The 141,666-nt window shown below is 49.2% G+C and overlaps 2 protein-coding genes, 2 long non-coding RNA genes and 2 pseudogenes across 48 annotated transcripts; 5 read left to right on the top strand and 1 right to left on the bottom strand.

The window, feature by feature from the left end:
• The first annotated feature begins 25,536 nt into the window (after positions 1-25,536).
• On the top strand, positions 25,537-92,316 carry ZNF185 (zinc finger protein 185 with LIM domain). Of its 18 annotated transcripts, XM_070290566.1 has the most exons (25): positions 25,675-25,974; positions 37,494-37,572; positions 37,714-37,837; positions 38,052-38,117; positions 39,867-39,905; positions 40,008-40,085; positions 40,575-40,664; positions 41,500-41,586; positions 42,281-42,364; positions 42,603-42,644; positions 43,905-43,979; positions 44,341-44,418; positions 49,097-49,186; positions 52,327-52,431; positions 54,265-54,363; positions 56,717-56,812; positions 57,596-57,685; positions 63,856-64,050; positions 75,521-75,712; positions 79,396-79,506; positions 80,533-80,613; positions 82,603-82,674; positions 83,680-83,782; positions 88,741-88,839; positions 89,777-92,316. In XM_070290566.1, exons 2-24 carry the CDS (start codon positions 37,539-37,541, stop codon positions 88,837-88,839), a joined length of 2,130 nt encoding a protein of 709 aa, XP_070146667.1. In that variant the 5' UTR covers positions 25,675-25,974; positions 37,494-37,538; the 3' UTR covers positions 89,777-92,316. The 18 variants fall into 18 exon arrangements, with proteins under 18 accessions (XP_070146653.1, XP_070146662.1, XP_070146652.1 ...); XM_070290552.1 differs by lacking the exon at positions 44,341-44,418 and having other exon boundaries at positions 25,537-25,974; positions 39,864-39,905; positions 42,606-42,644; positions 49,100-49,186; XM_070290551.1 differs by lacking the exon at positions 44,341-44,418 and having other exon boundaries at positions 25,564-25,974; positions 49,100-49,186.
• A 10,224-nt stretch (positions 92,317-102,540) lies between these two features.
• Positions 102,541-107,261, top strand: LOC138930789 (paraneoplastic antigen-like protein 5; annotated as a pseudogene).
• Positions 107,262-112,563: 5,302 nt separating this feature from the next.
• On the bottom strand, positions 112,564-122,574 carry LOC138930386 (protein EOLA1-like). Of its 28 annotated transcripts, XM_070290528.1 has the most exons (8): positions 122,447-122,515; positions 122,080-122,197; positions 121,762-121,902; positions 121,087-121,208; positions 120,013-120,100; positions 118,509-118,789; positions 117,556-117,799; positions 112,564-112,706 (listed from the first exon to the last, which is right to left on the bottom strand). In XM_070290528.1, the coding sequence occupies exons 6-8, from the start codon at positions 118,759-118,761 to the stop codon at positions 112,598-112,600; spliced, it is 606 nt and encodes a 201-aa protein (XP_070146629.1). In that variant the 5' UTR covers positions 118,762-118,789; positions 120,013-120,100; positions 121,087-121,208; positions 121,762-121,902; positions 122,080-122,197; positions 122,447-122,515; the 3' UTR covers positions 112,564-112,597. The 28 variants fall into 28 exon arrangements, with proteins under 28 accessions (XP_070146629.1, XP_070146622.1, XP_070146630.1 ...); XM_070290545.1 differs by lacking the exon at positions 112,564-112,706 and having other exon boundaries at positions 112,714-117,799; positions 122,447-122,490; XM_070290521.1 differs by having other exon boundaries at positions 121,762-122,574.
• On the top strand, positions 113,836-115,399 carry LOC138930387 (heat shock transcription factor, X-linked member 3-like; annotated as a pseudogene).
• LOC138930388 (uncharacterized) lies at positions 122,149-123,738 on the top strand. The gene is made up of 3 exons (XR_011446176.1): positions 122,149-122,227; positions 123,402-123,456; positions 123,550-123,738. It is a non-coding gene; the product is annotated as an uncharacterized lncRNA (long non-coding RNA).
• A 530-nt stretch (positions 123,739-124,268) lies between these two features.
• Positions 124,269-125,600, top strand: LOC138930389 (uncharacterized). The gene is made up of 3 exons (XR_011446177.1): positions 124,269-124,323; positions 124,582-125,092; positions 125,403-125,600. It is a non-coding gene; the product is annotated as an uncharacterized lncRNA (long non-coding RNA).
• Positions 125,601-141,666: the final 16,066 nt, after the last annotated feature.

The following is a 141,666-nucleotide window of genomic DNA, read 5'->3' as shown; positions in this document are numbered from 1 at the left end:
CTCTGCTTGCTGGGTGAGACAGCCTGGTGTTAGAAGCTGTCCCTTCTACTGAACTGAAATGCCTCTCTCTGTGACCTCCCCCACCTTCTGTCCCTCCACCAACTCCAGAAGGTTAGGCTTGCAGCTCCTTGTGCTCCTGAGTACCACTCCCCTGCACAACTGGGCCTGCAGCCTCTGCTTTCAACCCTCACCTCCAACATCATTTTCTTCCCCATGAAGATGTCTCTCTTCTGGCTTCCCACAGAGCCTGCCCTACATGCCATCAAAGCCCTTCCTCAATCATACAGTACTCATGGCCTTAGCTGCCCATTCTCTTCTGAGCCAGGGGCCAGGGGCTTTTGATGCATTTCTCTGTCCCTGAAGTCCTGGGTGGTGCTTACTTCTGAGAAAAGTGAAAGCCACTCAGTAGAGTCCAACTCTTTGTATAGTCCATGGAATACTCCAGGCAAGAATACTAGAGTGGGTAGCCTATCCCTTCTCCATGGAATCTTCCTGACCCAGGCATCAAACCAGGGTCTCCTGCACTGCAGGCAGATTCTTTACCAACTGAGCTATGAGGGAACTATAGCTGAGAAGGTGATCAGTAGTTGTTACTAGACTCATGGGCATTGAGATGAGAAAGGCAGTAATACCCACATTGACCACCTGGGGAAGCCTCAGGCAAGGGCACTGAGCACTGCTCCCAGTTCCCCAGGCCAGTGCACCCAACATTACGCTGTAGATTCAAGGGACACAGGTTCTCATCTCAGGCTTTCCAAAGTGAAGGGCCCAATGAACACAAATAGGTGTTTAGGAATGGAGACACTACAACCTTCCATCACCAGCATCCACCTCTTTTCATAAGCATTGCCTAGTTGATGGTTTCAGTTCAGTTCAGTTCAGTTGCTCAGTCATGTCCGACTCTTTGCGACCCCATGAACTGCAGCATGCAGGCCTCCCTGTCCGTCACCAACTCCTGGAGTTCACTCAGACTCAACGTCCATCGAGTTGGTGATGTCATCCAGCTATCTCATCCTCTGTCATCCCCTTCTCCTCCTGCCCTCAATCCCTCCCAGCATCAGAGTCTTTTCCAATGATTCAACTCTTCGCATGAGGTGGCCAGAGTACTGGAGTTCCAGCTTCAGCATCATTCCTTCCAAAGAACACCCAGGACTGATCTTTAGGATGGACTGGTTGGATCTCCTTGCAGTCCAAGGGACTCTCAAGAGTCTTCTCCAACACCACAGTTCAAAAGCATCAATTCTTTGGCACTCAGCTTTCTTCAGAGTCCAACTCTCACATCCATACATGACTACTGGGAAAACCATAGCCTTGACTAGACAGACTTTTGTTGGCAAAGTAACGTCTCTGCTTTTCAATACGCTATCTAGGTTGGTCATAACTTTCCGTCCAAGGAGTAAGCGTCTTTTAATTTCATGGCTGCAATCACCATCTGCAGTGATTTTCGAGCCCCAAAAAATAAAGTCTGACACTGTTTCCACTGTCTCCCCATCTATTTCCCATGAAGTGATGGGACCAGATGCCATGATCTTTGTTTTCTGAATGTTGAGCTTTAAGCCAACTTTTTCACTCTCCTCTTTTACTTTCATCAAGAGGCTTTTTAGTTCCTCTTCACTTTTGTCATTTGCATATCTGAGGTTATTGATATTTCTCCCGGCAATCTTGATTCCAGCTTGTGTTTCTTCCAGCCCAGTGTTTCTCATGATGTACTCTGCATGTAAGTTAAATAAGCAGGGTGACAATATACAGCCTTGCCGTACTCCTTTTCCTATTTGGAACCAGTCTGTTGTTCCATGTCCAGTTCTAACTGTTGCTTCCTGACCTGCATATAGGTTTCTCAAGAGGCAAGTTAGGTGGTCTGGTATTCCCATCTCTTTCAGAATTATCTGCAGTTTCTTGTGATCCACACAGTCAAAGGCTTTGGCATAGTCAATAAAGCAGAAATAAATGTTTTTCTGGAACTTTCTTGCTTTTTCGATGATCCAGCGGATGTTGGCTACTTGATCTCTGGTTCCTCTGCCTTTCCTAAAACCATCTTGAATATCTGGAAGTTCACAGTTCACATATTGCTGAAGCCTGGCTTGGGGAATTTTGAACATTAGTAGTGTGTGAGATGAGTGCAATTGTGTGGTAGTTTGAGCATTCTTTGGCATTGCCTTTCTTTGGGATTGGAATGAAAACTGTCCTTTTCCAGTCCTGTGGCCACTGCTGAGTTTTCCAAATTTGCTGGCATATTGAGTGCAGCACCTCAACAGCATCATCTTTCAGGATTTGAAATAGCTCAACTGGAATTCCATCAACTCCACTAGCTTTGTTCATAGTGATGCTTTCTAAGGCCCACTTGACTTTACATTCCAGGATGTCTGGCTCTAGGTGAGTGATCACACCATCATGATTATCTTGGTCGTGAAGATCTTTTTTGTACAGTTCTTCCGTGTATTCTTGCCACCTCTTCTTAATATCTTCTGCTTTTGTTAGGTCCATACCATTTCTGTCCTTTATTGAGCCCATCTTTGCCTGAAATGTTCCCTTGGTATCTCTAATTTTCTTGAAGAGATCTCTAGTCTTTCGCATTCTGTTGTTTTCCTCTATTTCTTTGCATTGATCTCTGAGGAAGGCTTTCTTATCTCTTCTTGCTATTCTTTGGAACTCTGCATTCAGATGCTTGTATCTTTCCTTTTCAGAGGACTCCAAATTAGACTTACCTTTGTTGGGCCTGACTCTCACTCAGCCCCAGGAGTTTTGTTCACATTAGCTCCTTCAGCCCAGAGAATTTTCTAGAGGGACCTAGGTAGGGAAGAAAAGGAGAGAAGAGTATCCCTCCTTTTGTCTTATACTACAGCCTATCTCCCAACTCTTGCAAGATGCCTTGTCTAGCAGGTACTAGTAGGTGCACAAGCCATTGGCTTTCTTCTCCATGGGGTGGAGGGGGTGTGGCAGGGGTTGGGGACCATCAATTCAGAAACTGTTAACAGACTCCCTGCTAAGTCCAAAGGGATACAGAGTTGACCAAGACAGAGCCCTTACTCAGAGAGTCCCACTCAGATGCTCCTTTCCTCTAGAGCAGAGGTCTGCAAACTGTGAAGTCAGTGTCAAGTCTTCTTGTTACCTGCTTTGGTCAATACAGTTTTCTTGGTACACAGCTATGTTCATTTATTTACATATTGTGGCTTGAAACAATGCAAACTTATTCTCTTAGGGTTCTAGAAGTCAGAAGTTCAACATCAGTTACGCTGAAACAAAGTCAAAGTGCCAACAGGGTGGTTGCTTTTGGAGGCTCTAGGGGGAAAATCTATTCTCTTGCCTATTTCAGCTTCCAGTGGCTGCCTGTAAGCTTTGACTTGTAGCTGGTTCCTCCATCTTCAAAGTGGAGGTCTCTGCTTCCATTGCCACATCTCTTTCTCCCCAACATGTAGACATCTTTGGGAGCCGTCAATCAACCTATCACGGTAGCTAATGAGGTACATGGGATTCCGAAAAGGATTACTATGGCCTGATGGTCACTGGGGCAGGAATGTCCTGGTCCTCTAAGGTTTGCCAAAACCAGTCAAGCATGAGGTTCTATCTGAATGCAAGGACAAGACAGTGAGACAACTCACTTAAACAGTGGCCAGGGAGAGTTGAAGCCCTGTGGGTAGATGCACACAGAAGGTGCTGAGCAGGCCATTGAAGCAGAGAAGGTACTAGGCCCTGGTATGTGGCAGGCCTCCATCTGGAAGAGGGGGCCAAAGGGCAGACAAGTCCTGACAGGCTCAGCAGCCATGAATCCAGGGTGCGGCAGCTCCCGCAGAGCTTGGAGAGAGAGGCGAGGCCCTTGGTAAAATGCCAAAGGGCTGCCTACCTAACACTCTAACCTGCCTCTGATGGGCCAAGAGCTTTGAGCAAACTGCTAGGTCCCTGGAGCCCTGTCTGCCAAATACTATTCAGATCATTCACTGGGCTGGTTTGGCACCAAGTGATGGTTGTCAAACCTGTACAGAGGTCACAAGTATGACAGCACTGGCTTAGAAGATGCTGGGAAATGTAGGTGGATCTGTAGGGTGGGTTCAGAAAGGCCTGAGAATCCAATGTCCCAGGTGAACAAGTCTTTATTCAGCACTTCCTCCAGGCCCAGAACTAGGCCTCTGATCCTGGGGCTGTACCTCATGTCCTAGTAGGGGAGGGACTGGGATATGGACATGTTCTCTGTGCCCCTTTTGGGGCTGGGATTAGTATTCAGGAGAGAGAAGCTCAGAGGCTGAGCTAAGGCCATGCAGCCAAAGGCCATCTAGCCACAGTGAACTGAGGGGACTCCCAATATGAGCCCCGGTGGTACCGAGACCAAGCCTATAGAGACTTGGCCCTGCAAGAGAGGTAGGGACAAGCCCCAAGGTCCCATGGCTCTGAGATGGGAGATGGCGCCCTGTGCCACTGCAGCTCAAGGGCTCCAGAGGTCCCTGTCCTGTTAACATGACTGCCAGATTACTCCCTATTCCAAATCCAGTTCTGGCTCAGACTGCTGAATGTTGAGTGGCTGTTTTCAGTGTGGAGGGTCCCAAAAGAACTTCTGACATCTACAGCCAAGCATCATTAGAGGGACTCTCCCTGGACTGGGAGACCCATGGCAGCATGTAAGGGCCCCTCCCTAGAATGCCTCCTGTCCCCTTTGCTGGCTAACTCCTACAAGTCTCTTCTGGCCAACTGAAGCTCCCCCTGTGCCTGCTTCCTCCACCAATGGCTCTAGCCCAAGATTCCTGGCTCTTCTCCCTGTGTCCCCCTAGACTAAAGAGTCCTCCAAGACAGGGCCTGCCCAGAAGCTCCCTGTGACCCCTGTCGTGCCAGCCCCATGGAGCCTACCTCTCCCCACCTCAGCGTGAGTGCTCCATAGAGCTGAGCTAAATGGAACTGAAGGGGAGGCAGAAACTTCCTGGGGTATCAGCCAGAGGAGGCCTCTGCTATAGGAGGCCACAGGCATGAAAACCAAGCAACACAGTAATGAGAAAACAGGCATGACCCAGGGATGAGGTAATTCTCCAGGACCATGTTTCATGAATCCTAGTTGGCCTAGGACTGCCTGGGAAGAGCCAGGCTCCATGTAGCAGTCTTCTGGGGCCAGACTCCAGCACCCAGTTGGCCAAGCTTTCTCCTCTAGGATCTGTAACAGTGAGGGCATCTAGGTCAGCCCCTTCATTGCTCAGATAAGGGGCCAACACTCAGGGATGGTTGAGATTGGTCTAAGAAGAAAAGCCTTTTCATGAAAGAATACCTATTACAATGATAATCCCCTCCTAGAGTCTTCTGTCCAGCTCCTTGTAGAAGCCTATGCTGAGGGAAGTAGCAAGGGAGGGAAAGTCATAAGAATGAAGCATTCAAGGGCCACTGTGTTCCTCCCTAACCTCCAGTACCTCTGAACATGACCTGACATGGCAATGGGGTCTTGGTAGGGCAGGTTGAGATGAGGGCACTCAGCAGGACCCTAATGCAATAAGATGATGCCCTAATGAGGAGAGGAGAGACACAGACTGCCATGTGGATATGGAGGCAGAGGGTGGGAGGGATGCGGCCACAAGCCAAGGAAAGCCTGGGGCCACCAGAAGCTGGAAGACGTGGGAAGGATTCTCTCCAAGAGGTTTCTGAAGGAGCATGGCCCAGCATATACCTCGATGTCAGATTTCTGGCCTCCAGAACTTTGAGAAGATAAATGTCTGTTGTTTTAAGCTCCCCTCTTACTCCCACCATGGGTGGCACTTTATTGTGGCAGCTTCAGAACACTCCTACAAACACTTTGACACCTGTCTCCTAGTAACCTCACAGCCAGTCAGGGGCAGAAACCTGGCCCATCTTCCCATTCCACTGTCCATGCTCCTGGTGCTGCCTCTCAGCTCACTGCTTCCACCCCAGTCGTGAATAAACAGCGCCCTTCAGCTTCAAAGCACTCCGGACATACTAATTAACTCTCAGTTAATTGGATGAAATAACGTGAAGCTCTAGTGACATCATCTCCATTGTGTGCCCGGATCTAGCCACAAGCGAAGTCTGGTGACTGCTGAGCTGTGAGCTTCATCTTGTGGTAACATGTTGTGCCTTTCACAACCATCCCCAGAGCAGCAGTCTGGGAGGCCCCATTCCCCGCTCAGCTCCACGGGCTTCAGAAAACAGCCAGCTGTGGGCACGCTTAGCCAATCAAGCACGGGTGACCCTAATGGTTTCTGTGATTAAGCATGTGTGTGTGTGTGTCTGTGTCTGTGAGGGAGAGAGAGAGAGAGAGAACCACACAGCCCTGAAATGTCTTATAGCCTGCAGACACTCACACGTACCTTCAAGTATCCCATAGGATTGCCCTGTAGGCCTCTGCGACCCTCAGGGCCTATGCACCTCCTGACTTGTAGAGCCCAAAGAGAATTCCCCTGACCTTTATATTCACAACCTCAGCGGCAAGCAGTACTTGAGCTGGGCAAGTAGCTGCTTGTGAGGCTGTGAGTCAGGAGCCTACCCCAAGTCACAGTGGGGAGAAACTCAGACCAAGGCCCACTGGACACAAGGAGTGGTAGGGCTGGCACTGTCCCCACTGCACTGAGGGCCCCGAGGACTAGACAGGGGGCATGCTGTGATACATGGAGTCCAGGATGGGGCTGGAGTCCTAACTTGGACTCTGCCATGGATTAACCAGGTCTCCCTGACTCCATGCAGGCTCCCTTTTATTCCCCACCCAACAACCAGGGGCTCTGTGCACCAGGTGGTTCTGCTCTTGCCAATCCCTCACGTGTGTATCCCAACAAGGTGCCCTGTGACACCATCAGTGGAAAAAAAAATAAAAAGCTGATGCTGTCCAGTAACAAAGAAAGGAAGGCCAATCCTGCTAATTATCTTCCAATCCTTCAGATTATTAAAAAAAATAAAACCCAAAACTCCAAGTTTGGTGCCTTTGTGTTTTTCTTACTTTGTATAGAAGTGAAATAGACCCTAAAATGAATATGCAGACCATACATAAATGTGCAGCTTGATGTCAGCTCACATAGAGAACATTATCTATGCAAAAGCACCCAGGTCAAGAAACAGAATCTGGCCAGCACCCCAGAAGCCTGTCTGCCAGGTCCTCTCCTAGGCACTACCTCCCTGAGGGGAACCCCTCTCTTGCTATCTAGTAGCAGACATTAGGTTTTCCCATTTTTATGTTTGACATAAATGAAACCACACAGTATGTGCTCTTACACGTCTGGCTTCTCTCACTCAACTTCTCCTTGTGTCCTCACGCAATCTTCCTTCTGTGTGTGTCTGGGTCCTCATCTCCTCTTCTTTTAAGAAGCCATATTGGACTAGGACCCTCTGTAACTACCTCATTTTTCCTTAATTATTTCTGTAAGGATCCTCTCACCAAATACTGCATTCACCCTCTGTAAAATTTTAAAGATAAAACTACATGCAAATGAATTTCTGTTCATCAGGACACACCGTTGTTTTGTGTGGTGGTCAGTCTCATTAGTTCTCAGAAAATGCAAATTAAAACTATGAGATCTAGGAGATCCGACCAATCAATCCTAAAGGAAATCAGTCCTGAATAGTCATTGGAAGGACTGATGCTGAAGCTGAAGCTCCAATATTTTGGCCACCTGATGTGAAGAACTGACTCATTGGAAAAGACCCTGATACTGGGAAAGATTGAAGGCAGGAGGAGAAGGAGATGACAGAGGATGAGATGATTGGATGGCAACACCGACTAGATGGTCATGAGTTTGAATAGGATCTGGGAGTTGGTGATGGACAGGTAGGCCTGGTGTGCTACAGTCCATGGGGTCGCAAAGAGCTGGACATGACTGAGTGACTGAACTGAACTGATCTAGAATTTTTAAAAAACAGAGAATGCCAAATGTTGTCAAGGATGTGAGGGCAACTAGAACTCTCATGCATGGCTAGAGGGAGGCTTAATGGGTACAAGAACTTTAGAAGACTATTTGACCTTGTCTATTAAAGTTGAATATGTATATTTCTTTGACCCTTATTGAAGCTGGGTGTAGGGACCAGGGAAAGAGGATATAAAAGTATATCCCAACCACTATCAAGGGCTATGAGTTGAATAATGTTACTCCCAAATTCCTATCTTGACATTTTCACCCACATCCTGTTTGGAAATGAAGCAACATGCTTCTATATAACTATAGGTCAAAATATCATAATAAAAGTTGAAAATATACTGAATGTTTTGATAGGGAAAATACTACATATCAAAATTTGTGGGATACATTCAAGGTTGTGCTTAGGGGAAAATATTAACCACAAATAAGTGTGGTTATAAAAGAAAAGGCTAACATTAATGAGCTAAGTATCCCTCTCAAGAAATTAGAAAAAGAAAATAACTGCCCTCCCCCCAAAAAGTGAATGAACGAAGATACAGAAATTAATGAAAAACAATCAATACAGAGGGTGAACAAAACCAATATTTTATTGTTTGAAAAGTAGCAAAACTTTGGTGAGATTAATCAAGAAAGAAGACAGAAGGTACAGGAATGGAATGGAGACTATAATTATAAATGCTATGAACTTTAAACGATAATAAGAAATATGAGCAAAAACAGAAAGTTTGAAATAAAATACAATTCATAGAAATAATGCAACTTAGAAACGTCCAAATAGCCTTATAACTGTTTAACAATGGGATGAGCATTTAAAAGTTTCCCCACCCCATGATGGCTGATTTTATTTTTGACTAGGCTATAGTACCCTGTTACTCAGTCACCCTTCTAGTTGTTGCTGTGAATATATTTTATAAGTGTGATTAAAGCCCATAATCAGTAGACTTTAAAGGAGATTATCCTGGATAATCTGGGTGGGCCTGATTCAATCCATTGAAAAGCCCTAAGAGTAGAGCTTCAGCTCCTGCCAGAAAGTTCTAGCCTGTCCTTCCTCACAGCCTGCGCTACAGATTCTAGGCTTCCTCGCCAGCCCTCAATTACTGACACTACATCTCTTTATACATCTCCTACTGATTCTGGTTGAACCCTGACTGATATACTCGCCCCTCCCCAACACAAAACTTGCAGGCAAAGATGATTTCAGTAGTGAACTCTATCAACCATCCAAAGAAACGATTCCAATCTGACAAAAACAATACTTTCCAGACACTAGGAAAAGAAGGAAGACTCCCTAATAATAGAATGGAAAAGGAAAATAGACGAATTCTGCTTACAATAAACACACAGACACACCCATACACATTCAGCAAAATATTAGCCAAGTGACCATAGTCAAAGAATCCTATATTCTGACCAAGCATGCTGGCATCTTACAGGGACAACTCATATGTCTGTAAATTATGAAATTCAATTTGAGGAGTAAGCAGCACACCAACAGTCAAACTTTCTAATGAAATGAATTTGAAATCAGTGCACATCCTTCAGTGACCTTCATGCCCCAGGACCTAAGCCTGACGAGCTGGCCTGGATCACTTCCTGAGATTTCCCCAGGCCACCTGCACACCTGCCTTGGGAGCCACTGTTCTCAATCTTTGGAGCACACCCGTGTCTCTGGAGTTGTTAAAAATGTGAATTGTCAGACCTCATCTCTAAGCTAAAAATTAGGAGCTCTGCACATAGTTCCCTGCAGCTCAAGATAGGCTCTTCTTAAGACAAACTTTGAGCCCTCATAGCTCAGTAAAAAATCCGCCTGCAGTGCAGAAGACCCTGGTTCCATTCCTGGATGGGGAAGATCCACTGGAGAATGGATAGGCTACCCACTCCAGTGCCCTTGGGCTTCCCTTGTGGCTCAGCTGGTAAAGAATCCTCCTGCAATGCAGGAGACCTGGGTTCAATCCCTGGATTGGGAAGATTCCCTGGAGAAGTGAAAGGCTATCCACTCCAGTGTTTTGGCCTGGAGAATCCCATGGACTCTATAGTCCTTGTGGTTGCAGAGAGTCGGACACAACTGAGCGACTTTCACTTTCACTGAGAGGAGAAGCAGAATCTGTCAAATATCAAAGCTGCGTCCACATGTGTGTACTGTGCCTTTGACGGCTTCCAGAGCCAGGCAGCTGTATCTCCTGAGGCAATGTCGTGGGATCCAGCAGATACTGTCCTGAAGAGTTCTAGCTGCCTCAGATTGCTGTCCAGAGTCAGCCACTCGTCACCTGTGTGGCCTTGGCCAAATGACCTAAGTGTCCTGGGCCATAGCCTAAAGGGGGCCGAAAGGGTCACAGCTCCTCTGACCTCAAGTGAGACACCTAATGTGTGCTGGCAGCAGTCAGTGGGGAAGGAGGGTGGGCATTTTTCAGGCAACCTGGGGGCCAGGGCAGCAGCTCTGCCCTGCTCAGACCCACAGGGAGCTGCCCCCTCAGCAAAAACAGACAACCATGGAGAACTTGGCTGGAGGCTGGTGCCCAAATTCAAGTCACTCCCTGATCTTTCTAGAAATATCCTGCTAAGAGTCAAACACATGCTTTCTTTCAAATGTGGCATTTTGCATTGATGTTTAAACTCTGGCATAAGTAGCAGGTTGCATTAGTTTCATATATTTACAAGCTTCAGGATCCAGATAATTTAATTTTGGCCAAAGGAAGAAAGCCTCCTTAGAAACTGACAGAAAGAAGGGAGGTGAGACCCTCCCCAAGGGAATTTCTTTTCCCCAATCTGAACCCAGTGAGGTGATAGATGTGCAAGCTAGGAGTCCAGGCCCTGGAGACAACCCAGGCTCAAATCCCAGCTCCCACACTCACTAGCTGTGCGAACTTGGACCTCAGTCTCCTCATCTATAAAATGGGGATAATCATAGTATTGTCCTCAGAGGGCAGGTTTCAGAAGTGTCTTCTTTCTGCTTATTGAAATGTCAGTCTCAAACTGGATTTGACTCTCCCCTCCCTGCATCCCACCCAGTGCAGCCTCCCCGAAACCATGGCTCGTCTGAGACCCTCCTGCCACTGTATTGTCTTCAGGAAAATTAAGGGACACTGGCTCTTTCATGGAGGGAGGAGGTGTGAGCTCTTTCAAGTGTTCTTTGGGAGCATGTCCACTGTCAGTCCCCTGTCATGGATGGGCAGACCAGCCCCTGCTATTTCTTTCCCCAAGAGGGGAGAGGAGTAGGGGTGGGGAGGGGCTGTGGCAGTGGCTGGTGACAATGACAAGGCCTGTATGTACCTTTTGTACATGACAGTGGAGGGTACCTGGCTGCCACAGCTGGTGGATGCCCCTAGACTCTGAGGGCCCTTAATGCCTCACATTTTGTTGTCTGCCGGGGGTAGAAGAGCTCAAACTCTTAGTGGGAACAAATCAGTCGTGTGCAAACAGCCCTGGGAGCAAGCAGGAGAGAGCCGCAGGCATCCTGTTCCCCTCTGCTCCGGCTATCTTGCTTATTCTGCTCCTGGCCACTAGATGAGCCTTGACAAATGTGACTGCTGATCTTCACAGACTCTTTCCTCATGGGAGCTCCCTTTTGGTTAAGCTGAGCAGGGCTCCTCACTGGCCTCCGTTAGTCTACACCCAACCCTTCCTATGCTGCCAGAGGATGCAATATTCTCTGTGGCCTCCAGTGGCCATTGTGAGCTATCTCTGCCCCCACATGCTTGGCCTCCACCCTGCACAGTCCCTCTGAGCCCCAGCCCTGTACTATCCCATGTCAGTTTGTTTCCTCCACTTGACTGCCCCACAGGCCCTCAGTCTCACTACCTCCCAAACAAGTTTCATTCCCTGACCCTCAGAAGGGCACTCTTGAAGAGTGGATTCCTACCCCAACTTCCTTCCTCAATTGTTTCATGAGGCTTTTCTAATTCTTGAATAAACAATGTGTGCAAGTAACTGAAGCAAGTGGGCACCTTCTATGTGTCTCTCTGATTCCCAACCCAAGCTCCCTCTGGGCTCAGCCCATTTCTTCTTCTGTCAGTAAACACCTGCCCCTCTCCTTGTGGGTGAACCCAACAGTTCAACTCCTCTGAACACTGGGAGGACAGGGCTGGTAGGGGCCTCCCTTGTTGAAGCTGTGAGGCCAGGGGAAGATCAGATGAAGTCTATCCCAGCCACATAGGAATGTTTCTGCTGCTGCAACAAACTTACATCAAAGTGGCCACAAGATGAGCTAATAGAAGATGGACAAACATGACTCTACGTTTACTTAGCTTTATGTGGAGTCTTGATTTCATAGGGAGGGCAGCGTGCCCATGCCATTTCCCTGATCTCTTCCCCTCCTCCCCCAGTTCCTGGACCAGGAGCCCCTCTCCCAGACCCCTCTCCACTGCATCCCCACATTATGGTTGATTCCTGGCATTTGAGATTCTTTCTGTTCCTTCTATTATTCTGGAACACAGGCTCCCCCCTCTTCCTCCCCCACCTTTTCCCCTAGGGGAATATCAAAGAATAAAGACATTCATCTTGAAAAAACTGTGAGTCCAACTTTTACCTCTAGGGAACAACTTCAAAGAACCTTGATGATGGTGCCATTTTATTGACAGGAGAGTTCCTACTTCCTTTCCTTTCTCCCTCTGTCTCTCTTTTTCCAAACACCCACAGAGCAGCCCATGTCCCTTGTGGGTGCCTCCAGGGGCCCAGACCTGTGACCCGAAGGAGCTCTCCACCACCCCAGGGAGACGTGACGTCACCTGCTGCCTCTGCCTCCTTCCTTGAGGTCAGGCTTCCCTCCAGTCATCTTCCCAGGACCATCTTTTTCCCTTCCCCACTCCTGCCCCTGCCCCCAGCAATGCTCTGCCCCCCTCCCCATTGGCTCCCACCCCATCCCAGTGGATCTTCCTCCCTCCGGCACTAGTTCTCGCCTCAGGACTCAGTGACTTGTTAAGCCTCTCAGGCAGCTTTGTCTTCCCCTGAGGCCTGTCCTGTATCACAGGGAAGGGGTTGGGGAAGAGGTTCAGGGAGCACCTTCTGGGATGAACTCATGCAGAGACTTTTAAGATGTAACTTTTTAATTTTTTGATTTATTTTTAATTGGAGAAAAATTGTTTTACAATGTTGTGTTGGTTTCTGCTACACAACAATGCAAATCAGTCATAATTATATATATATATATATATATATATTTATCCCCTCCCTTTTGAGCCTCCCTCCCCTTTCCTATCCTTTAAAAAGCACAATCTAACCTGTTTTCTAAACACACCAAGTATTTACTGGGCTTCTACTTGTGAACAAGTACTGTTCTCACACAACTGTTGGGTTCGATCCCTGGGTTGGGAAGATTCCCCTGGAGAAGGAAATGGCAACCCACTCCAATATTCTTGCCTGGAGAATCCCCATGGACATAGAAGCCTGGTGGGCTACAGTTCATAGGGTCGCAAAAAGTTGGACACGACTGAGAGACTTCACTTTCTTTCACAGAAGTGTTAAGAGTGGCCAAAAGCAGTCATCATGCAAGGACTGCTAAGGCCGTCCCAGGTGGGGGAGGGGAGGGGAGGGGCACAGTGAACTCCCACACAGTTTGTGTGCTGTATGGCTGTTCTATTACAGAGGTAGTATATGTTCAAGAGAGTGCTGCCTCTGCCAAGCCACTCCCTGATGGTGGGACCGTGATGCCGGGACACATCCAGCTGTGACTCTGCTTTGAATTTTGAAAATGAGTGTTTGCAAAGTGGCATCTGCATTTTGTTACTGTACTGGAGGTGATCCCATTCTGTTGACCCAACACTTACTGAGTACTTAGTAGTGCCCTGTGCCTGTCATGAAGAGGAGGGTTATGAATGGAAGCCAGTTTCTCCTTTCTAGAGCTCATGGGCCATGGGGGAGGCAGAGGCAAACCATGTGACTGCCACATGACGTGGTCCAGGAAGAACCTGAACCACGTGTGTTGCCAAGGCAGTCGCCAACAGCTCAGAGGAGCTACCGTGAGGTGAAAGCATCCATTGTTCATCCAGTCCCTGCTGTGTGAAGTCTTTTTTTGTTTTGAAAGTGTTATTCGCTCAGTCGTGTCCAACTCTTTGCAACACCATGAACTGTAGGCTCTTCCGTCCATGGCTTTTCCCAGGCAAGGATACTGGAGTGGGTAGCCATTCCTTTCTCCAGAGGATCTTTTTGTTTTAGATCAATTTAATTCATTCTTCATTCCAAGTGACCCCTGATTCTGCCATCCAAGTGTGTTGTAGATGCTCCCATGTTCAATGTTTCTATGCTGTTCTCATCTTGTAGACTTTATTTCTTCCTCAGTCTGACCTTTATAGACTGAAAAGCATTTCAGTAGAGACACAGGCTGTTCACTATTGGAGCTTGTCCCCATGCCTCGACAGTCACTCACTTCCTCGGCTGTGTTAATGGTTTCTCTGTGGGCCCTCTGAGGAGCTTTCCTGTCCTTCCAACACATACGGTGGGGGAGTCCACAGAAATACACTTTCTAAAAGTGATACATGGCTGGCCTCAAGGCAGCACCCAGAAGGAGGAAATCTCTCCTGGGCAGCCCACCAGCTGGCCCTGGCCCCACATCTTGAAAGTTCTTGGGCCAGAGGCAGCCTGGCACAACTTGAGTGGGCTCCTTGTGAAGTCACTGGGGCATCAGCATGGCTAGGTGGGCTGGGCTGGGCTGGTAGAGGCAGGGGCTGGCAGGGTTTGCTTGTGTGGTAAGAATAGATCTCTTTTCTTTTTTGTTTTTTATTAGTGGTTTTTTTTTTTAATTATGAAAGTAATGCACTGCCATAAAAATTCAAAGAATACAGAATGGAATAAAAAGAAAACTTAAAGTACGTTCCCACTCAGCCCACACAAACCCACTGCCTAGAGGAAGCCGTTCTGATCATTTTCATGTGAAACCTTCTAGATACTTTATGGCATATACAAACAGAAATATAATGATGCACTTGTTGAAAATCACTTTTTTAAACAAAAGGAAGATGCATATTTAAAAATAAATCAAGCATTGCAGAAAATACACACAAAAAAAGAAAGTCAAGGTAACTCAAAATCCATCTCCTAGACATACCAAGTGTTTCCAAGGTGTTTCTCAATGTATTCAAACAATTTTATAGAAATGAACTCGCACTATACACGCTCTCATGTACCTCATGGAAGCTGCTTTCTCTCTCTTGTTCAACAATATAGACATTTTCCATGTTCATATCTGGAGACCTATAATCATCATCTCAATCAGCTTCATATTATCCTGTTATAAACTTTGAATGTACATATGGATGGAAACCTACATTGTTACCAGCTTTTTAATATAAAAATAATGTTGCAATAAGTGTACTTGTACTCATGTTCTCTCTCTCAACTACACGCAATTGCCACCTGAAGATAAATGCCAGTAACTCAAAACCATTGTATTGGCAACAGTAACACCTCTGCATCCATTGCATTGGCAACCATAAGGCCTCTGACCACGTCAAGTCTTGGCCAGAATGTGGAGCACTGGGTGCTCTCGCCCACTGCTGACCCAAAGGAAAATCACTGTTCTATTGTGAGGTCAAACATGCCCATATCCTAGGACCCAGCATTTCTACTCTTGGGTATAATATACCCTAGAGCTCTGAATATCCAAGTGTGATTTCCCCACCAGTAGCATGAGCATTGGGCATCTCTGGTGGCTCAGATGGTAGAGTCCACCTGCAATGTGGGAGACCCTAGTTTGATCCCTGGGTCAGAAAGATCCCCTGGAGAAGGGAATGGCTACCCACTCCAGTATTCTTGCCTGGAAAATTCCATGGGCAGAGGAGCCTGGCAGGCTACAGTCCATGGGGTTGCAAAGAGTCAGACATGACTGAGCGACTAACACTTTCATTTATATAACATGAGCATCACCTGGGATCTTGTTAGAAATGCCAATGCACTCCTAACCAAACTGGGATCTCTAGGGGTGAGGTCCAGCTCTCTTCGTTTTAACAAGCCCTCCAGGGGATTCTGAAGCCCACGGAAGTCTGAGAACCACTCACCTCAAGAATCTCTTGTCCATGTGGTCAGGAGATGTGTACAAGAATTCCAGAGCAGCCTTGTTCTTAATGGCACAACAATCAGAAGCTCACCAAATAGTAGAGATGAGGAGAAGTGGCCAAATCTCGGTAACCCCAACTTTGGTGGGGACAGCTGTGGGAGGAACAGGTTTGGAAGGGCTGAAAAGGAGTTTGATTTGGGTCACCAAATACAATGCCTAATCAATGTGCATTGAATAGACCTTGGGATATAGGAATCTGAAATTGAGGGGAAAGTCCTGAGTTGGAGATGTAAGTTTGGGAGTTATCAGCCTTCCGATGGTGTTTAAAGACACAAGATGGCAAGATGAATAGAAATCACCATAAAAAAGAATATCATTGAGAAGAGTTCCAAGGACTGAGTCCTGGTAACTTCCAAAGTGAGGAGGTTGGAAAGAGTGGAGACAATGAGAAAGGGTCAATCAAGAATAAAGCGTTTCCAGAAGGAGTGATTCCTGTATCCAATGATGCTAACATATCCAGTAAAATTAGAACGAAAGTTGGCCACTGGATATAGCAAGAGGGAGAGCACTAGTTTTAAAAAGAGACATTTCTGTTAAGTGCTGTCCATAAGATAGAAGGGAAGAAGAGGAGTAAGAGAAAGTGTAGGTTCTTCTCTTCATGGTTGCTACTGAGAAATGGAGGAGGGAAATAAATGAAGAGTAGCTTGCATTTTGATCAAATGATCCAACCAAGTGGAAATAATTGATGACCCAAGAAAAAGGTAGAAAAAACCTCTTAGCAGGCCAGAGTAGGTGGTAGGAGATGGGGTCAAAGGCCCAAGCCAGGACAGGTCATCCTGAGTATCAGGACAAAAGTCATAGATAATGGTGCTGGTTGGTTGGCAGATGTTTATATCCATCATATTTTATATAATATACATATATACCACTTTATAGATATCAGATGATAAAAATATGTTTTTAATTTTTGAAAAGTAAGCTTATTGAAGCAGAGTTGATTTACAATGTCGTGTTAGTTTGAGGCATACAGCATGGTGATTCAATTTTTGGTTTGTTTGTTTTGGCCACACCACGTGGTTTGCAGGATCTTAGTTCCCTGACCAGGGATCGAACCCATGTCCCCTGCAGTGGCAGCACAGAGTCCTAACCACTGGATTGCCAGGGAATTCCCAAAAAGAATTTTTGAATGTTGGTATTGCTAGGTCAAAGGGAGTCCTCATAGTTCTTGTTACATATTTCTACAAAAGTTAAAATTCATCCTCCCACCTCTAGGACCCTTGAGGCTAAGGGTGACCATTTTCCCACATCTCAGATAACCCTGGGTTTTGCAGATCCAATGTAACTTTAACTTCTCTGAGACTGTATTTTCATTTCCCTCACATGTTAATGGGGCTCCCGCAAACCTTGTTTTGTGAATTGTCTGTTCCCTTCTTTGCTGGCCTATGTTTCCTTTTGCTGGCTTTGAAAGGAGCCCTTTTTTATTTTTGGAAGATTAAGTCTTTTGCTGTCACATGCAGTTCAAATAAGTCTTCCCTGTTTGTCATTTGTCTAATGACAGTTATGATGGGTTTTGGCATACAGAAATTTTTAATTTCTCTCTTTTCTTTTATGGTTCCTGGTTTTCACGACATACTTAGAAAGGCTGTCCCCATCTCAGGATTCCTTCTAGTACTTTTATGGTTTCTTTTTTTTTTTTTTTACATGAAATTTCTGAGCCATCTGGAGTTTATTTCAGTGCAGATTTTGAAGTAGGAAATCCAGCTTGTTTTTCCACATGACTAGTAGTTCCAATGTCATCTACTGAGTGATACAGTTTTAATCCCTGATTTGAAAAGTCAGTGTATTGTTTGATAAAATACCACATTTGACATGAACTTTTATTCCTTCTTTCATTCATTTGGCAAATATTTCGTGTGTGACCACTCAGAAGCCCTACCAGTGCTTGAGTGAGCAGGCAAACATGAGACATGTTTCCTATATCCAAGAGGAAGGGAGGAGACAGAAGACAGTGATTCTGTAGGGTAATGCGTGCTGGAGCTGAAGGGCAGCCCAGGAAGAGACACTTGACTGGTCTTCATGGTTAGGGACAACTTCCTGCTAGAGGTGTGTGCGGAGTAGGAGTTAACCAGGGCAGGGGGCCCTCAGTCAACACCAAGGCTTGGAGACCAAGGCTTGGAGACAGAGAACAAGGTTTCTGTGAGGATCAGCAAGAAGTCCAGTATGATGGGAATCTGGAGCTTGGAAGTTGGGAGAAGAAGCTGGAACCACAACAGGCATCAGACCTGGAGGGTGACAGGGAAAGAGGAGTCTCAGAGGGTACCCCAATTTCCAGCTTGGACAGCTCGGTGAGTGAAGTCACCAGACTGACAATACAGGGGGACAATAGATGTAATGGGGCAAGAGTGGAAGCCAGAAGACCGTGGTGGGGGCAAGGGGATCAAGGGTGATGTCTTGGACTAGGAGAGTGGTAGCAATGGAAGCGAGAAGAAGTGATCAGGCTCTGGGTATATTTTGGAAGTAGAGCCATAATAAGGACTTGCTGATTGATTGGATGTAGGAGATGAGGGCCAGGGGCCTGGGCCTTTGGGCATGCACAGCTGGGAGGTGCCACTGATGGGGAAGACCTAAGAGAAGAGAAGTTTGAGGGGTGTGGAGTTTTATTTGATGTGTTTAGTTTCAGTCAACCCTTGGACATTGTAGGAGTCCCTGGCTAGATCTGAAAATTAGACTGACAAGAGAAAGGAGTACCCATTTATTTAATATAAAGTTGAGAGCCTTCATAAGAAAATGAAGACCTGAAGAAATGGTTAATTCTGTTTTTTTTTTTTTCTAGGTTTAATGAAGAAAGGAAAGTCATGCAAAGCCAAAGATAGGATGAAGAGTTTTGAGCAAAGTGCAGTAAATTCAGGGGAACTTAGCAAGGCCTCTTTGTTCGGATTCTTCTTGGCCTTATCCCTGTCTTAGAGATAAGGACGCTCCTTTTGTCCTGTTATCAGGAGGGCACCTCTCACCTGAGAGTCTTATGAACTGCTTCCAGGAGAAAGGTGGGAGTGTAGGGAAGGTCAGAGAGCCCTTGTTTCTGCCATTTTCTCAAACTCCCTCATCTTAAAATATTCAACATGCCATGTTTGCTGGTAGCATGTCTCAAACCCCATCAACATCCATGTGGTGAGTGTCTCTCAATGTAACAAGCTCTATTCTCAGCACTCTCTTACCAATGTAACCTTCACAACGACCCCAAGAGGTAGATGCTGGTATTCTCACCTCCTTCAAACAGGTGAAAACCTAGAGGTGGCAAGTGACTTGCTCAAGGTCACACAGCTATTAACTGGCACAGCCAGGATTTGTACTCACACAGTCCAGTTCCAGAGTTTGTGCTCCTAACCTTCAATACACTTGGGGAAGTGGAGAGTCAGGGAAACCAAGGGATGCATGTTTTTCTGGCATGAAGGAGTGATCAACTGTGGTTAAGAGGTTAAGTGAAGGCAGAGATGTGAGCACTGGGTTTGGAAACATGGAGAATCACTGGTAACCTTAACAAGAACGATATTTAAGGAAGCAGTAGGGTTGAAATCCTGATGGTAATGGGTTTATGAGGGAATGAGAAGCAGAGACAGCCCGTGTAGACAACTCTTCCATGGAGTTTTGCTCAGTAGAGGAGCAGAGAAAAGAGACACTAAGTGGAACTAAGAGCAGGGTCAAGTGAGATGACTTTCCTTCTTCTTCTTCTTCTTTTTTTTTTTTTTTTAACATTGATGGATATGCTCCAAATAAAGTGGACCTTCTTATGATGCAGAAAAGAAAGGGACAATTACAAAGACGGAAGTCCTCGCAGAGGTGAGAAGGATTATGATCCAGAAATGGATATTGGCACCATTCTGCATTTATGTGACCTTTGCCAGCACCTTCATCACCTTGAGGTGGACAGGAAGAAAGCAGATGTTTAGATTTGTCCAGATCTGAGTGTCAAGTGAAGGTGACAGAGGGTCTGTGGAGCAAGGAAAATTCAGATGTTAACAAAAGAGGTGTTAAACTGATGGGCCATTGACTCTATGCTGGACAGAGAGGGACAGGAAGGGAGGAAAGAGCTAATGGATGGGAAGAAAGCGGACCAACAGACAGGAGATCCCCATGAGCCACAAAGAGACTGACTATATGTCTCATCAGGAAGTAGAACTAATGTGAACAAGCCCCCTGGAAAGAGAGGAAACAGGGGTCAGAAAGTGGAAGCCTTGCAATACAGGCTTCAGAGGTGATAACAAGATGTAGGTTGCCCCTGTGGGAAGACGCAGCTGCAGTGGACTTGACAGGTTCTTCAGCGATGTTGGGGTTGAAGAACTGGGAGGCCTGAGGAGGATGATGGTCCGCTGGCAGGGATGCTGAAGTCCCACACTCACTGCTCCACGTCATTGCACCCCCTCCCAATTTTCCCAGTCACCTTCTCACATGCAGTGAGATCTGGGTGGAAAAGAACAATGTGTCCTGTTCAAACACTTGCCTGAATATTCACCTGAGCCTCAAAGGAGGAGAGGTGTTCATCCAAAGACAAACTAGTCTACTCCGAGTAAGTGGCGTGTGGGAGAAGGGAATGCCTCCCTTGGCTGAGGTTGTGGGGGGACCTCACTTAGTGGAGGGACCCCAGGCTCAGTTAAGGGGGAAGCTGAGAGCTTCCTTTTAAGGAGAAGTGATGCAGCTAGACTGCTGATGTACGACAGAACTTGCTGCGGGGATGAACTCTTGTCTATCTGTGCTGTCTGTTACAGGAGCCCATGGCCACATGGGGCTAAACGTGACTCTTGTGACTGAGGAACTAAAGCTTCAATTTTATCCTGCTGTAATACATTTAAATTGAAATAATCACGAGTAGCCAGTGGAGCTCTAGAGGTATGCTAGTGTGGGAGCAGCAGTCCTAAAGGTCACAAGGGGGGAAGAAAGGGGCATGAAGGAGGGTACAATGCCAAGGAGCCTAAAGCCATGTGGCAAGTTCATAGTCTCCAAGTTCAAGCTGCTGTAATTCCCTTTCCTCCACGAGGAGAGGGTGGTCTGCCCAGATGGACGAGGAGGCCGCTGAACTGTCCCCCTCCACCCCCAATCTCTCGAAGGCTGCTCCCCTTGAGGAAATCAAGGCAGCTAAGCACCCAGGGAGGTTTCTGGAAAAACTAAGGTGAGTCACAGTAACTTGGCTCTCCTGCATTTCCCCTTCCCAGGTGGGCACGGCCCCTAGTGAAGGCACAAATCAGCAACTCTTGGAGCTTGACAGACCTTCAGGTTGCTGTGGCCTCAGCTCCTCCCACTAGCGGTGTAGCCAAGCCAGGCTTAGCAGGGCCCCTGAGCGGGAGCATCCTCCCTTGCTAGATGGATCCAGCTATTCCGGAGGCACTTTTCCTGTGCATCCTGCATGCCCCGCTAGGTCTCCCAGCCCAGGGCCCCACTCAGGTGGAGGGAACCTTCCTGTTTCTTGAGCAGGTGGTAGCTTTCACATCTTTCCTCTTCTTGGCCTGTGATCACCACGCTCAGTGGGCACCAGGCCTGCCAGATAGTCCAGGGACCTGGGCTGCTTTTGGGGCAGCAGTGGAGCCTCTGGGGGGGAGCAGGGCTTGGGCCCCAGCCCAGGAGGACCAGGCAGCCCCCAGAACCCTCAGGCATGGCCCCTTGCTGAGAGCGGCTGAGCTCTGGGGACGAGGGGGTGCTGGGCAGCCCGCCCACTGTCTCCTCCTCATGACTTCCCTTCCTCCTCCTCCCAGGAGCCTCCTTGCCGGCCAACTGTACTAAAACTCCGGAAAACCATGGCGGGAAGGTTTTCCAATTAGAACATTCTTTTTCCGATCTGTGGATGATTTTTAAAGCAGCAAAAAGCCATTCTTTAGGGCATGTGGGGATTATCTGCCAGCGAGGCCTTGGCTCAGCTCATGCACTCGTGCTCTGGAGGCCTGGCCTGGGGCTGCTTCACAACCAGAGACAAAAGGCAGTCTGTGTTCTGGGCATCAGGTCACAGAGGCCAAGACTGATTGCTGAGTGTTTCCTGGGCTTCTTCAAAGTAGTAGTTTCAAAAGGCAGCAGGGGAGTTCAGCCTGCTGGGGTGGGAGATGTGCACGCGGCTGAGGAGGCCTGCCTGCACAATCTCTCTGCTCCCAGAGGTGGGGGCACTGTCCACAGGGCAGGAACTGCTTGGGCGTGGATTCCGTACTGTGAACCTGAACTGGTCTGCCTTTCCTGCCAGATCTGGGTGAGGGTGGCAGTGTGGTGGGGAAAGGAGGTCCTAAAGGGGGGCATTTGATGATTAAGAATAAGTATGTATGTCACACACTGGAGGGGTCCAGTTCCTAAGCCGGCAGTGCAGGTTGAGGGCAGTGCAGGGGCCTCACAGGCAATACCCAGAAGGTAGGGTCTTGCTCCTAGCCACATTGAGAGCTGGTTATAGACTCAGAGGCCGGGCCTGAAGGTTTGGGGCTCCATAGGGGCCACTGTGGCTACAACCACACCTGGGGACCCCTGTCATGAGGGGACCCACCCTGCTTGGAGCCAGTGGAGTCACCCAACAAGTGGAAACTGGTTGAAGAGCTTAGGAGGATGAGGTGTCAAGGCAGGCCCTAGAAAGAGGGAGGGTGGGGGGGGGGGGATTAGGGTGCAAACAGGAGCCCAGCCCTCCTCACATGTGAACCTGAGAACCCCAACTGGATGGGGGTTCCATCCACAGCAACCAGGGCCCAGGTTTTAGTCCTATTTCTGCCTCAGAATGGCTGTGTGGCCCCTGTGGGCTACAGTCCATCCCTCTCTGGACCTGTTTCCCCATCTGCACCATGGCAGGGTTTGGATCCAGCATGGGTCTCCAGTACCCTCCGGTGTGAGAACACTCTGCCTGGGCTGGTTTGGGTTGTTTTCAGGTTCAACCTCAGCCTGAAAACTGTCAGGCCCTACCCGTCGTCCCCCTCCCTAACCTGGGAAATCTAGGGCTAGACTGGCTTGCCTGGGTTTTGTTCCCAGCCCTAGAAACCTGAATGGGGCCTTCCTGGAGCTGATAAGCCCTGCTGGCCACTTCCTTCCAGACTGCCACCTGTCCCCCTGTCATCTGCTTGCTTCCCAAAGAACTCGCCTCCATTGCCTGCTCCTGGTTCCTGGCTCCCCTCAGCATAGGGGGTCACCACTTGCCCACTACTGCCTCTTTCAGGCAGCCCAGACTGGCTGCACCTTCCAGCCCATCAGTGTTAGAGGCAGCACTTTTACCCTCAGAGCAAGGTCTTGTTGTGGGGAGACTCCTTGAGCTGGGGCACTCCAGGAGGACTCTGCCAGAGCCTGGAGGGCTGGTCAGCCTTGGAGCCAGAGATGGTGGTCAAGGCACAAGAGGAGCTGAGAGTAGAAAGGGACAGGGCCAAGCTCAAGCCAGGCAAGGGTAGAGCCCAGTCGCAACCAGGAGCCACCAGTGTCTTGGCCCTCCAGCTCTAATCCAATGGGAAGTTCACGAAGGACCCCCAGTGTTCTGGCTAAGAATGGATGGCAGTTCACCAGCAAGGAGACATCTTGTCCAGGGCCCTGGTGGGACAAGAGCACTCGGTGTGTCTGCCCAAGAGCAAGGAGAGCAGAGGAGTCAAAGAGGAGGCTGATGAAGTTGGCAAGGGCCTCAAAGCCTGGATGAGATGGCTGGAGGTTGCCCTGGCAGGGGTTGGGGGGGGGGCTCTGTTGGGGCAGTGAGCAGGTGGGCAGGGCAGGGCAAGGTAGGGCAAGGCAGTCACCTTTCGAGTCAAACTTGTTTGCAGGCAAGATCAGCTGCAGGGCCTGGCAGCCTGGCAAGGAGGGAGGAGTTAAGGAAAGGCCAATCCCTCTGGCTGGTGCTGTCATGGCGGGACTGACCCAGTGGGGGCTGAATCACCTGGTATGTAGGAAGAGCTGTGAGGCCCTGGGGCAACCCAGCCCCAGGCAGCCCTTGCTCACTGGCCATTGTTGCCTTTGGACACCACTCTCGCTTGTGCTCTCTGGAGTGAGCCTTCCATTTCCTACTGGTGGCCTTCGAGAGGGGGGCCACCCTCCTTCTCACCTTTATATCTACTGCATCCCTGTGACCTCTACCTTCTATCTCTTAAGTAAGGGGCTCTGGAAGGGTAAGGGGGCCCAGAAAGGGGGTGAGACATATCTAAGGACATATAGTGAGTATCATCTTTAGGAGCTAGGATGCCAAGTCAAATCCATGGTGACCAGCAACCTGAGATCAGGGGCAGGGAAGTATTAGATGCTGGTCCCCAGACTGGAAGCAGAGAAACATTTGTTGGCAAGAAACGCAGATGAGCTGAAGTGACTTTATACTTTAGATATAATCCCTACTCCCACACCCCACACATATATTCACTCAGATATAGGGCTGCTTCCTCTCTACCTGATAAAGCCAGAGAAGAGCAAGGACAGCTTCCTGAGTGTCGATCACCTCCCAATCCTCCCCAACCCCCCATATTGGCTTCCATGTCCCAGTGATGACTCAGACAGGGCCCTGCCTTCCCCAAGCTCACCATCTAGAACAATAAAAGGTGGCAGCCACTATGCTTGATTGATGCAGTCAGAGGGAACTGGGGAAGCATGGACAAGGAAGTGATCTACTTGCCTGGGTGACCTGTGGAGTCAGGAGAGAATTTACAAACACTTGAGGAAAGTTTTGAACAATGACTAAGTGCTCACTAAGCAGACAAGGGGACCAAAGACATTCTAGGGAGTCTGAGCACCAGGAGTAAAAGCGTCAAGGAGACAGGATGTATTCAGAAAGCGGAAGGTGAGTGTGGCTGAAACATATTGAACCAAGGGAAGAGAGTGGCTGGGTCTGCAGCCAAATCCTTGAGCCCCTTAAAGAGGTTGCCTTTTTTCTTGAGAACGATGGGAAGCCATCAGAGAGCTACAGGCAGCTTTGGAGCCATGTGCAAAGTCCTCGACTGACTTCTGTGTGGAGACTGGATGGGAAGGAAGGCAAGACCAGAGGCGGGGAAAACAATGAAGAGGTTTGGACTACGGTGGCGGCAGTGGGCGTGGAGAGAAGTGGATGGATTGGAAGGACCTTGGGACCTAGATTCAGCACTGTTTGTTGAAGGAGAACCCGTTGCTCCATGGTTTGGATGCTCTCATCCTCATAGACCATCTCCTGGCCAAATCTGTGTGGTCTCTTGGAGAGAGAAGCCCCACAGGTAAGGGTAGGGGCGTCTTCTGACACTCAGTCCATCCTAGCCCCTAGCCCAGTGCCTTCACTGTCACCAGTACTCAGCAAGCATAACAATGACACAAGTACTCAAAAAGCAGGAATGAATGAATGACACTCATGAAACCGCACTGGACCTCAGGATCTGGCTGTGCCCCCCAACTGAGTTTGTGGGAGTGCCCTGGCTAGGCAGACAGGGTGTTCGCTGCAGTGCCTTTGGAACCCCAAGTTTCCCAGGAGGGTTTCCCAGCGTGAGAACTCAGCGTGAGAACTCAGGCTCTCTGCCTTTCTTCTTTCCAGCCTCCGGGACTTCCTGCATGATCTGAGCCACAGCCACCAGTCCGCCTCCCCACCCCTGTCTGGTATCTCCATCTGTAAAATGGATCTAGGGAACAGTAGCTCTCCACAGAATGAACCCGCAGCATCTGCGCAAGTCATTGCCCTGAACGGGGCCAGATCGGGCCGGGAGCGGGCTTGGGAGCAACTGGGCAGCCTGGGCCCTTCACGTGGCGGCGCCCTCCCAGCTCGTGGGCGGCGAGCGCGGAGGAATTTGCCTGGAAGTTTTCCACCGCGGCCGAGCATTCGGGAGCTCGCTCTGGGCTCGGGGAGGGGAGCCCCGGCCTTGATTTCTCCAGCGGCCCCGGGGGGCGGGGCCGGGAAGCGGCCTGCGGGCCGAGGACCCTGGCAGGGGAATGTCCGGAATGTGCCAGGCGCATCTACCTACCCCAGGAGAGGGCAGAGCTTCGGGGCCGGCCGAGAGGAGGGGCGAGGGGCGAGGCTCTGGGCGCAGGAGAAAACCTGTTTGTTCTCCTGCGGGCTGAGCCCAGTCCGCGCCTCCTCGCCGACCCGCGCGCTCCCCACCGCGCCCCGCGCCCCGCGTCCGCTCCCCAGCCCGGCCAGGCCTGCGCTGCCCACCGGAGGGAGCCCGCGACCCGAGCCCGCCGGACCCTACGCCCGTCCCGCGAGCCGGGCACCTGTGCCAGGTAGGGCTGTCGAGTCGCCGTCCGCCATCGACGCGGCCGGCAGAGTCCGCGGTGGAAGGGAACTCGGGCAGAGCCCAGCCGAGTGACAGCAATGACTTGGGGCCTCAGTTTCCCCATCCATAATATTCACTCTCTCTAAGGGCTTCTGCCAGCTGAGGGACAATACTTAGTTTTCTGATTTCGCTGTGAGTGAAGAGACTAAGAAGAGAGGCACCTAAGGCTGGCCTGGCCCACCCTCTTTCTGCTAGAGAGGGTGTGATTGTTAGTAAATGGCCTGGGGCCAGGGTGCTCTGCGAGTTGATTGCAGGCCGCGGGAATAAGGGAATCTGAGATCAGCTAGTTTTTCCTGTGTCCATTTTGTAGATGAGAAAACCAAGACCCAGAGCCTGGCTCACCCTGACGCCCAGACCAGGAGGTTCACCGGTTACTTGTGATGAGTGTGTGCTGGGCACCAGGTAGTCTCCTGAAGGGCCACTGGGAAGGTAGCTGCTCAGACAGAAGGCGCCAAATCAAGCACTGCTGGGTGTTATCAACAGGATCTGCCATGAGCAGGCTCTGTGGCTAGATTGTTTCGGGGGCAGGGGAGCCAAGAGCCTTGTCCTCTTTGGAAAGGCACAGTGATACCTCTGCCTTGGAAAGAGACTAAAAGCTCAACTCTTCTGCCTACTCTGCTACTTCTGAGCAGAAGGTGTCCAAGAGGGTAAGACACCTGGTTGCCTCCCACCCAGGGCTGCTGGGGGCTCACATGAGGTCGGTGGTGAGTGTGCCAGGGCTTTGCAATAGGAATTGTGCTCATGCTGAGCCATTTGCCCTTGGTCTTCACACTGTGAAAGGCCACATAGACACATCTCAGGACCACTCAGCAAACCCTGAGAGAGAGCCCCTCACAACCCACCCAGAGGTGGTCCAGACCCCTGGCACCTGGACCCAGTCCCGCCTGGGCCTCATGGCCTTGTGGACTTCTGATCGTGGTACCTGGCTGGGAACAGAAAACAGGGCCCCATGGGCCAACAGGCCTGGACAGTTGGGAGGAGCTCTGCATTCCCACTCGTTATTACCAGCTCACTTAGAGCTGCGGTGGAAGGTGCGGGTGGAATAGTGCCTTACCTTACCAGGGTCTCCACTGCCTCATCTGAAAAATCACGGGTAACTCAGAGGCCCTGCTTGCTGCTTCGAAGCAAGGGGCCAGGACATAGATGCACAGACGAGGAGCCAGCCTGCAGGTTGGCCCTGGTACTTGTGCTGTTCACCTCATCACCCCTGGACCACCCCAGGATAGGAAGGAGCAGAACCATCTCACCTGCCCTACCCCCACTGTCCATCAGTTCCCAGACCTAGCCCTTGTACCTTCAGAAGCCAGGACCTTGCTGGGGCCTCTGTACTCAACTGTGGGGAGCTGATGTGAGGCACCAAGCACAGGGCCAGGCACACAGCAAGTGCTCAGATCTATTTGTTTGTACCCTCTGGACACACACAACTCAGTGACAGAGGTGGACTATGACCACACTGAGGGCTGCCGCCCTGAGTAGCATTAGCACAACGGGCTGTGGGAGCCTGGGATGGGGGAGCAGGCCTGGCTGGGAGGATCAGAAAATACTTCTGGAGGAGGAGGACTTGGAAGCAGCAAAAGGAGCTCAGGAACCGCCCGGTCAAGGCCCGCACATTCTTCTTTGAAATTGTCCACCTCCCTTCCTCCTCAACTTGAGCCAGATTCCAGACGGAATACCCCAACCTGAGGGCACTGATCCCAGGAGCAGCCAACACTTCACTTCGGCCTCCAGCCTGCCTTGTGCTTCTGCTTAGCACCCCTGTGGCCTAAGATTCAGCGGGACAGAGAGTCTGGGCCCCCAGCAGTGGGCCTGGGACCTGCCCATGGTAGGCATCAGCACCTGGTCCCCGAACTGCCCTCAGTTGATGCCAAGAAAAATTTCAAATCTGGCCCAGTGCACTCCGGAAGCTGGAAGCCTGCTGTCTCCCTTCTCCACTCAGCCTCCATGGCTGACTGATCCCTTTAGACTGGATCTTGCTTCAGGCCACAGCTCATAAGGTGCCAGCTCATGCGTAATACCCGCTTGCTTTCTGCTTGCTGAATGAGGCTGCCCCAACTGCCAGCCCCTGCCCCTGGCATCAGACAGGAGTGTGGTTGAGGGAGAGGAGAGCTGCTTTCCATGGTTCCAGAGTCCTGAGCAGCAACCCATATGGCGCCCAAGGTCTTTGGGTCCCGAAGTTTGGGATCCATCAGGGGTTCTGCATCCCTTCCTGCTGCACTTGCAGAGAGCTGACTGATGCCAGGACAAGGGCAGCTATCCAGAGACCCGTGTGCCTGAAAGTGACCCTCAGAAGAGGTTGACTGGTGGTCAAAGGGTGTGTGATGGGACACACAGGATCCTTTACAGTCGAGTGGTCAGAAAGCGGCTGGGAGACCAGACAGGGTTAAGACCCCAGCTTGGACAGTCTAGTTGTGCAAACCTGAGCACATCATGAAAGCTCTGGAGGCCCCGTGCCACCTGTCCAGAAGGGAGGCTGAAGCCAGGAGCGCTGCGCTTTCAGGGCCGTCAGTGGAGCCAGGGTCACCATATCCTCCTCCAGGAGCCATGGTCACCAAGAGTGAGGTTGAGGCCAGGTTGGAAGGGATATGGCCTCCCCACCCGAGGAGAAACCGTTTTAAAATCCCTGCTAGTCTGTGCCAATGATGCACATATTGTGTGTACCCACAGATAAGTGATTTGCCACAGTACATTTCATTCTTGGTCATTTCTGGATGCCTACTAACTAGCATCTGATTTGCTTTCTTTGACGATTTTCACTCAGGTTTTTAACTTTTATCTTGGAGTAATCAAAAGCTCACATAAAAGTGGTAAGAATGGTACCAAGCCCCCCCCCCCCGCCATATCTGGATCCCCCATTGTGAACATTTCTGGTCATATTCTTCAGGAAGGGGGACACTGATGGGGGAGCAGTTGTGTGACTGTCACCTTCCAGGGGCCACAGCAGGGTCAGGAGGTGGGACCGGCTGGACAATGAAAGGACCAGTGGCCCAGGAGGTGTCATTCTCAAACTCTATAAGGAATTAGGGGAGCCGGAACCTGCAATTTAAGCACACGTCCTGGAAGACCTAGATGCCAGAGGGACCTAGAGGCCACTTTCAGAAATAATCCCTAGGATTTTTCTGTGGGGAGGGTGCTCACAACCCACTGCAAGAGGTGGTGGCAGCCAAGGTGGCTCTGTGGCCCTGTGGCCACAGCCTGGGTCTGAGAGGAGGCCTGGCCTCTGGGAGCAATGGTGTGTAGGCTCCCCACCACTGCTGCTTGTTGTCCCTGGCAGTCCCTGGCTGCATCGTGGGTGCACCGCGGGTGCTCTGTGTGGCCTCTTGATCTGATCCCCAGGATTGTTGGCTCAGCATGGGACTTTCTGATGACTCAGTCAGTTTCCCACTGAACAGGCCTGAGGATTCCTACCACCAGAACGGGTATCCCGGGTACAAATGCTCACATCAGGCAGCGCCGGGTTTAAGACTGAAACAAAACAAAATGCAAAACCAGGACTTGCCTCATTACTTCTGCCCAGTGAGCTCCTACTCATTCTTTCATTGTTTTCAGAAACACCCGAGCCAAAGGCACCTTCTTGGGAATTGCAGTGCTGTTCTAGGCCCCTGTCTGTCTGCCCGGCACCGGGTCGGGCTTCAACTTTCTGAAAAGCCTTATGGGATAAATGAAAATGTGGCCATAAATGAAAATTTGGGAAGTCGGGATCTGCAGTAGACAAGAGTGAGGAAGGAGGGGGCTGGGAAGGCAGATGACAGCCTCACTCGTGATCTCCCATGACCAGGGGCAAGTGGAGAGGACTTCCCTGTCACTGGACCTGCTCTAGCAGAGGCTGAATGGGTGGCAGGAGTAAGGGTGCAGGGGTGTTCCTGGGGTGGAGAGAGTTCGTTGGGGTGGAAGTGGGCTCTGATGACCCCTGGGTCCCTTTCAACCCTCTTGACTGTCTGTGGGCCCCACTGGAATGAACTGAAGACCACCTTGGTTCCAGGCTGCAGAGACATCTGGAGTGTGTGCTGGGAGGCTCATCAGGGGAGGTGGCCACACGGGATAGCTCTTGTCAGTGGCTCTGGTAAAGGGTCCCGGGCATGTTGATTCTGCCCAGCCCCCTGGCCTCCACAGAGATGTCTCAGAGGGTCCTGCCCAGAAGCCCTTGCTGGTCCTTGAGGCCAAGCCACCTCTGCAATAGCCCAGTTACCCAAAGCAGTTGCTTATATCCAGCCTTCTGAGAGCTAGAAAAGGGGCACAAAAGTGATGGATGGCCAGGTGGCTGTGTCTTACTGGGGTTTGAACTCCCCACCTCCTGGAGGGAGCTGGCCAACCTCAGACATCTGCCTCCCCAGGCCCTTCTGGTGCTGACGCCAAGAAGTCTAGATTCTGGGGTGTTGAGGGGTGGGATGAGGGGAGGTAAAATTCCAGACTTTCATGCAGAAGTCATTTACCTGTAAAGCACATTTACAAATATTCCCCCCAGTCCATGCATTTTTTTTCCATATTACATTTTCCCCCTCTGCAACCCAAGTCTCCTCCAGCTCTCTTTTCCACGTGGTACGCTTCCTTCCTGCCACCCCTTGGTTTCCAGGAGTGAGGCCTAGGATGGGAGCATCACGAGCCGGCAAGGCGCTCCGCTCTGCTGCTTGCACAGGGCAAAAAGGCTGGCCAGGGCTCCTGGGAGCTGTGTGCTGCTTAGCCGACTGGGGGGCTTGGACATGACCCAGCTGCTCAGCCATCAATCTGGAAGGCCTCTGAGGGGCCCCTTCCCCCTGAACTGCTGCCGAGAATCTCTGAATCCCAGGAACCCCTGGAGGAAAACAACCTCTCTGCTGACTGTCCTCTCGCCAGCTGCCGGGACTGGGAATCAGGATGTCCTCGTTCCTGAGAGTTGGTCTCGGGAGACTGTCTGACAAAATGGGATGTTTGATTGTTCCAGCCCTTTTGGCCTGGGGAATCAGGTCAGCTGACTCAGTGGCAGCTTAAGTTGACCAGGGTCCAAACTTCAATACTCAGCCAAGCTTGTGCATTGAGAAAAGGACCGGGTGAGGATAACCAAACAGGGATCCCCAGCCCCCTTCCTGCTCTCTTCCACATCCTGCCTGGGGCCTCAGCATTGTTTGTCTGGGTGCAGGTCCTCACTAGGGTGCTGGGCCTTTGACCTCCAAGGATGCTGCCAAGGAAGAATGGGAGGCTATGGCCCTGGTTATGAGCTTCACTGAAGCTGGTGCCACCCCCTCATGGCCAGGCACAGGGGTCTAGGAGTGCTTTGAGACCCGGGCTTCATCCTCAGCCAGACAGGGTAAGTGATGGGTCCAGTGACTTTTTCTGACACCATGGGACTTGGACTCTGTGTCTCTTGCTCCTTCCTTTGCACGTGCGTTGGAAAAGACAGCAGGTGTGCCTCTCCTGTGAAGTCACTGTCCTGTCAGCTTCTGTTTCTGCTGCCCCTTCCTTAAGGCTCAGGACTTCTGGGCCACCTGCAGAGGGAAGCTCGCTAACAAAGCCCCATGGCTAGAGGCAGGGCTCTCCAGCAGGTGGGCTTTGACTACCTCGTTGTCACCCGTCCCTTGGGACCCATCATTACCCTGAAGGACCTTGAGAGGGGTCTCTCACAGGCATTCATACACAAGGATGAACCCTCATCTTAAAGCTCAGAGGCATTTGCTTTAAACACAGCCAAAGAGGACCCAGCTGTCTCTTCTGGGAGGTGGCTATAAGGCACAGGGACTTTTCTTTGACCCTGTTCCCCAATGCTGGGACCCCTGGAGGCTCTTCTTCATGGAGTACATGGAGTACCAGCCCCACCGATGGGGCCCAGATCCCCCATCGGGAGGGCCAGTCTTCTGGTGTGTTGAGCTGTTGCACAGCCGCAAGGGTCATGTACAGGTGTCCTCCCTACCTCCCTATCTCCCCTTCTCACTGAGGGTGGCAGCCCCCAGATTGAATTCAGCCTGGAGGTAGGCATGGAGGGACTCTGGCCAGGGGAGCTGACTGGATCCTCAAGCAGTTTGTCATAAGAGGGCCAGAGGGAACAGGTGTGACAGCCGGGGTCCTCCTTGCAGGTTTTGTTTCTCCATGGTTTAGTCACGATACCTTCATCCAATGGTGGGGGAGTCAGAGACCCATAAAAATGCTCACAGACAGAGCTTTACTAGAACATTGCCTCAAGTTGGCCCAGCAACCATCCCCTGCATTGGGTGGCCCAAGGCCTCAATGACTTCACCCAGATGTCCCTGTCACATCTGTTTTCGGTCACTGGGCTTGGCTGCATGGGCCACGGTCAGCTATGCCCTATTGCCCTGTCCCACTGCTTTCTCACTCTTGATTTCTGAGCCATACCTAACGTGTCTGCCCGGAGCTGAGCCAAGGACTCTGGTGCCAAGAGACTGCATTGTGTTTGATCCCTGCCAGCCAGAGATGGGGCCCTGCAAAAGGTCCACACACATGCGGAAACACAGCTGGACCTCCTGTCAGCTTCCTGGCTGCAGAGTGTCCCAACTCCTCTCTGGGAGGAAGGCCTGCCCTCACTCCCCTGCCAGTCGCACACCCACTCATGCTTGCTCATGGTGGCCAGAGTCCAGCACATACACATGCAGAGAAGCCCCGACTCCTGTGCCCTCTGGCTGCAACTCCTGAAGGCAAGGCTGAAGGTGTTTTGTTCTTCTTCCCTCCCAGTTCACCTGGGAGGTCCCTGCCTGGTACCCAGCACCTGCCGCCCAGGGTGGGAGAAGGACAGTCACTCAGCCTGCTGTCAACTTTCATGTGAGCCCTGCCGCCTTGCCCCCACCATGGTGTTCTTCCCATTGTCTGGAAGAAGGCAGCCCATCCTAGATGGGCCAGGGAGCACCAAGGAAGAGTGTGGGAGCAGCCACAGAACAGAGGGACCCCAGGGGGACATGAGGACTCCTGTGAGAGGCGCCGCCTGGGCTGAAGCTCAAGGTCTTTTGTCAAGGGTAGAGACACAGAAGCCTGCTTGGGAGAGTGGGTGGGCATGACATGGGGAATCAGGTAGGCTGGTGATTGCAGAAAACTTTCTCCCAGTTAGTTTTCTCATCTTGGAGGCAGAGCGTGTGCCTGTGGGGTGACAGGGTGACCCCTCCTCCTGCTGTTTCTCTCTCCATCTCTGTCTCCTCATACATCAGCCAAGCACTGGTGTCCTTGTCTGCCAGCTCTCCCAGGTCCCTCCCTGCCGCTAGTGTGCCTTCACCAGCTCCTCTGCCTCAGCTCTGACCCCACTCGCTGATGGCCTCAGATGCCTCTGGGCTCACTGTGGCTGGGACCACAGGCTCTGCACACCCCATCATTGGCTCTTCACTTTTCTCTATCCAGTCAAGGCCAGAAGCTCTTTTCCTGGGAGGTTGCCAGGAGGCCTTGCGAGGCTGCGGCAGCTGGGAGGAAGGTGAGGGGCAGCTACCCGCATCAGAGAGAGCCTTTCTCAGCCAGCCCTGCCAGGGACACTGCCCCAGCCTGCCCCAAGAGACAAGTGCAGATGAATGGAAGAGGGAGGGAGAAGGGAGTAAAGGGCACAGAGGGTGGCCTGACTTGCTCAGGAGGACTTGTATTTGGTCCAGAGCTTCCCTGGGACAAGTCTGGATGTAGGGCCTTGGTTGGATTTAGCAAGGGAAAGGGTCCTGCCTAGTGGAGCTGAGAGAGGATGGAAGGTGGTAGGGAAGCCACCTATTCCTTTGGTGGCCCAAGACAGGCGCTTAGGCAGAGTGATGTGACACTTCCCAAGAAATGAGAAGCCATCTCCCTATCAAGGTAGATTCAGGGCTGTCGTCCTGAAAAGATGCACAGTGATGACACCTACTAGCATCCAGATACCAAGCCATGGCATGGGACAGAGCTGGCACCAAATTACAGGGAGGGGCACATCGTCTGGCTTGGGGGTGTCCTGCCACAGGTTTGGTGGCTCAGCACCACTTCACAGATGAGGCTCAGAGAGTGGGACTCATGGGCCAGGAGAGCCTAGAAGAGTTTGGAAGAAGCCCAAGTCCCCAGAGGAGGAAGACTGGAAGGCCTGATCAGGCGGGAATTCTCCTGCCTTTTCAAGGTGGCTGGAGGTAGAGGCTTTGGGTGATGTGGCATCCATCTTGTCTTGTTCTCCACCTTCTGCATGGGGTAAATGGGGAGGTGCATGAGTCTGCAGTTAGAACAGTTTTTCTCTTTCCATGTCTTCTTGAATTCAGGTGCAAGCCCTGGCCATGAGAGACCTGGGTGTGTTGGACATGGAAAGGGTAGAGGCTGGGGCTGCAGGGCGTTGGCTGCCCACCTTGGAGAGGATGCTGGGATCTGGGGCTTGGAGTCAGTCATGAGGCTGAGAAGCCAGGCAGGCACCATGTGCATGGCTGATCCAAGTTCAAGGTCTCTTCTGTGCAGCCAGAACCATACTGGTGCTTGGCCACCTGGACCCCAGGCTCTGTGATGTCATACCTGGGGTCAGCAGGGCTACTGTGCAGCCACAGCTGGGTGCTTAGGTTCTAGCTGGGTCCACCACCCTCTGAAAGTGTTGGAATGTGGCCTGGAGCCATTTGCCCAACCTCCCCCAGCTGAGTTTTCTCATAGTGAAGCAGGAGGATGGCATACTTACTGCAGGCGGGTTGCCCTGGTGTCAGAGCCTGCGTCTGCAAAGTGTGCTCCTTCTGTCCTACTGTGTCCTTGTGGTTTTGAGCTTCTAGGAGTATGTCTCCTGCCATGTGCATGTCTGATCTGTCTGAGAACTCAACCCACAATGCAGACAGGGGCAGCTTTGCAGGATAGGGTGTGGAAGATGATCATACACAGAGGAGTAAAATGTTTTTGTATACATCCTTTAGACGTTTCTTTTCCTGTGCATTTTTATGTAAATATAGTTTAAGGAAATGAACACATCCTACAGATATTGTTTTAAAAGCTGCCTTTCGCTTAATAATATATAGAAACCAATATACATGAAAGTTTGTTAAATATTGCATATATCAACATCATTTGTAATGGTTGCCTACTATTTGCTTGAACGGTAGATCATATGCTTAAAGACAACTATTGGGAATTTATATTATCACCAAATTTTCACCATCATGTTCAACACTGAGATGACACCCTCTTGTATACTGAGTTCTACTTATGCACTTGTCTCCTTAGGAGAGGTTGCTATGAAGGGAACAGCTGGATCAATGACCTTGCCCTCTCTGAGGTTCTCAGTACACAAGGATACTTGTCCTCCAAAATGATGCCCTGATTGATCCGCCAGCCAACCTGGTTTGAGAGCCTTCCAGGAAAGAGCCCTCTTGAGTGGTCCACACCCCATCCTGCAAAGCTGCCCCTGTCTGCAGAGTGGGTTGAGTTCTGAGATGGGTCAAACTAAGGGAGGGGATGGTAAGTCTAAGAGGAGAACTGGGTCAGAAGACTGGTGGTGATATTGTGTAAATCAGGAGCATGGCCCCCGCCAACCTCTAGTCCAGTGGCATAAATGGGGGCAGGGGGTGGCAGAAGGGGACTGACCTGGCAGGGCCAGCTTCCAGGGATGCTGAGGCGTATGGTCCACTTGGAGCACAGTGTTGACATTGAAGTGGGAAGAGTGACTGGGTCAGGGGAGTTTTGCCCAAGTCTTAGAGATGGTAGGGAGCCAGAGGAAGCTGAGTGAGAAGCGAGGGCTGATGTGGGCCGAGAAGAATCAGGGGGCAGTGTGTGCTGCCAGAAGGAAGCACAGATGGCAGCTGGTAGTGACTGTAGCCTGTGAACTGTAGGTGTGAGGGGAGTGGTAAAGTGGAGGGAGACGCTAACTCACTGGGACACGGATTCAGACCTCAGGTGTGCATCCATCTGGCTGGGACTCATCCGTCCTGGTCTTTGCCTGATGAGGTAGGACAAGAAACTGTGAAGATGGAGTCTGGAGCAGGACCCACCCAGCTCCACTCCCTTGTCATGGGCTCTTGTGAGTGCCCCTGCCACTTTGGCCTGGGAGTCCCCCGTGGCCCCTCTGCCTGTATCACTGGGCATGTGCCTGCACCTGCCCTGATTTGGGAAGTAAGTGGCTTGTTTGGTTCTGATTTGACAGAAAACTTCTAGGCAGCATGACCAAGATGCTTATCAAGGGGAAACTGATGAGTTTCCAACCAAGTAGTGGGAGGTCCTGAGCTGAGGCCCAGAAGAGGTAAGGGCCCACCCCCCCACCAAGGCCTGTCAGTCAGTCACCAGCCTGAGACCAAGATCTCAGATGGCTAAATGGGCTGCTCCTGGGGCTGCTGGGATGGGTCAGTGGGCAGTGTGGTCCTAGGATCACCTCTGGAGTGAGCTGTGATGTGGCAGCCTTAGTGCAGGGCTAGGCACGCAGGGCTCCCACACTCAATGATGAGGTGCCATTCCTGGCACGCGGCAGGCTCAGGCCTCCTTGGCTGCTCAGGCAGTGCAGTTTATGGGAAATCCAGCCCTTGCTGACATGGCAAATTTGGTTTGCTCTTGGCGCCCTGCCCTGCCCTGCCCATGTTACTGTGCCCCTGACCTTCGTGAAAACATGTCCTGGACTTGCCAGCTAGCAGCATGGCCCAACTGCTCAGGCCCTGGCCCTGCAGGGGCCCAGAAGATGGCGGGCCTCTAAAAGGGAGACCCTTGTGCCTAGGGCTGTGTGGGCAGAGCCAGGGGCTCTGCTTCCTGTCACGGCCACTCACTGAAGCCTCCTGCCCCACTCCTGAGGCCCAAGGGACAGACTGTGGTGGGTCAGTGCTTTGACTCAAGCCATCTTCAGTCAGTTCCATCCTGGAGAGCTGGCTTCCCTTCTCCTGCCCCTCCTGGACCTGGGAGGCCTCAGAAACTACCATGGCCTAGCCCTCACAGGCCACGGAAGGGCAGCACTTGCCTCAGGGGCAGAAAGGCAACAATGAGGCTAGAAGACAAAGTGAGGAAGAGAAATCAGAGCACAGAACACCTCACCTGGTGCCCAAGGGCTTGCCCATTGGATACAGAGCCTACCCTTGAGCCACACAGGGCTGACACCTCCAGGCCATGCTGACTAAGGACAGGCTAAGAGTCACTATGATCACTGCGCTAGGTTGTGCTGAGCAGTTGCAAGAATATTGGTGTCTTCTGTCCTCACAGCAGTCCTGAAAGATAGACTTTTTTTAAAATTCCCATTTTATAAATGAGGACACTGAGGCAAGTCAGAGAGAGAGGTTAGATGACCCCTTCAAGGTCTGTCAGATGGCCACTAAGGAGTGAGAGTGACAGCCCAACCCCAAAGAGACTGTCCCCCAGCCTCTATCCTTCCCCCATCCCTCTTCCTGGATCCATCCCCCCAACAGACAGGCCATGCATTCCGCAAGGTGAGTGGCCCTGGGCAGATGTAGGATGTGCTGCCCAGAGGGGCCCTTTGGCCAGACTTCACCAGCTCTGGCTTCCCCATGCCCAGAGGACAGTCTGGAAGGTCTCAGTGTGCCAAGGACCTTATGGTGATAAGCCATTATAAATACAAGAAGTAACAAACCGTTTGCTTGCCTTTGCCCCCAGGAGCCCTGTTGAATCTACTGAGAAAGGACGTTCAGAGTGAACGCCATGAACATCTCAGCTCTTGGAGGAAGCAGCAAAGGTGAGGTCTGGGTGCCTCCTGGGCCTGGACTTGGCCACAAGGTAGCAGAGTGAGAGCAGTTTATGGGGAGGGCTGCAAGCAGGCCTCAGGGCCCTGGGGTGGGGCACCCCTGCTGAGGCTGTCTGGCCTTGCCACCACCAGGGAAGCCTCTCCCAGCAGGCGAGGAAGAGCGCAATACTGTCCTCAAGCAGATGAAGGTTCGCACCACACTGAAGGGGGACAAGAGCTGGATCACCAAACAGGATGAATCGGAGGGCCGCACCCTGTAAGTCTGGGAGGCTGGGAGGGCTGGCAGCAACAGGTTGGGCATGGGATGGCACTCTATGGGTTACATTAAACCAATCCCAGGGTGGGAAGAGCCCACTGCCAGAGTGTGCAATGTGGACACGGGCTGGGGAAGGAGAAGGTGCGATGGGAATGGTGGGCCAAGTTCCTGAGGTACATGTAGCAGTCCTCTTTTGTGTTCCTTCTCTGCTCAGTGAGCTGCCCTCCGGCTGGACTCGTGCCACCTCGCCTTCATCAGCTGGGGAGGTCCCGAAGGCCAGGTGAGAGGTGCTTCCCAGATGGCAGGTGGGTGGGCCCGCACTGCAGTCTTCGGGGGACAGGGAGGCCTTTGAACTCCACTGGAAGGACGGCTTTTCCACTTCCTGGGAAAAGGAGCACAGGAATGACTGGATGCAGGTCCCCTGGGGCCAGCTGCCCCTCCAGCTACACCTCCGTGACTTCAGCTGTGAACTGAGACCAAAATTGTCACTGAACACCCCCAAAGGGGTGCAGACAATGTCTCTGAGATCCTCTGGGGTCTTCAAGAGTCACATATGACTCCGTTGTATAGGTAATCAGAGTGCCAGGGCAGACTCAAACACTTGCTCCAACTGTCTCCAAGTTCAAGATGACATGTTTTGACAGCTGGCTCTCCTCTCTATTTCAAGGACTTTTGCATAGAGGTGTCCAGGGCGGTTCTGAAGTGTCAGCACATCCTGCCCAGATCAGGAGGAACTACTCCTAAGAAGTAGGGGGATAGCATTACGGGATAGAGAATTAGGGTTAGGGTTGAAGTTGGCAGGGGGTGGGGGCGCTAAATTCAGCCTTGATCCTTGTTCCAAAGAGCCAGCAGTTGGCAGTTGAGGACAGTGGCCACAGCTGGAAGGGTGGGGTCCAAGTTCAGTGGTAGCCCAATGGGCTGCCTCTGGTCATGGTGGCCTTGCCCAGAATCTCTCAATGACTCAGCACCTGTTGCCTACCAGGTCCTGTACTGGGCACAGAGGACACAACCCTTTCCTCAGGGAACTGACATCCTAGCAGGGTAAATGGGCCTGACCCAAGTAGAGAGATGAGCTTAAAAGATAGAATAGTTGGCAAGGGCCTGAACATAGTTCAAAGATAATCTACTCATTGTGGGGTATGTTTACTTTGGGGGTACAGTTCTCAGCCTGGGCTTTGGTTTGGTAGTATGTTTGGAAAACACATGCAATAAGTGACATTTTTTGCTCTGCTCCCAGCCCAAGTGAGTTGTGGGGATGGAGGGCAGTACCTGTGCCACCTGCCCATGTAGGTCCCTTTAAAGGGGTGGTCTTAAGACCATCCCACGCTACTCCAGCCTAATCTTCCCTGCCCACATCCCTCACCCGACTCCTCTGAGTACTCCCTGCCGCTGAGGTGGGGAGTGAAGGCATCCCACTGGAGCTGGAGGAGGGAGGCTGGAGCAGAATGGGAAGTAAAGGATAGCTGGCCTTCACTGGCTCCTGGTTGGGCTCCACCCCTTGGGCCCTCATGAGTCTTCTTGGAGAGTACTGGGCAGAGTGGGGCATCAGATCAGGTTAGGGGTTCTACCTAACATGGCTTCAGCCCACAGCCTCTGACCATAGAGCCTCCAGCCTGAGCTGGGTCAGCTCTGAGGGTAGAGGTAGGGAGTGTTGTCATCCATCTCAGAAGAACACCTGCTCAGGGGAGCACTGGGGCCCAGCAGAACAAGGAGAAACACGACTTTGGATGGGATACCTCTGTGTTCATGCCCAGCCATGGAACATACCTTCCTGGGCACCAGCTGTGAGCCAGGGCCCAGAAGAATCAGCCTTTCCTGGGGAGCATGAGGGAGACAGGCAGACCAGGACAGGCATCCTGGCTAGGGATGCAGATGTGGCTGGCTGTCTTGAGAAGCAACCGGCACCTCTTGCTCCCCTTGTTCTGACCACACTGGGACACCCACCAGCCCACCCCTTTTACTGTCATCGGGCAGCCTGGGCCCACCCATGAGACTTCAATTTACATCCTACCTTCTTTTCCCTCAGCAGGCCCCTGAGCACGAGGGCTCCCACGGGCTATATCATCCGGTAGGTGACCGCAGGAGCCTGCCCACCTCCCCATGCCCACCCACATGGCCCTGGCTTCTCCCAGGGGGGTCACCAGGCTGCTTCTCCCGGACTCTCTTTCAGTGGAGTATTCACCAAGCCTGTGGACAGCTCGTCCCAGCCTCACCAGCACTTCCCCAAGGCCAATGGAGCCCCCAAAAGGTATGTTCACAGGGTGCTGGCCAGTTGTCCAGTGGGAGGTATGGGAGTCCACTGCCTGTCACTGGGGGTGGTAGGTGTTAGGTCTCTTCCTGTGTAAGGAAGGGCCCTGGACCACATGACCAGTGCCCTTGTCCTTGTGCCAGTCATGGCATAGGGTCACCAGGACAGAGTCACAGGGAAGAGGCTGTGCAGAGCCCAGATTTGCTGATCAGCTGTGCTGAGTTGTGTGCTTTGGGCCGCCATCTTCTCAACAGGCTGAACCTGGTGTCAGAAAAGCAGGACCAAGGGGGCTGGGCCTGTCTATGGCAAGAGGGTGGCCCTGCTCAGGGTGGTGCACATGTCCAGGGTATCTGGCAGGGCTTAGAGCAAAGAGGAAAGGGCACCAGCACCCACTTGTCCACCTGCCATGTGCCTGCTGGGCCATGGAGGCAAATGTGGAAGCAAGAGGGGGCCTGCGGGTACACACCTGAAAACTCCTTGTCTCTCTAGCACGGCCAGTCTGGGGAAAGCAGCTCCCACTGGCCCTCCCAGCCCTTCCTCCTCTGGCTACAAGATGACCACAGAGGATTACAAGAAGCTGTGAGTAGGCAATCGCAGACCCAACTTGGTTCCCTCTTTCCAGGGCCCAAACATGGGGCCCGCTGAGGGCAGCTGCCTGCTTGCCTCTGAGCACAATGCAGACTGCTGTCCTGCCACTCTGACCTCCTTGCCAGTTGCCACTGTGGCCTGGACCCCACCAGAGGGTGGCAAGCCCCGGAAAGTTGGACATTGTACACCTCGTACTTCTGATCTCAGGCAAAGCAGGGGCTGTAGGAAGCTTGCAGAAGGAGCTGGTGGGTCTAGAGAAAGCGTCTTGGGTCATGGCCCTGACTGTTTTCTGGACTGGGCCAGGCTGGCCTAGCACCTGATGCGTCCAAGAGTGCTGCTGGCCCTGGCAGCCTGTCCGCTATGGGCACTTTGTAACTAAATGTGGGTTGCTTCTTGTATGTCAATCTTTGGGGTCCCCCTTGGAGCTCCCCATGTGGCCCCACACAAGGTCCCCTCCTGTAGACCTAGCAGGGCAGGGTCTGGACAGATGTGGATTGTGCCTGCATTCCCAGGGGCCCAACATCTTGCTTGTCCCCTGTCACCATCATCCACTGACATGGAGCAACTAGGGAATCTCTCTGCAGAAGGGGATGAGGCTTGAACTGGGTCTTGGGGGACAGTAAGGGTGGGAACAGGGAGAGATAGCAAGTCTAGCTTTCCAAGAGGAAGGAGTGGCTTGAACACAGTCCAGGGGCAGCCAGGCTAACACATGTTGTTGTTCTTATAAGTTAGGAGGCCAAGCTGCAGAGGGCATGACAGAGAATGGTGTGAGGGTGGTCGAGGGAGGAGGGGCCATGACTGGCAGCATCTTCAATCCCCCACCCAGGGCCCCCTACAACATCAGGTGCAGCTCAGCATCAAGAGCTGCTGAAGAGGAGGAGGTACGCTTCTCTTCTGATGAGCAGAAACGGAGGTAACGGTGCCTGCTGGGTGTCCCATGGACAGGGCAGGGCCCAAGTCTCCACCGCCTGGGGAGACAGGGATCGTGCATGACATATGGAGCATCTGTCTTGTCTGTTGTCGGAGGGTGGCCGCCAGCAACAGGGAGCATTCTTGGAGTCCCTGAACCACCCACTCAGCGCTGGGCCTGCCTGGGGGCCCCCTCTTAGGAACTTTCTACGAGGGCAGAACCAAGGTAACTAGGAATTTCTCTATTAGTTTGTTCAAAAGGGTCCTGAGCAAATTGGACCAAAGTAGGCAGTGCCTGGTGCCCAGGGACAAGCCACCTACATATGGCTGGGGAGAGGGCCAGGCTCTAGAGGGGCCTGTGCCCCTTGTCCCAAAGTGAGGGCTGGGTGCTTGGGCACAGCTAGGTCCCAACCTCAGCCTGTTGCCCCCCAGTGCCAACATCTGCTGGCCTGTCCTTGACATTGGAAATGCACCGAAGGCCCCCATGCTGAAGGCCCAGCAGACGGGCAATGCTAAGGGCAGAGTCAACAGTAGCAGAGTGAAGAGCTAAGAGCTCCAGGCCAGGCTGCCGGGCATTGATTTCCCACTGTGCAGCCTGCTAAGTCTGGTCTCTCGGGTAGGTCACTAAAGCTTTCTTCTGCTTCCTGAGTAGCTGCCCTGCCTCATCCATTAGCTGCCCCCTCTCTGTGCCACCCCAGGTCCGAGGCTGCCAGCAGTGTGGTGAGGAAGACAGCTCCCCGGGAGCACTCCTACGTCCTGTCAGCGGCCAAGAAGAACGCTGGGTGAGCTGCTCAGCAGGGAACCCAGCAGGGCCACCCACCTGCTCCATACTCTGGCCAGGTCCTTTCCCCTTAGGGCTCTGCTCTTTCTCTGCCTGTGACAGTGGGTTGACAGGGACCCCATATGTACTTTCTGGGAACCTGAGAGGTCTGGCTGCAGCCATCAGGGCAGGCAGGGTGCTGGGGATGATGTCACATGTTTGTGGCTTCTGCGAACACATCACCTTTCTGCCTCCTTCAGCAGCCCTGCCCAGGAGACACTGGCCCCGTTCATTGCCAAGAGGTAAGTGTGGGCAAAGGGAGGTGAGCTCTTGCATTCATAGGGGTGGAGTGAGCGGAGAGTGGGTGCAGGGGGGATGGAGTTGCTGTACCTGAGCAGAGGGAGTTGTGCAGAGTTGGTGGCTTCTGTTTGGAAGCCAAGTAAGCCCATGGTTGGCCATGGTGGCACAGAAGACCCTTGCAAGCAATGCTGCATAGACAGGAGCGTGACTCAGAGAACATGGCTGGTGACGAGAAACTTCCATTTGCCAGTGGCCAATAGGACCAGGTCCCTGACGCAAGATGGAGCTGTAGTGTTTCTTGGAAACACTGGGGTTTTGCACTGGGGTTTTGCACACTGGCCTCTGGGGTTTTGCAGCAACAGTAGGTACCAGGGAAGAAAGCAGTTGCTCCTTGGCACTCCTTCCCACCCTACCAGAGGTTGGCTGGACAATGCCTTGGCAGGAGGGGCAATTGAGAACCCCTGGCTGACCAGGCCCTTGAAAGTGACCATGACATTGGAGATGGGTCCTAAAGGCTGAACAAGAGCCAGTGGGCCACGATCAGGACATCAGGATGCTGCTGCTGAGTGAGGGGACAGGACATCTCCTGGGAGAGGAGAGTACTTGGGGAGGACAGGGAAAAAAACTTCTGGAAAGCTGAACTTAGGGCTATTCTGTAGAGGGAAGACATCTATGACAAGCTGAGGACTGAAAAACAAGGGGGAACTTGGCATGCCAAGTGTTCCAGGCAGAGGGCCCAGCTGTGCAGACTCAGAGGTGGGAAGACCAAAAATGCTGACCAGAATACAGCCAGCATGATCTTAGAGACAAGTTCCCACCAAGAGTCAGTTTGTAGTACTTTGTCATGGCAGCCTCAGGAACCTCATAGAGCCGTCCCAGGCCTCTCTCCCACCTTCTGGTGTCGCTGGCAGGCCTTGCCTTGTAGACACATCACTCCTACCTCTGCCTCCACTGTCACAACACCTTCATTTCTCTGTGTGTCTGTGTCCAAGTTTCCCTTTTATAAGGACATCAGTTGTTGCATTTAGGGCTCACTCTACCCCAGTATGACCTCACTGTAACTTGATGACAAATTGATTGCAAAGACTATTTCCAAATAAGATCACGTTGCCAGGCTCCAGGCAGACATGAATTTTGTCAGGACACTATTCAACCCCATGTCCTGTCCTTATCCCAAACTGCAGTCACTCAGCCATCAACATGACTGAAAGAAAGCATGTCATTCAGGCCCCAAGTGTATGTGTTTCTCTTCTTTCCCAAAGGGTGGATGAGGATGGGTCTTCTGAGAAAAGCCAAGACCCACCTGCTCTGGCGAGATTCCCTCCTGGCTCAAGCAGGTAATCAGTTGCTCACCTCTGCCAATGGCTGGTGACTACCAGCTTATCTCCTTACAGGGCCTCAGAGTCAGTGTCCCCATGTGCCCAGTGACAGGATGGGACACCGAAATCAGTAAGGGCCTGTCTGGCTTGATGTCCTGAGGTTGAAAGGAGCAAAACAGCCTGGTCTTCTGGGACAGAGTGCTTCAGTCTTGTCTGTCTGGTGCTTATCTGTGTCAACTTAACCCTTGCACCACTGAGCACTGTAGTGGCCAACTGTGGGATGTGAGGTGGTCTGCAGCCAGGGTACTCATCTAAGGCTCTCCCGTAAGTTGATCAAGTTCACCCTGCCAACGCTGTCCTCCGCCTCCTTCTTTGCCAGTGCAGACAGCGGCACAGCCAAAGTGTCACAGGCCATTTGGGTGGAGCTCATGCTGAGCCCAGGTGGGTGCCAGGAACTGGCTCTGGCCCATGAGCCCATGAGATGGGAGGCTCTGGCAGTGGGGTGACAGGGCAGGGAGTCTGATTGCGGGTGATCTCACTCCAGGCAGCGCTTTGATTTGCCCTGATTTCTGAGCCCTAGAGTGTTGGGCAGATAATGGTGCTCTCTTTTGTCTGCAGGCAAAAGGCAATCAATACCTCTTTGTACTCTGAGCTGAATCATGCTAAGTCCTGTGAGAATGCCACTGCCCCTGGGGCTGTTACGGGTCTTGTAATGCCACTGCATGTCCACACGCCCCTCCTTGACTTGAGCCCCTCAACCATTTGTATGTGACCTTGGTCCTTGGGGCCATCTCTTCTGTGCCAGGAGAGAGATATGATAACCTGCTACAGCCCAGATTGGTGGAGGACAGAGAAAACTGCAGGAGTTCAAGGCCAGTCACAGGTCACAGCCAGAGCAACAGGAAAATTTAAGAGCTCTTCACGAGGTAGCATTGATGGAATACGAGGGCTTAGTATGCCAGCGTTGCTGGAACAAAGGGTCACAAACTGGTTGACACAAATAGCCAAATGTATTGTCTCCCAGTTCTGCAGGCTGGAAGTTTGAAATCAAAATGTCAGTAGGGTTGATTTCTACTAAGACCTCTCTATTTGGTGTATAAATGGCTGTCTTCTCCCTGAATTTCTTCACAAGGTCTTCCTCAGTGTGTCTGTGTCCTGACCTCCTCTTCTTATAAGGACATTAGTCATATTAGACTAGGAGCCACCCTACTCCAATATGACTTCATTTTAATTATATCTGAAACATCCTTATTCCAAATAAGCTCACATTCTGAGGTACTGGGGATTAGGATGTAAATATATAAATTTTGGAGGGGACACAATTTACCAAAAACAAAGCACATTTTTGAAAAGTGAAAGTGAAAATCTCTCAGTCCTGTCTGACTCTTGTGACCCCATGGACTATACAGTTCATGGAATTCTCCAGGTCAGAATACTGGAGTGGATAACCATTCTATTCTCCAGATTCCCCAACCCAGAGATCTCCTTAATTTCTGTTTTGGAAAAAAAAAAAAAAGCAATTAATGTTGGTTTCACATGCTTTCTTAAAGCACAGAGAAGGAGAACTAGGTTGTTATCAATTGACAGGCATTTTAGCATTTATTCCAGAAAACTCCTTTGGATGTTTACTACCTACCACCTGGCTGTCACAGCAAAGTGGCTGTCTGTCTTGGTCGGGCCGCCATAACCAAGTCCCCCACCATAAGTATGCGATAGTAGTTGGTCAGGAAGGCTCTTCCATTAGTGTTTGCAAACCACAAGGTACCTTCGCCATGAACTGCTGGCTGGTCCCAGGCAGCCTTCCTGTCTGACGCTACCCCCATGAGGCCCTGCAGTGACTCAGAGGGTCACCATCAGCCCCCCATGCCCGGCTCCTGCCTGCCTAGTTATCTAGAATTCCAGGTCTGGTTGTATCCCTGAAGGGGCCCAGACCACTGGGGAACAGGGATTGAACCAAAATAGCTGGTTTGTGGCCAACTAGGAGGGGCACCCCTGTCTCAGGCGCCAAACCCGACAGGGGAACAAAAAGAGTGCCACAGCAGGATGTCCCATCCCACTCTGGACCCCTGACCTGCCTGGGTGCCCCAAAGGCCCTTCAGTACCAAGTGTCCAAATCTGAGCTCCCATCTCCATCATCTCTTCCGTCCCTTTCCCTCCCCACCTCAACAGCCCACCTGTGGCAGTGGCCCTGCCTCCATGCACCATGTGGCCTAGTTTCTTGGGTTCATCTCATTTTCCCACTCTTGATGTGAAGGATAACTCCTGCCCATCTTCCAAAGTGCACATTCTCGGATACCCCCTCTCATTGACACTAGCCTGTGTGAGAGCCCCAGGCCTGGCTGCTGCCCCCATCACAGCACGGCTCAAGCTTTCTTGCCTCTCTGCTTCACCTGATCAGGTAAATCTGGGCCCCAGCATGCTGCCTGGCAGAGGAACTAAGGAGCCGTCAGTAAGAGCACAGCTTCTGGTACGAGGCAAAACCCTTGCATTGCCCTCTATGGGCTGTGTAGCCTTGAGTAAGTCCCTTTACCTCTCTGTGCCTCAGGGTCCTCATATGTAAAATAGGGAGCAATAGGGAACAGTGATACCTATCTCCAGAGGCTGTCCAAAAGACTAAATGGGATAATGCACGTGAAGTCCTTTGTGCAGTGCCTTGGTGCTGGTACGGTTGTGTGCTTCTTGAGCTGCAGAAAAAGACAGTGAAAGAAAGTGAAGTCGCTCAGTCGTGTCCGACTCTTTGCAACCCCATGGACTGTAGCCCGCCAGGCTCCTCTTTCCATGGAATTCTCCAGGCAAGAGTTTGGGAGTGGGTTGCCATTTCTGTCTCCAGGGGATCTTCCTGACCCAGGGATTGAACCGGCTCTCCTGCATTGTAGGCAGACCTGTCTGAGCCACCAGGAAAGTCCATCATCAGATGAAAAGGCCAATATTGCCCTCTATTGGTGTCAGAGGGAAATGCCACCATGGGCAGCCAAGAAGGAGCTCCTCTGTCCTCCCTCCCTGAATTCTCTCCCTCTTTTAGCTGGATGAGTCCTTTGGCACAGGCCACTTGCATTCCCACCTGCAGCTGTGGCCTCACTGGATAAGAGCTTCTGGCCTCCAGCAGCTCTCAACCTGGCCGACCACTTCAGATTGAACTAGAGCTGTGGGTGGTTGAGGGTCTGGAGAGGGGCGAGGCTGCTGGCTGCAGAGGAGGAGAGGCTGGAAGGCCCCTGTGTGAATTTGCTGGGGCTTCCCTGAAAGGGTCTAGAAACTGGGTGGATTAAACAACAGAAATGCATGCTTTCAGAGTTCTAGAGGCCAGAAGTCCTAAATCAAGGCAGGTGTCAGTGGGGCTATATGCTCCTCCGAAGGCTCTGGAGTAGAGTCTGTTCCAGGCCTTTCTCTCAGCTTCAGTCTTTGGCACCTCTTAGCGTGTAGATGCATCACTCTGACCTCTGCTTCTGCCATCACATGGCTGTCTTCCCTCTATGTATTTGTCCCCTTTCTATAAGGCACCCGCTCTACCCCAATACAATCTCATCGTAAATATTTACCTCTGCAAAGACACTATTTCCAAATAAGGTCACATTCACAGATACCAGGGGCTTTAGCACATCTTTTAAGATGGACACAATGCCACTCATAGCAGGATCCATGGGGGCTGAGCCTTTAAGTCAAAATCGCTCTGGAGGCAAGCGTTGAGGAAGAGGCACCAGCTGAGGCAGCGCTTGGTTCCTGTTTCCTGTCTGACAGAACTAGAAATGCCAGGGAGAAGGTATGCTTTACTTGCCTGTGACATCCCCAAGTGGAACGTGTCCTTGCTCCCTGGCACAAAGGAACAACAGGCTGTCTTCATGGTCATCACGAATGGAGATGGGCTGAGATCAGAGCTACCCATGTGCACCAGGCCCCCTCTGGGCTTTCATGTGTAGAGAAGCCCTGTCCGCCGGAGCCCTTCCATTTTCTCTCGTCATCTCAGTGCCCAGAAGGTACAGAGATGAGCAGTTCACTGACCTGCCCTCCAGGGGCTCCCTGTCTCCATCCTGCCCCCCACACGCCCCTCCCCCTCCTGGGACCCCCGAGTGTCCTTTCTGATGTGCCTGATCATGTCAAGGCCCCACCATCACCTCAAGCACATCTTGTGGACTTTCTTTGCCACAGTCGATCTGGTCCCTGTCTTTAAGAGCCCTGCTGGCCTCTACCTCCTCCCTTCTCCCTCTGTCTCCCTCCAGTGAGTTTGGGCTGAGCTACTCCTCCATGGAACTTTCCAGGTGCCTTTGGGGCTTGATTTGGGCATGGCCCTACAGGTTACTCGTGTCAGCACCCATGCCACTTGGCCCTCATCCCCTGTTCCCCAGGGCAGGCCTGGGACTCACCCCTACCTGTACCCCAGTGGCCAGGGACAACCAAAGGAAGGAGTGAGTGGCTGTAATGTGGACCTAATAGGTGGTTTGGAGTGAAGGGGAACCCCACAAAGCCAGAATGTTCTAGATTCTCTCGAGCCCTAACCATCAACACAGCCAGATCCTCCTGGGTGTCAGGCCCTGCAACGGGGACACAAAATCCAGTGGAATTGGAGGGCTGTGTGCAGTCACTCTCAACCAGGCTCTAAGCAAGGGAACGCTCAAAGGGACCTCCTGAGGGCTGAGAATGTCTGATCCTGCCTGGGCTGCTGCTCATGGGCACCTGCTCTCTGACCTTCAAGCCCTGAGTCTCCCCTTTCACTGGCTGTCACTCCAGATTTGGTGTGTAGGTTTCCTGGGCATCTTGCTCACCATGTGTTCCCATCAGCCCATGAACTAACAAATTGCCACTTTGGATGCTGCAGTGCGGCCACCGACAGGGCTCACCTCTGTACCCAGAAGGCCCCTCACTGTGTCTGAAGGAGGCTGGGATCAAGAATACGAGACTGCTAAGAGGTCCTTTGGTCCCCTTCCTCTGGGACATGGAGGTCAGTGGCCCAAGCTCAGCTGCAGCACCAAGAAGACTCAAGTCTAAGGAGGAGACAAGAGAAAAAAAGGGAGGGGCAAGGTCTGGGTGTCCCACTGCACTAGCCAGGACACTCCTGAGAGAGGACAGCCCGGGACCCCCAGCACAGATGGAGAAGGGGAGGCCTTTCTTACCAGCAACTCTCTACCTCTCTCTTTTGGCTGCAGTGCAAGAGGTGAGGAGACTGTCCGCCTGCAGATCACAACACTCGGAGCAGGACTCCACCTGGTGGCCCCACACCTGGAAGGAATGAGGTACACATGATTCTAGAGATGGGAGCAGCAGGGCCAGGCTGCAAGTGATGAGGTTTGTGGGCTTGTTGGTGGGAGAAATGAGCAACCTGTATTCTTTGCCCCATCCCATTTCCCTCCAGAACTCCTGGGAGCTAGCACTTGGTTCCATGGGAGAACAGACGCAGCCCTGGGGACCCCCTGTCTGGAGTTGCTGTCTGCCTGGTGGGGAGAGACAGACACAGACACATGTGTGGTCAGGCCTGAGATGCTGACCTAGCCATGTGCCAGGAGCCCCTGGAAGTGATGGCTCACCCAGCTGGACCCTGAGGATGGGAGCAGACAGCTGTACTGGGTGGGAATCTGGGCTTTGTGGAGCCCCATCCCCGCCCCCAGGCCACTAAGGCGGTTGTGTGTGACTGGGGCCACCAGGAATGGGGCAGGGTCACTGGATCAGCCTCAACAGTTCAGGAGTAGGGCGGTTTAGGGAGATGCACAACCAGCAGGGAGCACAGTGGACTCAGGCTTACTTGGAGGTAGGGGGCAGACAGTCAGGTGACATGCAGGCAGGGCTTGGGGGATGGGGGGATGGGTCCAGCAAAGCTGAGGTGGGAGCAATTGGAAATCTGAGCAGGGAGGAGAGACCTGTGGAGGCAGGGAGACTTCTGCGCTTCTCTGTGGCACTTTGACTCCTGCTCATTTAGCTACCCACCTGCCTCCATGCCAGCACCTGGGAGGCTGCAATGAAGCAGACAGATTGGGACCCCATCTAATAAGGCCAAAGTCTGGAGAGGGATGCCAAACTGGACACCCAGGCTAATCCTTGGGGCAGTGGGAGCTCCAAGCAAGGGCCTCTCACCCTCATGGTGGTGGGGGTGGTTAAGGAAGGCTTCCTGGAGGAACTGACATCCAAAATGACTCCTGATGGATCTGTGGGTCCCTTGACTCTCTTCCTTGGCTCCTCCCTCTCTACACCCCAGGCCCAGTCAGGCACTGAGTCCTGTCCATTCGTTTTAGAGATATTTCTGTCCCTACTCCCTTCCCTGGGGCCAGGCCTCCTCTATCACTCACCTCATCTCAGAATCTTCATATTTCTACCTGGGTGCCATTTCTAAAGGGCAGCAGTAGTCCTCTGCCAGGCCTGGGGAAAACCCCTGCAACACCCCCTTCCTTTTAGGCTCTGCAGCCTGAACTCTACTTTGCCTGATGGGGCCCATCCACCCCCTCCTGGCTCCTTTTATATACCCTCCTCCCTGGACCTTGCCCTCCAGCCTTCCCCAGCCCCACTTGGCTGTGCAGGTTGTAGGCTCTGCTGGGGATGCCCTTCCCATTTGCATTGTTCAGTCTCCCATCTGCTGCACCTCCTTCACCTGTGTGTCTTTCTGTGAAGGGCTTTCCATGCTGAGCTCACACAGAGAGTCTTCTACACAGAGTCATGATTGTCCACACACAGATGGCTCTGCCCCAAGAACTCCAAGTTCCTGGAGAGCCCAGAGCCTGTCCCAGAACAGGACCACAGTAGCATTTATTGCTGGAATAATTGAGAACCACCCAGTGTGACAATGTCTTTAATATGGCAACACTGGAAGCTGCTTCACTGGTTTCCTTAAGGTGACCAGTACCTGGGAAACAAGGGCAAAGTGACCCTGAGAGACACAGGAGGAAGCCAGGCTGTCTCTGAGGAAGGTCTGCACTGTGTGCCCCATAAGACCTCTGGCATTTTGTCTGAAAGTGACAAAGCTATAACAGCCCACTGAGATCCCCTGGAGTGCCCTCTCCCACTTTCCAACAGAAAATCAAGTTGGAGAAAAGGAAAAAAAGAGGGAAAACTCTTAATCGAATTCACTAAGCCCTGCCCTGCCCTAAACAGCCCACGTCCCCATGCAGGATGTAGATGCAATCACTGTGTCCATTTTACAGATGAGAAAACTGAGACCCTGAATGGTTCAGTAACTGCTAAGTCCCATGGTCAAGAGCAGGCAGATCCACAATTCCCACCTAGCCTACCTGACTCCCCCCCGACACTTTTTGCTCCATAACTCACTACAGTAGTGGGACTAGGGATAGAGGACAGGGTAGGATACTATACTTAGTACTTTACAAATTACTGTTTATGATGACCTTACTAGGAGGCCTTTCACAGTTTGTGGTTGAGCTTTTAGAGAGAGGTCAGGGCTCAAGAGATTTCCATGTTCTATGCAGAGGGATGAGAGTGGAAATAATGGGGTTCAAGTTTTACGTTTACATGGGGTACAGTGTCAAGGGGCTCGAGGAGAGAGGAGCCAGCAAACTGAGCACAGACCATATTGTGGAGGTGGTGGCTGCCTGGTCATTCCCCTGGAGGCAGCTGGGGAAGGTGGTCAGTTCTGGCCATGTTGAAGGTGAGCTTCCTGGGGGCCAGTCCAGGAAGTAGTGAGTATATGGAGAAGTGGGAAAAGGCAGATGTCATTGGCTTCAGAATGACAGTTGACACCATGGTAGCAGAGGAGGTGACCAAAGTCAGTGGCAAAGCATGCAGATGGTGAGGAATGCCAGAAACACCAACATTTAAGGGGCAGAAGAGGAGAAATAGGTGGAAGAGATAAGGAAGGTGTGGCAAGGCAAGTAGGAAGCAGTGACACAGAGTCATGATGCATGGATGGGGGAGAAAAGGTGGAAGTTACCCACTGGGTCAGTGGTCCTGAATGGTCACAATGACGGGAGTGTTTCTGTTGGAGTTGGCACTATGAGACTCCCTGATGACCTCAGAGAGAATACAGGGAGTTTGAATCAAGAGGGTAGGATCAATTTTACCCCATAGAAGACTATAGTCCAAAACTCTGACGAAGCCAGACTGCTTGGGTTCAAATCTCAGCTCTTCCTCTTGTTACTTGTGGAACGTGGGACGAGTCACTCCAAGTCCTCTGTGCCTCATTTTGCTCATCTGGAAAGTGGGCATGGATAAGAACAGTGACCATGTTGTGGGGTTGATGTGAAGAGCTAATGCACGCAGTCATGAGAATGGGGTCTGACAGTCAATCAATAGTAGTTGTTAGTAGATTTTGACAATGAGCCAATCCTGCAACATCAGGATTTAAGCTCTTTGGAGGAAGTTAGCATTTGGGGATGAGGTAGCTGCCCCCACTTAAGTGTGGGTGCTTAACTTCTGTTTCTTTCCACTATAGGTCTTCCTCAGGTTCCAAAGACAAAGAGGTCCCTCACCCCAGAGAGCCCAAGAGAAACCTGACTAGTGAAGGAGCCTTCAGGAGCCCTGATGCAGACTCTGAAAGGTAACTCAGTGCAGGGACCAGAGCCCATGTGGCCCCCCATCCAAGGTCAGTGGATGGAGCTGGGACCAGGGCTGTTCCATTCCTCACTGTGTCCCCAGTGTCTGGGGTGCAGGTCCACAATGAATATCTGTTGAAAGAATGAATGAAGGAATGCATAAGGCCTGGAGAAGGTTTGGCCTCTGCCAAGATCCCTCAGGGAGCCACTTGGACAAAACTCTGCTGCTGCTGCTGCTGCTGCTGCTGCTAAGTCACTCAGTCATGTCCGACTCTTAGCGACCCCATGGACTGCAGCCTACCAAGCTCCTCCACCCATGGGATTTTCCAGGCAAGAGTCCTGGAGTGGGGTGCCATTGCCTTCTCCGGGACAAAACTCTAGAGGAGGACAAAACTGTAGGCCAGGCCACCCCAACCCCAGCCCTCAGCCCAACCTCATTGTGCCTTTACTCTATGGAAAGCAACCCTGTGGACAGCCATGGCAAGCAAGGCCACTGAGCTGGAGGTTTAGGGAAGTCAGTGATCAAAGGATGTGTGGGCCCTTGCAGAGCACCTCACAGGGACTTCCAGGATGGCCTGTGGACAAAGAGAGATGTAGGAGGGGAGCAGGGATGGGAGGCAGAATGATAGCAGGAAATGATGAGTCCAGAGGGGCTGGTTGTGCCCAGCATCATGCAACCATCCAACTCACCTCTCCCTGAAGCCCGACCAGGGGAGCCTGGGTGTGGTGGGCAGGGACTGAGAGTTGGGCACATCCTCAGTGAGAAGCTGGTAGCTAGTAATGGAGAAGAGCCTACAAGCTTGTCCACCTGCCATCGTCTTCTTATTGTGGAACCTCAGCCCTGATCTCTGTGGTTTATTAGTGGCCCCAACTATTTTGCCCTTTTTTCTGTTGGTCATCCCCCCACCCACCTCCCATTGTGCCCCCTTGCTCTGTTTCTTGGCTCCCAGCCCATCAAGTTTGGGATGAAAGCTAAAATAGTGCTGGTATCATCCTGGTTTCCGTTGAAGCAGTACAGCGTGGCAACTGAAGGCCTGGGCTTCTGGTCCTTGAGGACTGCTCTCAGGATGCCTGAAAGTGAAGGTCACTCAGTCGTGTCTGACTCTTTGCAACCCCATGGACTATATAGTCCATGAAATTCTCCAGGCCAGAATACTGGAGTGGGTATCCTTTCCCTTCTCCAGGGAATCTTCCCAACCCAGGGATTGAACCCAGGTCTCCTGCATTGCAGGTAGATTCTTGACCAGCTGAGCCACAAGGGAAGCACATTAAATTAAATTAATTTATGTTAATTTGAGTAAAATTAAAGCCCATTTTTCCAGTGGTCATGTGTGGATGTGAGAGTTGGACTATAAAGAAAGCTGAGCGCCAAAGAATTGATGCTTTTGAACTGTGGTGTTGGAGAAAACTCTTGAGAGTCCCTTGAACTGCAAGGAGATCCAACCAGTCCATCCTAAAGGAGATCAGTCCTGGGTGTTCATTGGAAGAACTGATGTTGAAGCTGAAAGTCCAATACTTTGTCCACCTGATGTGAAGAGCTGACTCATTGGAAAACACCCTGAATGTTAGGAAAGATTGAGGGCAGGAAGAGAAGGGGACAGAGGATGAGATGGTAGGATGGCATCACCGATTCAATGGACATGGGTTTGGGTGGACTCTGGGAGTTGGTGATGGACAGGGAGGCCTGGCGTGCTGCGGTTCATGGGGTGGCAATGAGTCGGACACGACTGAGCAACTGAACTGAATTGAACTGAATTAAATTACATCAAATCAAATTTACATTAAATTACATTAAATCAAGACCCAGTAAATCAGCGAATGTTTATTTTCCCATCCAGATCAATTGCACAGTCAAGTGATGGCAACATGGGATCGGAAGCCATGGGTGCCCCAGATGAAGACTTGGTTGGAGCAGACGTCAGCTCTGGGAGAGGAAGGTGAGCTACCCTGGGGAGGCCAGTGGCCCCAAGTTGCTGATTCTTTCATGTTCCTGGTGACAGTCCAGGGTCAAGCCTCCACAGCTGCTTGGGTTGCTGCAGGCGGAGCACTGCTCATTTTCCATAGTCCTGCCCAATGCTTCTCCCATCTCCAGTACTCCCACCGCCACCACATCCTTTGTCCCTGGCCTTTCCACTCTCGAGATTTACCTCTCTTTGAATCTTGCTTCTTCTCCTACCCTCTTCCACTGGCTCTCAAGTTCCTCCCAAGTAGGCACAAAGTAGACATGGGGAGCTAGGTTGATCTGTGGGAAGGAGAGAACGATGGGTGAATCACTGCCTTCTTGCTTCTTGGCTGAGCTCTAAGGGTAAGCTAGAAGGAAGTCCCTCATCTCTGCTTTTTCCCTTCCCTTCCAGAAGCCCCAAAGCCTCCTCCCTACCCCCACCTTTCTCCTCTGGCCAGCTCTGCTCTCAGGTTCAGTGAATGGAAGAGCAGTGGCCCAGAGAGAAAAAGTGGGAGACGAGTGTATCCACCTGGGCTCTGACTTCTTGTACTTGGATGAAGTCAGGGCCCATTTTCTCAGGTGATTTGTGGAGTGGCAAGGTTCCACCTGTCTCCAAGTGGTTCCAAACCAAGCATAACTCTTGCTGGGGGGAAAAGTCCAGGTGTGCAGATGTTGGCAGAGATAGTTCAGCTCCAAGCTGTACTACAGCCCTCATGGTTCAGAGCAGATGGCCACAGAGGAATTGCGAAAGTGATGCCTGCAGAGAGCCACTAAAGCACTTGCCAGCCAGCACCCCTGCCCTACAGCAGTCTGTCTGAGGAGGGACTCCTCTGCTTTCCCAACTGGCCCTCTCAGCTGCCCCTACTTGTCCGAGCCCACCAGGAGCTGCTGCCCTCCCTATGGTTACTAGTTTGCAACTGATGCCTGAACCCTGACCCCCACTTCCAAATCAGGAGCACAAGACCACCTGGGAAGAGGGTGGTAGGCTGGGGCTTCTGGTGCCAGGAAATCCCACGGGGCCAGGGCCTTGGTTCTCTGAGCTTCCCCTAGTGGGGAGGGCTGTGCAAGAGCCCCACACCCACAGCCAGTATCACGGTGCTGGCCAGCATGGTCCTGCAGGTTGACTCCATTCTCTGGTCCAACATTACTGGACTTGGTTCTTGATTACTTCATCTTTGGATATTTATCCAGATCATCCTTCTTGCGCATGCCCAGTGATAAATTGAAGTCTTTGATTTCTGTTTTCAGTTTCCTTAAAATGAAGCTGAAGCTCATATTAACTTGCAGAATTATCTGAAGAATCTTCTAGATTTTTATGACTTTTAATGCAGTGTTTTACACTGTCTTTTCTATAGTTATAAATTTTGACAATGACTGTTAAAAGAGACTTGCTTTTATAATCTTTCCAAAGAAAAAGTTGTTTGTCATGAACAAAAAAGCACTCTCCTTTTCCATTCATTTTCCTGAGTTTACTGATTATGGTGGGTTTGGAAATAAACACAAGGTGGAGTGTGCAGGCTAGTACAGGTGACCAGGTGCTCCATGAGCCCTGACTTTGCGGAGTGCTGTGATTCATGCAGAGACAGAGAACTCAACCTATACCTGGGAAGGCTGCATAAGACAGCACCCACTGAATCTGTATCAGGTTGATGGGCACAAACAGACTGCAAACGGTTGCTGCTTCTACAAATAGCCACAGGGCCCAGTAATAATCACAAGAGCATTTTAGCATGTGTTAGGGCCCAGACTGATGCTGAAGCCGAAGCTCCAGTATTTTTGTCACCTGATGTGAACAGCCAACTCATTAGAAAAGAGCCTGATGCTGGGAAAGATTGAGGACAGAAGGAGAAACACTGAGGGCAGAAGAAGAGGGCATCAGAAGATGAGATGGCTGGATGGCATCACCAATGCAATGGACATGAAATTGGGCAAACTTCAGTAGATGGTGAGGGATAGGGTGATGCTGGGAAAGAGTGAAGGCAGGAGAAGGGGATGACAGATGGTTGGATGGCATCACCTACTTGATGGACATGAGTTTGAGCAAGCTCCGGGAGTTGGTGATGGACAGGGAAGCCTGGTGTGCTGCAGTCCATGGGGTCACAGAGAGTCAGACACGACTGAGTGAGTGACCTGAACTGAACCGAGGGAGGCTTGGCGTGCTGCAGCTCATGGGGTCACAAAGAGTCAGACATGACTGGGCAACTTAGCATACTTGCACACATGCTGTTCTCAGAAAACGTATGAGGCAGACACAGTTATCACCCCATTTCAGAAGCCACTCTCTTGGGGGAAGTAGACATAAAGACACAAAGTCCTGAACCAAGACCAGGCTTGGCCTCCTTCCACAGGCCGTGTTCACCTGCTGGCTTCACCCCTCTCCTGGATGATCAGGAGATGCCCAGTGCCGACTCACAACCTTGCAAGCCTGCACCAGCAACCACCAGGTAAGGGTGGGCCAACTGCCCAATGATCAACCTCTTTGCCTCTGGCCCCTCAGGTTTCCCCTCGCACTTCTCAGCTCTATGATATCTTCACATCAGGCAATCACCACAGGACAGGGAAGCCTAGAAGGGGCCCTGACATAGCCCACCCACCGGGGGCAGTGGGAGAGTAGGTACAGGTGATAAGTCAGGTGACCCAGACAACTTAGCACACAGGGACTCAAGCTGAGGTGGCAAAGAAGAACACATTGGAAGGTGGAGGTTAGAAAGAGACCCTGCTCTGGAGTAGTCAAGGGGAAGAATCCCAGGGACAGCCAGTAGAGGGCTCAGTCCCAAGGAGCCTTTGGAGGTAGCTGGGGAAGTGCAAAAATGCAATGGGAAGAGGTTGTACATTCCCAGGCTGCACCCTTCTCTGCCCTATTTGATCTACCAATCCACCAGTGGAGAGAAGCCATTTTGCTATGGATTTGTGGAGCATTTAGTAAGTAAAGATCTTTCTGGATTTCCACAGAGCCCTAGGAAATGTAAGTCATGCAAAGATGCTGGAACCCAAAACTAGCAGGACACTTCCCTAGGGATTCCAAGCTGGTCATGACCAGTGCTTAGTCTTGAACTATGGTGTTAAGGCCACAGCCAGGGCTCACAGGATGCTCTTACTCACAGCAGCCTTTATTGGCACACGTAGGTCCCCCTTTCCTGTGAGAATGCAGCCAGGAAAGGGAAGACCCGGGTCCCCAGTCTTCTTTGGTCTGAGGCTTCAGCAGGCCTGTGTGCTTCCTCCCTCAGCTCTGATGCCATTTCGGCCTCTGCTATCCTAGCCAACAGGAAGAGCAACAGCCTGGCAGACCTGGAGGATACGGAGACAAATCCAAAGGGGTAAGGCATCAGCCAACAGTGCTTCTGTGGTGGAGGGACACAGCTCCGGTATGCATTAGCCCTTGGCTGGGAAGGTGAGGTCAGTGATGCCTACTAGCCAAAGGGATGTGGCGAGGGCTGAAGCTCCAGCTACAAACCTCTGGCCTGTGCCTCCAAGGCCACAGAGCCTCCCAGTACACCTTGTTGCATCTAGCCAGAAAGTCCTCCATAATCAGGAAGTCACCCACTCTTTCAATCAGCACCCACTTGGACGGCACCTGCCCTGTTCTGGAGGTTGGAGCACACAGACAAAACCCAGCCCAGACTGGAATAGGGGAAGTGGGGCTGAACACAGCCTTGTGCAACAGGTGATTTTGAGCTGAATTTTGAAAGGTGAATAGGAATCCTCCAAGCAAAGGTAACAGTATATACATAAGACTCCAAACAACCTGGTATTTACTTGGCACTGTTTGTAGCTGAGTGTGGAACAGGCTTATCACAGTAGGCATGGGCTGACTGCCCTTTATTACCAGATATCATTAATAATCACAACAGCTACTTCACTTTGGGGAACCTCATGTGTGCACAGACCTGTACTTAGTTTATCATACAGTCCTCCCCACAGTCGTGAGCTTTGCACCTAATTATAATGAAGAACAAAGGACTTGAAGTCACATCTCTGTGACTCCTGGGAAGAACAGTGCTCTGAAAGAAATAACAAGGTTGCTAAGATAAGAGAGTAATGGTGGCGAGGAGGGTACTACTTAGATGAGTGGAGTGGAGCGATGACTCAGGAGAGCTCCTCTAAGGAGGAGAAGGAACCAACAACTCTAGGAAGAGCAAGGAGAAAAGAACTGGAGATGGGGAAACATAAACTAAAAAACTTTGAGGTGGGAACACACTTAGCAGGTTCCAAAGCATCGAGTAGCTGGAGCCAACCTGGTGAGGGGGATCACAGATGAAACTGGGCCCTGGTAAGGCATGAGAGGGAGACTGCATCTTATTTTAATTTTTAAGCCAGAGAGGGATGTGGTCTGATTTAGGTGTTTAAAAAATGAGTGAATTCCTGCAATGCCACACCTCATTACAGCTACATTTTTTTTTTTACATTGGTCACCCCTACATAAACCACAATGCTGGGGGTTGGGTGGGTAACAGATCTCTAAGGTATGAGGACCTATTATGTGACTTTTTAATGTTTTGAATTGCACTGAAAGTTAACAGAGTGAAAACAAAAACTGACACCTGTTACCAGATTTGGGGAGGGTTAAAGAGGACCTTCCTGTGGGGCTTGGTTCTTGGTAAGGAACCAAAGAAGAATCTGAGGTCTTACCCATGGCAAAAGAAAGTTTATTAAGGAAAAAAAAAAAAACCAAAAACAGAAAGTACACCTCAACTGAAACATGGGCCAAGCCAAGAGAGGCACTGGCAACAGAATGATGAAGTACAGGGGTTTTTCAAGAGAGAGGGCTTTTACATATTCACCTAGGCCAGCATGGACTGACAGCTTTGATTGGCAGTTGGAAGTTGCATAACAGCAGGCTCTATCACACATTCTTTCCCATAATTCAGTCTGTTATAATCATGCATGTATGTATAGATAGATGTAGGTATGTATGTATAGATGTATGTATGTATACAATATTTATGAACCCTCAATGGACTCCTGGATCCCTTAGGTTACTTGAGGACACACCTGCACATCAAGGGCACATGTGCGGGAATTGAAAAAGCCCCTGTGGGTTTTGTATGGACTGTCTGCCTAGGGCACATGTGCTAGAGCTGGAAAAGTGTGGTTATTTTGTAGCATATTGGTGAGCTCTCCTGGGCCACAGTGGCACATGTCTGGGGTGGGGTTTAGACATCAGCTTGAATTATCCATTATCTTATGTAATATTCCTCAAACCTAGAGAAGGATCTTGCTTCTTGCTATGCAATTTGACAGTGGAGGAAACAGAGGGCTCCTGTGAAGAGCAGAGCTAGAGATAGAGCTCAGATACGGCTAACTCTGGGCTTCCCTTGTGGCTCAGTGTAAAGAATCTGCCTGCAATGCAGGAGACCCAGGTTCAATTCTTGGGTCTGGAAGATACCCTGGAGGAGGGAATGGCAACCCATTCCAGTATCTTGCCTGGAGAAATTCATGGACAGAAGAGCCTGGCAGGCTATAGTCCATGGGGTCGCAAAGAGTCAGACATGACGGAGTGACTAACACTTTCACATGGCTAACTCTAGAGCCCAGGTTTGCAACTACTTTACTCTGCTTAAAAGTTTGCAAAATCAAAACAAACTTTATTGATCAGTGTTTCACAAATCTGGTTGCACTTGATAACCACCTGTGAAGTTTTTTTTTTTTTTTTTAAGTATCCAGAATCCACGCAGAGATTTAGACTTTATTGTTCTAGGGTAGCCGTTCTGAACACGGGACATCTCCCCCACCTCCAACCCCCGAGTCGCTTGGCAATGTTTGGAGACACTGTTGATGGCTACAAATGGGAAAGGGTGTTACTAGCAAGTAGTAGGTGGAGACCAGGGATGCTGCCCAATGGCTGACAGTGCACAGGACAGCTCCCATCACAGTTATCCAGTCCAAAATTTCAATAATGGCGAGGTTGACAAACGCTGTCCTAAAGCTGATCTCTACGGAAAGTCAGAAGATAGGGGCTGGAAAGAAAAAACGGCGCGCAGACTCCCCCACCTTAGCTGCAGGTATCTGAGCAGTGGGCACAGAACGTATGCGCCTGCACATGCGCAGACCTGCACACCTTTGGCTCTAGGCCAGCGAGAAGCCTTCCTGTGTGCGCCTGCGCGTGGGTGCCCCGCGGGTGTGTGCGGGGGAGGTGAGCGTATACTTCCAGTTCCTGTGCGCCTGCGCGCGCCGCCATTTCCTGCGGCCGTGTGCTCGCGTCGCGGTGCTTATCGGGAAATGAGACAGTCCACGCTTCGAAATGGCTACCCTGGGCGAGAGAAGCCTTGCGGGCGGTTCCTGGAAACGCCGCCAGATGGCGCGCGAAGATAACAATTCTGTCTGGCCGCCCATCTTGGCGCTTTGGGCTCTTGCTCCCCATCCCGCGATGGGCTGGAGGATCTGGGCGGTCCCACCCGCATGGAGTTGACTCAGCACCGTCACCACAGTGCAGGCGGAGGCGGGAGAGAGGAAGGGAGCTGGGTGCCCGCAAAGATCCAAAGCGGCTGTTTGGCGAGCTGCCCTGGTGATCTCTGGACGCCAGACGCTGGTCTTCAGAGCTGGCCGCGGCCAGGACCCATGGACACGAGGGGAGGGCGGCTCGACTCTTCAACCCCGAGGGACCCTGGGTGGACCTGCCAACTCAGGGTGCTGGGGCTCCGTGGGGAGAGGACGGGAGGGAGGTGAACAGGTTGGGTGGTCCGATGCGCACAGCAGTGCCTTTGTCCCAAAGTTGAAGAACTGCGCTAATCTGACTTTGGTTTTTCTTCATCACGGTACATGACAGGTACAGGAAGAGGTGGTATAGTGTAATGAGCATGTACGTACTCCTATGCCTGGGCTCTAATGTAAGCTCTGTCCCTTACTTGCTGTGTGGCCTTGGGTATCTTACTCATCTCTCTGCTTCAGTTTCCTTACCTGTAGAATAGTGGCAAAAATACATCCTACCACGTAGGGCTGTTGTGAGGGTTAAATGGTTTTGTGTGCAGGTCATTTCCTGGCACAAAGTACTACATACATGTTGGAGTCTCGTTTTATTAAAAGTTAAAGCTAAATAACCAGCCCCAGAGGAATACCTCTTTCCACCAGAACTATTTAAGGACATGAGGAATGCTGGCCTCTGTTCCTCTTTTCCAGATTTATTGGCTTGACTTCATTTAATAAGACACAGAGTCAATCACCCCTTCTCCAGTAAATTTTTGTCATTAGACTTTACATTTAAAGCATATGCTGTTTTCCTCTGTGTTGCAAGTCTGGGCCTTTCAGGTTTATGTTCTCTCTGCATTAGGAACAGGTGAACTTTAAACACATGTATTCACTGTGGACAACTGCTGTCAATCACTGGAAGAGTCTAATGGAGGTACCACAAGAGTGGAAGGAGCTGTTGTCTTCCATGTAAAGGATATGACTGTGTCCACGATTGGCAGTAGCTGGACTAGGCTTCCAGATTTTTGATCTAGTTACAGCCAGAAGTATTATAATACCTTTCCTATCTCTAAACACTTGACTTCTAGGCAATTTATTAGGGGCCAGGAGGACTTCTTGGTTGTTACATTGCTCAGCAAGACTTCTTGTGACTGTTTTACTAAAATTTATTTTTCATGGGTCAGGTGGGTTATACCTTCTATAATTGTAGTGACTCTGCTCTGAGGCCTAGGGCAAAGCAGCTTTATTCATCTACTTGTCCCTGTGTCACAGTGGACATTCAAATTGCTCTTTGCTGAGAATCTTGGCTTTATTCACAAACTTGGTGAGGATAATTTCTATTATCATAATTCTACTGGAGCCATGGGTTGGTACAGGACTCTGATTAAGTAAAGTTAGCTCATGGGGTTCTCAAGGCAAGAATACTAAGAACTAAAGAGCCTCTTGATGAAAGTGAAAGAGGAGAGTGAAAAAGCTGGCTTAAAACTCAACATTCAAAAAATTAAGATCATGGTATCTGGTCCCATCACTTCATGGCAAATAGATGGGGAAACAATGAGACACTGTTTTTTGGCCTCCAAAATCACTGCAGATGGTGACTGCAGCCATGAAATGAAAAGAGGCTTGCTCCTTGGAAAAAAAAAAAAAAAAAACCTAAGACCAACCTAGACAGCATATTAAAAACGAGAGACATTACTTTGCCGACAAAGGTCCTTCTAGTCAAAGCTATGGTTTTTCCAGTAGTCGTGTATGGATGTGAGTTGGACTATAAAGAAAGCTGAGTGCTGAAGAATTGATGCTTTTGAACTGTGGTGTTGGAGAAGACTCTTGAGAGTCCCTTGGACTGCAAGGAGATCAAACCAGTCAATCCTGAAGGAAATCAGTCCTGAATATTCACTGGAAGGACTGATGCTGAAGCTGAGGCTCCAATACTTGGGCCATCTGATGTGAAGAACTGACTCATTTGAAAAGACCCTGATGCTGGGAAAGATTGAAGGCAGGAGGAGAAGGGGATGGCAGAGGATGATATGGTTGGATGGCATCATCAACTTGATGGACATGAGTTTGAGCAAGCTCTGGGAGTTGGTGATAGACAGGGAAGCCTGGTGTGTTGCAGTCCATGGGTCACAAAGAGTCAGACACGACTGAGACTGAACTAAACTGAACTGAAAGCTAGCTCAGGGCTTCCAGAGTCAGGAAACATGCTCTTTAGGCCTTTTTGGTTTGTCATTGACTCAAGCCTATATGTCATAATGGGATGAGTGTGTCAGGGTATTCTTCTGGCTAAGGGAGTGGCACTATTGGAGAAGAGCGTACTTTCCAAAAGTTATGAGTTCTGCTCCTCTTGTTATTCCAGCTTGAAGGCAGTGAGTCTGCCTACTGTGCAGTTAACTTACATGAATAAAGAGCTCCAAGGCTGGAGGTAGCTGGTGGTATGAACTTCTTGCACTAATATAGCACCCCCCCCCCAATATAGCCCTCAGCAATTGGAGGCAGGCTGCTGATTGGCAAGGTTGAGTTCAGGATGGACCAGGATCAAGGTGATGGTGGACTAGATAGTCATTTTCTGGAATGCTAGGCTCATGTTCTCAATACCCTGACTCAGTCTTGGCCACTGGCCTAGTGGGCATATGACATCTTTGGTGCCTGAGGCCATCAGGCACCAGCATCATCACACAGAATGTGGAGGAGGCACCAATGATGAGAACAAGGCCCTTGGAAGCATGCCAGGATGGGGATGGTGATGGGAGGGAAGTGCAAGTATAGGTGTGATGTCAGGCCAGGAAGGATGGAAGATCTCCCAAAGAACTTGATACTGCGGACAGCTGGGAGGCCACTGCCTCCTTGCTGGATTCAGAGGGTGGCAAAAGCATCTGGTCTCAGGCTTATCTTATACAGGGACAGCCTTTGTAAGTTGGAGGGGAGCAGCGGTGCTGGGGTCCTCCTGAGGAGGACACGAGCACTCCCTGAAGTGGGGGCCATGCCAGGCTCCTTCCCTGCCCCCTCCGGGAGAGGAGCCTGCTGTGGTCACAGAAGGTGATATGGATGTGCAGTGGATGATCAAGGACTCATTCTTCCTCAGCACCTTGGTTGTTTTTGAGGAGAAGAATGTGGTTACCAAGGTGGGAGAGGCATGGCAGGGGAGGCCCCGAGTCCTGCAAGATGATCAAGGAGACCCAGCTGTACCCACCCAGCAGTGCACAGACCCCAGCACCTCAGAGCAGAGCAGCCCCAGAAATCCTGAGCAGCACCTGGAAGTGGACAGCCTGGTCAACAGGTAAGGGCTACTCTGTGCCGGGCTCCTGCTAGCCTGCCTGAACTGGAGTTTTGTCGGGGGCCATAACCAAGGTAGGACCCACTTTTGCCCCACATCCATGCCAGTGCCTGGCGCATTGCACACCTAGATACTCAGGCTCCTGCCTGATGAATGCAGTTAAAATGGTGAGTCCCGGGCACAGAGCAGTGTCAAGGGGTTTCTTTTGGCATAAGGAACTGAGATGGAGCCTGTGATTGGAGCGGTCATCTGTTCCCAGAGGTAAGAAACCCTGGCTAATTTCTTATATGTGGAGGAGGAAGGAGGTCTCCCAGAGTATAGGAGCACCACAGATTGGGGTGAGGGTGGTCCCAGGTAAAATGAGGGCGATATGTGTGTGTAAAAAGCATCTGTCAGAGAATTAGAAAGGATGGGGGGAAGGGGAGACTGTGAAAGAGTACAACAAGGTGGAGCAGAGAGAGAAGGTCACAGTGACAGGAGAGTGCAAGCATATTAGAGAGGTGCCCTGATACTGGCAGTAAAGGTGGGAGTGGGATTATGATTGGTGATGTGTTGGTGTGTGGTATGCATGAGTGACAGGGCAAGTGTAATTGTCACTAGAGATGACTTTGTGGTGTGGGTGTGAGGTGTTCAAGTCAAGGCTTTCCTGATGGCATCTGCCTGGCTGAACATTACATTCATGCCCTATAAAGCTTATGGATGTGCTGACAGATGGTTGAAACACTGCAGGTTTGTATTGCTTAGAAATTTCATGGAGAGCAAATATGCTTTCATAAGCATTTATCACTTCTGCAGATCCAAGCAAGAGCGAAATGCTAGAAGGGAACACAGGAGTGTTTCACCAACCCAGGAAACAGGGAACAGTAGCTGTGGCTCCTATTGCAGAGACAAATAGAATAAAAACTTAAAGCTCAACTTTGAAAAAACTAAGATCACGGCATCCAATCCCATCACTTCATGGCAAATAGATTGGTAAAAAATGAAAATAGTGGCAGACTTTATTTTCTTGAGCTCCGAAATCACTATGGACGGTGACTGCAGCCATGAAATTAAAAGACACTTGCTCCTTGGAAGAAAAGCTACAATAAACATAGACAGTGTATTAAAAAGCAGAGACATTGCTTTGCTGACAAAGGTCCATCTAGTCATGATTATGATTTTTCCAATAGTCATGTAGGGATGTGAGAGCTTGACCATAAACAAGGCTGAGTGCTGAAGAAGCCTCTTGAGAGTCCCTTGGATAGCAAAGAGATCAAACCAGTCCATCCTAAAGGACATCAGTCCTGAATATTCATTGGAAGGGCTGATGCTGAAGCTGAAGCTCCAATACTTTGGCCACCTGATGCAAAGAGCTGACTCATTGGAAAACACCCTGATGCTGGGAAAGATTGAGGGCAGGAGGAGAAGGGGGCGACAGAGAATGAGATGGTTGGATAGCATCACCAACTCAATGGACATGAGTTTGAGCAAACTCTGGGAGATAATGAAGGGCAGGGAAGGCTGGCATGCTGCAGTCCATGGGGTTGCAAAGAGTTGGACATGAATGAGAGACTGAACAACAATCTTCATGATACTGGGGTTTTTATACATGGAGGTTCAATACTTAAATAGGAGGCTATTTTTAGTGCCAGGTTCATGTGTTAAATGTAACAGGTTTTCTTATTTAAGAACATCCAACTGGTCTTTGCGGAGAAGGCAATGGCACCCCACTCCAGTACTCTTGCCTGGAAAATCCCATGGACGGAGGAGCCGTGAAGGCTGCAGTCCATGGGGTCGCTGAGGGTTGGACATGACTGAGCAACTTCACTTCACTTTTCACTTTCATGCATTGGAGAAGGAAATGGCAACCCACTCCAGTGTTCTTGCCTGGAGAATCCCAGGGATGGGGGAGCCTGGTGGGCTGCCGTCTCTGGGGTCGCACAGAGTTGGACACGACTGAAGCGACTTAGCAGCAACTGGTCTTTGATTCCTTTTGTCCATCTTTGACTCCAGGCCCTGTAGAGGCCCAGACCAAGATACTGAATGAACAGCTTTGGACTTTGCGCTACAGTACTCAGTGTGCTCTCTGGTTAGACAGGGTGTAAAAAATGCAACCTGTAGGTAAAGGAGGAGGTGATTGGGCTTTGGCAGGGGGAGTTAGGGTGGATGTCAGGAGAGTCTTTCTTTATAGGTGGGATGAGGTTGAAGCTGGAAGACTTTGCCAGAAAGATAGATACATTGTGATGGAAATATAGACTCAGGATGGCTGCAGTGAAGGAAGAATTAATGGTTGGCTTGGTGAGAAGTGATGAGAGAGGCTGTGCAGGCACCTACTCCTAGACTGACAAGCATGACCCACCTTCTGAGGGCCCCAGGCACCACTGACAGGTTTTGCAAAGGAGAGTCCAAAGACCAGACATGACAAGCAGGGTGGATATACAGCAACACAAGGGAGGAGACCAGTCAAGAGGCTGTTTGCCCAGCCAAGAGATAGCCAACAAGTTGCCTTATCAAAGGTGAAGGAAAGTGGTAGCCAAGGCTGCTCCCGAGATTTCACGTTTGAGCAACTGTGTGTAGTGATGGCCCCAAGGTTTGATAGGAACTAGCTGACGGCTGGTGAGGTTAGTGGGGGTTGGTGTGCAGAGATGTGATAAGGTCATTTGGGTCTGTGAGGATGACTATATGCTGAGTCCTGGGAGTTCTAGTGAATCATTGACCCTGAGGGTGGCCTTAGAGATGCCAGCACACTACACACTACATCAATCCAGTAAAGGACAAAAACTGTGATCACAAGCACAGGTGGGCAGGGTCAGAATCTTATGCCATAAGGACTTGGACTTTCTGCAGAGGACAAAGAGCCAAGAAGATTTCTTTTTAAATTGTTATAAAATACACATAACATTAAAATTACCTTCTTAACCATTTTAAAGTATGCAGTTAAGTGGCATTAAGCACATTCATAGTGTTGTACAGCCAATGTCCTGAACTTTTCCATTAAACAACAGCTCCCCATCCCCTCTACTCCCAGCCCCTGGCACTTACCATCCTACTATTTGCCTCTATAAATTTTCTACTATAGATACCTCATAGCAGCGGAATCATACAGTATCTGTCCTTTTGTAACTAGCATCTTTCTCTTAGTCTTAATGTCTTAAAGGTTCATCAGTGTAGCATATCAGAATTTTCTTCCTTTTTAAGACTGAATAATATTCCACAATGTGGACATACTGCTTTTTCTTTGTCTATTCATTTGTCAGTGGACACTTGGGTTGTTTCCACCTTTTGGCTATTGTGAATAGTGCTGCAGTAAATATGGGTGTACAAATATATTTTCAAGATCCCGCTTTCAGTCCTTTTGGGTATATACTCAGAGGTGAAATTGCTGGATCATATGATAACTTTAAGTTTTTTTAGAAACCACTGTACTGTTTTTCCACAGCAGCTGCAGCATTTTCCATTCCCACCCATAGAGCCAGAAAAGTTTTAAGCAGACGATTGATGTGGTCAGATTTGTGCTTTACAGTTATCTCTATGGTGTCAATGAAAAGATTGGAGTTGAAATAGGCAGGTACAGGCAGGGAGAAGAGCTTGGAAGTTATTCCAGTCCTCCAGGTAAGAGATGATGGGGTGCTAACTAGGATAGCAGCTGTGGAGATGGAGACAGAACTGTTTAATAAGAATAATGAACCCAGAATTTGGGGAACAATGAGGAAGAGGGAAGTGTCAAGTCAGAAAGTACATGGCTAGGTGCAGTATGTGACCCCTCCTGGCTTATGTGGTGGGGCAACTCTCCAAGTTGCCGCTGCACTTCCTGGAGCTATCTGAACAAATGCCCACTTTACAGACATACCAAACCAAGGCAGCAGTCTCAAATGGGCCAACAGAGAAGGGCACCTGAGGCAAGGTCTGGCTTCCAGGTGTGGCTGTGGACAAGCCCTCTTGACAAACCCAAATGATTCTCCATTTCCAGTCTTTGGGTCTAATCACTGGCATGGTATCTCAACAGACTAGGTTTATCAGAAAATGTGGCATTTGGAGTGTGTGGACCAGGGAATTAAGGGCTGCTTACTCCTCATAGTCTCAAGTAACAATTAATTCCTCAGCTCCAGCCTGGATATATGTCAGAAGGAAAGGTAGTTTATGCACCCTTCTAGTGGATGAGGCTCGACCAGCCTGGGATTCCAAGAAGCACAGAAGAGGGCAGAGTGAGAACTGCAAGGACACAGGCAACAATAACAGCAGAATTGTGAGGGAGAGTTGGATGGAGGATAGAAAAAAATCCAATCAGCATCTTAGAATGTCTGAATTGGCCAAGTTAGAGTAGTTGAGAGCTGAGACAGAATAGAGAATTCTTATATGTGGGTTGCATATAATTTCACATAAGGACAGTTGGTATGGCCCAGCAGAAGAGGACCAGAGGACAGTCACTGCCAAGGCTAAAATCTCAGGCTGTGGGAGATTGTTTTTCCATCAGTTTAGCAAGCTTTAATTTTTATATTTTATAATTTTTATTATCTTCATTACCTCCGCCATAGTTAGGTCTCAGGTCAAACAACAGGGAGGAAACACAATCACACCATGAACAGAAAATTGGATTGAAAATTTACTGAGCATGGCCCCATCCATTGTAACAAGACCCAGTTTCCCCCACAGTCAGTCTCTCCCAACAGGAAGCTTCCATAAGCCTCTTATCCTTTTCCATCAGAGGGCAGAGAGAATGAAAACCTCAACCACAGAAAATGAATCAAACTAATCACATGGACCACAGTGTTGTCTAACTCAATGAAACTATGAGCCATGCCATATAGGGCTACCCAAGATGGACGGGTCATGGTGGAGAGTTCTGACAAAATGTGGTCCATTGGAGAAGGGAATAGCAAACCACTTCAGTATTCTTGCCTTGAGAATACCATGAACAGTATGAAAAGGCAAAAAGATAGGACATTGAAAGATGAACTCCCCAGGTCTGTAGGTGCCCAATATGTGACTGGAGAAGAACGCAGACATAACTCCAGAAAGAATGAAGAGATAGAGCCAAAACGAAAACAATGCTCAGTAGTGGATGTGGTTGGTGATGGAAGTAAAGTCCAATGCTGTGAAAAGCAGCATTGCATAGGAAACTGGAATGTTAGGTCCATGAATCAAGGTAAATTACAAGTGGTCAAACAGGAGATGGCAAGAGTGAACACTGACATTTTAGGAATCAGCAAACTAAAATGGACTGAAATGGGTGAATTTAATTCAGATGATCATTATACCTACTACTGTGGGCAAGAATCCCTTAGAAGAAATGGAGTAGCCATCAAAGTCAACAAAAGAGTCCGAAATGCAGTACTTGGGTGCAGTCTCAAAAATGGCAGAATGATCTCTGTTTGTTTCCAAGGGAAACCATTCAATATCACAGTAATCCAAGTCTATGCCCCAACCAGTAATGCTGAAGAAGCTGAAGTTGAACAGTTCTATGAAGACCTACAAGACCTTATAGAACTAACACTCGCAAAATATGTCCTTTTCATCATAGAAGGCTGGAATGCAAAAGTAGGAAGGCAAGAGATACCTGAAGTAACAGGTAAATTTGGCCTTGGAGTACAAAATGAAACAGGGCAAAGGCTAATTAGAGTTTTGTTAAGAGAACGCACTGGTCATAGCAAACACCCTCTTCCAACAACACAAGAGAAGCTCTACACATGGACATCACCAGATGGTCAACACCAAAATCAGATTGATTATATTCTTTGCAACCAAAGATGGAGAAGCTCTATACCGTCAGCAAAAACAAGACTGGGAGCTGACTATGGCTCAGATCATGAACTCTTTTTTGCCAAATTCAGACATAAATTGAAGAAAATAGGGAAAGCCACTAGACTATTCAGGTGTGACCTAAATCAAATTCCTTATGATTGTACAGTGGAAGTAACAAATAGATTCAAGGGATTAGATCTGATAGAGTGCCTGAAGAACTATGGATGGAGGTTTGTGACACTGTACAGGAGGCAGTAATCAAGACCCCAGAAAAAGAAATGCAAAAAGGCAAAATGGTTGTCTGAGGAGGCCTTACAAATAGCTGAGAAAAGAAGAGAAGCTAAAAGCAAAGGAGAAAAGGAAAGATATAGGCATCTAAATGCAGAGTTCCAAAGAATAGCAAGGAGAGATAAGGAAACCTTCCTCAGTTTGAGGAAGAAATGCAAAGAAATAGAGGAAAACAATAGAATGGGAAAGACTAGAGATCTCTTCAAGAAAATTAGAGATACCAAGGGAACATTTCATGCAAAGATGGACACAATAAAGGACTGAAATAGTATGGAACTAACAGATGTAGAAGATATTAAAAAGAGGTGGCAAGAATACACAGAAAAACTATACAAAAAAAATCTTCATGACCCAGATAACCATGATGGTGTGATCATTCACTTACAGCCAGAAACTCTGGAATGCGAAGTCAAGTGGGCCTTAGGAAGCATCACTACGAACAAAGCTAGTGGAGGTGATGGGATTTCAGCTGAGCTATTTCAAATCCTGAAAGATGATGCTGTGAAAGTGCTGCAGTCAATATGCCAGCAAATTTGGAAAACTCAGCAGTGGCCACAGGACTGGAAAATGTCAATTTTCATTCTAATCCCAAAGAAAGGCAATGCCAAAGAATGTTCAACCTACTGCACAGTTGCACACATCTCACACACTAGCGAAGTAATGCTCAAAATTCTCCAAGCCGGGCTTTGATAGTATGTGAACTATGAACTTCCAGATGTTCAAGCTGGATTTAGAAAAGGCAGAGGAACCAGAGATCAAATTGCCAACATCTGTTGGATCATAGAACAAGCAAGAGAGTTCCAGAAAAATATCTACTTCTGCTTTGACTACACCAAAGCCTTTGATTGTGTGGATTGCAACAAATTGTGGAAAATTCTGAAAGATATGGGCATACCAGACCACCTTACCTGCCTCCTAAGAAATCTGTATGCAGATCAGGAAGCAACAGTTAGAACTGGACATGGAACAACAGAATGATTCCAAATTGGCAAAGGAGTACATCAAGGCCGTATATTGTCACTCTGCTTATTTAACATATATGCAGAGTACATCATGCGAAGTGCCAGACTGGATGAAGCACTATCTGGAAACAAGACTGCCAAAAGAAATACCAATAACTTCAGATATGCAGATGACCCCACCCTTATGGCAAAAAGGGAAGAGGAACTAAAGAGCCCCTTGATGAAAGTGAAAGAGGAGAGTGAAGAAGCTGGCTTAAAACTTAACATTCAAAAAACTACGATCATGGCATCCAGTCCTATCACTTCATAGCAAATAGATGAGGAAACGATGGAAACAGTGAGCGACTTTATTTTGGGGGGCTCCAAATCCCTGCAGATGGTGACTGCAGCTATGAAATTAAAAGATGCTTGCTCCTTGGAAGAAATCTATGACCAACCTAGACAGCATATTGAAAAGCAGAGATATTACTTTGCTGGCAAAGGTCTATCTAGTCAAAGCTATTATTTTTCCAGTAGTTATCTGTGGATGTGAGAGTTGGACTGTAAGGAAAACTGAGCGTTGAAGCATTGATGCTTCTGAACTGTGGTGTTGGAGAAGACTTTTGAGAGTCCCTTGGACTGTAAGGAGATCAACCCAGTCCATCTTAAAGGAAATCAGTCCTGAATATTCATTAGAAGTACTGATGCTGAATTGAGGGTCCAATACTTGGGCCACCTGATGAGACGGACTGACTCATTGGAAAAGACCCCAATGCTGGGAAGGATTGAAGGCAGGAGGAGAAGTGGATGGCAGAGGATGAGATGGTTGGATGGCATCACTGACTCGATGGACATGAGTTTGAGCAAGCTCTGGGGATTGGTGATAGACAGGGAAGCCTGGTGTGCTGTAATCCATGGGGTCACAAAGAGTTGGACAGTAATGAGCGACTGAACTGAACTGAATAATTTTATAGTTCTGTCATTCCCGATGCCTGAGTATAACAAAGACAATGTAATTTGAGGTATAAAGGAAGACCTAGGATTCCTTGGATGACTTAACTGGTGAAATTTATTCCTCAGTTACTTGAAAGAATCAGAATTCCTCACGAGGGAATACTTGTTCCAACAAAAGTTTAGCAGCAGTAGTTGCAATGGCCCTTTTAAAAGGGAAAGCTTCAAGCCAGTGAAGGAACAGACATGGTAGTAAGAACATATTTAAAATCATGAGATTTCGGAGATGAGTGAAATCAAATTGCCACTGAAGGAAAAGGTCTTGAACATATGTATATTAACAAAATTCCATAGGTAAGTGATAAAAATTTCCAGTAGAAACCCACTGGCTTAGAATACCAGAATTTAAATTTTAAAAAATAAAATTGCAACCAAATTAACATTTTAAAAATAATTGAAATTATGACTGGTAACATTGTGCTGTTGTTTTCTAACATCAGGCAATTCAGGGCAGCACTGAGACTCTGAGAAATAAAAGCATATCATGGACAGTGAGAACACTGACAAATCTCTAAGAATTTTATATGATTTCTGAAATATTTATGTAATTAACATTTTACCCATTAAATTTAGGAAATGCTCTGCATTAGTATTATTGTTATTTTTTATTATTGGATTGATGCTTCTCATGTAATTTATATAATATAAAATATATTGTACATTGTACAGTATAAAATACAAATATACAACTCACAAGACAGCTGTTTTTATTAAATTAACAATATTAGACTAGCTTTGTTTGCCAAGGATTTACCTAAATTCTTTGAATTTGAATTAAAAAAAAATAATGTTAGTTTATAAAAAAATTCTTATAAAAGAATACTTTTTCTTCTGTACATTCAAAGTACTAGAAAATACTTAATGAGTTTTAGAAATATTTAGTTTATATAAGTATTTATCCCTAAGTCAACTGGAATAAAGGATAAGTGATCTTGTAAGTTTACTTGGTAATTCTATTCAAAAGTAAAGAGATATTACACATATATAACATACACGTGTACATAATGTTCAGATAGACTCAAATGGAAATCTTATGGCTTTAATTCTAAAATTTCAACCATGTGTCAGGTATAAACAGAAATTAAAGACTCATTGGTTTGTATAAGAGCTGGTTCTCCTTTTTGCCACATTTTATATTTTTATCAGAATTCTGTTTCTGGCAGATGGGACAAGTTGAGGTCACCTGCTCAACATGAAGGCTAAAGCTTCCTGCTAATATTTGTACAGGAGGCTTTAAATTTTCTTGCCCTAATATATAATCTTATGGAGACTGTAGACTAAATTTTGGGTGAGGGACCAAGGAGAAACTAGTCAGTTGGGGTACCTTAAAACTTATCTACCTGGACAAAATATCTAGAACATTTCCAATTAGGTTTTCCAGCATATTGTTTTTAAGCTTTGTGACCACGGAGAGCTCCCCGCCATTGAAGGGAGGACCTAGAAGGCAATATATTTGTCCTAGACACTTAGGGGAAGAGAAGTCCTTAATCACAGTTACTTTGGGATATTGGGAAGCAATAGTAGCTTCTGTGGAGAGTTGACACGGAGATGGGAATGAAGAGACGAGAAGAGCTAGTGCACCCAGCTCTTTCAAGAAGCTTGGCTGTTGCAGAGGGGAGAGAAGCCATGGAGTCGGAGTGGGGTGGGACGTTTGAAGTTAAGAAAGACCTTTTTGTTTGCCTTTAACGGGCGTCTAAGTTATTAGCCCATGCTTCTGCTTTTATCCCACTTCTATCTGCAGACTTAGTGATGGGAAGTGTAGTGGCAGCTACTTGGTCAGACTAGGGATGGGAAGGGCAGTCGAAGTTACATCCTGAGAGCAATTTGTGACCTGCAAGCAGACCCTCTCCCCATAATTTTCACGTGTAGGGGGAAAATAAAAATGCTATTACTTCGTTAAAAATAACTATGAGTGCTTGGCAATAAAAAAAAGACAAGGAGATCCTAACTGCGATCAACAAACGTGCAACAATGGTACGTCTGTGCTTGAGCCTTTGTATGTGCCTCGAGCTCATGCTCAGTGGAGTTTGGCAGGTGTGCCCCTTCAGCAGCAGCCATTTTTTGCATCTGAGAGCTCTGACCGTGATGTCCGTCGTGAAATACGACTATCAATAAAGAAAATGGCTGTCCTGGGCGTGCTCAGCTTTGGCAGGGCTTATTCTGGGCTTTTCCCATGTTAGCCAGCAGATGACAAGCAAGGATCACCAGTGGGTTGAGCCTCACCTGTTGGGCATGCTCAGAAGCCTTTTGATTTTCATGGCCCTTCCCCACACATTGCTGGGTTATCAGTCTGTTTGAGAATGTAGAGAGCCCTGATGATTCTCTTCCCACTCCTTTGCCCTCCTAACCACCCCGCCCGCCCCCGCCCCCCACCCCGCCCCAGCCAGCCAAAGCAGGACATCCCTTTAGCTCAAACAGTAAAGAATCTGCCTGTGATGCAGGAGAACAGAGTTCCATCCATGAGTCAGGAAGATCCTCTGGAGAAAGGAATGACAATCCACTCCAGTATTCTTGCCTGGAGAATTCCATAGACAGAGAAGCCCAGTGGGCTACAGTTCATGGGGTCACAAAGAGTCAAATATGACTGAACTACTAACACACACAGCCAGCCAAAGCAGCTGAGGGGAGAAGCCTCTTGCCAGAGAACTGGTGCCCTGCTGGATTTTTGTGCACAGGCATTTTGAGCACCTCAGCCTGGGGAGAAGACAGGATGGCTTGGGACTATTTAAGCAGGACAGGTGAACTGGGACTGGGGAAATTTGGAGAAAGGAGCGATGGTAACAGGATGAAGGGGACAGAAATGCCACTGTTTCCAGCTAAGAGAGGTCTTTGTCTTTTAAAACATCACTGAGGTCATCCGTAGTCATTTCCAGTAGTCATGTATGGATATGAGAGTTGGACTATGTAGAAAGTTGAGCACTGAAGAGTTGATGCTTTGAACTGTGGAACTGGAGAAGACGCTTGAGAGTCCCTTGGACTGCAAGGAGATCAAACCAGTCCATCCTAAGGGAAATCAGCCCTGAATGTTCATTGGAAGGACTGATGCTGAAGCTGAAACTCCAATACTTTGGCCACCTGATGAGATAAACTGACTGATTGGAAAAGACCCTGATGCTGGGAAAGATTGAAGGCAGGAGGAGAAGGGGATGACAGAGGATGAGATGGTTGAATGGCATCACTGACTTCATGGACATGAGTTTGAGTAAGCTCCAGGAGTTGGTGATGGACAGGGAAGCCTGGTGTGTTGCAGTTCATGGGGTCACAAAGAGTCAGACACAAATGAGCGACTGAACTGAACGGAAGTCATCAGGTGTTCTTGGGGACTTTGTTTGTGATGGGAGGGGAGCAGTGGTGCTGGGGTCCTCCTGAGGAGGACATGAATGCTCCCTGAGGTGGGGGCGATGCCATGCTCTTCTGTGCCCCTAACCCCACCTCCTGGGAGAGGAGCCTACTATGGTCACAGGAGGGGATATGGGTGTGCAGTGGATGACCAAGGACTCATTCTTCCTCAGCACCTTGGTTGTTTTTGAGAAGAATGTGGTCACCAAGGTGGGAGAGGCATGGCAGGGGAGCCCTGGAGTCCTGCAAGATGATCAAGGAGACGCAGCTGTACCCACCCAGCAGTGCACAGACCCCAGCACCTCAGAGCAGAGCAGCCCCAGAAATCCTGAGCAGTGCCTGGAAGTGGACAGCCCGACCAACAGGTAAGGGCTACTCTGTGCCAGGCCCTGCTAACCTGCCTGCACTGGAGTTTTGTCAGGGGCCACACTCCAAAGCAAATCCTAACACTAGTCATGCCCGTTACCTTCTGCAGGTGTGATTGGCTAGGAGTCCTTGTGAAGCTGATCAGCAATGAGCATACCAGGGGTAGGTCTCTGTGGGCTTGAGTATGAAGCCACAGCATCAAATCTGTTACACCAAGCCTGACAGCCATTTGTAGCATGAAGATCTGGGTTGGCAGAGGGATACAGAGTGCCTTTGCCATTCATGGGGGTGGAAGATTCCTGAGGACAGTGTGCTACAATGTGAATAAATTCTTCCACTGCCACAGCCACCAGGATGGCCTTGCATGGCAGCATATCCATGTTCCTTAGCTCCCCAGCGATCTTTCCCCAGAGTGGCCACAAGTTTGGGAAATAATATACAAATGAACTTCCGTGGTAGCTCAGATGGTAAAAAATCTGCCTGCAGTATAGGCAACTTAGGTGCAATCCCTGGGTTGGGAAGATCCCCTGGGGAAGGGAATGACAACCCACTCCAGTACTCTTGCCTGGGGTATTCCATGGATAGAAGAGCCTAAATATTCCATGTGAGCCAACTGTAGGTAGCAAACAAAATGGCCAGCCCTCTATCCCCACCCTCATGAAGCACACAGTGAACCAATGACCAACTACTACAGCAGTAACACCACAGTAATAGGCATTAGCATTTGCTTCGAGCTGAGAATGTGCAGGCATCCTTCTGATGCTTTATGTGTACTCACTTAATTCTCACACCAACCATATGGGAAAAGTGCTATTATTATTTGTTCTATAGATAAGAAACTGAGGCAGAAGTAGGTTGAACAGCTGGCCAGTAGTCGTCCAACCAGGCAGTGGCCTAATAGGGATTAAAACACAGTCAGCCCAAGGCCTGTGTTGCTAATCACCATGTCATATCTGCAGCCTCTCCATTTTTGATAAACTGGCTCATCATATCCTTCAGGTCTCCTTGCTGCTTCAGCTCTTTTGTCACCTGAACTATTGTGTTGGGTGTGGATAAGTGGATGCCAGACACTTGCTAGCTGCTCAGTCAGAAATGGATGCTGTTTCCTTCCTCTTGTACTCAGTCTTCTTTCCACTGTCTGGTTTTGTACTTTATCCTCCCACCTGTCTTTCCAGGTTCCCACGGGGCTTCCCCTCCCAGCCAGTCCACCTCCTCCAGTCTCCATGGTGCATTCCTATATCCTAGAGTGATATAGGAGTAGCCCAGGGTGACTGGGCACATTGAGGCAGGGAACCTCATCCAGAGTGGGGTGAGAAGTCAGGTACCCTGGAAGGGCTTCCCAGAGGAGAAGGTGGTGTTGTATGCAAATGTACCAGAGAGGTCAGGTGCATGTGACATATTCCCTAAAGATGGGGCTTGGGATCTGGGCAGGTGCTAGATTATGATTGTTTCCTACAATCCCCACTCTTAAACTAGTTGAAGTCCTGTGCACTGGATTCTCTGGCAAAGGGGTGGTAGCCCAGAGGCTAGGGCAGGTGGATGAAGCCACAAACTCAGGACATGATCTGAGTGGCACCATGTTGGAGAGAAGCCAGAATTAACCCAGGGCAGTGTGTTCCCATAAAGCTGGGCTGAAAGTGTTAGACAGGGAGTTGACATGAGGTGATGGCACAAATGGGGAAAGCTCAGGGATGGAACCTAAAAGAATTCCCTGAACTGTAATAGGCAGGCAGCTACATCAGCTTTTGGTATGAGACTGCTAATCCAGGAACAGGCAGAATAAAAGCAAGTAATGGCCTGGCCAGAAAAACACCTTGTGAGCTGGCTAGGAGGTCCAATTCCAGGCCAAGGGTTGTGTGTTACACCAAGGGGTTGAGATTCAGAAAAACCATTATGCCTGTAAGTTTTCTTCCTCTTCTTATGGCAGGTGACTTCCAGAATAAGGTCCATCCACATCTCTTCCTTGGTGATGCCTAAGTTGATTTGCCCCTCTCTTCCTCAGCTTTGTATTCTCCAGAGACTTCACTGGAGGAAGGGGGCAGGGAGCTCATTCCAGGAAGGGGCTGTTTGTCAAGTCTGTGCAAGCCCTATAGCTATGCTATAACCAAGTGAGTCACAGGCCAAGGCCCTTGGCTGTAGGAGTAGTTATGGGCACACGCTGGAAGGCTGGGGTCTTGCCTCTGACTTATAAAATGAGTGCTTCTACCCATTGATTTCAGGAGCCTCAAAGAACAGAAGCTCAGTGATCTTCAAGGTTTGTTTAAAAAACATTGGCATTCTTTTAAACTCCTTGACATGGCAGTTTGGGCGTTAACCCCTGATAACCCTGTGTGACTCTGCAACACATCAGTTCTCAATGTTGATGTGCTTACCCCTCCCTCCACTTCTTTCAAGGACTTCCCTGGTGGCTCAGACAGTAAAGTGTCTTGCTTACAATATGGGAGACCTGGGTTTGATCCCTGGGTCGGGAAGATCCTCTGGAGAAGGAAATGGCAACCCACTCCAGTACTCTTGCCTGGAAAATCCCATGGACAGAGGAGTATGGTAGGCTGCTGGGAGCCAGCACGGGAGGTCCCACCCATGACAAGGTCATGCGGAGGAGACCTGACAGGCAAGGCGGATCAGGACTCGAGGGACTTCCTGGACCTGCTCAAGCATCTACCCCAAACCGAAATCTGTCTGTCTACTGTTTACTATATTATGCCTTTCACCAACTCTTCTGACATTAACAGGGGGCTATCCCCGACCACCTTTCTCTGGAGAAAATCAACTTAGGGCTCTAGCTGATAAATCTCCTGGGCATGAAAGGAACATTTCAATTCAAACCCCCCTGTTAGCAGTCTAGCTTGCTTGGCAGGTTTATCCAGATTCTCGCAACTACGCATATGATTGTTCACAAACCATGACACAGGAAGCCGAAGCATTCTAAAAATATAGAGCCCTTCGAGGGGTGAAAATGTTTTATTAAAATAATGCTGGTGATGGGTTTCATTGTTGAGCCAATGCTTGCTGCCAAGTTCCCATATCCCTTATCCATTGTGTGCCTGGGAGTGCATTAGTTAATATAGTTGGAATGCAAGAAAAACAAGTAGTAGCCTTGGTATTAACCACATCAGACCTTTGAGCTAATAAGTTCTTTTTTTGTTGTAACCCACTGCACCTTTGCTCCATGAGAATGTAACTCTGTTTAGTACTTTCTGAGGCTGACACAGAATAGAGCTATAAAGGAAAAACACTTCAAGGGAAAACAAGTTTTCTGGTTGATCAACCTTTATTAAAAAAGGGTCATAAAATATCAACAGGCCTCCAAGGCCAGAAGATAATGTACACAACATAAGACCCTTGTTTATGGGAAAGGTATGCAGAAAAATATCCTGGTTTTGATAACGGCAAAACTGCTGGAATGTTTGAGCTGACTCTGCATGACTTTGCATCTTTCACTTTCCTCTATGTACAAGTCAGGATATAAAAGCTCCTTTTGAAAATAAAGTTACAGGCCTCACTCACCGAAGCTTGGTCTCCCTGTGTCATTCTTTTGTTCACCGGTGCCATTCATCCTGAGGGTATCCCTGGACTCTACTGAGGCTGGACCCTGGCAGTAGGCTACAGTCCACGGGGTCGCAAAGAGTCAGACATGACTGAGAAACTTCACTTCACTTCACTTCACTTTCACTTCTTTCAGGATGAGAAACTCCTCGAGCTGTACGGTCTCTGTTCCCAGCCCTGCCCCTCCTGAGCAGCATCCTTTTCACATGCCAGCCTCCCCAAGTGAACTGGAGCCCAACTCAACCAGGTAAGAAGAGACCATCTGGGAGATGTTCTCTGGGCTATTCCCTGGAGCTAAAGGACTCAGCTTTTGTCTCATGCTACTTCCTTGACATTAGTTCTAGTGCCTCCTGAAATTCCCAGCAGCCTGCTGGTCAAGGGGCCACAGAGTGTAGCCCAGGTTCCCCTAGTATAAACTCCTGTGTGGAGGCCTGAATGGAATCTCCCAGTGAGAAGCTGATGTGTCACTTTCGAGGGCTCTGCTATCCTTTGGACCTTGCTAGTGTCTCTTGGGGAACATGATTGAAAAGGCCAAAGAAATACCTCTGAGGCCAGGGCCTATGTCGTCTATCTCTCACACATTATCTGTTGTGAGAAGAGGCACATACCTACTGCCTCACCTCTGCTCCTGGCCCCCATGCCATGTTAGAGTTCAGGAAGAGAGTCATTGCAAGGAGGTTGAGTGAGGTAGGTGTGTGTGTGTGTGTGTGTGTGTGTGTGTGTGTGTGTGTGTGTGTGTGTGTAGGAGAGATCAGAGGAGCCTCTACTGCCATCAAGCCAGCAGGCTGGAGTGCAGAGCATGGAAACGAGGCCAAATTTGGGGTCATTATGAGTCTATCATGAAGTAGACCTTGTTTCCAATGATGCCAGTGGCTTGCCCAGGGTAAGGCAACTTCTTGACCTCCGGAACTCCATGAGTGAGAAGGGAGAGAAGAGAGAGATTAGATTGCAGGTAGAGATTTGAAAATCTAGGATTGAGGCTTATAAGCAACCTCAGTCCCAGACAAAACAGAAACAAAATGTGATGAGAAAGGAGGATAGAAAATCCACTGGACTGAAGTCTCAGGAGAGTAGTGTACCACCACTGGCTGTAGGGAGCCTCTTTCTAGCACTCTCAAATCTGCACACAGCCAGCTATACCCATGAGCTTTGATTTCAGCCCAAGTCCACTAAATGGGGGTTCTCCCTGCCCTGGACCCCTACTTTAGATCAGGCCCAGTCCCCTGGAATCTTCCAGTATAACTATTTCTGTTCTGTTACGCTTTTTCTACAGCAAAGGGATTCTCTTTGTGAAGGAGTATGTGAATGCTGGGGAGGTATCTTCCAGGAAGCCACTGTCTTCATTCTATGGCAGGTAAGAAGTCCCAGATCTTTCATATCATGGCCTTCTCCTACCAGGCCCTATGCTGTTCTCATTCCTGCATCCCCAATACCTCACTAAGTACATGGCCCAAGTACCTTCATTTATCATATAGATGGATGATTTAATTGCCCATGGACATGATATACCTTTCCAGCTGTTCTACCTAACTTGATGTCTTGTGCTCCCCTTTTATCATTACTTCATCCTATGCTCCACTTCCAGCCTCATCCATTTCTACCTGTCTTTCTCAGTAGACTACAAACTTTCTTTTTGTGAAATCCTGAGAGTATCACTCTTGATAGAGCTGTTGGGGCCCTTAAGAACTGTCTAGTTAATTCCATCCTTCCAGAACTCAGAGCTCCTCTCTTCAGATCCCAAGCTCCTTCCAGCATGCCTATTTGCTTCATTTGAACACACATTTGACTGTGTGTGTTCACACAGATACATGCATAACTTTTCACTCATCTTCTCTTTGCTTGCTTCTTGATGCTGTATTGAAGTCTACCTCTGTGCCACTTCAGCTAAAAACTAACCCACACTGAGACAGTGTTCTCCTGGGAATTTTAAAAAATGACACATCCCCTCACTTCTGTGGTTAGGATTTTAGTAACAGAAAGGAACATCCTGGCTTTATTTCAGGATTCGGCCTCTGGGGATTCCAGGCCAGCTTTCACTGCTGCTGTGGAATGATGAGCATGGGCATATGGATCAAGTTCAAGTACACACTCAACCCTCATTTGTTAGGTCATTTTGGGAAAGATGGTCAACTTTTATGAGTCACAGTTTCTTCATTTGTAACTCTTTAGAATGATTTTTCCCCAGTAGCTTTTTTGAAATACAATACATATATCATAAAATTCACTCTTTAAAGTGTACAGCCCAGTCATTTTTGGTACATCCACAATGTTGTGAGATCATCACAGCTATCCAATTCCAGAAATTTTTATCACCCAAAAAGGGAACTGCAGACCCATTAGCAGCTCTCCCCCTCCTCCTGCCCGCCACACACACCACCAGCCACAGCCCTTGGCCACCACTATTTTCTGTCTCTATAGACTTTTCTGGGAGGTTTCTATATGAGAAATACTGTTTACTCCAGTACCCTCAAGAGAGCTATCTTTGCCTCTATGAACACTGTCCATCTGGTATTTCTTCTTCCAGTCTCACCAGTACTTTGTTTAATTGGACACTTAGAATTGTGTAGTTAAGTGTGTTTTCCCCTTTTGCTTTACATTCCAGGAGGTTTAGAAATAAGCTTAGTGCTCAAAAGAAATCAAAAGCTGGGCTGAAATTCTAGTTCACTCCTTTTACTGCAAGCATGACCTTAGCCAGGTTACTTACCTCAGGAGGTCATCGCACAGCTCCTATGAGAATGGAAGCTTCACCAAAGCATGTCCTAGAGCTTGTAGCTAGTTTTCCTTCCTTGGAAATAGTTTTCAATCATTAGTTTTATGTAAGAAGTCATATTATTGAAAAATAAAGACATAAAAAGGAAAAAAAAAAGCCACCCTGAATTGCACTCTGTAACTCAAGCACAGATATGTTGGAATGTTTCCTTCCTTTTTTGTTCCTATTCTTAGTGTCTGATTTCTGCTGTGAGTGGGCTTCTGGTGACTGTCACATTATAACCCAGGTATATATGTGGAGAGAAAAGTCATGGTCCTTTCCCCCTGGTCAGTGAAAGTGACAGTTCTGGTATGCACAGCCTCCAGAATCCTAGCCACACACTTGTCATCTTCCTCATCATGGCAGGTCTTCTTTGCCCCCAAGGCAAAGGCTCTTCTCTGCAAGAATTATGCCTTGGTGGCACCAGGTTTAAAGCTTCCCTTACCATTTAGCATAACAGACAATGGCAAGTCAGGCAGTCACGTCTCAGCTTGTGGCCACAGGGTTAATCAGAAAAGCATTTTCCACTAATGACTGCAGTAGTGATCTGCCTCCCATTTTTTTCCCTCCTCTCTCCCATCACACTCCCTGCAGCATTGGCAGCAATGAGGACTCATGCAACATGGAGGAGAAACTCCCATATGATGGTACTCCATACTCTGAGAGGTAAGTCTGCTGTTACCAGGGAGCACACAGGTCTACAGACGAGAAGCAGCTGAGGGAGATGTAGCCATTAAGTCCATTTGCTTTTGTCTACTGCTTTGCTACTTCTGATCCATTTCCAGATGTGATGTGTCACACCACAGCATAGGGCATGCTTCCCTCATCCAGGTGTCACACTTGTGGCAACCAAAGCCTTTGAATCCAGCTAAGACCAGAAGGCAAACACAGTGAATCAGTGACAGAGCTAGGACGAACCCCAGGGCCCTGACTGCTCTGCCATCTAACTGTGAGCTGGAACTGGTGGTGGTAAAATACAAGGGAGGAACAGAGCTGTGACGAGGGCAGGAGTCTTTAGTAACAATGTCAAGAAAATGAGCCCTGGGCCAGCAGCGGGGCAGGCAGGGACGTTCAGCAAGTTCTGTCTGAGGGGGAAAAGCAGGGGTGACTCCAGGAACAAAGGCAGAAATCCTGGAATTGGAGAGATACTCAATCTACAAGTCGGTATCTAGGACTCCAGTATGAGGTCCCAGCTGGCTCCACAGCCACACTGACATTGTGATAGTCCTTGCTGTCCCTGTGATATTCCAGGCAGGACCCAGTGGTCCCAGGCATGTAGAGAAGGATCATGAAGACAGAGAGCCAGATAGGGCATATAAGAACATGTCTCCTGTAGGAGAAGACATGGGTCTTCCCATTCTAGAGGGGAATAGCCCACCATGCAGATATGTTTGGCAGGGGGAGAGGTAGAAGCAAGCTGCCTGGAATAAGAATCACATTGCAGTGTCCACGTGTATGATAGAGTAGGGTGAAGATATGTGGCTGGTTTCTGGAAACAGTGTGAGGGTCTACAATGGGCTGAGGTCCAGCGTGGCCCAAAGCTATACATGGCCAGTTGCACACCACAGGTAAAGGTGTCAGGCTGCCTGCATCAAAGCACAGAGTCTGACTGCATCACATTAGTAGCCTGTATACCAGCCTAACCGTGGATTCTTCTTTTTCATTTCCCAGAACAAGTGGAGGGATCTGTACTTACTGCAACCGGGAGATCCGAGACTGTCCAAAGATTACCCTAGAACACCTTGGCATCTGCTGCCATGACTATTGCTTTAAGGTAAGGAAGAGGGGTCGGAGAAGGCAATGGCACCCCACTCCAGTACTCTTGCCTGGAAAATCCCATGGACGGAGGAGCCTGGTAGGCTGCAGTCCATGGGGTCGCTAAGAGTCAGACATGACTGAGTGACTTCACTTTCACTTTTAACATTCATGCATTGGAGAAGGAAATGGCAACCCACTCCAGTGTTCTTGCCTGGAGAATCCCAGGGACGGGGGAGCCTGGTGGGCTGCCGTCTCTGGGGTTGCACAGAGTCAGACACGACTGAAGCGACTTAGCAGCAGCAGCAGTAAGGAAGAGGGATGGTGTTGCCGAGAACATCATCCAGAGCTGAGGATTCCTTTTGGGTTCAGAGAGTGTGGAGAAGGCTTGATTTCTGAATGCTCATGTTCCATCTCAGGGGCTTTGCAGAAGTGGGAGCTGAGTGAGCTCTCAAGTCTAAAGGAGCTAATGAGTGTTGGCAATTCTATGTGCTTAATACTGTGAGGGAAACAAAATCAGTCTTATGGGGAAAGTCTATTCCCAACAGAGGGCCAACAAGTGCAAAGTCCTTGGGGCAGGAGCACGGAGTATTTTAGCTCACATGGCCTGAATAGCATGAGTGAGAGATTAGTGGTAGGAGATAAAGTCACAAGGATGCCAAAGAACTGGATCATGTAGGTGTTGGAGGACACAGAGAGACTTTAGATTTCATTCTAAATGAAGCTGGAACCTACTAGAGGGTTTGGGTGGTAGAAACACAAGGTCTAACTGAAGCTAGAGAAAACAAAACAGTCACTTGATTAGGGAGTTGGCATGGCAGATGTCAAGATGGTGGCTGGATTGGGGATACTGTTTGAAAATAGAGCTGGCAGTCTGTGGGGTGTGAAAAAATGAGAGGAGTCAAAGGATACTCCAAAGTTTGGGGCCCAGCTGTTACCTGAAAGGATAGTGGTACCTTTTACTGAGAAGGGAAATACTGGAGGGGAGCAGGTTGGAGCAAAGGGGAGGTATAGATGAGTGAAATTTCAGGGAGAGCTACATGGGGAGCACCTGTGGTCATATGGATATGTGTGTTTGTGTTCCAGGGAAGGGCCAGGGCTGATGAAATCACCTAGGGTGTGAGTAGGTGGGGATGAGGGCTGATGCTGAGCCCTTGTGTCTTTCTATCATTTAGAGGTTGGGAAGAGGAGGGGGTCTACAGAGGAGGATGAGAAGTCACACAGAATATAATGCCCCAAGTGACACAGTTTCTACAGAGACTCCAGTGGTCTCCAGTGTCAGTGGTTGCTGAGAGATTGAATGGGATGAAGCCTGAGGACTGCCCTTGAACTTTGCAGCATGGTGGTCATTGACCTCAGTTGGAACAGTTTTGGTGGAGTGATGGGGATAGAAGCCTGACTGGAGTGGGCTCATGTGGGAAAGGACAGAGTCACTCTGAAACACTCTCCTGATGGGTTGGCTTTATAAGAGAGCAGTGCAAGTGGACAGTGGGGCAGAGGTTCCAGGCATGGGTTTATGCTAATGGGAGTAGTAAGAGTAGCAAGCAGACACTGATGATGCAGGAGAAATGGATGCTGATGGTGATCCTGATGTACATCTGGAGGAGAGAAAGATGGGCACCAGTTAACACATGACAGGGACAGAAAAGGCTGAATCTGTGGGTCATTATGGAGAGGTTCCCAGGTTGATGGGTGGAAGCATGAGGAACTTCTTCAGTAGTTGCCTCTGTTTTTCTCAGTGAATGAGAAAACAGGATCACCTTTGAGGGGTGGGGAGGAGTGTTGGACACTTGAGAAGAAAGGGGAGAATTTGAAAATTGTCTCAGAGACAAGGATGGTGGATGGGCCCTGCAGAGCCTGCTTGAGGCGAGGACTCGTGCATTACTTTGGAGACCAGTTAGCATGTAGTGTGTTGTTACCCAGCCAGGTTCAGCCACAGAGGTGAAACAGGGACTACTAGCATTTACTGGGGCAGAGGCTATGCCAGGTGAGTTGGAATGGTTTAGTCTGTGCTCAAGGGAATAATAACAGTGAGGCGATGGCAGAAACTATCCAAGTGAGTTGGAGGACATGAGAGGGGCAAATGACTTATTGGTTGTGATGAGGTCTAGAGCAGCTGTTCTCACGCTGGAGCATGTGACTCACACTTCACTATCCCCTGAAGGGCTTCTTAAGACAGAGTGCTGGGCCCCAGCAAGGTTTCTAACTGAGTACGTCTGGGTGGGACCTGAGAATTGGCTTGTCTAAGAAGTCCAGACAATGCTGAAGCTGCTGGTCCACAGAGAGTCTGGCCAGAGCAGCGGCTGAGGTAGAGAGGGGCCCAGAACATTGGAGGAAAGGAACAAAATGCTAGGTGTTGGAAGCCCCTCTGTCTGTGCAGATGCAGAGTTGACTCAAGAATAGAGGTGCAGAGAGAGACTGTGACATGTGGTTTGTCAAAGACCCATCTGTTTTCATGATTCCTGGACTTAAGTGAAAAGTTATTAGAAACAGTTATCAACAATTAAATACCAATAAATTGGATAACTAGGAAGAAATGGAAGCATTCCTAGAAACACACTAAGATGGAACCAAGAAGAAATTGAAAGCTTGGAGAGACCAATAATAAATTGATTAAATCAGTAACCAAGCACCTCTCAAGAAAGAAAAACTCAGGGCCAGGTCTTCACAGGCAATTCTAACAAATATTTAAAGAAAAAATAATACCAATCCTTTTAAACTCTTCCAAAAATAGAAGAAAGAACACTTCCAAACTCATTTTATGAAGCCAGCATTATCCTAACACCACGTCAAGCATAATATTAGAAATAGGGCTATGCTATGATCCAGCAATCCCACTTCTATGTATATACACAAAGGAATTGAAATCAGGCTCTCAAAGCAGTCTCTGCACTGCCTGTTCACTGCAGCATTGTCAACAATAGTCAAAACATGGAAGCAATCTAAATATGCAGTGACTGATGGATAAAGAAAATGTGGTATATACATTAAGATGGGATATGATCCAGCCTTTACAGACAGAAGGAAATCCTGTCATTTGCAGCAACATGGATAAAACTGTAGGACATTGTGCTGAGCAAAGTAAGCCAGACAGAGAAGGGCAAACACTTCTTAGTACCACTTATATGAGGAATCTAAAATAGCAAAATCCTTAGAAGAGAGTAGAACAGTGGTTGCTAGGAGCTTGAGGAGGAGGTGAAACGGGGAGGTGATGGTCAAAGGATAGACTGTCAGGTATGCAAGATGGGTTAGTTCTAGAGATCTACATGGCAGTGTCTGTAGTTAATAATATCATATTATATAATTAGAACTTGGCTAACAGAGGGAAAGAACGTTAAATAAAAAATCCGAGAGTATTGTTCAACTTTTATTTATATACCTTAATCACAGAGCACCCCTGTTAAACACAGAGCAGAATTACTTAAGCAACTCTTGGCACATTTGGTGCCACAGAGCCCAGTGTTAGAGGAAAGGTACAGTTGGAGTGGGTGGGCATCCAGGGAAGGCTTTGTGAGGGAGGTGGGTCTGGAGTCAGAGATGAAGATGTATCCCGGGGTATTTTCCAGGTGGCTGAACAGGTATCCATCATGTGTGCAGAGGGAATACGAATGAAGAGGCCAGCAGGAGGCTGGTAGGCATGGGAGGAGGAGGCCCACAGTGGCAGGAATTTTAAACTTGCCCAACTGGGTCACACACAGGGCAGGGGAACTTAGAATTGTGGCAAAACAGTGAGACCTAGTATTCTTGGGAAATTCTTAGAATGTGGGCAGGGTGCCTGAGACCCACCCCTGGGGGCCATGAGCACAGAGGTGGAAAGGATATCACTTTCACAAGATCACAGAGCTGCTCAGAACTGAGGGTCAAAATCCTGGCTCAAAAATCAAAGTGAATGTTGTCCGAGCTGTACTCTGCGGCCTCTCAGGAAATGCCAGTCCACTGCTCAGGTTCATCTGTATAAATTTATCTGTCACTGTCCTTTATTGGAGATTTATCTTACCTCTGTTAGATTGGTATAACATTTTAAAACACTAATTTGTATTGCTACATTTAGGAATAAAGAGAGGACACTTAATGTCCACAGCATCATAACAGCCTTTTAGGCTCCTTGTTCTCCACAGCATGAGGGACGTTGCAAGCCGGGGTTGTTGATTTTTTTTTTTTTCTGTTTGCAGAGGTTATCCTCTAAATGCATCACCACCACTAGTTGGCTAAGTTGAGGTTCAAGCTCTGGCCTACAGTAACTAAAATGACAGAGGGCTCATTAATTTACAGTGAAAAAATGGCCAGGAGACAGGAACTGAAAGGTAGAAGAAGAAAGACGTCAGAGAGGTGTTGGGTGAGAATAAGCAGAGGGACTTAGGGATCCTAGCAGCTGATCTCCACTACTTTCAGCTGGAAGCAGAAGGCTTGTCCAGGGTGTGCCTGGAGATAGCTGGAGCCCCAGACATATGGGGATTCTTGGTCTCCTCCTATTTGAGACTGTCTGCAGGCCCCTCTGCTCTAACCTCTCAGAACAGGAGGGGCTGCAGCAGATGGATAGCCATTTCATCCTTTAGAAGTTGGCTGGAGAGGCAGGCCAGAGGGGCTGGACTGCTGAAATCACCTTCCCTCTCATTGCACCTTCATATCACCTTCATTTCACTTTCAAAATCACAATTAAAGCTCTCCAATAGATGAGGAAAGAGAGCCTCAGTAGCCCACCCAAGCTCAGCCAGCTAAAGAGCAGTCAATTTAGGGCTCAAACTCAGGCCCAGTTCTGAAACCTGGGCTCCTAACGACCGTGTGATCATTCTGCCTGTTAGTTTTTGTGTTTGCTTTACTGTTGCTTTTGTTTTTGTTTGAAATTTGTCTCTGTTTATGCCATTTTTAATTGTCTGCTTCAAAGTCCAGGATGTGGCATCAGCTTGGTACCTGCGCACTCCACTCATTTAGATTGCTGCACTTGTATGTTGACCTCTAGGTTGTTTTCTCTTTCAGTGTGGGATTTGCAGTAAACCAATGGGTGAGCTTCTGGATCAGATCTTCATTCACCGTGATACCATCCACTGTGAGAAATGCTATGAGAAGCTGTTCTAGGTGGGTGGTGCTAAGCAGCAGGAAATTTACTAGGGAGAAGAAATGTGCCCTAGCATCTCCCTGAGTCTTGATCTGAGGCACTGCTATCTCTCCTAGCCTTTATGTTCAGGGTGCCTGAGTCCTCATGTCCCTATGCCCTGTGACACTTTGAAGTCTTAGGTGGTACACATGAAGACCTTTCCCATGGACATTTGCAAGCTGCAGAAGCCACTGTCTCTTCCTCTCAAGGAGCACCTTCCATGCAGCAGCTCACCTAAGCCCCCTAGCTGCCCTGCTAGGTCATTGGCCCATCTGGGGACAAGGATGTAAAGACCTAAAGGAAAAGGACATGGAGAAGCACTTAGATGGTAGATGGCACAACCAGGACCTCAACCCAGGACTTCAGATTCAGCTTCTCTGCTGCAGTCCCCTGGGCTGCCTCCACCATTGCTCAGATAGCATCAGATCAGGACTCAACAGCCAAGATATTCAGTAAAACAAGATATTTAGCTGGGGACCAACAGCAGGTAAAGGCCAGGATAAGTGGGCATGTGTGGGAAGTGATGGTGCTGTCCTGGTGCTTGGGCAGCTTCTGGTCCACATTGTCAACTCTGCTTGAACACAGGTTTGCATGCTAAAAACCAGTGGAGTTGACCTCAGTGTTTGAGCTTCATGGGGACTGGTGATCCTGGCAGCCCCTCCTCCTTAGCACCTGTTCAACTAGAAGCACAGGACATAGTATCTCTCTTGAAGGCAATGGGAATGGGTAGCAACCAGGCCTGCCACCACCTACGAGCCTGTTCTGCCTTTTGTCCAGAAGACACATCCAAACATTGATCTGGACTATTACTTCCCATGCCTGGAGCAGTCGCCCTCCCCAAGATATTCTGACTGCTCACTGGATTGGGTGTGTGTTTCCAATCTCATGGATACTTCTATTTTCTTTTACTTCCTCCAGGCTGAGAAGAAAGTGATGACTCCTGGACAAGTTTGACTATCCCCAGTTGCCCCAAGTTGCTGGTTCTTCCCTCACTTCCTTCCTCATGCTTTTGATTTGTTCATGTTTTTGCCCTTATTAAGTTGAACTTGCTTACATCCAGTAGCATATCTTGATGATGCTATGATAATCCCTTGTGTGTGTACCTTTTTATAGCTGAAAAAGTACTTCCCATCCATGATCTTACTTCAGGTTCAAGCAAAGAGTGTTGAACCATAATTCCGTTTTGACTTCCCTAAGACTGGTCAGCTTCCTGATGAGTTTAGGTGGCCTGAGTGTGACTTTGGGACTTGAAAGCAGAAGGAGACCCCCCCTGAAGCTTCTTAGGGGCCAGGTTAAAGAATGTCGATGATCCCTGGTGGGTAAATTGCACACACTGAATGCTAGGGATCGACATAGGCTAATGTTTAGCTTGTCTATTTACCATATATATATTTTTTGAACTTTCCATATCCTTTTACAACTAGTTTGTTGCTTTGAATTGAGTTACATAGAAGATTTTAGTTACCTCCTCCTACCTACCTTTCAATATAGCTGAGTTCTTCCCCGTAAGCATGTGGGCATGTATTAGAAAGTTTACACATTAGGTTTAAATTCTCTATGATGTAATTCTGAAGAGCCTACTGACCAAATGGACATCTGTGTCTGAATTTTGATAGCTGATTGATACATTTGACCTCAGTTTCCAACCCCTAAACTTTACACAGGGATCCCCTAAAGTAGGTCTTAGAGTGTATAGACTCCAGCAAGATTACGAAGGCGGGGAAATCAGCTAGTGTTCTTGAGGCCTTACTACATAGCAGGCATTATAACAGAGTGATGGCATTAATCCCCATTCTAATCTTGTGAAGAGGGTATTCTTCTCCCTAGTTTGCAAATAAGGATATTGAGGCTCAGATAAGCAGTCAGAACCATTGCTGTGTCTCTCCAGTAACTGTAGCCATAGTCCTGAGCCTGTGTGGAGGTTACCTAGTCCTCCCGGGGAACCTGCCCCCCTCAGACCTTTCCTGAGGCACACTTTTACAAAGAGAGGCAGGTGGGAAATTGCACTCCTCCTCTGGACATCCTGGGTAAAATACAAGAAGAGCCAAACTGGGCTCCCTCACCCTCCTTTTCCATGAAAACACTCCTGAACTGAAATAATCTTAGCTGGGAAGAGATTTGACTCACAGATCTTCCCAAAGAAGAGCTTGTCGACCCAGGGGAAGCTCCAGTGAGCTCACTGATCTGAGCACAGGGCGCTCAGTGATGTCTCATTTTCCAGTCCAGACTCTGTCCCAAGCTAACAGCAACTACCAAGACCCTAGGAACTTGGAACAGGGACTCCTGTTGGCCTGCTGGACAGATGTAGGCCCATGCAACTGGGCTTCTCCACCTTTGGGACCAGGATTACTGTGTAAATTGGGCTTCCCTGGTGGCTCAGTTGGTAAAAATATGCCTGCAATGCAGGAGACCCCAGTTTGATTCCTGGGTCAGGAAGATCCACTGGAGAAGGGATAGGCCACACACTCCAGTATTCTTGGGCTTCCCCTATGGCTCAGCTAGTTAAGAATCTGCCTGCAATGCAGGAAGCCTGAGTTTGATCCTTGGGTTAGGAAGATCCCCTGGACAAGGGAAAGGCTGCCCACTCCAGTATTCTGGCCTAGAGAATTCCATGGACTGTGTAGTCCATGGGGTCACAAAGAGTAGAATGAGACTGAGCGACTTTCACTTTCACTGTGTAAGTTCCACAAAAGGACAAACTGACAGTTTTTCTGATTAAATCATTTTTAATGATTGGCCTTTTTAAAATGACCTTTTCTCTTGATTCCGAAGAATTTGGGCTGCCTTTCTGAGTGTCTGGTGTCCTCTGCTAGCGTTCAGAAGTTGTTTTGTGGATGTTTCTCCACATTCAAATAATCTTTTTTTTTTCTATGAGCCTGTGGGGGGGGGAGTGGTCTCCCCGTCCTATTCTTCCACCATTTTGGGACCACCCCTTCTCTTGATTTCATTAGAAATCTCTGTCCAGTTTCTGAGCTCTGTGCACACTGGATGGTGGACTTTTTCTTTTTGCCAAATGATCAGAGAATATTCCATTTATTTACATGGATGTGCATCAGATTTGGTCTGGAGGGGGAAATTGGCACAGCATGCCATGTCCTGACACAAAATATGAGCTGATTTTCCTCAAGACTAGCCCTCAGCCTGGGACTTGGCACATGATAGGGATTGACACATAGGTGCTGAATGAATTAGTGAAAGGGAAAGAGGTCCAAGACAGGCTGGCTTCCCCACCTTCAAGATACACTCTGTCTTTAACGGAGTTTTAGAACCAATGTGCAAGATACTGATTTTAATCTGAAAAAAATCTTTCATGGTTGAAATGGCTCACAATTCTGCAGACTTAAGAAAGAGAGGTGGTTGCATTACACTTTGCTTCTTTTTATTTGCCTAGAATTTTTAATCATACTTGCTTGACTCACAGTAATGTACACAAACATAATAAATGATGAGATACTTTATGTGTAAATGTTAATGTTTCCTTTTTTAAATGTAATAACTTGGTGCATTTGGCTGTGTGATTAATTTTCTCCTATTACTTGAAGCCATTCTCTTTACAAAATCAAATAAATACTTTTAAAAGTATCAAATATAAAGAGCAAAAAAAGCCACAGCATTATCTAGAAACTATACATGCACTGGAGGTGTGCAATTCTAGACTTGTCAGATCTCTCTTTTTTTAAAATTATTTTTATTGGAGTGTAGTTGCTTTACAGTGTTGTGTTAGTTTGTGCTGTACAGCAAAGTGATTCAGCTATACATATACATATATCCCCCCTCCCTTTTGGAGTTCCTTCCTATTCAATAGACCTGTCAGATTTTTTTTTTTTAGACCTGTCAGATCTTAATGAGTAATGTTTTATTCTGTTGGGCCCATGCTTTCATTGCTGATAGGTGGCTGCTTTGTCCTTATTGAGTACTTGCAATCACCAGGAGCACAGTCCCTTACAAGCCCATTCTGTCTCTGGAAATGCATTCCTCAGTTGAGTTATAACCTGTTTCCTTTAACTACCATCCACTGATAATCTATAATCCCTCTCTTGTATGCTAGCCCCTAAAATATATTAATATGCTTATTGGATTCTTCCTTTGTCAACTCTTCCCATTTAAATACCTCTGTTCCCATCAACTCTGGCAGTAATTCTGAATAGACATCTCTCAAACCCTCTCCTCAAAGGTGCCCCCTCAACCATACATCCCAACCCATTCCTCCAGATGTGTACCAACAGGAAAGACTTTTCATCTTGTTCATTAGTGCCAGTGGCCAAGGCTGTCAGAATCCTGTTGAACAGCCATTCTTCATATCAGGTGATCCATGCTTCCAAGTTTTGTACCCCAAAATATAATTTACATGCCATCTATGTCTTGATCCCACCTGGGGCCAAAAAGCGTTGATCAGGAAATCAGCTCAAAGATAGAAGACATGACAGAAATCCCTCCACTACTGAGTAGGGACTTTGGGATCCAGTATTCAGTAGATATTGAACTAGTATCCTTGTAGCTACATTCTCACCACAACCTCAGCCACCATCTTGGCTACATGAGTACCATTGGGAAATGAAGAAGATGCTTTACCAATTCGAAGAACAAGATCTATAACAATAGCTCCTAACCAGATATTTCCAGGACTCTATTGGTGATAAGTGACACAATCACCCCGCACTACCCCCCCCCCCCCCGCCCAAACAGGGTAGTGTTATTTTGAAAAATGACTTAGCAGAGCAGGTTCCCAGCAAGCCACTTGATCCCTATACTCAGCTTTGCTATTCCTCCTCCCTCTTTACAGATCCACACCTATGAGGGCCCCCAACCCATACACTCCACATGGGGTCCTCTGGGGGACTCTACTTATGAAGGTATTCCACCTGTGAATTTCCATACAACACATTCCTCTTGTCCTGTTTTTCTGCACAATATCTTTTCCCCATGAATTTCCCAGTAGAGGAAATCTTCCACCAGGGGACCCAACAGTGGTTATATTGAATTTAAAGTTGAGATTGCCACCCAGTCATTTGGGGACCCTCTTGGCACTGAATCAACAAGACAGGTATTATTTTACCTGCTGGCTGACTGCTCCTGATTATTGAGGGGGAATGGAGTTACTACTACACCTTGAAGGCAAGAAGGACAATATTTGGAACCTAGGAGAAAAATATAAAAGTGTCTCTTAGTGTTCTCATATCCAATAATACAATATAATGGATGACTATAATGACTCACGCAGGCAGGAGTAGTAAGGGATCGGATTGGTTAGGAATAAAGATTTGTATCCTACCGCCACATAAACAACCACAATCATCTAGATGAGGTCATAGGGAACTGAAGTGTTAGTGGAAGAAGGAAGTTATAAATACTGAGTATGACCTCATAGCCAGTTGCCCAAATAACAACTATAGAAGCTACACATACTTTGTCTTGCTTTGTTATTATATGGTTGAATCTCATGCCCATTATTTTTTATTTCTCACATTTCCAAATGCTGTGTTTGGATTGTGTGGGTGATACTTAATAATATAATTTAACCTATAGAGTACAGTATATCAAAGTGTAATTATAGCAGAACTAGAGAAGGAACAGACATCCCCCAGAGAATGAGAGTGTATCTAATGGGACTTTTGCCATCCCGCCTTCCTGGAGAAGACAGAAGTGCATTCACCTGTATGAGGAATGGTTGCATCATGCTAAGCAGAAGCATGGTGTTGCTACTGTTACCATTTGGAAGAAAATCATGGAGAGAAAAGTATTATGGATGATGAGTGGTCAAAGAGTTGGACCGTGCTGGATTGGCTGTTAGCAGCTAGGCCACATCTCTGCCCCTTTGTACATTTTCTACTCAATATAAGGGATAGTCCTAGGAACTACATGTTCTAGAATCCCTCATCAAAGTGCCTCCAGGTTTGATTATCCAGCTACTAGAGTACTTTGAGAGAAGAAGAAGCCCTTATTCTCTGGCAGCAGCACTGGGCACTAAGGAGTCTCAGAAAGAGGTCATACCTGGTTTCTTTCCCAGTGACTTCTGGGAAACCTCCTGAAAATCATCCATGACGGTCCTGCCTGCAGCTGAAATCAGTGGGGGCTTTTTCCTAGTGTATCAGCAGCAGCCTCCCTCCCCTTGACTGCTCCAACCTTCTACTGGTTGTGAAAGCCACTCATTTCCTGTTCTCAATCCTTCCTGCTTAGGAAAGAGTGGCACTGCTTTTCTGATGGGCTACCCTGTAAATGCTGTCTCCACCCAGCCTTCCTCTGCACCATATACCCTGCCTGTGAGTGGCTTCTGCACCATGCCATCTGTCCCATGAAAAATCCCTGCACCAGGCCTTCCTCACTGTATACACTGAAGACCTTCCGCACAGTGCTGTAGCCCAAGAAGCACCTTGTGTGCCAGGCCCATTATCTAATGACATCTGCAGGATTCTTTTTCCTCTGAATATCCTCTGAACACAGCTTCACTCATGAATGCTCCCTGTGTTCCCTCCTCATCCCATCCCCCGCTGCCCAGGAACTCCTGTCTGCTGACCTGCTCTTCTGGGTGCCTACTATATTGTTAAGAGTTATAGATAGGTTAAGATAAATGAGAAAGTGTTTCTATTATCCAGAATGTAGATCATGAAAGCATCAGCAATGTTCCAAACAAAACCCATAATCATCCTTCATCAGTTCATTAAGTCCTATGTAATTAATTATTGTTCTGCTCAGTCTTAGGTTAGCAGTCTCATGAATCTATCAGCTTATACCCTAGAGTTCTGGAAACTCTGGCTCACTGCAGTGATAGGATTTCAAAGTTATTTAAGTAATGGCATCAGAAACTTGTGCCTCAGAACATTTGGCAAAGTCCTTTACCTGAGGGTCTGAGACAGTCCCTTTTTCTTGAAGATAAAGCATTGTGGCCTATAGGTGATTGCAAGCGCTTTGGGGGAAGCATAAGTACAAGACAAAAGATTTAAAATGCCATAGTTAAAGATCTGATGAGAGTTCAACACAAAAATAATGCAACTGACAAGGAAATTTGGTTGTTTCTGCGGCGTGCAACATTTTAAAAGATAACTAGAATTATGATTGATAACACTACACTGTTTGTGGTTGTTCAATCCTAAGTCATGTCTGATTCTTTGCAACCCCATGAACTGCAGCATGCCAGACTGCCCTGTCCTTCACTATCTCCCGGAGTTTGCTCAAACTCATGTCTATTGAGTTGGTGATGCCATCCAACCATCTCATCCTCTGTTGCCCCCTTCTTCTACTGCCCTCAATCTTTGCCAGCATAACGGTCCTTTCCAATCAGTCGGCCCTTTGCATCAGGTGGCCAAAGTATTGAAGCTTCAGCTTCAGCATCAGTCCTTCCAATGAATAGTCAGGGTTGATTTCCTTTAGGATTGACTGGTTTGATCTGGCAGTCCAAAGGAATCTCAAGAGGCTTCTCCAGCATCACAGTTTGAAAGAATCAATTCTTTGGTGCTCAGCCTTCTTTATGGTACAGCTCTCACATCCGTACATGACTACAGGAAAAACCATAGTAGTAATAGTGTTAGTCACTCAGTCATGTCCGACTCTTTGTGATCCCACAGGCTGTAGCCCGCCAGGCTCCTCTGTCTATGGGATTCTCCAGGCAAGAATACTGGAGTGGATTGCCATTCCCTTCTCCAGAGGATCTTCCCAATCCAGGAATTGAACCCAGGTCTCCTGTGTTGCAGGCAGATTCTTTACTGTTTGAGCTACAAGGAAGATCAGAAAAACCATAGATTTGACTAAATGGACCTTTGTAAGCGAAGTGATATCTCTGCTTTTTAATATGCTGTCTAGGTTTATCATAGCTTTCCTTCCAAGGAACAAACATCTTTTAATTTTATGGCTGCACTCACCATCCACAATGATTTTGGAGCCCAAGAACATAAAATCATGGTTTCTAATTTTTCCCCTTCTATTTGCCATGAAGTGATGGAACTGGATGCCATGATCTTAGTTTTTTGAATGCTGAATTTTAAGCCAGCTTTTTCACTCTCCTCTTTCACCTTCAACAAGAGGCCCTTTAAGTTCTATTCACTTTCTGCCATTAGAGTGGTATCATCTGCATACCTAAGGTTATTGATATTTCTCCTGGTAATCTTGATTCCAGCTTGTGATTCATCCACCCTGGCATTTTGCATGATGCATTCTGCATATAAGTTAAATAATCAGGGTGACAGTATACAGCCTTGACATATTTCTTTTCTAATTTGGAACCAGTCCGTTATTCCATGTTCGGTTCTAACTATTGCTTCTTGACCTGCATACAGGTCTCTCAGGAGGCAGGTAAGGTGGTTTGCCATTTTCATCACCTGAAGAATTTTCCACAATTTGTTGTGATCCACACAGTCAAAGGTTTTAGTGTAGTTAATGAAGCAGAAGTAGATTTTTTTTTTCATGCTTTCTCTATGATCCAATGGATATTGGTAATTTGATCTCTTATTCCTCTGCGTTTTCTAAATCCAGCTTGTACATCTGAAAATTCTTGGTTCATGTACTGCTAAAGCCTAGTGTGAAGGATTTTGAGCATTACCTTGCTAGTGAAATAAGCACAATTGCATGGAAGTTTTAACATTTGTTGGCATTGGGATTGGAATGAAAACTGACCTTTTCCAGTGCGTGGCCACTGCTGAATTTTCCAAATTTGCTGGCAAATTGAGCGTAGCACTTTAACAGCATAATCCCTTTGGATTTTAAACAGCTCAGCTGGAATTCCATCACTTCCACTAGTTTTGTATGTAGTAATGCTTCCTAAGGCCCACCTTACTTCACACTCGAGGATGTCAGGCTCCTGGTGAGTGATCACACCATCGTGGGTCATGACTTATGACTTATGTGGGTCATTAAGACCTTTTTTGTATAGTTCTGTGTATTCTTGCCACCTCTTCTTAATATCTTCTGCTTCTATTAGGTCCTTGCTGTTTCTATTCTTTTATCGTGCCCATTTTTGCATGAATTTAAACAGTTTAATATCAGGCAAAGCAGCACCAAGACATATCATATACAGTAAGGGCATTGACAAACCTCCAGGAAATTCATACTGTTTTTGAAACATTCATTTCAATAACATTTTGTCCACACAAATGTAACCTAGGTTAGGCATCTCTTGTGATTTGACAAAGCCTCCCATGAAACTCAATATATCAAATAAAATTTTTACAAGGTGAAAGATCCTTTGTGATTTTCCAGGGTCTTTATGGGAAAACTCAAATAGGGTTTCAGAATAAAGACTATATCACTCAGGGGAATTTCTTGGTTGTCCGGTGGTTAGGACTTGGCCCTTTCACTGCCAAGGGTCCGGGTTCAATCCCTAGTCAGGGAAATCAGATCCCAGAAGCCTCCTGGCATGGCAGGGGAAAAAAACCAAAGAATATATCACTTAGGATTTGAGTGTGGGGAAAGTAAAATAAGAGTTGTCAGGAAATTTGAACACTGGGTTAAATAAGATCATAGGTCCATAACAAACACTATTTGTCTATTTAACCAAAGTGACAAAATATTTTGAAAGTACATATTGAATGAAATGCAATTATAAAGAACGTTAGTGCTTTCAAAATTGACAACGTCTTGATTGAAGGCCATGATAAAGTCAACATAAAGGAAAGAAAATTATTCTGATAAGAAAGAATCTTTGCTTTCTAGGTAGATGACTCAAAAAGTAAAGAAAAACATTTTACAACCTTAGTAATTTTACTACCAATAATCTAAGGAAATGTTTCCAGTTTAACAGAGAAAATCAAATTCTAGTTTTGCATTAGTGTACTATTTGATATCATAGCTCAGTTTTTAAAATATTATATACAAATCTGTTGATCTTTAGTCAGCTTAGACCACAAGAAAGAAAATCACTTTTCTGAGAACCATATCCATTCAGGTTTTGTCCTGCCCCTTCATCTTTTTCATTCAGGAACAACCAGTCATTTTACTTTAGGAAAAAATTATTCTTTTTCCTTACAAAAACATATCCTGCACATCTTGTATAGTTAGCTTAAGTTCAAGTTTTAAGTTAGCAAAAGATCTTGGAAACTATCTTTAAGGCTGACATAATATATATAAAACATAATTACTGCTAAAATAAAGTTGTGTGAGAGTAAATTCACTTTCATTAATTTCTGAGAACTTTAAGAATATTCAATTCATAAAAAGCACTTTATCTCTAAACCAATCATAATGGAGCTCCTTGAAGGGCTTTCATAACCTAATTTGGTAATACCATCAGGGTAGGACATCTTATATACACATACACACACATAAACATAAATTATGTAAGATAAATAAGTCCTAGGGATGTAATGTACAACATGGAGACTATAGTTAAAAAAACTGTAATGTACTGTGTATTTTTGAAAGTTGCTGAGAGGGTAGATTTTTAAAAATTCCCATTGCAGGGAAAAAACACTATGTGCATTGATAAATGTTAACTAGACTTATCATAGTGATAATTTTGCAACATGTACAAATATCATTATGTTATGCACTTGAAACCAATATAATGTAATATGTTTTCAGACATGTTTCTTAACCTCCACTGTTTTCTAGGATGGCAATCAGAACACCTCTTCCCATGGTATCACCTTTTGTGATACCTATCATACCTGTAATGCCATGTGGCTGAGTGGGGGTTTCACAGAGCCACAGTGGACTTGTGTTATGAGAGCCCTCAGGTAAAATGCCCCACTTGAGGGTCTGTGACTTTCTGACACCAGCAGGTAACCACTTTTTATTGGCATGGGAAGGAGACTGATTCAACAGGCTTTCAATAGTACTTTCTAGTGAAGTCAGGCATATTTAGGTCTGTGTTCCCCTTCTCAGACATAGGAAATACCTGCACTTAAAGGGGATTCTGCAAGTATCTTGCTCAGTAACCACCCAGCTTTCTAGAAAGGAGAAACACAGAATCTCAGTCCCACTCCAGTCCTCCTGAATCAGAACTTGCATTTTTATCAAGATCCCCTGGAAGTGGGATCCCACTATATCAGGCCTGATGCACCAGGACCATGCCGTTTATCAGGCCTGGCATGCACCAGTACTGTGCCATTTCCAGACATTGTGACCAGCTTTGGAATTGCAAGGGAACCTCTTGCACACCTAACCCTGCTCACAGACATTGCGGTCAGGACTGGTAGCTCTGGGCCTTACCCTGGAGGGGAAGTGGCTTCAGCCCTTTCTCTCCTGGCCTCTACCAACTTCCACTGATCAGACGTATTCCTGCTCTGGAATGAGGGGTGTTTGAGGTAGAGAGTGTGTAAAGGGATTTAGGAAGGTGGGCCTAGGTGAGGGTGGGGACCACAGGGAAATGAAGGCAGAGGCTTTGGGACAGTAGTTGGATTTGAATGAGGTCGGGGATTAGGACAGGCATTGTGCTTGGAAAGAGGTGGGGACATCGCTTGAGTGGGAGAAGGGATCGGGCTTAGGTAGTGGCAAGGCTTCCTTAGGGATGGGACTTGAATGGGGGTTGGGTCACGGGAAGGGGTGGGGCTTTGTGGGGGCAGAGATTGAACTTCCATTGGGGTGGGGATTGGCATCAGGGGCTGAGCTCCGTTGGGGATGGGGCTTCGTTGGAGGTGGGACTTGGACGGGTTGGGGCTTGGTGGTGACCTGGGTCAAACATGCAGGGAGGCTCTGCGTCAGGGGTGGGACTTAAGGTCAGTTGCGCTTTGGTGGAGGTGGGACTTGACAGTGGGGGCAAGGTTTAAGAGCCAGTGAGGGACTGCAGTACTCTTGCCTGGAGAGTCCCATGGACGGAGGAACCTGGTAAGCTGCAGTCCATGGGGTTGCTAAGAGTCAGACAGGACTGAGCGACTTCAATTTCACTTTTCACTTTGTGTATTTGAGAAGGAAATGGCAACCCACTCCAGTGTTCACCTGGAGAATCCCAGGGACGGGGGAGCCTGGTGGGCTGCCGTCTATGGGGTTGCACAGAGTCGGACACGACTGAAGTGACTTAGCAGCAGTAGCAGCAGCAGAGGGACTGCAAGTCGCTCAGTTGTGTCCGACTCTTTGCAACCCCATGGACTATACAGTCCATGGAATTCTCCAGGCCAGAAGACTGGAGTGGGTAGCCGTTCTCTTCTCCAGAGGATCTTCCCAACCCAGGGATCGAACCCAGGTCTCCTGCATTTCAGGCAGATTAAGGTTTAAAAGAGGGCTGGAATTGAGGGCAGAGTAATAATAATTGAGGGCTTCCCAATGGCTTAGCCATTGGGCAGAAGAATCTGCCAGAGATGCAAGTAGACACGGGTTCAATCCCTTGGTTGGGAAGACTCCCTGGAGGAGGAAATGGCAACCCACTCCAGTAGCCTTGCTTGAAAACTCCCATAGGCAGAGGAGCCTGATGGGCTATGGTCCATGGGGTCGCAAGAGTCGGACATGACTAAGCACACGCACTGCAGTAATAATCTTAACTGCACTAGCACTGAATACCAGTTGAGCAGTTTCTTGTACCCCTATACCAGAGTGTTTGTGAGCACTTCTGTAGACTCAGAATTGGCACAGCTTGAGTAGGGGCTTGTGAGGCAGAACCTCGGCCTGGCCCGGAACAGATCCAGTGAAGCAGTGTCCATCGCCCCAGCACCAGGAACTTTCTGTGCGCAGCGCTGGAGGGCAGGTCTGGTGCTGCCTGTGGGTGGAATTCTAGCATCTGCACTGCCACTGGATCCCTAACCAGTGTGCTGAACAGCTGTGAGGTGGGAGAGGCCTCTGTAGCCCTGGCAAAAAGCAGGAAGGGTGGGGTTGCCTGCCAAGGTTTACAGGGTCTGCCTGCAATGTGGCACTGGAGACCCTTTTTGGGTCTCTTTTCTGCCTCTGATTCTAGCTTCCAAACAGCTAGAAACCATAGGTTCCTGTTTTCAGCTCTTGATACTTGCTGCCCACCCCCCATCTTCCCTCCCCCCCCAACAAAGGATACTTCTTTGGTTAGAGGCCAATGACATCACCTGTTGCTCCTTAACCTTACCTACTACATGACACCCCTCAGTGATGCAAACCCACGGCCCATGCTGTTCTCAGTATCCATGGCAATATGACAGCTTGTCACACATTCTCTTCACCCATCAGTTCATTGCCTTGTGCAGAGCTCCAGTCATCTTTCTCTTCTGTCAGGCATTTTCTAAGAAAGAAGGGAATTGTACCTCTTCATCCTCTAACCTTTGCCCCAGAGAAATGGGTACCAGGTGCCCTGGATTGAACAGCCCTGAGCCAGGGCATGGGTGTGGACACACACACACACACACACACACACACGCTTTGTCAGGCCCCACCTCCTACCTCTACCTCTGGCCTTTTCACCACAGGCACCTCCATGACAAACAGCAGAGTCCTGGGACTTTGAGGAGGAGCCCACAGCAAGTAGAGGTCAGCAGGGACAGGATGAGCTGGGGGAAGCTGGGCCTAAAGAAACCCTTCCACCAAATGACTGGGGAAGCCCTGGGAAACAGGGGCTGAATCCCTGTGACCAGAAAGGGGAGGGGGTAGTGGAGCGGGTTTGGTGGGGGGTTGGGAGGGTGGGCATTAATGATGTTCTCACTCCATTTGCATTTATAGGCTGTGGAAAACAGAGACGACTCTGCCTCCATACTTGGCATTGACCCAAAATTCCTTGACTCCTCGTCACACTTTGTGAGCTGATTACTGCCCTTAGTATTAGACTAGTCCATAGAAACTGGGAGCAATGGCTGTGACTGTTGGAGGACTGGTGCAGAGGAATGGACCTGGACCCTAGGAAGGACTTACTAATCATGGGGATCCCCATGGAGTGTAGTGAGGCAGAAATTAAAGAGACCCTGAGGAGGGGCTGAGTCCCTCTGCACCTACAGGGTGCAGTTCAGAAGGGAAGACCACGCTAAGGCAGTTTTCCTTGAATTGACTGACATCATCAATTATGCTACAGTGCCTAGCTGGATCCTACGAAAGGGAGGTACCTGGGAAGTGGTGAAACCCGTAGCCCAGATGAGGAATTTATCAACAGACTGAAGTACTTCCTACAAGATGAGAGTCGAAGAATGGTAGATGTGGCCAAAACCCTGGGATACAGCACTCATTCTGAGGGTGTAGAGCTGGAGGGCGTGGATCAAGTCAGGCAACCAGTCTTGCAGCCTCTGAAAGAAAGCCTGTGGTACCGAAAACTCAAAACGTTTTCAGGAAACACTCTCCCAGGCCCAGGTGAAGAGAGCTTTGAAACCTGGCTAGAGCAGATGACTGAGATGATGCAGCTATGGCAGGTGTCTGAGACTGAGAAGCTGTGGCATTTGCTGGAGAGCTTATACGGCCCTGCCCAGTCCATCATGCAGGTGCTCAGGGTCAGAAATGACTCCATGACAGTGGAGGAGTGCCTGGAGACCCTGAAGCAGATCTTTGGGGCTAAAGAGGCCCATAGAACCTTACAGTTTAAGTTAGCCCAGACTTTCCAGAAGTCTGGTACGGTTAAAGCCCCTGATTCAGAAAGCAGTGCAGCACAGCCCCTTGTCAGTGAGAAGTGGAGACACGACTTGCCTGAAACACATCCTAGCTCAGGCCTCCATGACCACTGCCCTCCAGGGCAAGCTTGATCTACTGGATCAGTGAAAGTGTGCGCCCACTTTACTGCAGTTAATGAAGCTCATTCGAGATGAAGAGGAGTGTGAGGCCACCATGGCAGTGACTGAGGAGAACCAGAGTCAAGCAGAAAGGGTCTGCAGGGCACCAGAAGACAATGTCCTGATCCCTCAGGTCATGGTGCAGGTAGGGACATTTGTTGAGAGCAGTACTCAGACCATCCAGGAAGGAATCGTCCCATTTCTGAAGTGCAGGTGGCTGTCCTCCAGCTGTGACACTGGGGAGGAAGGCCACAGCCAGGCATTATTTCCTATGGCCAAGAACCAGCCTCCAGCAAAGCCCAGGCCCAGCTGACAACAGAAGAGTCGGGGAATGAGAGAAGGGCTGGAGCCATTGAACCACCCCAAGGCCTAGGAAGCATAGGCTCAACATATCCAGGCACACCCTCTGCTAGCAGGCAACAGAAAAAGTGTAACGGTGGAAAAGGCAGTCCACACAAACAACGGGGGCCTTGAGTGGGGCAGAGGGGCAGGGAAGCCAGGCCCAGCCCCCTCAGCCTCCACCAGCTGGAAGATGCTCCACCAATGAAGCCAAAATCAGTTCAGGGAGGCATGGGAGGCCAAAGTAGGGGGCCATCAGGTGCAGCAAAAGGGGTGCCTGCACCTCAGACAGAGACCCCAACATAGCAGAGGCGAAGAAGGGCAGTCCACACAAACAGTGGGGGCCTTGAGTGGGGCAGAGGGGCAGGGAAGCCTGGCCCAGCCCCCTCAGCCTCTACCAGCCGGAAGGTGTTCCACCAACCAAGCCAAAATCAATTCAGGGAGGTGCGGGAGATCCAAGTAGGGGGCCATTAGGTGCAGCAAAAGGGGTGCCCACACCTCAGACAGAGATCCCAACATAGCAAAGGCTGAAGGTATAGTCAAGGGCTCTGGCATTGGCCCTGGCTTTTGGCCACCTGCAAACGCCCATCCAGTGGGCGCTGAGCTAACAATGCTGATCGTCCCTCAGGTCACATGGGACCTAGAGGAGCCTCTCTGGAGGCCATCTCTGCCACAAGGTGCCAGCACTGGCAAGGAAGAGCTGTGGGGCAGATGGGAGATGCTCCAGGGGGGAGACCACAGGATCCAGCCTGTCTTCAGGATCATCTGCCCTAGGGCGTCCCCTGGAAGGCAGAACCCTGGAGCCTTTCTGCAATTGAGGGCAGAAAACCCAGAGGCCCACGGGCACCCAGCACCAGCCTACAAGCAGTCTTCCCCCACCCCGGCCCCTGCAGCCTGGAAGGACTGTAGGGACAAGGACAGCAAAGACTGTGAGGAGATGATAGGGCCCTGGGTACCTGGTGGGCCAGTACCCCACAACTGGCTTTGGTGTGAGTGGGTGTGCGTGTAAACTTTTGTTCCAAAGGAGGAAAAGGAGAAGGAGGAAGAAAAGGGGGAGGAGGAGGAAGGGGAGGAGGGGGGTGCAGGAAGAGGAGGGGGGTGCAGGAAGAGGAGGAGGAGAATTCATTGGTGGGAAGGAGGGTTCTTTTGTTCTGCTTAGGTTTGTGCTTGGTCACTGGAGACCTGGGACTGGCCTGGAGAAGTACCACTCACCAGCTGCCAATGCCAAGGTCAGCCCCAAAGCCTGCAACTGGGAACAGCCCTTAGTGGGCAGTCCCTACCTAGGTGAAGGGTGCCTGCAAACAGCTGCTGCCCACACTGGCCTGAGAGACATTAAGGGCCATGTCATGGTGCCTGGGCCTCCCCCACCCAGAGGGGACCCCTATTCAGCATCCCCTGGGGCAGGCTGCTCCCTGTCCTGGGAAGTCCAGATGTGTCCCTGTAGGCTCCCTAGTGACCCAGGTCTCAAGGAATCCCTCCATGCCCCAGTCCCCTCTCCCCTCTCCAACAACACACACCCCCAAGCCATCGTTCACTTCCCCTCCCACCCGCCGCAGAGCCCTGCGGTGCCCATGGACCTGGGTTGGTTGTCCCCACCTACCCAGTCAGCCACTCCTGGGCCCTGCCATGTGTCCTGAGCTTCAGCACCAGCCAAGGCCCTACCCGCTGTGGTCCCGAGTCCTCAGCTCAGCGTGTGCTTTCCCGGTGCAGATTCAGGCCCAGTTCTGCTGGCTCTCCTGGAGACGTGCGTGTGTTCTTCTCTGAGCACTTCCCCCCACTGTGGTGCAGAGACACCGTAGCCCACTCTCAGGAACCGGTGGGAAGGAGGGGATGGACGAGGGCTCAGCCAGCGTCCACCCCAGGACTCATGGAAGGAAGATCTGCATTGGTGCCACAGTGGGGCTTCGGGAGGCCCCCAGGACCTGTGCTCTGCTTGGCCACCTTGTGCTTCCTCGGGATTCTGCGTCCTTGGCTTGCTGCACCGTGTCCTGATGTGTGACTGACTTGTGCCCACCATAGAGCATGTGGGCCCAAGTGGGAGGAGCTGCCCTCGGGGGATCTGGCATTGCCAGCACCCACCTTCCTGGCAAGACACCACCTGCGAGGCCCTCAGGAAGGGAGAGTGTCGGGGGAGGGAGGACTGCTGCGTGTGGGCAGTGCAGGTACCTCGTTAGGGACCCTGGGAGGAGAAGAGGGGCTAGGACCGTGATCTGTGGCCGTTAGGAGTTCTCTGTGTTGTCATTCCCTGTCTTCAATGGTTTCAGTCAGTGCTGCTCTTAAATAAAGTTTCCTGAAAGTTTCAGCTGTCTCGTCTCTGCTCTGGACAGTGGAGGGGAGGGGCTGCCTGAGGTGGGGGTGCAGTGGCCTGGTACCCCGAGTCAGCACTGCAGTGTGGTCCCGGCAGGGTCCAAGATGGTCTGTGTGGCTCCCTGGGCTGGACGGAGCTTGGCGACAGGGATTTGTGGGCAGGGACTGTGGCTGGTTGGGTCCCCAGGAACCTCAGGAGCCTCCAGGAATAAGTGGGTTAGATGTGGGGGGAGGGCAGGGTCAGCAGGTAGGACGCCAGGCTCTAGGATCCCTGGCAGCTCTGTGGGGGCTCCAGGCACCCAGATGGTTGAGAGAGGTCACGTGTGCCATCCTAAGGACCAGCCAGCCACAGAAAGGTCCTGGTGTGAGATCAACGGCCGCTCTCAGGAGTTGGTGCAGTATTCCAGGGCATGGGTGTTTGCCCACCTTCCTGAGATCGGTCTACCCCTGCTGGCCAGTGGCAGCCAGCCCTGATCTGGGCACCCAGGGACGGGGGTCGGGGGGTGGTAGTGTGATGTCCGAGGAAAGGAGGGTGGGCCAGCAGGAGTTCCACAGCCCCATTTCCTCAGAGGCAGGGAAAGGCTGGCAGCACTGTCCTCCACTTTGAGTCCAGGGTAGGGTGGCATGGTGACAGGCACGGGCACCCCTCTCCCTGTCCCACTCCCCCGCACTAGTCCTGTGTTCTGGGAGCAGGCAGGAGGCAGGGTGCAGGGCTGTGAGTAGGAGGCTGCAGACAGGGGCCCATCGATGGCCCCTTCCTGCCCAGAGGCTGACTCGGGGTCTGTGAGAGCCCTCGGTGAGCAGTGCAGTCGCCAGGGTGGAAGGCACTACTGATTCGGGAGACATTTTCTCGAGCGTGAGGCCATCCTGCGTGCGTCTGCGTGTCTGTGCCCGGTGAGGTTGCGCGTCTACGTCCGGCGCCTGTGCGCTTGCGCGCGCCGCCATTTCCTGCAGCCGCGACCTTGTGTCGCGGTGCTTATCGGGAAATGCGACCATTCACGCTTCGAATGGCTACCTTGGGCGCGAGAAGCTTCGGCGGCAGTTTCCACGACGGCCGCCAGATGGCGCGCGAGGATCACAATTCTGCCTGGCCGCCCATCTTGGCGATGGCCATCCCGGCGCCCTGGGCTCTCGCGGCCCATCCCCCTATGGCCTGGAAGCTTTGGGTGGTCCCACCGGCCTAGAGCTGACGCAGGCCCCCTGAACCCGAGTGCACTATCACCACAGTGCAGGCGGAGGTGGGAGAGAGGAAGGGAGCTGGGTACCCGCAAAGATCCAAAGGGGCTGTTTAGCAAGTTGCCCTGGTGGACTCTGGACGCTAGACGCCAGTCTTCAGAGGTGGCCGCGGCCAGGACCCATGGACATGCGGGGAGGGCGGTCGACCCTTCAACCTCGAGAGACCCTGAGCGGACCTGCCAACTCGTGGCGCTGGGTCTCCGTGGGGAGGGGACATTGTTATCAAGAGGTGGAAGAGGGAGATGGACCGGTTAGGTGGTTCAATCTGCAGAGCAGTGGCTGGCGCCTTTCGTTTTTCAGTGGTAGAAAGTGAGTAGAAGAGAACTGAGAGGATTACACTGGTTATCAAGTTGTAGAACTATGCTTAGATCTGTGACCTCTGTTACTTTCATCACAGTATATGCTGGTTCCAGTTTGTGGGTAGTTACTACTGCTAAGGGTTTGGTGAGCCTGGTGAGCATGGTGCTCAGGCAGTCGGTTCAGCCATGAGAGAGAGGTGCCTTTTCAACTGTCGTATTTGTTATCTAACCTCCTGCCTCCCAGATGCTTATGCGAGTGCCAACTCTTCTATGCCTCATGTTGTCTTCCTTTCTGCAGTCAGGTTCTGCTTTTCTGCTTTAATTGATTTTTATTTCTTCTAGCAAAAGCTCTCCCTGAATTAAGACCAGGCACAGCACAGGCCATTTTGAGGTTTATATTTCCATATTTCCAGCCCTAAGGGCCTCCATTTCCCAGAGCCCCAGCAGTGCAGGGAAGAGTACCACTCCCATCCCTTATCATTGGTAGAATTTGGCCTTTCCTTTTTCAGCTAGCCCTTCCTATCCCCCTTGTGCGTGATATCTGGGTAAACTGGGAAGAAAGCCTGGGTGCTCCTTCCTTTAGCACCACAGGGAGATCAGAACCATATATGCTGGTAACCACATGTGAGAACTCTCACTTTGGCCCCACTTGTCCTCCATGGTAAAATCCCTGGCCACTCTCTGTTCCTTGCTCTCAAAAGTCAGTTCACAACTGGTTGAGAGTCTTGTCCTGCTCTCTTCAGAACCCTTGATTCTGAAAGTAATGAACCATTTCTTGACTTCTTGATGTGGGTGGGATATGTGTGTGTGTGTGTGGGGGGGAGTTTCATTGGTCTCCACATCCAAACCAAATTTTAGGTGGTCTTTCATTGTCTTTACACTGGTGAAAGTTATGTGCAAGTCTATGGAACTGCACACCACTCACACCCCTTCCCTGCCCCCACCCCCGCCCCAACACACACACACACAACCAAGAGAGTCAATTACAAACAATATCACTGGAGACATGACAGAGATTAGAACCACTTTTGAAGATTTAGGGGTGGTGGTCTCCATCATATCTACATTTGCATTGGTAGTCTGTTGACTGCAGAAATTGGTTGAATTCTATAGAATGACTGTATACTCCAGGCTTCACCAAGTAGTAATTCCAGTTGTGGATGCTGTGTGCTGGATGTGGTATAATTGCTCAAGCAGACTAATAGGCCCTTAGGTCCATGTTATGTGGCCATTGATTTGATGAGTACATTCCTTTCTATTCCAATCAATCAGAGAAAGAGGATGAGAAGTAGTTCACAATCATATGGACAGACATCTCTATTTAAAGTTTATTCCACTGCTATGTTAACTCTCCTGCCCTACATCATACCCGATCTCATAACATAGTACAAAGAGATGTGGATCATCTAGACAACCCATAGAACATCACTCAGATCAGTTAAACTGACATGATCATGTCGATTGAAGAAGATGAGTAGAGGGGTCTGTAAGACACGTGCTCAAGAGCATGAGAAGTAAACCCTATGAAAATCCAGGAAGCTGACAATTCAGTGAAGTTTTTAGGAGTTCAGTAATCAGAAGCATGCCAGGATGTTCCCTCCAAAGTGCAAGACAAATGATTGCATCTTGAATCCTCCACCACAAAGAAGACAGCAGGGTTATTGCTACAGTCCATATGATGATGCAGAAGGCTCACAGCTGGGGTGCAGGAGAGGAACCTGCAGCAGGTCCAGGCTACAATGGAAGCAGTTGTGTGGACCATCTTTTATGACAGTCTTTATGGTGTCAGATGTATCAGTAATGGGCAGGGATGCAGTGTCAAGTTCAAGGCCAGCCCCTGTAAGAGAATTGCAACCTAGGTCCCTGGGGTTCTGGAGGAAGGCCATGCCATCAGCATCAGAGATTATATGTCTTTCTAGAAATAGCTTCTGGTGTGCTTCTGGGCCCTGGTAGAGACACATGCTTGACTATGGGACACCAAATGTTTTGGCTTTTCTCCTACCTTTGCCATGAAAGAGGAGGAGAGGTACTCTCTACCCTCAGGTGAAATGTGTCAGTTCAGGTCCTTCAGGAAGCCAAGCTGTAGCTGGAAAATGTGAAAGATGTATGTTTCACCATGCATTGCCTCAAATGTCAGAGATGCAGTCTATTAAAAAGCAGAGACATTACTTTACTGACATATGTCCATCTAGGCAAAGCCATGGTTTTTCCAGTAGTCATGTAAGGATGTGAGAGTTGGACCATAAAGAAGGCTGAGCACCAAAGAATTGATGCTTTTGAACTGTGGTGTTGGAGAAGAGTCTTGAGGGTCCCTTGGAGAGCAAGGAGATCCAACCAGTCAATTCTAAAGGAAATCAACTCTGAATATTCATTGGAAGGGCTGATGCTGAGGCTGAAGTGCCAAACCTTTGATCACCTGATGCGAAGAGCCAACTCGTTAGAAAAGACCCTGATGCTGGGAGAGAAGAGACTGAGGGCAAGAGGAAAAGGGGGAGACATAGGATGAGATGGTTGGATAGCATCACCGACTCAATGGACATGAGTTTGAGCAAACTCCAAGAGATAGTGAGGGACAGGGAAGCCTGGCATGCTGCAGTCCATGGGATCGCAAAGAATCGAACATGACTGAGTGACTGAAAAACAACAGCAATGAAACACCACAGATGCTAGAGATACAAGGGACATTGAAACTACTCATGGTTCCTGTCATCGTGGAGCTTAGAACTGCTGAAGGAATTGCAGAAATACATATGTAATCATTGTGTTAAGTGCTTAAGAAAAGCAAGTACTCCAAGATTGTATTAGAAAAGAACCTAACTTAGATAGGGACAGGAACGCCAGTTGAGGTGCTGTTGGTGAAGGGACAGGAATGCTGAGACATGAAGGATGAGTAGGACTTGGCCAGGCAAAGAGTGAGGGAGGTTGTGCTCAGGCAAAAAGAAGAGAGTATGCAATAGGCAGAAAAATGACCTCTACCCCAGCCATCCACTTCCCCTGGTCACTTCCCAGGTGTTGTCATCTCGTATAACTGCCCTCTCCCACCTCAATCATCAGTGATTCAAGTGTCCCACTCTCTGATTACAGACTCCTCACTGTGGTCATTTTCCAACCTCTTCAGAGCCTTCAGGCATTTATTTTTTCTGTCTCTGTCAGCCACCTCCTTCTTCACTTAATCTTTTTATTTAAAAGACCTCACTCAGGTATAATTAAAATGCACATTCTTAAAGAGTACAGTTTGATAAATGTTGATATCCGTATACACCCATGTAACCATCATGACAATCAATATAATAAATATGTCCATCCCCCCAAAGCTTTCTCATATCCCTTCAAAGTCCCAGACTTCCCTATAGCTCAGATGGTAAAGAATCTGCCTGAAATGCAGGAGACCCGGGTTCAATCCCTGGGTCAGGAAGATCTCCTGAAGGAAATGGAAATCCACTCCAGTATTTTTGCCTGGAGAAACCCATGGACAGAGGAGCCTGTCAGGCTACAGTCCATGGGGTCACAGAGTCGGACACGACTAAGCGACTAACACACATGTACCCTGCAACCTTGCTAAAGTCACTTATTACTTCTAGGTTTTTCTTGGTAGATTCTATGGGATTTGGGGGCTTGCCTGATAGCTCAGTTGGTAAAGAATCCACATGCAATGCAGGAGACCAAGGTTTGATTCCTGGGTCAGGAAGATCCCCTGGAGAAGGGAAAGGCTACCCACTCCAGTATTCTGGCCTGGAGAATTCCATGGACTCTATAGTCCATTGGGGATTTGTACACGACTATGTGACTTTCACTTCATGAGATTTTTATATATATAAACTGTCTTCAGGTAATAGCAGTTTGACTTCTTTTCTAATAATGAATACCTTTTATTTCTTTTTCTTACCATGAAACAAATACTATTATCTGTCTTAGAAAGGCTTTCTGCTTAGCTCATTAGCTTCTGACTACAATGTGACAGACTCAGTCCTCCATCTCTTCTTTCTCATGGCTCCACACCTTCATCTCTTCAATCAGTAAAAGAACATTGCCTATCACCTAAAATATATAGTAGACTTTTTCTCAAGTCTCTGACTCCCAGGCTTAACCTTTAAAGCCATAACACTTTTCATTCATACAGAGATAAAAAGTTACAGGACAGAAAATAGCACTTGTCTTATTGAAGGTTTACAGGAACTTCATGACCTGACCTACCCGGACACCTGCAAGAACAAGGGATTATCACATTTCCTCCAGGGTCTTCCTGGCACCAAGAGGTCTACAACAACCAGCCACACTCTCCCCTTTTACTATAAAAGAAGCTTGAATTCTAACTCAGGTAAAATGGTTCTTTTGGATACTAATGAACCATTTTCTTGATCTGCTGACTTTCTGAATAAAGTCACTATTCCTTGCTCCAACACTTTGTCTATTCATTTGGCCTGTCATGTGCTTAGCAGTATGACCTTGTTGTGCATGTGTGCATGCTGAGTAGCTTCAATCGTGTGCGACTGTTTGCGATGCTATGGCCTGTAGCCCACCAGACTTCTCTGTCCGTGGGATTCTCCAGGCAAGAATACTGGAGTGGGTTGCCATGCCCTTTTCAAGGGGATCTTCTCGACACAGTGATTGAACTCACGTCTCTTACATCTCCTGCACGGGCAGGCAGGTTCTTTACCACTTACGTCACCTGAAGCCCCATGAGCTTGGACTTGGTAACAGATCCACCACACAGGTGAGCTTTAGGTACCCTCCTCATTTATAGTTAGTCCTAGTCCACCTTCATGCCATTATCCTACATTATTCTTTTAAAAAAAATCCTTTAAATTCAGATATAATTGACATATAACATCGTGTAAGTTTAAGGGAGTTGATGGAAAGGGAGGCCTGGCATGCTGTGATTCATGGGGTCGCAAAGAGTCGGACATGACTGAGCGACTGAACTGAACTGAAGTTTAAGGTATACAATGCATTGACTTTATACATTTATTAACACATCTGTCACATCACATAATTATCTTTTTTTGTGTGTGTGGTGGGAATACATGATGTTTTAATGGGGTGTTCCTGTTGTTCTCTGTAGGAGCATTTGTCTGCCAAAAACGACCCTGAAAACTGAAAAAAAAAATCAAAAACATTTTTAATCACAATAAATGGCATTTGCTGAGCTGTGATAATGCTCAATGAACCAGGCAAGCACTATGTCACTTTTCAGAGTAATGCAAATAATTATTTCCATTATTTCCCTTGTATATACCAATAAGTAAATAGAAATCTATAAAGTTTAATTTAATTGGTTGAGAACACAGAAGTGAGGAAGCTGGAATTCCCAGTCAGGCCTTTTCAGCTCCAATGAATGTGTTTGAAACACACAGACACACATATCTATATCCATATCTGTATCTATATCTGTATCTCTGAATTGTTCAGTAAAAGCAGGTAGGCTGAAGATGCAGGGAAAAGTTACTTTTACAACTTGAGTCCAAAGGCAGTTTGGAGGCAGAATTTCTTCCTCTTTGAGGGACCTCAGTCTTTTTCTCTTAAAGCCTTCAACTGTATGGATATAGCCAACTTAGATTATGGAGAATAATCTATTTATAGTCCACTGATTTAAATGTTGATCACATGCAAAAATAACTTCACTGCAACATCTAGAGACATGTTTAACCAAGCAACTGGGCAATATAGCCTAGCCAAGTTGACACATAAAAAGTTACCATGCTCCCTAACTATATTTTCTTTTTAACAGTTCAAACAATGGGAAGAATAGAGAAGAAATAGTGTCACACTCTCACCTCTGTCCCCTTCCCTTCACAAATAACATTGTCAACCTCTCAGTGAACATCCTTTCAGAACTCTGCCTATTCCTTTAACACTCATACATATAAATATATACATATACAATATGGTTTATTTAAATGGGATCATTCTACAGGTATTGTTTGTATCTTGTTTGCCCTCTTGAATGGTAAGTCACATATATTTATCCTTTTATTTACTTGGACAAACATTTATCTAATATTTATAATATTAAGTGATACAATTGAGTAAAAAGCAAAAGTCCATATTTGACCCTTTTCCTGAACCTCACTTTCATCCTCAAAAGTAAATACTGTTATCATTTAAGGAAGCAGATCACTTAATTGGCTGCCTGTCCCAGGATCCAGATTCTAGAATCTCCAGACAGTATTTATTGGGCACCCCGACCCTGGTCTGAGAGGCCCTTCTGCCCTGAGCATTCACTGCTTGGGTAGAGAATTCTCCTGAGCTAGACTGGCTCCATGGCTAGTCAGAGTTCCCATGAGGCACAGGCAGCCCAGCTGGCCCCATCAACTGATGGGGAACCTGCAGCAGGGGACTCCTGTGATTCCTCCCCAGATCGAAACGTGGATTGAGGGGAGGTTTTGGAGAAGCAGGGTGAGCAACCCGAGAGCCAAGATCAACACCTCCAAGACAATCCGCCCCACAGGGCCTGAACCCAAAAACAGCCGAGGAAGAGAACAATGCCATCCTCAGGCTGTCCTTCCCCAGGAAGCTCTGGAAGATCGTGGAGGATGCAGCCTTCACTTCTACATGCTGGAACGATGAGGTCATCGAAGTAGATCTCTCCCAGATGGAAGTCCTCCAGCGCAGAGGCTTGGACCAGATCTTCGAGACAGACAGCATCAAGAGTTTCATCAGTGAACTGAACCTGTATGAGTTCAGTAAAATCCACCCTTCGGGTCGCTCTGCAGGGAAGATGATGATGATGGTAACGTAGAAAGCCCTTCCAGGAAGACTAGACGAGCTGAGTGCTGGATGGGTTTCATTTCCCAGGAAAAATTTTTCTCATGAGGGTGGTTAAGGAAAGAGGAGAAAGCAGGATGTGTTGTGTTCCACCATCCCTCTTAGACAGGATCCAAACAGGACCCACCCCTCTTAGACAGGGGTGACCCCAAACCTTGAGGGGCCACTTGATGTCAGAGAGGGCCAGTAACACCTCAAGTAAAGACAGCCCTGGGGGGAGCTCTAGGGAGCAACATGCTAGGGCCTCATAACCTGCCAGGAATGAAGAGACCTTGTCTCCACAGTTAGGCAAGGCTGGGATAGTGGTGGGGAGGAGGGCAGCAAGGAAGGGCTCTTCTCCCACCTGATGGTTAAAGTGATTCATTTCTTTCAGATCTATCCCAACTCCAACTTTCAGAGAGACAAGCCTCTCCTGCAGAACATCTGGAGGAAAGGCGACCCCAGAACAATTGCTCAGCCTATTGCCAGTGCAACAGCAACCATAAAGACAAAGAAGTGAACGGTGGCAACCGGACACTCTCCTTGACTCCACCAAAACCAGTACACCCGAGAGGCAGACAAGAAAGTCCACAAGGGAACACCACCTGCTCACAGAACCCCCAGCTGGTGCTCATTTGTGTTCTCTGGCCTTTGGTCTATGGGCAGTATAGTCAGGTGGGCTGGGAGAAACCATCTCCCCAGCGAGCAGGGCAGTCCCAGTGGAGAGGGCACATCCAGCAATGCCACGTCTGTGCCCCCAGCTACTTTTGGAAGGGATGGAACAGGGGAACTGCCCAAGAGCCCCTCAGAGTACCCAGATTACAATTTGGTAATGACTTTGCACAAGACCTGCTACTCCATCCTGATGGTGGCCCTTTCAGTCATGGCTCCAAATGAGGCCCCTGAGGTGGAGGAGGAGCAGGGAGAGTCCTTAGATTACACGTGTGTCCTCTGTGTGCACTTCAAGGACAAGCCCAATCCCTGAACTGCTATGTCCCTGAGTTCAGTTCAGTTGCTCAGTCGTGTCTGACTCTTTGTGATCCCATGAATCGCAGCATGTCAGGCCTCTCTGTCCATCACCAACTCCCGGAGTTCACCGAAACTCATGTGCATCAAGTCGGTGATGCCATCCAGCCATCTCATCTTCTGTCGTCCCCTTCTCCTCCTGCCCCCAATCCCTCCAAGCATCAGGGTCTTTTCCAGTGAGTCAACTCTTCGCATGAAGTGGCCAAAGTATTGGAGTTTCAGCCTCAGCATCAGTCCTTCCAATGGACACCCAGGACTGGTCTCCTTTAGGATGGAACTGGTTGGATCTTCTTGAAGCCCAAGGGACTCTCAAGTCTTCTCCAACACCACAATTCAAAAGCATCAGTTCTTTGGTGCTCAGCTTTCTTCACAGTCCAACTTTCACATCCATACATGACCACAGGAAAAACCATAGCCTTGACTAGACGGACCTTTGTTGGCAAAGTAATATCTCTGCTTTATAATATGCTCTCTAGGTTGGTCATAACTTTCCTTCCAAGCAGCAAGCATCTTTTAATTTCATGGCTGCAATCACCATCTGCAGTGATTTTGGAGCCCCCAAAAATAAAGCCTGACACTGTTTCCACTGTTTCCCCATCTATTTCCCATGAAGTGATGAAACCAGATGCCGTGATCTTAAGTTTTCTGAATGTTGAGCTTTAAGCCAACTTTTTCACTCTCCTCTTTCACTTTCATCAAGAGGCTTTTTAGTTCCTCTTCACTTTCTGCCATAAGGGTGGTGTCATCTGCATATCTGAGGTTATTGATATTTCTCCTGGCAATCTTGACTCCAGCTTGTGCTTCTTCCAGCCAAGCATTTCTCATGATGTGCTCTGCATATAAGTTAAATAAGCAGGGTGACAATACACAGCCTTGATGTACTCCTTTTCCTATCTGGAACCAGTCTGTTTTTCCATGTGCAGTTCTAACTGTTGCTTCCTGACCTACAGATAGGTTTCTCAAGAGGCAGGTCAGGTGGTCTGGTATTCCAATCTCTTTCAGAATTTCCCAGTTTATTGTGATCCACACAGTCAAAGGCTTTGGCATAGTCAATAAAGCAGAAATAGATGTTTTTCTGGAACTCTCTTGCTTTTTCGATGATCCAGCAGATGTTGGCAATTTGATCTCTGGTTCCTCTGCCTTTCCTAAAACCAGCTTGAACATCTGGAAGCTCACGGTTCACGTATTGCTGAAGCCTGGCTTGGAGAATTTTGAGCATTACTTTACTAGCGTATGAGATGAGTGCAATTGTGCGGTAGTTTGAGCATTCTTGGGCACTGCCTTTCTTACAGACACTCAAAAGTACTCTCCTGTAATCAAATAGATTTCTGGCTGTAATAAAGTAGAGCAAACTCTATGGGAGTAAATAAAGAATTGAACGAGAACTGCGAGTCTGTGTTCTTTCTGTCTATGCTATTCACACATGGCACAGGGTGGGCCAGGTAAGGCTGGAAGCCCACGCCCCAAGCAGGCTTCAGTCTGGTCTCCATGGTTCCTTTTCAACTGAAGCAGCAGCATTTCACATGCTCGGCCAAGGGTCTGACCCCCAGGATGAGCGCTGAGGTGAGCCCAGGACAGGCTGGTCCCTGGGCCTTGCCTGCCACTCAGCAGATGGCCCAGCCAGGCTCCTGACCTTGGGGGTGTCACTTTCCCTGAGTCTTGCACCCTGAAGCAGAAGGGGCTCCTCAAGGGTCCCCCAATGTTGCCACAAGTTTCTGATCAGCAGCTGAGTATCTCTAGCTCCCGATCCAGGGGCCTGTTTCTGGGCCTGTGGGCCTCTCTGTGTGCTGGATGCCTCTCCACCTGCTGACGCACAGCCCAGTCCCCAGCCTTCCCCCATCACCCCCTGGTCACTGTTCCAACATCGGGGAGTTTGGACCAGAGCAGAGAGGAAAAACACTAAGCGGTTTCCTAACAACACATTTCTCTCAACCACCCAGACACAGCAGGGCCAAAACAAGTGGCAACGCCATCTTATCTATCATAAAGGTCAAATTCCTGCAGACTCTCACTGAGTCCAGAGCAGCACTGCACGAGAGGTGTCCCGGCACCCCGACCCACACCAAATTGGCAGAACACCCCAAGATGGGGCCAATTCAGACTGAACCAGATGGGCACATCCAGGGTGCAATGGTGACTGGATAGTGTCACCATGTGCTGGTCTCTTGGTCACCTTTTGAAAGCCCAGCTTGGACAGGCCTCCTGCCCAAGGGGGATCAGGTGCTGGGGGATGTCCACCAGGAAGATGTCCTTCCCGCCCCTTCCAGGGATGGGCTGCAACAGCCAGCGGGGATTGGTGAGCACAGTCAGGTACTTCTGTCGCAGGTCGGGCAACAGGGCTTGATTCTCCAGCTCCTCCATCTCTTCAGGATCTAGGTTTTCTGGGCACAGCAAAGTGTCCCCAATGTCCACGAGACCTGTGTACAAAGACAGGACACAGAATGAGAACAAGGTCATTGAAAGTCTTGCCTGCTAGAGACTAAAATGTATCACAGCAGGGAACCAGGGTGAACTGAATCCTCTGGCTGAGCATTTCAGATGGGCTCACCTTGGCAAAGGGAATTTGGGGCAAGGGCAAGCGAGGGAAGGAGCGAAATGAAAGGGAGAGGTCTGGTGCTTCACGAACCCACCAGGCCACAGGCAGCTCTCAGTCTGCCCACTGCAGGCCACAGGGACAGAGCAGGAAGGCCCTGACAAGGAACCTGTGGATATCAGACCCTGAAGCGATTCACCAGCGGAGTTGTTGCTGTGGGGCCTTACCCTGGGGAGTCAGGGGACTTGCTCAGGCCTGGCTGCAGGCAGTGGCAGTGGGGAACCCAGGCTGGGTGCTTTCCTGCTTCTCATGGTCTCTGCTGGGCACACAAACACGTGGGGACACACACACACACACAGAGACAAGTGTCACATGCAGACCTGGACCTGCCTCTGCCTCAGAGCACAAATGGGGATTGAGGCCCAGACTGGTGGTAAGGGACCTTGGGCCACCGTTTCCCAGCCAAGGGACCCTTGCTGCTCCTCTTCAGAAACCTCAGCTCCCCCCAACCCCTCTCACCAACTGGTTCAACAGAAAACAATGCAGGGCAGCATCAGGGCCACGCAGACAGCATGGGGCAGGGTGTCACTTGCCTGCAATCACTCCGCGGCCGAATTTGTCCCCGTCCTGCAGCAAGGCCTGGATCTGGGCGGGGCTCATCCCCAGCCTCTGCTCCAGCAGCTCCCGCCAGGCTGCATCCTCCCAGTCCCGGTGAGCAATGTGGACTGCCAGGGTACAGTGCTGGTGGCCGCGTAGCACAGGCCGCCACCGCGTCTCCAGGGTCTTGACACCGTTTAAGATGAAACCTGCATAAGGCTGTCGAAAGGACAGACAGCCGAACTTCATCTCCCAGGGCTCCTAGGGCCTCACGTGGCTGCAGAAACACAGAACCACAAAGGTCAGGAGCCTGACACAGTGGCCTGCAAGTTCACAGCCATGGGCTGGACCTCAGCCCCATGTGCCCAAGCATCCTCCAAGCCTGCTGACACAGAATCCGGGGGATCAGAGAGGGCTGGCTCTTTCCATCCGTCTCCACATGGTCCACAGATAGGGAGGTGGTGACCTAGAGGACCCATCCATCACATGGAGTTTGTGGGGAGGTCAGGAAGGAGGGCAGGGCAGTGGGAGAGAGGTACATGGTGAGAGGCACATGGTGAGTTCCAAGACAGAGGGACTCGAAACCCTGGGAGCACTGAGGAGGGAGGGCAAGCCCCCTGGCTTCACAGCCCAGTGGCTGGGCTCTGGTCCTCTCCCAGCACGGACAGGCACTGTCCTGGGCTTAGCTTCCCCTACCCCCGGCCACCATCCCACCCCTTAGCTCCTGGTCCCATCCCTGCCCATGCTCTGGAGATCTCCATCTTAGCCCAGAGCTGCTGAGGGCAGATCCATGCTAACCAATCTGGCCTCGGCCCTGGGGTGCCCTGGACCTCAGACGGCCCTGCCAGGTATCTTCCTCACACCTTTCTTTGGCAGCCACATTCCTCCCAGTCCTTCCCACATCACTGCCTCCACTGTCATCAGATGCCCCAGCCCTTGCCCAGAGCCTAGAGAAAGAACGGAGAGCAGAAACTACTGGGACGGGCATGCTCCCTGTCCTCGCCAGGGCCTGGGACGGCATCATGCAGGGATCACAGAATTCAAACCCCAAATTATCTGCTATGTTACTGTCACCTTGTTTGACACCTGAGGAGGTGCTGAGGCACAGAGTCACAGTCCCTGACTGCAGGGGACCTGACTACACGTACCTCCAACCTTACTTCTTTCCTTGTACCTGGAAGTGGGTCCCTGTTCTCTGGAGGGGAGTGGAGGCAGAGGATCAGAGCCATGGGCCTGAACCTCACTATCCTCAGCACCTCCGAGGGAGCTTCTGTTTCCACATGGCTGTGAGGATGGGGACAAGGTCCTGGAAGCACCCAGCCCAGGGCATTCTGGGCCTTTCCTTCCCCTAGCATAGGAGAGCCACAATTCTCCCAGGCCCATGAGGAACCACATGATATGGTTCACAGCCTGATGGCCTGCTCTCCTCGCCCCTGGATTCACCCCTGGTAGCCATGAAGGTCATCCTTCCAACCTTGGAACACTCCAGTCTGTTCCTACCTCAGAGCCTTTGTAGGGTGTGAGGTGTCACATTGTGTCCCCTCAAATTCAGGTGCTGGAGTCTCAATCCCAAGTACCTTGGCATGACCTTACAGACAAAAGAAAGGTCTTCACAGAGCTGATCGAGGTCAAGTGAGCTCATTAGGATGGACCCTCCTCTTACAGGACGGTTGTCCCTATACAAAGGACACATTTAGAGACAGACAGGCACATAGGAGAACTGAGGTGAAGAGGAAGGCGGAGCTCTTCAAGCCCAGACATGCTCACCATGGCCAGCAATGCCTGAAGTGAGGGAGTGGATGGGACAGACTCTCTCTATAGCCCTCACAAGAGCCAATCTCAGCTGACACCTCGACCTCCACTGCTGGCCTCCTGAACCAACACGCTTTGTATTTAAGCCAGCCGGCCTGTGTGACCCTAACATGACTGCCAGCAAATGAAGCCAGAGGGTCAGCCCTGTGTGGACATCTCTCCGCAGGGGCAAGGGGGGATGGCTTCTCCACTCCCAGCACCTTGGGCACACTCTTCCACGTTTGCACATCTATTTTCATGCATTTGTTTTCACGCTTATATGGTGTCTGTTTACACCTCCCAGTGTTGGGGGTCCCACAAGTTACTGATGCTTCCCTCCTGATGGAAGGGTAGGGAAAACTCATTCTGCCAATACAGCCACTCGACATGACCACACACTCACTGACTGAAGAGTCATGCAGGAAGTGGCCCAGGGAACAGAGCACACACCCGAGGTGCTAACATACACTAGCAAATGGCCTTCCACAAAGGCTCCCCTTTGTCCACTTCACCAACCACGGGCAAGGGTGCCATGTCCTCACGCACTGGCTAGCCCCGAGCATCATCATCCTGCTGAACTTCTGTCGACGTGCTGGGTGACAAAGGGTCACCCTCTTCACTGGGTCTGGCTTGGTTACCAGGGAGCCTGGCTGTCCCCCTGGGGCATGGCCATTGCTATGTCTTCTACTGGGGTATGTGATTGGATCCCAGGCTTGCCCAGTTTCCGCCACTCAGTGTCTCAGCCAACCCAACCCCTTCCTCCTGGGCGCCTCTGAATCTCACCTGTGTGGGTGGAATCCCTGAGCAAGACGGGGCTCAAGCTTTCCCACCACTCGAAGCAAGGGTGCCTGCTTGGTGGCCAGAGGTGAAAACACTCTTCCGCCTGCTTGTCTGTGCGTCTTCACCTGCACGAGGACCAGAGGATCAGGGAGAAAACCACCAGTGAGAAGACAGCAATGTTGGACAACAAGCCACCATGCTCTCCTTGGCAGGGGCCTCAGACTACAGGGACCCAGGAGGGCCCAACTGATGAGAAACACACATGCAGGTTCCCTCAGGGTAGGTTCTGCTCATCACAGCAGCTGGCCTGTCCTCGTGTGACTGGGACAGGGACCCCCACAGTGCCTCAAGGGTCAGCACAGAAACCCATCCCCCAGGAGTGATGGTGACTTACAGCCCAGAAGACTGGAGCAACTATGAAGAGAAAATGATTCCTCCCCTCACACTGACACTCTGGAAGGATCCAGAGGCCGGCACAGTCAGTCGGCCGCCCTCCATGGACTCCTGGTTGGACCCCACCAGGAGAGGAACACGTACAAGCAGCTGAGCTCTTCAGGTCAGGGCCCGATGTGGGGAGCTCACAGGGGGCGGGGAGAGGGGGCTCGTGTAAGGTCACAGTCCAGGAGGCACGAGCAGGAGGCTGGAGGGCAGATCTGCTGGCATCGCCAGGACACATACGTGGAAGGAAAGCAGGCGGGGACTGTGGCCGTGAAGGGAACCGGAAGGTCCGGCTCGGTCCCCTGGCAGGGGCTCCTGGTCCCAGAGCCTGGAAACCCCCGCCCGGAGGTATCGTCTGCGCACGAGGTAGGTCCCACCTTCCTGCAAGTAGAGCGAGTCGCGGGCGCTTTTTTGGGATGGCCGGGCAGCGGCCACCAGGCAGGACAGTAGTCCGCCACCGGGACCGCTGTCAGGTGACGGCGCCGGTTGGCCTTAGTCCCGTCGCGCCCACAAACACTGAAGCCCTTGATTTCCAGTGTGTATGGCTTCCGTACTCACGTAAGCACGCAGTTACATAGACACGCACGTACGAACAAAGGCGCTTGCTCTCGCCTGCCCTGTCTGCTAGGAGACAGAATAGGAGCCGTCACGCGGGAGGAGCCTCGAGACCTGTGTCCTGGAGCGGGACCCGAGGGAGGGCCAGGAAGTGAGCGGTCGGGCGGAAAAGGGGAGGAGATGGGAGGAGCAGGACGAGGAGTCTGGGGCTGGGTGAAGAGGAGCTTCGGGAGAAGGAGGCGGGGCGGGGCGGGGTGGAGCGGGGCGGGATGGAGCCACCGGGCGAGCGGAGCGGGGCTTCCTGTCCCTAGTGCTTACTGTGGGCCTGGGGAACCCACGGAGGCTGGGCTTGTCCAGTTTGAGTCCGTACCATAGGCGTCCAGTAGGCGAGACTCGGCGAGAGTCAAAGTGACCGCGACCCAGTGTGCTCAGCGACTGCATCCGAGCTTCAGGGGCCAGGGAAGCGGGAAGAGGCGCAGCCTCTGGGCGGAGTTCCCCAACTCTGGGCTGAAAGCCCAGGCTGGCTCCCCTCCAAGCCACTCTGGGGCTGCTGGCCCATTGCTGAGCAACAGTCTGTCTTTATGCAGATGCGAAGGAAAATCCTCAGTTTCCTGCTGCCCCTGGGACCTGAGATGTCCCAGATAAAAGAAGCTTCGCTTTCAAAAATGTTTCCTGTCCTCTTCCTTTCGTCTGAGGGCTCAGCCCATCCAGGGCAGCCCCCTGACTCTGCTCCTGACCGCTGCCCTCCCTGCTGTGCCCCAGCCTCCCAAGTGCCTGATCAGAGTAAAGGATCCTCTTCCTGTCCCCACTACTACTAGCTGAGTTCAGGCCTCATGGCCTGGGGCCAGTGCTGTCAGCCTAGCCCCCCACTCCACCCCCGCACTCGCCTGGACCCCTGCTGTCTCTCCTGCTCCAGCCTGAGTTGCACACACTGTCGGTTCTGAGTCACATCGCACACACATTCATCCTCATCAATCCCGGGTTGAAAGCGCAGCTGAGCCCTCTCCTGTTTTAAGTCTCAACCCGTCCATGATGCCCTGGGCGTGTTCTGGTGGTCTGGGGTCTTCTTCCTCCTCACCCAGCACTCTGGGTGGCTGTGCTGGTCCTACACTCTGTGCAGAGCTCATCTGGGACCCCACACTTTCTCATGCAGTTCTGCCTCTGGACTACTGGCTCCTCTTGTTCTGACAACCTACTGTCCTCCTTCCAGGCATGACTGTAACATCCCTTTCTCCATCTGCCCGAGTGTCAGCTGCTCTCATCTTGGAGTTTTTGGGCGCCCTGCCTCTTCCTGCTGCCCACTTTTGCCCCCCTCTTCTTCCCAGGCTGTGGCTGCTGGGCATGAGTCTGGACCCCTGAGTGTCGCCAAGCCCCAGGAAGGTAAGGTCAGTGTCTACCTGGTTCCCATTAGCCAGGCACCCACATAACTGCTGCCATGGGAATGTAGAGTTGGAGCAGTGCTTTCTCTTTCAGCGTGCAGCCTGCTGTCTCCTTGCAGAAGCCTGCCAGCCATGAGTTGAGGGGCGAGGCTGCCTCCTGGATCTGAGGCCTCAGCACTGTGGGTACCCGAGCAATCACCACATCCAACTCCCTCATGCTGGCGCTCTGCTCCTCGCCCTGAGAGTGGTTACCAGCTGCCTCCAGAAACCCCAGAACCTCCTGGTAGTGGTTTCAGATCGTGAGGGAGGGTCCTGTGAATGGTGGGTGGGATCCTGCTGATTCTCCCGAATCCTGGTTTTACTAGACCTTGCCCAGTAAACTGGACTCCTATGAAGTGTGGCTGCTGATGGGGCAGCTGTGAGGCCCTGCTCCGTGGCTTTTCTCCACACCTGTCCCTTCCCTGCTGCTGGCCCCAGCTGTCCTCACGCGCCCACATGTGTGGACCGAGCCATGGGGAGTGCTGCCTCCCACCCCACCTGGGTCTCTGAGGCTTGGTGAGGGTTCCACTTTCCTCCTGCTGTGCATTTACAGGCAACACTGACATGGGACAGGCTCGACCCAGATTCTCAGTTTTCCTCATGTCCTCCTTGGCTGATGTGTTTTCTTCTCTGAAATGCCTTTGCTCATCTCTCTGCTGAGCCATGTGTCTTTTCTGTGCCAAGTTGTGCCAAGTTGTGGGCGCTTCTTTTGGGGTCTGAGCATTCATCCCGCCCTGGTGTTTGTATTGCAGCTTCGTCCTCTTCTGTTTGTAGGCTAGCAATGAACTCAGTATTCACCTGGTCTCTTGGAGCCGTAAGTGCCCCACAGGTCAGTGTGTGTCTCTCAGGCCCTCCTTCTGGGAGCCACCATCCACCCCCTCATAACTGGGCAGAGCAGTCCCCAAGGAGACGCTGCCCTGGCGTCCAGCACTCTGTCCGTGAGAGAGGGCTCCTTCACGTCCATGTCAGTCCCTTGGTCCCTGCCTGGCTTTAGTCCTGGGCCTTGGACTCCTGCACATGGGACAAGCCCAGGGGCAGCCATGTAGCTCTGGGAGGTCAGCCACACCTATTTCCTCTCTGTTCCCAGGGCAGGTCCTGTTGTCTGCACCCCTCTCTATACCACCCAGATGGAGGGGCCAGCCTGAGAACTGGACGTGTTTCTGATTTCATCTCAGTTCCACTGCAGTTCTTTGAGAGGACATGGCACACATGGGACCTGCGGACACGGGTGGCCACTCTGCTGCCGCTACTCAGGGTGCTGTATGCCAAAGGGCTGGGGCACTGCCCAGGGGGACCTTTTGTGAGCCTCTGGCACTGCCCTGCTCACATTGACATCACAGGCCTGTATATCACGTTTGACACAGGGGTGGGAGATGCTGGTTTATACGTGTCCATCATTCCTGAGCTCTTGGGTCTATGTGCTCTTCACTGTCCTCTGTCTGGGCAGGTTTGGCCAAAACCTGAATGCCAGACTGCCCAGCACTGGAAGAGGCTTCCAGATCAGGCTGCAGCCCACTGAATGGATCCAGCTGTTTAGTTTGTGAGATCAAGGAGTAGGAAGGGAAGACTGGAGTGTGCATTGCTATCCCATACCCATGGTGAGAGGACTTCCGTGAGTGGACTCTCGTGCTTTGGGCGGGAGCCCCGTCTGGCTACCCTTTGAGTACTTATGTGCCCACCGTGGCGACTTGGCCAAGCACAGAGAGGGTGTGAGGAGTTAGGAGCAGAGAATACCCGTGAGGTGCTACCAGAAGTGAGAAGGTTCTCCAGTTGATGAGTGGGGCGTGTACCACCCCCCACCCCACCCCGCCGGCATTTTCTGTGCATTTCTCTTTTACTTAATGGAGTTCACTTGATGGAGTTCTGTTCAGCCTTACCATCTTTTCCTCACATCACATGTTCCCTCAGGTTCTGAAGGACTCCTCGACAGACGTCTCACTAAGTCCTGCACCTGGCTCTGGGGGATACTGCCTTCCAGGCTCTCTCAGCTCAAGACCGACTGACAAATCCTCAGGACTGGCCCTGTGTCCCCTGCCCCTTGAGCCCCTGTGCCCAGAAACCCCAGCACAGTGGGTCCTTTCAAAGTGGTTGCAGAGTCAGAGTTAACCATGTCTCTCACGTTGGTGTCAAGTTGACCCTGTCTGGCAACCTCCACCCCTCTGGTGGTTCCACCACCCCACGTGGGGTCACCAACACAGAGCCCGACGTCCCTTTGGGAGGGGCTGGGGTCATCCCTGTGTCTGTTTGTCCCTATTCCTCAGTGCGACCTGAGAACTGGCTCAGGGGCTGAACCTGGACGAGGGATCTTGACCTGTTTACTGGGGCAGCTGCCCTTGGCCTCAGTGTAGTTTTGGACTGTACCTTGGTCAGCTGCCCACCTCTTGAGCCTCTGGGAGGCCACATTTTACTGACCACCTGCCCTGCTCTGTGGGTCCAGCCTCCTGGGTGGCAGCAGACCTTGTCATGGTCCCTGGGTCCTGGCTGCTCAGAGCGACCGCGTGACCTCTGCTGCGGCCCCTGGGTAGTGGTGATGGTGGGTGGAGGGTGTCGTCTGTCTTCTCCACAACGAGGCTCATCAAGCCCGGCCTGTGTTGCACAGTGACTTCACTCTGCTTGGTGGCCAGGCAGTAGGTGACCAGCTCTTCCCATGGTTCCTTGGTTCTTGTGCTGGTAGTGCTGTGGGTCCTGCCACAGATCGGAGTGGCCAGCTCCCGTGCTTCCTGGGACAGAGGGCACATGTGGGGGAGGACTCTGGTCCTGTTTGTTCCCTTGGGGGTTGGGGGGGGACACCAACTGTTAATGGGGTGGAGGAGGTGGGCTGCTGCTGCAGGCTCAGAAGTTCAGACATCTGGGATATCCCAGTCTTCTGCACCCTGCCTCCTGGTCTCCTTGGCCCTCGTGTCAGGGATGCAGGTTTTCCCAAGAGGACCTCCAATGCCAGCGGATCGGGCCTGCCTTGGCAGAACGTTCAGTCTCTTTGAGGTTCAGCCACTCCTGTCGAATCCTGCCTGAAGCTTTGTCAGCTATTGGGGAGACCCTGCCACCCGCCTTGGCTCTCACTGTTCTTCACCCTGAGCTGGTCATCTGCCTGTAGAGAGCAAAGCAAAGAAGTTACTTCACTGTATTCCTCCCACGTTCCACACACCTGGATCTTCTCAGTTGCTAGGAAATTCCTCTCCCCCTGCCAGCCCAGCACAAGTTCTAGCAGCTGGGCTGTGGCCTTGAGCCCAGGGCTGAGTGCACACCAACTACCCCCAGGATAGGTCCTCATAACCTGTGGGGCAGGGCGTGTCAACCATGTACCAAGGCCCCATCTCACCACCTCTCCTCAGACCACTCCAGGGCCAGCCTTCTCGGGATGGGTCCTTCATGAGGCTGTTCCCACGAGTTGAGGGTGGGGGCAGTGGTGCCGGACACTGGCTGGGGACTCACCACTAAGGGGACAGGGAGCAGGCAGGGGTGGGCAGGGCATCCCTTCACCTGTGATGTTGACCTGACAGTTCCTGCCAGCCTGTTGGGAGGTGCAGAGCACAGACGGGTGTTGGAGGTGTCCACGGTGGGCTCCAGTTCTCGGTCCCTCACAGTGCCTGAGGCCTTGTGATCGCTATTGACCAAATAGGAGAAGTGACACCAGGAATTGGTGCCTGAACGGTGGCTATGTGTACACACAGGACGTCAAGTACCTTTGCTTGGGTGGCACTATGCTCTGCCCTGCACGCAGCCTGGTGGGAGGGGCTCTTGGTGTCTTTTGCACTAGACAGCTGCTGGGTTGGTAGGAGAACTGCTTCCAGTGCACTGGCCACCCAGCCATCTGCTAGCCCCAGTGTAAGCACAGGCTGATGGGAGAGGGCAGATCTGGATGTCAGACCTCGCAAGGCAAAGCCCATTCAAGACCAAGGATACACATCCTGCAAGAAACTCCTCCACTGTGCAGGGTGTCAGGTGTCCACTCACCCTTGCATCACTCAGGGCTGGGAGGTGAGGAGGCTGGAGTTCATCTTCCAGGCAGACCTGTAAAGAGCAGAGCCTGAAATGTGTCAAGAGGTTGGGGAGCATTAAGTGTGGGGAACCAACCACTGATTCAAAGGGATGGACAATGGAGGGCCATCTGGGCTGGGTCTTATAGTGAAGAGGGTCTCCTTGGCTGGGAAATGGGGGAAGGGCCCCCAGAAGGATCAGACCCATGAAGGGAACAGCCCAGGAGTGTAGCTGGACCAGACAAGTTTGTAGGAGGGCCCCCAGCCTGACACCATCTGTTCAGGTCCCCAGAGGGAGCTTTGGCACAGGATTTCTAGAGACTCTGATGTGCTGTGAAGTTTCATCCATTGCTTGCAGAGGCAAGGCTGCGTGCTGGTATTTGTAATGCTACCCAGGTAGGCTGGGCAGGCTCTGGTCCTCCACAGAGGCACTGTGAGAGGAAACACACTCTGCTCTGCCATCTCAAACCTGGATTGATCCGCAACCCCACCACTGCTGGAGTATGAGTCTTGGTAAATCACTCCCTCTCTGAGTCTCCATTTCTTTATCTGAAGGATGAGCGCAGTGTGAAATGTCCCCATTAGGAGTAATCCTATTTGTTGGTGTATCTGATGGGAGTGAGAAGTCACGGGATGATTCACATGAAAGCAATCTGTAAACCAGAAAGCACCTACTATGAGTAGTGATTGAAGAGGCATCTCTTTTCCCAAGAGAGCTTTCCCCAGAATGAGTGGGAATGCAGGTGTGCACTTTGAAGCCTGCAGCTAGGAGACAGGGAGACAGTGAAGAGCCTCCAATTAGGAAAGGAGGAGAACATGGACACCATTGACCCCCAGTCCCAAAGGTCCTTTAGGATGTGGCCTAGGTTGGGACTTGAGGGCCATCAGTGGATTTCGAGTAAAGATGTATATAGTGGCCCCTGGGGACAGAAGGCAGTGTGAGCTAAGTCAAACTGCCAGGCTTTGTGAACTGGGGGCTGTAGCATGACCAGGAATCCATAAAGCTGGGAGCTTCTTCCCTGAACTGCAGGAGTTCAACATCTGCATGTTGCCTCAGGTCCATGATCTGCTTTCCACCATTCCGTCTCCCAGAACACTTCAGCAGCCAAGTGTTTTCACCAGCTTGACCTAAACACTTTTGTTAGTAAATCCAAAAGTGGATGATATGAAGAAGCTATCTATAGTATGCCGAGTTTTCCCTATGTAGCCCACTTGGTATTAACAGTCTCATTGTTCACTGCAGCCATGTCAGTGTGTTTGCCAGCCCCTGCCAGGGTGCTGATGATCTCTGCCTCCCTGTTAATGATTTCTAAATCCCTAAACTCTTGTGGCCCCCAAGGCTTTTGGACAGCATTAGGCACAAGTGATCCTAGCCCCAGTAAGAGCCGACATTTTCAGAGGACTGACGGAGGCCCAGGGGTGCTGCATGTGTTACCTTCCTCCAGCCTTCGGCCTGCAGGGGTGCCCTTCCTGGGACAGGCAGGACTGAGGGCCAGCCCCAGGTCAACCTGGGTGACTACACACCCCACCATCTGCCAAACTGCCTCAGGATGTGAAATCTTTTGGTGCCAGCCGTGGTCTTCTGTGGTAGAAATGGGAGGAACCTAGAGCTAAAAAGAGGAAGGAGCCTTGGCAAGCACATGTACTCACTAGTTTGTAATTCTGGGCACCTGTCCACCATCTTGTTTTAGGACATCCGGAGCCTGGTGTGGTCTCCCAGTACAGACCCACAAAACCTGGGTCCACCCACACAATTCTGGGGTGTTAACATGATTCAGGAGTCTCTGGTTTGGGGATACAGGCAATGACACCGGAAGCTCAGCAGCATTAGGCTCACCTTGTTGACTTGCTTTCATAGCACACTTCTCAAGCACCAATAGGAAATGCAGGTAGAGGAGACAAGCAGAAAGGGCATTGTGCTGCTGCTGGTGCTGCTTGCCCTGCTGGGCGGCCCCCTCTGTCTCAGAGAAGCCTGTGCATTAACTTTGGACAGGATGGAAAGCTGCCTTTAGGGAGTGGCACCCGGGCCTCACTTGCTCTGTGCTTAGTAGCTAGTCATATTCTTAGGATTAACCTGGACCCTAAATTGCAAAGGCCAGGTTTTGTTGAGCAAAATTGTGGCTTTTCTGCCATCCCATGATCTGGACGCTGTCTCTTGCTTGCCCACCCCGGCTTCTGTGCCCCATTGACCCTCCAGGTTCCCTGGTTACCCCTGAGGGTGTATGGCCAATTAGCCTCCCAGCACAGGGCTGAGCAGCTCAGATCAGTGTCTTTGCCTTGGTCTGTCCTTTGCATTGTGGCGTCGTGGCTCAGAGGCCAGGGTTTAAGATCTTGAGCCAGTGATGACCCTTTTCCAGCCTCAGTTTTCACATCTGTATGCTGGGTGTAGTAACAACGCACAGTCGCTAGGACAACAGGGATGGTTCCGTGAGTTGAAAGGCTGGGATAAATTTGGTGTGCAAATATGTTATGGAGAAGAGAACCAGGAATACTGCCAGGATCTTTCATCTGCTTTTGGGAACTACCATTGGCTGACAAGGGCAGAAAAAAGTACTCCATGCCACTTTTCTTCAGCCTGCTATTGCATCCCTCTGGGGTTTTGGGGACTGTTTTTAAGCAGCTTGCTGTTGGCATAGCAACATTGCTGGGAGACATATCAATAACCTCAGATATGCAGATGATACCACCCTTATAACAGAAAGTGAAGACGAACTGAGGAGTCTCTTGATGAAAGTGAAAGAGGAGAGTGAAAAGCTGGCTTAAAACTCAACATTCAAAAAACTAAGATCATGGCATCTGGTCCAATCACTTCATGGTAAATATATGGGGAAACAATGGAAACAGTGAGAGACTTAATTTTCTTGGACTCCAAAATCACTGTAGATGGTACAGCCATGAAATTAAGAGACACTTGCTCCTCGGAAGAAAAGCTATGACCAACCTAGACAGCGTATTAAAAAGCAGACATTACATTGCTGACATAGGTCTGTCTACTCAAAGTTATGGTTTTTCCAGTAGTCATGTATGGATGTGAGAGTTGGACTGTGAAGAAGGCTGAAGGCCGAAGAATTGATGCTTTTGAACTGTGGTGTTGGAGAAGACTCTTGAGAGTTCCTTGGACTGCAAGGAGATCCAACCAGTCAATCCTAAAGGAAATCATTCCTGAATATTCATCGAAAGGACTGATGCTGAAGCTGAAACTCCAATACGTTGGCACCTGATTCCAAGAACTGACTCATTGGAAAAAACCCTGATGATGGGGAAGATTGAAGGCAGGAGGAGAAGGGGGTAAAGATGATGAGATGCTTGGATGGCATCACTGACTTGATGGACATGAGTTTGAGCAAGCGCTGGGAGTTGGTGATGGTCAGGGAAGCTTGGCATTCTGCAGTCCATGGGGTCACAAAGAGTTGGACACGACTGAGTAACTGAACTGAACTGATGGGCCCAGATGCTATGCTAAGCAAATTACACATACTGAGTGGTTGCTATAGATTTGAGTATACTGTTATGCCCACTTAACAGATGAGGAAGCTAAGGTAACAGGTAGTTAAATTGTAGTGACAAGATTTAAGCCCAGAACCTGTTGACCTTTTTAGTCCTCTGACTCACCATGAGACTCAGCCAAGTGACAGTGTCCCTGCTGCTCCAGGGCCCTGGCAGGCAACTTGAAGAAGCGAGGTCAGCGGGTGCAAACCACAAGGAGTGAGAGGGCTGGAACACATGGAGAGAGCACGATCTAACCCAGGAGGAGCTGCCACTCACAATAGGAGGGTGTGCAGGTCAGGTGCCAGGCCTTTTGATTTGTCCAGAGTGGCCCAAAAAGCTGAAGTTCAGTAAGAGGTCTCCTAGTTTTTGAATGTTGGCTCCTTATTTTGTAAAGGCACTCTCCACGCCAGTTGCCTACACCTGCACTCATGCAGACCCTACAGGTGGCCCTCTCCTTCCTCCACTGCACTGTCTCCACACGGTGTTGCTCCTGCCAGGGGTTTGCTCTCAGACGTTGATCTGTCTGAAAGTGCTCCCGCCTCAGCTCAGACTGTCTGCTTGTTTTCATGAAAGCATACTGTTGAAGAACAGAGACAGACTCCAGGAACCCGCATGCTTCCATGTCTCCTCCTGCAGTTTACTCAGCTCAGTGCAGACTGCACCTCCAAGCTTTCCCATGTCCTCTCTGTAGGGATCAGTGTCCTCTTGGCCAAAGTTCTCCCGAGGCTTTGTACCGTGCCTGGCTGTATCCTTTCTTCCTTTTACCTGGTCCATTTCTCCTCTCTCCCAGTTACACAGTCAGCCTCTTGGGACAAGTCCAAAGTCTAATTACCTCACTCTTCCCATCTTCCCCCAAGTCTGATCTCAGTGCTTAATAGGTTTAACTTTCAAATATTTGCTGAATTAAATATAAAAATTTCAGTAAAGATGAGGCTTGTCCTTGTATTCTTATTAATGACAAGGCAGGTTCGGTTGCTTTAATAAAGAACTAAAAATGCAGTTATTTTGCCATTTTAAACCTGCTTTCTCATCTAATAAGTATTGTCAAACCGACAGGAATCACTTAATAGGTGTAGATTGCATAGCACAGCGCCTGATGCAGAGAAGGCACTCAGGAGAGGTCAGTTCATCTTGTTGTCACAGCTTTCATGACTTAATACAATTGTTTAGACTCTTTTTGATGCCATGAACTGTAGAACTCCAGGCTTCCCTGTCCTTCACCATCTACTGGAGCCTGCTCAAACTCATGTCCATTGAGTCGATGATGCCATCCAACCATCTCATCCTCTTCAGCTTCAGCATCAGTCCTTTCTATGAATATTCAGGGTCTCTGAAGAGTTTTTTCCAACACCATAGTTCAAAAGCATCAATTCTTTGGCACCCAGCCTTTTTTCTGGTCCAACTGTCACATCCATACATGACTACTGGAAAAACTATAGCTTTAACTAGACGGACCATTGTCAGTAAATTAATGTCTCTGCTTTTCACTATGCTATTTAGGTTGGTCATAGCTTTTCTTCCAAGGAGGAAGTGTCTTTTAGTTTCATGGCTGCAGTCACCATCTGCAGTGATTTTGGAGCCCAAGAAATAAAATCTGTCACTGTTTCCATTCTTTCCCCATCTATGTGACATAAAATTATGGGACTGGATGCCATGATCTTCATTTTTTGAATGTTGAGTTTCAAGCCAGCTTTTTCACTCTCCTCTTTCACTTTCATCAAGAGGCTCTGTAGTTCCTCTTCCCTTTCTACCATAAGGGTGGTGTCATCTGCATATCTGAGATTATTGATATTTCTCCTGGCAATCTTGATTGAAGCTCATGCTTCATCCAGCCCAGCATTTCACATGATGTACTCTGCATAGAAGTTAAATAAGCAGGGTGACAATATATAGCCTTGATATACTCCTTTCCCAATTTTGAACCAGTCTGTTGTTCCATCTCAAGTTCTAACTGTTGCTTCTTGACCTGCATACAGGCTTCTCAGGAGGCAAAGAAAGTGGTTTGGTATTCCCATCTCTTTAAGGATTTTCCACAGTTTGTTGTGATCCACAGTCAATGGCTTTATAACATGGTCAATGAAGCAGAAGTAAATGTTTTTCTGTTTTTTATGATCCAACAGATGTTGACCGTTTGATCTCTGGTTCCTCTGGTGCCTTTTCTTAATCCAGGTTGTACATCTGGAAGTTCTTGGTTCACATACTGTTGAAGCCTAACTTGAAGGATTTTGAGCATTTTGAGCATTACCTTTGCTAGCATGTGACATGAGCACAATTGTGCAGTAGTTTGAACATTCTTTGGCATTGCCCTTCTTTGGGATTGGAATGAAAACTGACCTTTTCCAGTCCTGTGGCCACTGCTGAATTTTCCAAATTGGCTGGCATATTGAGTGTAGCACTTTCACAGGCATCATCTTTTAAGATTGAAATAACTCAGCTGGAAATCCATCACCTCCACTACCTTTGTTTTTAGTGATACTTCCTAAGGCCCACTTGACTTTGCATTCCAGGATGTCTGGCTATAGGTGAGTGATCAAACCATCATGATTATCTGGGTCATTAAGACCTTTTTTGTATAGTTCTGTGTATTCTTGCCACCTCTTCTTAATCTCTTCTGCTTCTGTTAGGTCCTTACCATTTTTGCATTTAAGGATTTAATACAATAGAGCTAAGATTTACTGAAAGGCAAGGCTGACCTTATTGCAAGTGATCCTCACATCCTGAACTGAGATCCCAAGGAACTCATGAAAGGTCTCTTCCAAATTAAGGCAGCAGTTAAAGTTCTACCTATTCATTTTTTGCCTGCAATTGTTTGCTTGAGCCTGGTAAAAACACTGCTTTCCTTAATAGACATTTTACAAATCTAAGTGTTGAATATGCTCATTATTCTCTGTCATAGGCTGAATTTTGTGCCCCTCTCCAAATTCACATGTTGCGGCCCTAACGGAGAAGGCAATGGCAACCCACTCCAATACTCTTGCCTGGTAAATCCCATGGATGGAGGAGCCTGGTAGACTGCAGTCCATGGGGTCGCTAAGAGTTGGACACGACTGAGCAACTTCACTTTCACTTTTCACTTTCATGCGTTGGAGAAGGAAATGGCAACCCACTCCAGTGTTCTTGCCTGGAGAATCCCAGGGATGGGGGAGCCTGGTGGGCTGCCATCTATGGGGTCGCACAGAGTCAGACATGACTGAAGTGACTTAGCAGCAGCAGCAGCAGTGGTCCTAACCCTGGCACTTCAGAATGTGCCTCTGTTTGAAGATAGGGACTTTAAAAAGGTAATTAAGGTTAAATGAGGTCATATGAGTGGGCCTTAATTCATTCTGACTGTGGTTATTATCAGAAGAGGAAGTTTGGAGACATAAAGGGACACAGGGTTGGGCATGCACAGGGAAAGTGCCATCTGAAAATTCAGGATGGAGACCACTATCTACAAGCCAAGGAGAGAGGCTTCAGGAGATACCTGACCTTCTGACACCTTCATCTTGGACTTCCAGCCTTCAGAACTGTCAGAAAATGAATTTCTGGGGCTTTCCTGGTAGCTCAGTAGTACAGAACCCACCTGATAATGCAGAAGACCCAGATTCGATCCCTGATCTGAGAGGATCCCACATGACATGAAACAACTACCCCATTGCCGGGAGCCAGCGTGAGGAATTCCACTCGTGACAAGATCATGCGGCAGAGCTCTGATGGCAAGGCTAATCAGACCTCAGGTTTTCCCCCTGGAATTTCCTGAGCATCCACCCCCCAAAAAATAAGAATCGGCCTGCTTTTCCACTCTTCTGACATTCTCTGGAAAAAGTCAATTCAGGGCTTTAGTCTTCTGCGTTTGAAAGAGTGTTTCAATCCCAAAACCCCTCTGATGGCTTTTTAGCCTGCCTGCAGGACTCGTACAGCTGCTCATGTGATTGTTTGAGGCCTCCTGACCGCAGGAAGCACAGGAAGCTTAAAACATCCTAGGAATGTAGGGGCTTCCGAGGAGTCAAAATCATTAGAATAGGACTGATTAAAAGTTTCATTTGTTGAACCAATACTTGCTGCCAAATTTTCATATCCTTTATTTCTAGATATAGTTGGTATATAGAAAAACAAGTAGTAGGCCTGGTATTAGTTAGATCTTTGAGTTAAGTACCTTCTTTGTTATAACCCACTGCACCTTTGTTCTATAGAGATGTAACTTTAATACTTTAAGGAGATGCAGATTAAAGAAAAACACTTCAGGGGAAACGAGATTAACATTCTTTAAGAAAGAGAGCCAAAAAAGTGTTAGCAAGCCTCCTGGCCAGAAGATAATGTTAATCACCTGAGACCTTTTGTATACAAAAAAGATATACAGAAAGGGTCAGGACTGCTGCCCCTGCATGACTCTGTATCTTCCATTATGTAAAATTTAGGGTATATAAACATCTTTTAAATAATAAAGTTGGAGGGGGTTTTTGCACAAGCCTGGCCTCCCCCGTGTCGATTCTTTCTCTTGCTCCCTCCCACTCCTTTTCAGTCTGATCCCTTGGAACGTGGAGGCTCACTGTGTCTACTTACTTGTCCTGGCTTCTAAGATCCGTAAGAGAGAGAGCCCAAGGCGGGGCACTCTCCAATATTCAAATGGGCACCGGCGGCCTAACGTAGAGGGTGCAAGCTCCTTGTCTGGAACTTTATTGGTTTTCCATGTAACCCAAGTTAATCAGCCTCTTCTCTCCACTTAATTTTCTTACTACACTATTTCTTCCTAATCTAATCTTATATTAATAAATAAATAAGTCTTTCCTCACCAATGCTGTCCCCGCTTCGAATTCCCTGGATCCACCGGGGCTGGACCCCGGCACCCCATGCTCCACAACTGTTGAGCCTGTGCCCTAGAACCCAGGAGCTGAAACTGTTGTAGGCTGTGTGCCCTGAAACCTGTGCTCTGAAACAAGAGAAGCCACCACAACGAGAAGGTTGTGCACCACAACTAGAGAGTAACTGCCGCTCTACAACTAGAGAAAAGCCTGTGCAGCAACAAAGACCCAGCACAGCCAAAGTAAATAAATAAAATTATTTTTTAAGAAAAGAAAATGAATTTCTGTTGTTCATGCTACCCAGTCTGTGACACTTTGTTCTGGCAGCCCTAGAAAACTAATACCTGTTTCTCCTTCTCCTTTTAGACTTTTTCCTCTTCCTAGTGATGTAACTCCAGAAAATGGGAAATGGGGATCTTTTTGAAGGAAATGGGAGAAAAATATACTTTGGGATACATAACATGTTTGCCTAAAAACTCTGTCTCCTGGCCTAATATTTGGGAGATTTTCTGATTAAGACTTGTGTAGCAGATCCTGCCCATGTCTCCTCTCCCTTGTGGCTGAGGCACATTCCAGCCAGACATTAAATTGCCAGCATCTCATCAGTGGCTTGGAGGCTTTTTCCTCATGCTTGAAACCTAGTTTGTCAGTGCTCAGGGCAGACTGAAAATGTCAGAGAATTGATGTTTCATGACCCTTAGGAACTGGAGTATAAATAACCCAGCTCCCTCATCCTCAAACATGATAAATCAGATAACTCTCCATAGGCTTTCAGAGTTCTCCAGCAGGATTAAGCTCCCATAATCTTTCTTGAAATGCACCTTTTCTTGGCTCCCTTCCTATCTCTATGGAAGCTCTCCATCCTTCCTCTGCAAAGTACATCTCCCAAGGAAACTACTTGCTCTAGAATTCTTATTTTAGGCTGTGATTCTGGGGGAACCAAGACTAGGGCCACCTGCTTCTACCTACCTGTGTGTGCATATGAAACGCCCATATTTAAAGACACTGCTGTGGTTTCTAATTTAATGAGATGATATACTGGATTGGGGCTTTCCTGGTGGCTCAATGGTAAAGAATCTGACTGCCAATGCAGGAGACTCAGGTTCAGTCCCTAGGTCGGGCAGATCCCCTGGAAAAGGAAATAGAAACCCACTCCAGTATTCTTGCTGGGAGAATTCCATGGACAGAGGAGCCTGGTGGGCTACAGTCCATGGGGTCATGAAAGAGTCAGACACGACTTAGTGACTGAACAACAACACTGCATCCAACTCTTTCTATGGTAAGGTGGTAAGTGGTTTATCAACTGGTGAACCCTGGGGACTTTTCTTGCAGGAAAAGATGTTCTAAAGTCCTGCCTTGTGCAAATGCCTTTGCATCAAATCAACTATGCTGCATTGTTTTTCTTCTATGAACACAAAAGCCCAATCTTTTCAGCACTTATGGGCTTTTTAAATTTTTTTTTAATTGAAGGATAATTGCTTTACAGAAATTTGTGTTTTTTTTTCTCATACATCAACAAGAATCAGCCATAGGTACACTCATGACCCCTCCCTCCTGACCTCCAGCCCATCTCCCTCCTCATCCCACCCTTCAGTCTGTTGCAGAGCCCCTATTTGAGTTTCCTGAGTCATACAGCAAATTCCCATTGGCTATCTATTTCACATATGGTCTTGTAAATTTCTATGTTACTCTCTCTATACATCTCACCTTCTCCCTCCTCTCCTCCCACCATGTCTTTATTGGCTTTGATTAGCCTGTGCTCTTGTATCACATCTCCGTGATGGGTAGGTGTGTTTGCATCAGGGTGGGGTGGTTTTAATAAGTTGTCTTGTGCCTGAGCCACATGTTTCCTTATGGGGCTGCTCTAATACTTGCTGTGAAGTTTTCATGGTCCATGGGGGTGCAGTTGGGGGTTACTTCTGAATAGGAGTCCAAGCTACTATGAGAGAGACAGCTTTCTGAGCAACAATGCAAGCTGCCCTGGGTGTGCAGTAAAGCTTTTGCTAAGCCGGTTGACCCTAAGCCCTTTCTCGTTACTTTCAGCCTGCTGTTGAGTATGTCAGAGGTTGAGGCTCTCTCAGTGACTACTCAGAACAATGCTAAGGATGTTCTAAATTGAGTAACTTTCAACCTTCTAGGCTCCCTTAACCCCCTGAAACTGTTTACAGACAGGCCCACATTTCTGGAATGAGGAGCCCTGGGACAAGTCTGTGGTTGAATGCATTAGCCGTGCCTCACCTGACCGTGCATGTAGCCTCTGCAACTGGTTTCCTGACAGGATCACTTGTCTTTGCCCCGAGAGGAAAGGTTTTGTCACATAAGCTATTTCTCTGCCACATCTTTTGTGAATCTTTTGCTATTAGCACATTAATCCTAAGAAGTATTGATGGCTTAAAGGATTTATGTGAGTCAGCCAGGGGTCTACCACCATCAAGTTTAATCCCTGCCTGAATCTTTTCTCATCTTCCATTCCCATCTGGTCGGGTTTTCCTTCCAGATATTCAACTCTTCTTTGCTTCTCCACACCTGAGGCAGGTGTCATCACCTCAACTGGCGGTCCCTGTGGTTACCTCCAAGTCTGCCTCCTTGATCTTAATTCTACATATCCCAGGCAACTCCGGAGAAGGCAATGGCACCCCACTCCAGTACTCTGCCTGGAAAATCCCATGGGTGGAGGAGCCTAGTGGGCTCCAGTCAATGGGGTCGCGAAGAGTCGGACATGACTGAGCGACTTCACTTTCACTTTTCACTTTCATGCTTTGGAGAAGGAAATGACAACACACTCTAGTATTCTTGCCTGGAGAATCCCAGGGATGGGGGAGCCTGGCGGGCTGCTATCTATGGGGTCGCATAGAGTCAGACACGACTGAAGCAACTTAGCAGCAGCAGCAGCAGCAGGCAACTCTGCCTCCTGTTTCTCTGCTAATTATCCCCAAACATGCTTCCACCATATCCGTCCCCAACTAAGAAACATACTGTGCTCTCTATGGATTACCACACACCTTCCATTTTTCTCTACTGCACTTTCAAGGCCTTCCACAATCTAGCCTGTCCCACACAGCCCAGCATGCTCACATTCTCCATTGGTCAATGGGCTTTACTTTTTCCTCTTACCATGAGCAAGTCAGGACTATTTCCAGGGCCAGTGTGTATGGGTGTCCAGCTTGTGTACTGCCCATGGCCCTGGGCATCATGCAAAGCTGGTCATTTCTACCTCCATGATCTTTTTTCCAAATGCTTGCCTGTCTGAATTCTCATCCTTCAAAACATCCCTTAGCCACAATGTCTTCCTTAGTTGTGCCAAGTTTCATTAGCCTTCTCTTCCTTTGAAGTTCTACAAGTTTTAGAAGCTCTCTCCCTACTCCCCAATAAGAAAACACCTCTGTTATGGAGGGCACATTGTTTTTGTTATTTAGTTACTAAATTGTGTCCAGCTCTTTTGTGACTCCATGGACTGTAGCCCATCAAGCTCCTCTGTCCATGGAATTTCCCAGGCAAAAATACTGGAGTGGGCTGCTATTTCCTTCTCTAGGAGATCTTCCTGACCCAGGGATTGAACCCATGGTTGCCACATCTCCTGCACTGCAGGCTGATTCCCGAGGGCATGTACACGAACTTATCTTCCCATCTCAACAACAGAACACAGTAGCGTTTAGTGACTGTTGAATAGTTTTCTCTCTTTTCAAATGTGATTATTTTAACTCTCCCAACTACTTTCTGTGTTCCTGGAGGGAATGAAGCTCCCATTCACATCTGTAGCTCGCACAGTGCTGAGCACAGGATTGGTGTTCTTTAAATATTGTCACTTTGATTCCTGAGAATGATCTATAATTAAGACAGAAAGGAGGAAGAACATCACATGTTGATATGCTTATTAGGCAAAATCAGCATCATTCTTAGTCTGAACTCTTGAGTGTGACCCAAGAGCTAATAGCACATTAATCCTAAGAAGTATTTATGTGAGTCAGCCAGGGGTCTACCACCATCAAATTTAATCCCTGCCTGGTGTGTGATTTTCAAGTAATAAGGCCTGTTCCAGGAAGTTGTCCACATTGTCCAGATACAAGAAAGGATGAATTATTTTTCACCACTGACAATATAATTGATTTCAAGCAAAGCAGCTTCAATTATTTAGAATCAATTCAGTTCAGTCACTCAGTCATGTCCGACTCTTTGCGACCTCATGAATCACAGCACGTCAGGCCTCCCTGTCCATCACCAACTCCCAGAATTCACTCAGACTCATGTCCATCGAGTCAGTGATGCCATCCAGCCATCTCATCCTCTGTCGTCCTCTTCTCTTCCTGCCCCCAATCCCTCCTAGCATCAGAGTCTTTTCTATTGAGTCAACTCTTTGCATGAAGTGGCAAAAGTACTGGAGTTTCAGCTTTAGCATCATTCCTTCATATCCACTTTTTAATATGCTGTCTAGGTTGGTCATAACATTTCTTCCAAGGAGTAAGCATCTTTTTATTTCATGGCTGCAGTCTCCGTCTGCAGTGATTTTGGAGCCCTCGAAAACAAAGTCAGCCACTGTTTCCACAGTTTCCCCAGCTATTTGCAAGGAAGGGATGGGACCCGGCACCATGATGTAAGTTTTCTGAATATTGAGCTTTAAGCCAACTTTTTCACTCTCCTCTTTCACTTTCATCAAGAGGCTCTTAAGTTCTTCTTCACTTTCTGCCAAAAGGGTGGTGTCATCTGCATATCTGAGGTTATTGATATTTCTCCTGGCAATCTTGATTCCAGCTTGTGCTTCCTCCAGCCCAGGATTTCTCATGATGTACTCTGAATATAAGTTAAATAAGCAGAGTGACAATATACAGCCTTGACGTACTCCTTTTCCGATTTGGAACCAGTCTGTTGTTCCATGTGCGGTTCTAACTGTTGCTCCCTAACCTGCATACAGACTTCTCAAGAGGCAGGTCAGGTGCTCTGGTATTCCCATCTCTTTCAGAATTTTCCACAGTTTATTGTGATCCACACAGTCAAAGGCTTTGGCATAGTCAATAAAGCAGAAATAGATGTTTTTCTGGAACTCTCTTGTTTTTTCCATTATCCAGCGGATGTTGGCAATTTGATCTCTGATTCCTCTGCCTTTTCTAAAGCCAGCTTGAACATCTGGAAATTCATGGTTCACGTATTGCTGAAGCCTGGCTTGGAGCATTTTGAGCATGATTTTACTAGCGTGTGAGATGAGTGCAATTGTGTGGTAGTTTGAGCATTCTTTGGCATTGCCTTTCTTTGGTATTGTTCCTTACTGTTCAGTTTAGTTCAGTCGCTCAGTCATGTCTGACTCATTGCGACCCCATGAATCACAGCATGCCAAGCCTTCCTGTCCATCACCAACTCCCAGAGTTCACTCAAACTCATGTCCATCGAGTCAGTGATGCCATCCAGCCATCTCATCCTCTGTCGTCCCCTTCTCCTCCTGCCCCCAATCCCTCCCAGCATCAGAGTCTGTTCCAATGAGTCAACTCTTCGCATGAGGTGGCCAAAGTACTGGAGTTTCAGCTTCAGCATCCGTCCTTCCAGTGAATACCCAGGACTGATCTCCTTTAGAATTGACTGGTTCCTTACTGTAAGCTTATTTAAAAACTGAGATGAATAGAAATTATGACACAGAGCGTTTCCTCTTTTTCATATTTTAAAATTTTCTACTTGGTCTGATTCGTGTTTCCCATTAAAAACAACTATATTGTCATCTCAGGCTTCCATGAAATAGTTTTACCTATTTTATTGATGTAAATGTTTTTCCGTATTTTTTTTTATTTAGTTTGCAATTTGAAAGATGTTAAAGTCAGGTAAAATAAGATAAAATTAATTCATCCATTCCAGAAATATTTATGGATTACCTACTTTGTGTCAAGGATTCTCCTGGGCACATCAATCAGGACAATAGAGAAGAACTCCTGGTTTTGTGGA

This window comes from Ovis canadensis, chromosome X, assembly GCF_042477335.2.
Source record: "Ovis canadensis isolate MfBH-ARS-UI-01 breed Bighorn chromosome X, ARS-UI_OviCan_v2, whole genome shotgun sequence".
Taxonomy (NCBI): Eukaryota; Metazoa; Chordata; class Mammalia; order Artiodactyla; family Bovidae; genus Ovis; species Ovis canadensis.
The sequence above is the reverse complement of the archived record's forward strand: the minus strand, read 5'-3'. Positions and strand labels throughout refer to the sequence as shown.

What these genes read in the sequence shown, in the direction of transcription:
- LOC138930386 (XM_070290521.1), bottom strand. Translation starts at nt 118,761, where the DNA reads ATGAAGTTCGGCTGTCTGTCCTTTCGACAGCCTTATGCAGGTTTCATC. An exon ending in CGGCCGCGGAGTGATTGCAG is followed by an intron (nt 117,800 to 118,508) that starts GCAAGTGACACC and finishes CTTTGTACACAG; the next exon opens with GTCTCGTGGACATTGGGGAC. An exon ending in CCAAGCTGGGCTTTCAAAAG is followed by an intron (nt 112,707 to 117,555) that starts GTGACCAAGAGA and finishes TTTTTTTTTCAG; the next exon opens with TTTTCAGGGTCGTTTTTGGC.
- ZNF185 (XM_070290566.1), top strand. Translation starts at nt 37,539, where the DNA reads ATGAACATCTCAGCTCTTGGAGGAAGCAGCAAAG. An exon ending in GCGGCCAAGAAGAACGCTGG is followed by an intron (nt 42,365 to 42,602) that starts GTGAGCTGCTCA and finishes TGCCTCCTTCAG; the next exon opens with CAGCCCTGCCCAGGAGACAC. An exon ending in CCAGGTGGGTGCCAGGAACT is followed by an intron (nt 44,419 to 49,096) that starts GGCTCTGGCCCA and finishes CTCTTTTGGCTG; the next exon opens with CAGTGCAAGAGGTGAGGAGA.